Source organism: Elephas maximus, chromosome 22, assembly GCF_024166365.1.
Source record: "Elephas maximus indicus isolate mEleMax1 chromosome 22, mEleMax1 primary haplotype, whole genome shotgun sequence".
Classification (NCBI taxonomy): domain Eukaryota; kingdom Metazoa; phylum Chordata; class Mammalia; order Proboscidea; family Elephantidae; genus Elephas; species Elephas maximus.
The window spans coordinates 20,076,782-20,212,201 of NC_064840.1; the positions used below are offsets into that span (position 1 = coordinate 20,076,782).

Consider the following 135,420-nt stretch of genomic DNA (forward strand, 5'->3'; position numbering starts at 1 on the left):
CAACCAACAACGACAACAGTGTAGAGTCAACGTGTCTGTCGCTGAAGGCTGCAGGTGGAGTGTCACAGGCTTCTGAACTCTCTCCAGCTGCTGGAGGGCCAGCTCAGGTCATATCAAGGTAAAGTTCCTTCTCTCCCACGCCCCAAACCAAAGTGCCTTCAGAGAGTCTGTTGCTGGGACAGGGCGGGGTTCCGGTGCTGCCTGGCGTGGTCGCCTCGCAGACTCTGACCCCCCTTTCCATGCAGCGCGCCTGGATGAGCACAGCGGCCAGGCCTGCCACTCACCCCGTGTAGCGGGCCAGCGGCGTGTGAGTTATCGCGAACTTGATTTCAGTCTACAGCTCCTACGGAGTTAACAGATGTATGCACGTCTGAGGCAGTCATGCGGCAAGAGACTTTGGGGCCAATCCGTCCCGTTTTGACAGTGTGTAATCGAGGCAAAGCCATCAATTTTATAAACAAGAATAAACGACCCTTAGCAACACGTCTGCCCGACCCTTCCAAGGTGATCGTAAATACGGAAGTAGCTCACTGGAATGGAACTTGGGTGCTGCAGATGGGCAGTGATGGGGCCAAAGATCTCATCCACTGAGGAGTGGTCTCTATGGGGCTGAGCCGTGGGAGATGACCTAATGATGCCCAGGCTGAGTCCCTCTGGATCCCTTCTTGCCATTGATTCACCCCGTTCCCCCTAGCCACCCTGAACTGCGTCCTGGTTCTCACCCTTCCTTGGAGTGGCCACTTGTGCCCAAGGCAGCCAGGATGCTCCCAGGCTTCTGATGCCCTCTCCTCCTCTCCTGGAGAAACCACACCCCATGTCATTGTCAATTACACCCAATTGGCAACTGTCCCAAGATAGCCACCCCATGTGAATCTGAAGACCAAGGTCCTTGTCCTGGAGACTGTAGGCAGCGTGAGTCCCTGTGGAAAGGGAAGAATGTGCTGGAGGTAGGCAGACCCCAGATCTAGTCCTAGATGTCCTTACTTGCTGTGTGACAGTGGCCAATGCGCTGTCTCCCTGTGCCTCAGTGTTTGCATCTGTGAAATACTAATGCTAATATCTACCTGGTGGGGCTGTTTGGGGAGTAAGCTAAGTGCACACAGAAGGTGCTCTCTCAGTGTTGGCTATGGTTTGAAAAAGGTTTTAAAAGCTCTGGCACATAAGAAGCTAAACAAAAACAAGCCTGTTGCCATCAAGTTGATTCCAACTCATGGCGACACCATGTATCCCAGAGTAGAAATGTGCTCCACAGGGTTTTCTTGGCTCTCATCTTTACAGAAGCAGATCTCCAGGCCTTTGTTCCAAGGTGCCACTGGGTGGGTTCGAACCTCCAGCCTCTAGGTTAGCAGTTCTCTGTAACACATGGGGTTGCCATGAGTCAGAATCGACCTGATAACAACAGGTGCTTCACCTGGGCCTGAGCTATTTTGGAAATGCTTTGAAAACGATAAAACCCAACTCAAATTCAATAACCATAGATAGCTACGTTTGTTTGAGCGGCTACCATGTGCCACCATGTGCCAGGCTCATGGACTCAGAAGTTGGTATTATTATCTCCAGTTATAAAAGATACAGACTGAGGCCCGGAGTGGTTCAACAATTTGCTCAAGGTGACTCAGCTAGGAAGGAGCAGACCCAGAACTTGAGTTCAAATAAGAATTAACTATAACAGCAGCTAACATTTGCCAGGCGGTATGCTAAGCTCTTTCACATATTACCTCATTAAACCCCCCAGCGGCCCTATGGGGTCGATATTGTTACTATTCCCATTTTACAGATGGAGAAGCCGAGTCTGAGAAAGATGGAATGCCTTGCCCTGAGTCCCAAAGCTGGGAAGTGACAGAGCTGGTCTTAAAGCCAAGTCAGCCTGAAGCCCAAGGCCCAGCCATGCCCTTGGCTGTCATTCACTGCCCTACACAGTCTTGCAAGCATCAAGGTCATCTCATCAGCCTTTCCCGGCCAGCCCCAAGTGTTCATTCTCGCACTTCAAGGCTGGGACTGCATGAACCCCCCAAAGAGGCTGCAGGGGAAGGCCGCCTTGTGAATCTGGACTTGCTGTAGGTCCTGAAGAGGCCGTTGCACGGGTTTATTTTAGAACAGGGATTCTTCCTTAGGGTTTCCAAGGACTCTGTAGCACTGTGTGCAACCTCTAAACCTAAATGTGGGGGCATCCACCTAGGAACAGCGTACACATACCTTTCACCATAATTCCAAAGATGACAAACCACGGCTTTAGAAGCTTCTGCTTCCGTGGAGTGGGAGAACATGAGGGACATCCTGAAGTTCCCAGGTCTCCCCGACCTTGCCCTTCCCCGGCCTCTGTAGGGCTCAAATGCTATCTTCCACGAGGGACTCTCAGAAAAGAAAAGCAACAGGCCGACGCGCGTTAAAACTGCACCCCCAGCCGGACTGCAGAGGTGAATTTATTTCCCTTGCTAATCAAAAAAGGACCTGCTTGGGTCCAGTCCTGCCAGCAAGATTCCAGAGCCCCGTTCTGAGGGGAGGAACGAGCCACAAATCCTTCCCGGCCCTGATTTATGCAGCATTCACGCAGAATTTATTATCCAAAGAATTTTATTCAATTACACTTGAAATGCCTCTGGGTTCTTAAAGGTTCCGTAGTGATAACTGGGACAGAGCGATCGTAAAACTAGATGGGCTGTCGGAAGAAGGTGTCGGGGAGGAGGCGAGGGTGACATTGCGGCTGACAGGGGATTCGGAACCGGGGACATTTGTCATTGGGATATGTTACAAGTTCGGGCTGCAAAAAGTACTCGCTGAAAAATGCATGTTAACAATTGCCATGAAATATCAGTTAAGGGAAACGAGGTTGAGAAATGAGACAGGAGAATCTATTAGAGCCGGGCATCGTTCACCGCAGCCCAGGTCGTGATTAAAGCGGTTGTCAAACAGCAGTGGAGTATGAGGCAAGGGGCACTGGGCCAGGAGTCGGGGGACCTAGGCCCCCATCTTGCTGTGACTCGCTGGGACACGTTGGTTGTCCCCTCTGAGCCTCAGTTTCCTCACCTGCAAAGTGGGGCATACCACAAGTGTCTCCCTCCAGGGCTGCTGTGAGGTTTAGATGACGTCTGCGGAGCACATGGCTTGGTGCCTGGCACAGAGCAAGGGCTTATATCACGCTGGCTGGTGTCATTATTACTGTGGGATTCTCTGGGTCAAACAGTCAACAACCAGGAGTCCTTGGGTGGTGCAAACGGCTAAGTGCTCAACTACTAGCTGAAAGGATGGCGGTTTGAACCCACCCAGAGACACCTCAGAAGAGAGACTTGGCCATCTGCTTCCAAAAGGTCACAGCTTTGAAAACCCCATGGAGCAGTTCTACTCTGCACACATAGGGTTGCCAAGAGTTGTATTCGATGTGGCGTCTGGGGTCTTAAATGCTAACAAGCGGCCATCTAAGATGCATCAATTGGTCTCAACCCACCTGGATCAAAGGAGAATGAAGAACACCAAGGTCACACGATAACTATGAGCCCAAGAGACAGAAAGGGCCACATGAACCAGAGACTTACATCATCTTGAGACCAGAAGAACTAGATGGTGCCCGGCCACAACTGATGACTGCCCTGACAGGGAACACAACAGAGAACCCCTGAGGGAGCAGGAGATCAGTGGGATGCAGACCCCAAATTCTCACAAAAAAACCATACTTAATGGTCTGACTGAGACTAGAGGAATCCCGGTGGTCATGGTCCCCAAACCTTCTGTTGGCCCAGGACAGGAACCATTCCCGAAGACAACTCATCAGACATGGAAGGGACTGAACAATGGGTAGGAGAGAGATGCTGATGAAGAGTGAGCTCCTTGCATCAGGTGGACACTTGAGACTGTGTTGGCATCTCCTGTCTGGAGGGGGGATGGGAGGGTAGAGAGGGTTAGAAACTGGCAAAATTGTCACGAAAGGAGAGACTGGAAGGGCTGACTCATTAGGGGGAGAATAAGTGGGAGTATGGAGTAAGGTGTATATAAGCTTATATGTGACAGACTGACTTGATTTGTAAACGTTCGCTTAAAGCTCAATAAAAATTATTAAAAAAAAAAAGAGTTGTATTTGACTTGATGGCAACTCATAACGACAACAGCTTATCTCTGGTAAACAAAAACAAAAGCCAAACCCATTGCTGTTGAGTCGATTCCAACTCAGCAACCCTATACGACAAAGTAGAACTGCCCCATAGGGTTTCCAAGGAGTGGCTGGTGAATTTGAACTGCCGACCTTTTGGACAGCAGCCGAATGCTTAACCACAGTGCCACCAGGGCTCCTTTATCTCCCTCCGGTAAGGGTGCTAAACACTGTGATGTGCAGAGCAGGACCTGGGTGAAGCAAGTGAGGAGTCACTTTGGGTACAAAATTACAAGACGTGCCAACACACTCAGTAATCGAGATAATATTTTAATGAAATGAGTTTTTTGGGTTTTTTTGTTTAAATAATCTGTTTTATTGTGGTAAAAAGTATGTAACAAAACATTTGCCATTTCAACATTTTTTACATGAATTAATTCAGTGACATTACTTCCGTTCATGTTGTGCCACCAGCACCACTATCCAGCTCCAAATTGCTCCATCGCCCTTAACAGAAACTCAGTGCCGCCTAAGCTTAATGCGATATCTTAAAAAAACAAAATAACGCCAGGAAAAAAAAAAAAAACCCTATGGTGAACAAACTACCACAATTTTAAATAAAAACAGGCTGTTGTTTCACAACCCTGCATTACTGTGTAATCACAACGGTCACTGGAGCGCTGACAGTGGCGTGGAGATTGGGCAATGGGGGCTTTATACATAGTTGTGTTTTTTTATTGTATTGTCGTGTGCCGTCCAGTCAATTCCGACTCACAGTGACCCCCTATGACAGAGTAGAACTGCCCCATAGGGTTTCCTAGGCTGTAATCTTTACTGGAGAAGATCGCCAGGTCTTTCTCCCACGGTGCTGCTGGTGGGCTTGAACCACCGACCTTTGGTTCCAGCTGAGCGCTTCACCATTGCACGAGTAAGGCTTCTTTTGATTGTAGAGCTTGTATTAAGTTTTTCCACTTAATTCAAAATATGGGAGGATGTTGTGATAAATGTCCATGGGGGCCACATGTTTTCTTTTCCCTCAGATTCCAGTGTGACTCGTTAGGGCACCGCCAAAGAGCAGATATTTCATACCAGCCCACCCTCTGGGCTCACCAATGGCGGCATTCTCAGGTTTTCCCAGGATGGAGGCAGAGGAGAGAAACCCCTCCAGGGATGCCCAGTGTGCTCTCCGCCTGGGCGGGTTCTCGGGCCAAGGTTTGCTGGACCTGGGAGCCCGAAGGTTCACATCCGTCCTGCAATGGCCTGTCCTTGGAAGGACTGGTGGGGACAGGACCTGTATGTGGCCTCGTTTCAAAGATGGTCACTTGACGATGTTGTTATTCGCTCAAAGGGCTCCCCTCATCTCTGTAGGATGTCTTACCATGGCTGGGAGTGTCGGCTGATGTGTTATTATAGACATCCTGCTTCTTCTAGAAAGATTCTGAGGTGAGGGCAGAATTGAGTGACGTGCTCTTGGCCGAGCCTCAGGGCTTAGATGGCACAGTTAACCGCCATTAAACAACAACAACAAAAACAAACCAGTTGCTATCGATTTTGACTTAAGGCAACCCATGTGCATCAGAGTAGAACTGTGTGCCATAGGGCTTTCCATGGATGAGTTTTTGGAAGTAGATCGCCAGACCTCTTTCGAGGTGCACCTGGGTGGACCTGAACCTCCAACCTTTTGGTTAGCAGCTGAGTGCCTTAACCATTTGCACAACCCAGGGACTCCTAGACACCATTAGTCTCTCCTGCCTCACGTATATCTCCTGTTCTCAGTTGTCTTTACAAACAACCAAGCACTCACTATATGGCAGAGCTGGTGCTCACCGAGGGGTCGGTGAAGAGGGAGGGATTCGACATGGCTGCTTCCTGGAGGATATTCACCGAGGGGTCATCCACCCATCAACCGGTCAGCTTAAGAGGGCCACGGCAGCATGCCAGGAATGAAAGGACTCAGAAGAGACAAAACATGCCTGTCTCTCCTGCAAAATTAGCAAGTGAGGTGCTAAGAAAATACGCAGTGACTGATCATGGAGTGTTCACTGACTTGCCAGGGAGTAGGACAGCAGCATGGCCAGCCTCCCCCAGCCTAGCATGGTGCCTCATGCTAAGCAGGCCCCAATAAAAAAATGACTGCTGGACTGAGTTCACTAGCCCTGACAGTTAGCAAGAGCCTGCCCTTCCGAAAAGTCATTTCCTGCAATTAGCAGCAAGGGATCTTCAGGTTCTCAGGGCTGCCTCTCTGCCCTTCATAAATAATCCCCCTTCCCAAGGACGCAGCTGGCACTGCCTGTGCCGTTTCATGGTGGGGGGAGCAGTGGTGACAAATGAAATAAAATACAGCCATGGCATGGCTCACGGAGGCATAAACCAGCCAAGCGCGACCTCAGAGAAATACATCTCGTTGGTGTCAGCACCGTTGGAAACAGATCTTATTTTCTCGAGCTGGGCCCACGCCCCCAGACTCTCAATGCCATCCGACTGGGCAGAAGCAGGAAATGCCCCCGTGGAGCAAGATGGTGTTTCTCTCCCCAGGGTCTCTGTCCTCTTTAGAGAGGATTCTCCAAGCTGCCCCACGCCCCACACACACGTCAATCCAGTGGAGTGTTTCTGAAGCCTCGCCTGTAAATCTGCAGCCGGCCTTCTCCCCACACTTCAGCGGTGATGGGTGGCTCCGAGGTGACTAAACTTCCAAATCCTGTCTGCCTTCTCCTTTATAAATGTGACATTTAAAGCCCCTCTGGCACTGGTAAGTCACAATTACATTTCCAAGGGCCTCTGGTAGCAGTCCGAATCCTTGAACAACCTGAGCAGTCGCTCAAGCCTACGGGCACTCTGGCGCTCTATTTGCCTCTCTATCTATATACCTCCCTCTCTCTCTATTTGTCTATCTATATACCTCAACTCGACAGCACTGGTTTTTTTTTGGGGGGGGGTGGGTTATACCTACCTCTCTATTTACCTACCTATATACCTACCTCTCTCTATCTACCTATTTGCCTCTCTACCTATATACCTACCTCTCTCCCGTGCATGCACACACACGTGTGCACGCACACATAAACATGCACACACACACACAAAGGCTCAAGCCTTTCCCACTTTTATTCTTTTTCCACAGGGCTCCTTCTCATTCCAGCCATCATCTGCCCTTCTGTTCCACAATACTGAATTCATTCCCACCTTCCCCGGGGCCAAGGAGAGCCTGGAGCAGGGACAGGATTCTGGAACAGTTCCCTGGGGGATGTGGCAGGGACTATGAACCAGAGCTATGTCTGGATAAAGGTCAGCATCCAGCCCCCTGGGGGAGACCTTCAAGGATCAGGCCAGTAAGGGGCAAACTCTTCTCTTCACCTCTTGGCCATCAGCACCACTGAGGGGTCTAAGATGCCTCCCCTGCCCTCGTCTCCAGCGCATCAGGCTCAGTCCCGGCCGTCAGGGCTTCTTGTATATCTTTTCCTGATTGCCCTCCTTCATGGCTGTGTATCTGGCTAACGTGAAGAGGTAGTCACTGAGTCTACATGGGGAGAAAGAAGCAATGGGAATCATTTGAAACAAGAGATCAATGCTAACTGGGTCCTTTCCATACTAACCTTCGAGGAGGCAGTATAAATTCTGTGCTCCCAGGAATACTGGGTGGGGACAGCGGGTGATTGGCCGACTTGGGCTTGATGGATGGCACACGATGGAAGCTTCCATGACAGCCAAAGTCCCCCCCCCCACACCCCCCCACCAACTCTGGCGCCAGGGCTGGGGCTGTTGCTGCAGGATGAGGGCCCTGCCCTGCCCCCACGCTAGCGCTAGAGGGCAGGGTTTCTGCATCTTCAAGTGACCAGGATTGGTGTTTCCCAAACTCGAGTGTGCGCCCAAATCCCCGGGACCTTGTGAACATGCAGAGTCAGGCTTAGGAGGGAGGGAGGCTTGGGATTCTGCTCGGTTTATGCTCTGGAGAGCAGCAACATGCTGGCTCCCGCCTGCTCTGTGAGGCCTCTCTGAGGGAATGGACAGACAGCCCACACAACACCGTTCGGCCATAAAGGCTGCCCACTGGTCACAGCTGTGGAGATGGAATGGCACTGTTCCTCAACAGTCGCCCCAGGGAGAACCCACTCCACTCCCAGAAGGAGGGGGGCTGTCCGGATCCATCATGTCCCCACAGGAGGAGTGTCCAAAGTAATGCACGGCACCCAGCCGCATGGTCCCTTTCTGGCCACCCAGGGCAGCTCCTATCTTCCAGCTTGTTCTTTGCCACTGGGCTCCAACCTTGCCCACACAAGCACTGCACAAGCCAAAGCTGGGGGTGAGTTTGAAGTGGAAACTGGTAGGGCGGGCTTTGGGCTGCTGAGGTTGAGCTGGGAGGGTGGAGTCCTCCCCAGGTTAGACCAGCTCACTGGGGCCTGCCCTGGGGCCCAGACAGTCTGGAAATACAGCTCTGCCTGGCTGTCTTCTCCCTGTTCATATTGTCCAGGGGCGGGGGAGGGGGGACACTGGCTGAGAGAAGGGTCCCACTTCCTGGGCTCCCTGATCAGTCACCACCAAGATATCCAGCCTCAAAGAGGTCCCACTTTGACCACGCTGTCCCCTTCTATTTAGTTTTCTTTCCTGGTTTTGCTTATAGCAGCCTCCCCCAACAAGGTCCTAACCTCTCCGGGGATAGCTGCTTCCCCAAGTCTAGCATCTGGTACACAGCAGCTACTTGGTGACTATTCAGTGAGTGAATGACCAAATCCCAGCCTGCTCCTCGGCCCCATTCCACGGTGACTACTTCCCACAGAATGTGCTCGGTGTTTCAGAGGAGAGATACTCTCTGAAGCCCACCTAAGTACCTGTTTAAGAATTTGGCCACGTTTGCATCAGTCTCTCCTGCCTGGACCAGAGGCACCACGCTGGAAAGGGAGGAGACAGGCCATCAGGCCATAGTACAGTGTTCTTCACACCCACCTCCTGGGACAGGGCCTGAGCCCTGAGCAGAGCCCCACAGCCTGGCGCCCCCTGACCCGAACCTGCACAAAGATCACCAGCCCTACAGATGGAAAACCAGCACCAGTGTGTTTAAGCAAGGCACCAACCCTCCTTCTGGGGGCAGATCACGCGAGTGGCCTGGCTGAGGAGGGGAGAAGGACGGCAGAGGGGGCGCAGGGCCCTACAGCCCAAGCTGTCTGCCTTTATCTCACGAAGCCTGGGGGTCCTCCCTGGGTGCCGCAGGGTGGAGAAGAAGGTAACTTTTTCCCCAGAGGGTTACCGCTCTAAGCCCCTTCTCAGTTATGATGTAGAGTAACTTCCCGTTGCCACTGGGTTGACTCCAGCTCACAGCAACCCCATGTGTGTCAGAGCAGAACTGGGCTCCACACAGTCTTCAGCGGCTGATTTTTTGGCAGGAGATCACCAGGACCTTCTTCTGAGGCACCGCTGGGTGGACTTGAACCACGAACCTTTAGGTTAGCAGCTGAGTACATTAACTGCTTGCACCACCCAGGGACTCCAACTTCACAGGGGAAAAAAAGACCCAGGCAAACCAAACTCCCCATTCTGTGTCTGAGTCTGAACTCACTGGTGCTCTCCCAGTCTGTGTACAGGCCTTCTAGACAGTGGGCTGCCATTTCTTGAGCACTCGTGGTGGCTCGGCAGGCCGGTGCCAAGCCCCTCCTGCACAGCACCTCTGCCTGCACAACCCTTGCTGGGCGCCACACTCCCCACTTTCAAGATGAGCAAACTGAGGCACATGGTTTCTGTCTCCAGCCCAGGCCACACAGCCAGCAATTAGCCCGATAGGATATGTGTCTAGGCTGGCCCCCCAAAGCTTGTGCGTCCCTGCAGCTGCAGCTGCCCCGTGAAGGCACCCTGCACTGAGCACTGGGCCTTCCCCCCATGGTGGCCCACAGTTTCCATACCACGGACAGTCTGCATGCTGTCACTTCAATATGGTACAATTGTCTGGTGGCGTGATGGCCCGTTGTCTGCTCAGCCAGTCCCCACTGTTGGGCCTTTGGGTCCTTTGTTTACAAATGTATGCTATTCTGAGTACTGCTGACGTAGATGGCTTAGGAAAAAGTATCATAGTTTTCTTATGAAGCCAAAGCTCCTTGTTAACCAGGATCCTTTCAAGACCATCTGGGACCAAAACCTTTTGGTAAAGGACACACCTTTGTGATGTGGGACTGTGGAGATTGGGGTTTGGGGCCAGACAGACCTGGGCTTAAATCCTGACTCCGCCATGAACCACCTGGGGTGACCCAGGCCATGACATCACCTCTCTGAGCCCCAACTTCCTCCCTCCTGTGAAAGGAGGGCCACCATTGCCTCTCTCCCAGGGTTATCCATCAGTGGAATCAGGAAAACATGAACAGAAAGTACCAGCACGGTCCTGGCACAGCCCTGTCCGTTGTAGCAAAGCAGGGTTTTATTTCCATTTCTCTGTAAAGCTTTGTGCCTGGTTCATGAATGGTAAAAATAAATACAGGTTTTGTAATTACTCCTTTGAAATTTCTTTGCAAAGGCTGTCAGTAGCTTTTGGAGGCCCCTCCTCTCTCCAACTCTGAGTCAGATGGGCTTAGGGTTGGTCTGTTGACAGCTTCCATCTGGACCCCCATGGCCCCTCCAGGCCCTTCTTTACCCAGCAGCCAGAGGGGTCCTTTCAAAATGCAGATCCTATCTCATCACATGACCTAGATCCCATGGAGACCCTCCATACCTGGAGCCTATCAGTGGCTTCCTGTTGCTGTCAGGATGAGACAGACTCCCTGCTGGTCCTAGGCGCCCGTCTGGCCTGGCCTCTGTCACCCCTCTAGCTTTGTCTTGCCCCATGTGCCCCCAGCTCTCTGCATCCAGGCCCTCCCACCGCCCTTCTATTCTCTCAAAGCAGGCGGCTGCCTCCCACTTTGGGCCCTCACCCTGCTGCTCCTTCTGCCTGACACTGCCCTGTCCCTCCCCGTTATCCTTCAACTCTCAGCTCAGACTGCATGGCTCCCAGAGAACTTCCCTGCCTGCATTCCCCAAGGCTGGGGCATCCTGGCTCTGAGCACCTTTCCCTCCTGGTCCTTGTCAGGGCATGTAGTTCTACAGTCACTCAGTCATGCTCAGCTCAAACAGCACTTCCCCTCTCGGGCAGCCTCCCCTAACCACACCATCTAAGTTAATGCCCCAGGAACTGGGGAGCTGAGTACTCTTTTGTGCCTGAGAAACTGTGTATCTTGTGAATGTATTACCTGGCCCAAATAATTACAAACAAAGTAACTAGGACCTGCTCCCACCTTGCTCACGCTTATCTGCCACATAGCTCTGACCGTGATGTGAAATTACATCATGTATTGGTTTGTTTAAGGAGCCATGGTGGCACAGTGGTTAAGCACTTGCCTGCTAACTGAAAGGTCAGCGGTTCAAATCCACCAGCTGTTCCACAGGAGAAAGATGTGGCGGTCTGCTTCCATAAAGATTACAGCTTTGGGAACTCCATGGGGCAGTTCAACTCCGTCCTATAGGGTCATTACGAGTCAGAATTGACTCGATGGCAACAGGTAATGGGTATTGGTTTGTTTGGTTATGTATCATTGGCTCCCCCCGGAACATAAGGGCTCTGGGGACAGGGACTTGGGCATGTAGAAGGTCTGTCGACAAGTGGCTGGATCCTGTCATGCCTGCCCCCCACCCTGACGAGGCTCCCTCTCCCTCTCCTCGGGCCCCTTACCATCTCTCAGCTCGGCGGCACACGGCCCGGCAGAGGTGCAACATGGAGCTGCTCTTGCCTCCCGACTGTAAGGAGAAAGTACGTGTTGGCCGGGGACAGAGGTGCGGGTGTGGCGTGCCCACTGCAGTCAGGGGGCTGCTCAGACATGCAGGCCCTGCCCCCCCATAGGCAGTATTCTACTCCTCCCCCTCCACCATGGGTGGGGCTGGGTGGGGGACCTGGAGGGGACTTGGGGGGCCATTTCTGTCACTGTCAGAGCAGTGAGAGGTAACCTAGTCAAAGCCTATGTGTTTCTGTCAATACATGTGGCCGGCAGCCACCCCCCAGGGCAGAGGCCGTCTAATACCTACAGGCAGAATAAAGGCCGTGAGGGGTGGGAGCTGGCTGGTGTACTTGTCGATCCACTGCTCCAGCTCCAGGATGGGTCCCTCCATGAATGTGGTGTGTTCTGAGGTGTCGAGGAGCAGAAAGGAGATGCCATGAGGCCCAACGGGCATCATGGAGGGAACAGCCCCCATGTCCCTTCTCCCCGGGGAGCCACACAAACCCCTTCCACTGACGCAGGTGGTACCTTCCCTCCAGGGTCCTGACTGGCCCACCTGTGGGTCCCAGGTGGTGACACCCGGGGGAGACCCACCCTGGGGGCCCAGACCGCCCCCCGCCCAGGGCCTCTCAACACACAGAGCAGATTGGAGAATTACTTAAGTGGGCCTCCCTGGCTGAGGAGCGGGGAGTCGCGAGGGCGGAGCCGACATCCTGCAGCGTGCACTGGATCTGGGGGAAGCAGCAGAGGGCAAGAATGAAGCTCTGTTTGTGGGGTCCGGGCACACACAGCGTGATTATATGCAAGGCAAGCGAGTGCCAGTGTGCGAGGGGCTGTCGGAACCTCTAATTAGCAAACTCTGTCTGCACCTTCAGTACAGCTCGCCTTTCTTGGACACCCAGCCCTGCTGAGGGGTACCTGACATGGCTCTTTTGGGGGCTGTGGGAGGAAAAGTCTCCCTTGGAGGCAGCTGAGTTATGCAGACGGGTGAGTGTCAAGCATTCCAGTGATGGTCAAGATCAATGCCTTCCAAGTGCCTGGGACGTAGGCTGAAGGCTCCTGTGGCTGGGCTTCCCGGAGCTCTGCTCCCTGCCATGGCACTACCTCAAGCACTTCATGCAGGGTCACCACCTTGGTGCCCCTGACATTCTGGGCTGGGTCATTCTTTGTGGTGGGGGCTGTCCTATGCACTGTAGAATGTGGAGCAGCGACGCTGGCCTCTACCCACTCAGTGCCAGTAGCATCGCCTCCTCCCAACTCTTAACAACCAAAAATGTCTCTAGACACTGCCCAGGGTCCCCTGGGAGGCAGAATCACCCTGAGGTGAGAACGCCTGCATCTTATACTTCCCTCATTAATGCAGCCCTCACTGCCCACCTGTGAGGGAGGACCATCTCTACATGTCCCCATTTTATAGATAATGGGAAAAACCCACAGAGGGAGGCTGACTCTGAGGGGACGGTGATGCTACTCACTTTCTGAAGCTCTTCAACAAATGTGTGGCCCCTTTCTGTGATTAATTCCATAGCAAACCTAGGAGGAAAAAGGGGATAATAATTTGCCTCTAATTTAACATCCCCAGGGCCTGTCTGGCTGTGAGAGAAGATTCTTGGGTGGTGGGCCATTTAGCTAACTTTGCCCTAATAGCCATGGCGTTACTTTTCTTGCTGACCATAAGATCATCATAACCTTGCATTTGGACAGGGATATTTGCTTCTCAAAATGCCTTTTCTTCTACTCATTCATTCACTCAGCCATTGCTTCTGGATGCCTCCTTTGGCCAGGCCCGGTGACTCCTTGGGGAGCAGAAGCAGATCAGGCTCTGTCCAGTATACCTGGTATCCAGTGGGAAAGGGAGCGACGCTAAGCAGATCGCACACTACTGAGTATGCAGCTGCAAATCGGGGTCTGTGGTCTGAAGGGAAGGACAAGAGTCCCTGCCTCAGCTGGGGATCAGGGAGGGCTTCCTGGAGGAAGTGATGCTGGAGGTGGCGTTGTGAAGGCTGAGTAGAGTTCGTCGGTGAGGAGGGGTGGGGCAGGGAAAGCAGAGGTCAGGCCCCGGCTCTGGCTCCCGCAGCACACTGCAGCCCCTTCCATACCAGTCATGGTCCTGGCAGGGAACAGACAGCGGCAGTGGCGAAGGGTTACTGGAGAAGAGTTTAGTGAAGGGACTATGCTACTAACCCTAGAGAGCGCTGGCGCCTCGGCAGCACTGGTACAGAATCTGAAGCCAATCTGTCTGATTCCCATTCACCTTTACCCACAGGGCACTTTGTGAGCCAGTCAGCACTTGAGAATGTCACTGCTCACACTGTTAACAGCTTGCTGAGTGTGGTGGACTGTGCTACGATTCCCAAACAGTCACTGCCTCTCCCACTCCACTGATGTCAGGTGTGTCCATGTGACTGGCTCTGGCCAATGAAATGTGAACAGATGTGGTACAGGTCTCTTCTGGCGGAAGCTCCAAGAGCCAGTGTGAGCTTGCTGCCTTTTCCCTCTGCCACGATGGCTGGTATTGTTCCACACAGAGGCTGACCTGCCAGCCCAGGTCCCAGAGTGAAGGTCACATCAAGCAGAGGCACAGCCAACCTGCAAAGAGCTTGAGGCTTGAGCACAAATGACACCTTTGGTGGTGTAAGCCATGAGATTCAGAGGCTATTTGTTACTGCAGCATGGCCTGGCCCATTCTGACAGGTTCCCTGAGTCCACCTTCTAACCTTTGGCTGCTATAACAAACACCACCAACTTAGTGGCTTAAAACAATGCAGATTTCTAGCTTACAGTTCTGGAGGTCAGAAGTCCAATGTAGGTCTCACTGGGCTCAAATCAAAGTGTTGGGAAGGATGCCAGGCCCTTATCTAGCACATCTGATACACAATGTCCTGTGCTCAGCTCACCTCTTTCACTTAATCTGTGTACTTCAATGGCACATATACGCTCGCTTGAAAAATGGAGGGAGCCAAGGATAAGGGGAGGTGGCGAGGGACAGATGCCAGCTCAGGAGCAGACAGGGCCAGAAGGGAAAGGCATCTGCATCGCAGCAGATGCCCCCTGTGATTCCAGGTTGAGGCAAATCCCTCAAAGGTTGCCAACTTCCAGGACTAGCCAGCATTGCATGTATTTCCAGAAATTATATATACTAATCCCCAACTCAAACTCAACCTCAATGCCAATCTCGTCTCCCTTACCCAAGAAAAACCAAACCAAATCAAACCCGTTGCCGTGGAGTCAATTCCGACTCATAGCAACCCTATAGGACAGAGAAGAACTGCCTCATAGGGTTTCCAAGGAGCAGCTGGTGGATTCAAACTGCCAATGTTTTGGTTAGTAGTTGAGCTCTTAACCACTGAGCCATCAGGGCTCCCCTTACCCGATAGCTGAACTTAATTCATCTGTCGTTCCCACAGCTTCGAACACTTGGTCATCTTTGGGTCTTCTTTCTCCAGTGAAGGTGCTAGAAAACCCTGTGGGAAAATGTGTAGCTGGCTTAAATTACGACTCTTATTTTCTGATGTGCTCTTTTTAAAAACCTTAATTTGAAGTATAACATATATGCAGAAAATCATAAGCGTACAAGGTGAATCATACGGGTACAAGTTGATCAACTGTGTGACCAACTGAATGTGCCTCTCTGATCAGCACCCACATCAAGAAACAGAACATGACCAGCACCCTACAAGCCCCAACATGCTCCCTTCCAGTTGCTACCCCTCAAGAGTAACCACTATCCTGATTTCCTTCCTGATATGCTTTTATTTTAAACTTAAACATCCTGCACTAACCATCCTGATAAAGAAAAAATATATATATATAGTATATGTATCTTGTTAGTTGCTGTTGAGTCGGTTCCAACTCATAACAACCTTATTATGTATAATAGAACAAAACACTGCCTGGTCCTGCACTATCGTCACAATCATTGCTGTGTTTCAGCCCATTGTTGCAGCCACTGTGTCAATCCATCTTGTTGGAGGTCCTCTTTTTCACTGACGCTTTGCTTTACCAAGCATGATGTCTTTCTCCAGGGATTGGTCCCACCTGATAACATGTCCAAAGTAAGCAACCCAAAGTCTCACTATCCTCGCTTCTAAGAAGCATTCTGGCTGTACTTCTTCCAAGACAGTATATGTATATATTATATACACATTAAATTTTATTTCACATATAAGCAAAGTCCTCTGTCCTGCCTATGTCACATTTCCTGCTTCTCTTCCCCAACCCCTGGCAGCAGGAACTGGCCTAGCATGCATCAGCCAGGCTTTGGCGTTGCTATTTGATGACGTGGCACTCACAGGTAGGCTCTGGTGGTCTCCTGTTGAACATAAACACTTTCACAGAACACCAACATCTAACAAGTTGACTTTGTGACTGTGATGGACCGAGATCTGAATAAGACCACTCCGTAATCATGTATGACATCATTTTCTAAAGTTAAAACCTATGCAGATCTCTAAGTGTTGTTAGCTACTGTTGGGCTGGACCCTGAATCACGGCCACCCCACGCACAACGGAATGAAACACTGCCCGGTCCGGAGTCATCGCCGTGATCGGTTATGGATCAGGCCCTTAGGATCCATAGGGTTTTCACTGACTGACTTTTGGAAGTAAATCACCAGGCCTTTCTTCCTAGTCCATCTTAGTCTGAAAGCTCCATTGAAACCTGCTCAGCATCACAGCAACATACGAGCCTCCACTGACAGACGGGTGGTGCACTGGCTGGGAATCTAACCCTGGTCTCCTGCATGGAAGCTGAGAATTCTACCACTGAACCAACAGTGTCCCCTGAATCATGTCGGTATACTGTCCAAACTGCAAAAATGACCAAAGTCCTTTCCTGGCTAATGTGAGTAATTACTGCTTCTTTATTAATTACAGCTTCAGCCCCTCTTTGTTCTTCCCGCCTTCTACATAAAAAGTATTAAGACACCCAATCATAACTCCAGAAGTTAAGCTAGATAACTGGGATCTTCTAAAAATTAAACACTTACGTTCATGAAAAGATTACACCAAAAGAGTAAAAAGATAACTTACAGACTGGGAAAAAATGTTTGGCTATGACAAATCCAACAAAGGCCTAATCTCTAAACTCTACAGAAAATCCAACACCTCTACGACAAAAAGACAAACAATCCAATTAAAAAACGGGCAAAGGAAATGAACAGACACTTCACCAAAGGAGACATTCAAGCAGCCAACAGACACATGAGGACATGCTCTCGATCACTAGCCATTAAAAAAAAAAAAAGGTGCAAATCAAAACCACAATGAGATACCACCTCACCCCAGCATTACTGGCAAGAATAAAAAAAAAACAAAAATAACACATGTTGCCCTCCTGGTGAGAATGCAAAATGGTACAACCATTTTGGAAAATGGATATGATGCTTCCTTAGAAAGCTTGAAATAGAAATACCATATGATCCAGCAATCCCACTCCTAGGAACAGATCCTAGAGAAATAAGAGCTGTCACACAAATAGACATACGCACACCCACGTTCAATGCAGCATTGTTCACAATAGCAAAAAGATGGAAACAACCTAGAAGCTCATCAACAGACGAATGGATAAACAAACTATGGTACATATACACACAATGGAGTATTACACGATAAAGAATAATGATGAATCTGTGAAGCATCTCACAACATGGATGAATCTGGAGGGCATCATGCTGAGCGAAATAAGTCAATCACAAAAGGACAGATATCGTATGAGACCACTACTATAAAAACTCATGAAAAAGGCTTATACACAAAAAGAAACAATCTTTGATGGTTACAAGGGACTGGAGGGGTGGGGATAGAAAAACACTAAATAGACAATAGATAAGTCGGAACTGGAAACCCTGGTGGCGTAGTGGTTAAGTGCTACAGCTGCTAACCAAAGGGTCGGCAGTTCAAATCTGCCAGACACTCCTTGGAAACTCTACGGGGAAGTTCTGCTCTGTCTGACAGGGTCGCTGTGAGTTGGAATCAACTCAGCGGCACTGGGTTTGGGTTTTTTTTTTTAAGTCGTAACTTTGGTGAAGGTTAAGACAGTACACAATACTGGGGAAGCCAGCACAACTTGTACAAGGCAAGGTCATGGAAGCTCCAAAGACACATCCAAACCGCCTGAGGGACCAAATTACTGGGGACCATGGTCTGGGAAATATCTAGCTCAACTGGCATAACATAGTTTATAAAGAAAATGTTCTACATTCTACCTTGATGAGTAGCATCTGAGGTCTTAAAAGCCTGTGAGCGGCCATCGAAGATACTCCACCCCTTGGGAACAAGACAGAATGAAGAAAACCAAAGACACAAGGGAAATATTAGTCCAAAGGACCAATGGACCACAACTACCACGCTTCCACCAGACTGAGTCCAGCAGAACTAGATGGTGCCCAGCTACCAGCACTGACTGCCCTGACAGGCTCATAATAGAGGGTCCTGGACAGAGCTGGTGAAAAATGTAGAACAAAACTCACAAAAAAAAGACAAGAGTTACTGGCCTGACAGAGACTAGAGAAACCCCAAGAGTATGACCTCTGGACACCCTTTTGACTCAGTAATGAAGTCACTCCTGAGGTTCACCCTTCAGCCAAAGATTAGACAGGCCCATAAAACAAAATGAGATTAAAGGGGCACACCAGCCCAGTGGCAAGGACCAAAAGGCAGGAGGGGACAGGAAAGCTGGTAATAGGGAACCCAAGGTTGAGAAGGAAGAGTGCTGACATGTTGTGGGGTTGGTAACCACTGTTATAAAACAATATGTGTACTGTTTAACGAGTAGCTAGTCTGTTCTGTAAAACTTCTTCTAAAGTACAATAATAATTAAAAAAAAAAAAAACCCAATCATAAAAAACTACCTCCGCTTCCTAACAGCATTCAATCCGGAGCAAAGCCCTTCCCCAAATCACCTAGCGGAAGTCCTATCCTATAATAAGTCATAAGTCCTTCCAATACCCTCTGACTGAGCTGCCCTATGATTCCCTATGGTGTGCCATCTCCCTTGTCGCAACAAGCCAAGCAACCCAACTTCTATGCGTATCTGAATACACGTGTATTGTTCTGCAATTTGCTTTTTACTTATTTATTTATTGTGCTTTAAGTGAAAGTTTACAAATTCAGTCAGTCTCTCATACAAAAAGGTATACACACCTTGCTACGTACTCCTAGCTGTTCTCCTCCTAATGAGACAGCACACTCCTCCTCTCCACTCTGTATTCCCCATGTCCATTCCTGTCCCCCTCTTCCTTCTCATCACCTCCAGAAAGGAGTTGTCCACATAGTCTCATGTATCTACTTGAGCTAAGAAGCTCACTCCTCACCAGTATCATTATCTATCTTATGGTCCAGTCCAATCCATGTCTGGAGAGTTGGCTTCAGGAATGGTTCCAGTTTTGGGCTAACAAAGGGTCTGAGGTCCCTCTAGTCTCAGTCAGACCATTAAGCCTGGTCTTTTTACGAGAATTTGAAATCTGCACCCCACTGTTCTCCTACTCCATCAGGGATTCTCTGTTGTGTTCCCTGTCAGGGCAGTGAGTGGTGGTAGCTGGGCACCATCTAGTTCTTCTGGTCTCAGGCTATTGGAGTCTCTAGTTTATGTGGCCCTTTCTATCTCTTGGGCTCATCTTTACCATATGTCTTTGGTATTCTTCATTATCCTTTGTTCCAGGTGGGTTGAGACCAATTGATGCATCTCAGATGGCCACTTGCTAGCGTTTAAGACCCCAGATGCCTCTCACCAAAGTGGGATACATTTTGTTATGCCAACTGACCTGGTTGTCCCCTGAAACCATGGTCCCCAGACCCACATCCCTGCTACTCTGGCCTTTGAAGTATTTGGTTGTATTCAGGAATGCAACTTGTTTTTACCACTTCATATATCTTGGGCATTTTTCATTCTAGTACATTCAGGTCCGTCGCACACTTTTTAATAGTGGCAAAGTATTTGGAAGAAGTTTAAAATGAAGTCTAACATATGTCTTTTGCTACATTTTTCACCTGATCCCACCCTACCTTTGTCTCCTGTTTTGGTGTAAATCTTGGGGATCTTGGGCATCTTCAAGGAAGGCTGTGACCTAATGAGAAAGAAACATCAAGAGGTGGTTAGGCCATCAACAGATAAATGGATAAACAAAACACGGTACATACATACAACGGAATGTTATTCAATGATAAAGAGAAATAAAGTTCTGATACATGGTACAACATGGATGAACCTTGAAAACTTTGTGCTGAGAGAAATAAGTCAGACACAAAAGGGCAAATCATGTATGATCTCATTTACATGAAATACATAAAACAGACAAAGGCATAGAGACCAAAGTTTATTGGTGGTCACCTGGGACTAGGGTAAGGGGAAAATAGGGAGTTACTGCATAAGGGGTCCTGAGTTTCTGCTAGGGATGATGAAAAGCATTTGGAAATGGATACTGGTGGTAGATACACACAATAGTGAATGTAACTACTGTCAATGAATTGTACACTTAAAAATGGCTAAAATGGCAAATGTTTTGTCATATTTTACCACAATTTTAAAAAAGAGTGAGAGAGAGATAGTTACAGGAACAGCTTGCCCAGTGGAGCACCTCCTCCAGTGGGCCACCGCTTGCTGCTTATAACCTTGGAGGAGCACCTACCTCCCTCGGACAGTAAGTTCCTGTTGACGTATTTTCCCTTCACCCCTCCTAAATTGCAAACCCTCTGTGGTCAAGCTCTGTGTCTTGCCTGCATCTGTATTTGCATAACTGATAGAGTGCACTGCTCAAAGTAGATGCTCAACTAATATCTCCTAAAAGGACTTACTGACCACTTCCTATCAGCCAAGTACTTTGCTACGTTGGTTGCAAGCATTATCTGGAATATTCCCAACATCCCCAAAAGAAGGCATCTTCATTCTACCACTGAGGACACTAACTCACAGAGTAAGAGACTTACCTTTCTAGGTCACCCAGGGAGGAAAAGGTGGGGCTGGGACTCATGCCTAAGAGTATCTTACTCCGCAACCCAGACTCTTAGCTCTACCCCACCCAGAGCTCTCTTGGAGAGGAAGAAACCTGGACCATTTCCATTCTTTGAAGCTTCAAGTATATTCAGAAATGAATTCCCAACAGGCGGGTTCTGAAAAACTGTGGTATTTCCAAGTGGGAACATAACATCTTTAATGTTGTTAGCTAACGTTGAGTTGGCCACTGAGTCATGGCGACCCCATGCCTGATGGCATCAGCCCGTCGTGATCCACAGGGTTTTCACTGGCTGATTGGATCAGCAGGCCTTTCTTCCTCATCTGTCTTAGTCTGGAAGCTCCCCTGAAACCTGTTCAGCATCACAGTAACACACTGTCTTGCAGAAATCTGTGTCAGTGTGAAAACGGGGTGTGTCCGGCGTTTTCTGCAGTCTCCACTGACAGATGGGTGATGGCTGCACATCAGAAGCCTCAGCCAGGAAGTGAACCACAATCTCCCTCATGGACGGCAAAAATTCCACTCTTGAACCACTACTGTGTATTTTTTTTTTTAGATTTTTTTTTACTGTGCTTTAAGTGAAAGTTTACAAATCAAGTCAGTCTCTCATACAAAAATTTATACACACCTTGCTATATACTCCTAGTTGCTCTCCCCCTAAGGAGATGGCACGCTCCTTCCCTCCACTCTATTTTCATGTCTATTAGGCCAGCTTCTGACCCCCTCTGCTCTCTCCTCTCCCTTCCAGACAGGAGCTGCCCACATAGTCTCATGTGTCTACTTGATCCAAGAAACTCATTCTCCACCAGTATCATTTTCTATCCCGTTGTCCAGTCCCATCCCTGTCTGAAGAGTTGGCTTTGGGAATGGTTCCTGTCTTGGGCTAACGGAAGGTCTGGGGACCATGACCAAGCACCACCCGGGTGCTTCTAGTCTCCGTCAGATCAATAAATTTGGTCTTATTACGAGAATTTGGGGTCTTGATCCCACTGCTCTCCTTCTCCCACAGGGGTTCTCTGTTGTGGTCCCTGTCAGGGCAGTCATGAGTTGTAGCCCGGCACCATCTAGTTCTTCTGGTCTCAGGCTGATGTAGTCTTTGGTTTATGTGGCCCCTTCTGTCTCTTGGGCTCATAATTACCTTGTGTCTTTGGTGTTCTTCATTCTCCTGTGCTCCAAGTGGGTTGAGACCCATTGATGCATCTTAGATGGCTGACTGCTAGTGTTTAAGACCCCAGGTATCACTCTCCCAAGTGGGATGCAGAATGTCTTCTTAATAGATTTTATTATGCCAATTGACTCAGATGTCCCCTGAAACCATGGTCCCCAAACCCCTGCCCCCGCTACGGTGGCCATTGAAGCGTTCAGTTTATCCAGGAAACTTCTTTGCTTTTGGTTTAGTCCAGTTGTGCTGACCTCTCCGGTACTGTGTGTTGTCTTTCCCTTCACCTAAAATAATTCTTAACTACTATCTAATTAGTGAATATCCCTCTCCCTCCCTCCCTCCCCCTTCTAGTAACCACCAAAGAATATTTACTTCTCTCTTTAAACTGTTTCTCAAGTTCTTATAATAGTGGTGTCTTATACAATATTTGTCCTTTTACAACTGACTAATTTCACTCAGTATAATGCCTTTCAGATTCCTCCATGTTATGAAATGTTTTGCAGATTCATCACTGTTCTTTATTGATGCACAGTATTCCATAGTGTGAATATACATAATTTATTTATCCATTCATCCATTGATGGGCATCTTGGTTGCTTCCACCTTTTTGCTATTGTAAACAGTGCTGCACTGAACATGGGTGTGCATGTATCTGTTTGTGTAAAGGCTCTTATTTCTCAAAGATATATTCCAAGGAGTGGGACTGCTGGATCATATGGTAGTTCTATTTCTAGCTTTTTAAGGAAGTGCCAAATCAATTTCCAAAGTGGTTGTACCATTTTACATTTCCACCAGCAGCGTATAAGAGTTCCATTCTCTCCACAACCTCTCCAACATTTACTGTTTTGTGTTTTTTGGATTAATGCCAGCCTTGCTGGAGTGAGATGGAATCTCATTGTAGTTTTGATTTGCATTTCTCTAATGGCTAATGATCATGAGTATTTCCTCATGTATCTGTTAGCTACCTGAATGTCTTCTTTAGTGAAGTGCCTGTTGATGTCTTTTGCCCATTTTTTAATTGGGTTATTTGTCTTTTTTTGTAGTTGAGTTTTTGCAGTATCATGTAGATTTTAGAGATCAGGCTGTGATCGGAAATGCCATAGCTAAAAACTTTTTCCCAGTCTGTAGGTAATCTTTTTAGTCTTCTGGTGAAGTCTTTGTATGAGCATAGGTGTTTGATTTTCAGGAGCTCCCAGTTATCTAGTTTCTCTTCTGCATTGTTAGTAATGTTTTGTATACTATTTATGCCATATATTAGGGCTCCTAACGTTGTCCCTATTTTTTCTTCCATGATCTTTATTGTTTTAGATTTTACATTTAGGTCTTTGATCCCTTTTGAGTTAGTTTTTGTGCATGGAGTGGCGTATGGGTCTTATTTCACTTTTTTTGCAGATGGATATCCAGTTATGCCAGCACCATTTGTTAAAAAGACTGTCTTTTCCCCATTTAACTGAGTTTGGGCCTTTGTCAAATATCAACTGCTCATATGTGGATGGATTTATGTCTGGATTCTCAACTCTGTCCCCTTGGTCTATGTATCTGTTGTTGTACCACCACTGTGTATCTTAAGAAAAAAAACCAAACCGTTGCTCCATGTGCATCTTAATATACACCTCAAAATTAAAATGTAACATTATACTGTTATTCAAAGGTTAAATTACTGTATCTATGACATGTTAATTTCTCATTAGTTTGTGGTGCTGAAAAGGTTCTGAGGTTCAGGAATGCGGTGCAAGTTCCAAGTAGTATGATGAAAGCCATCTTTAGATCGTGTTGGCGTTATCTGTGTCTTAAAGCATAACTCGAAATTGAAGACCCTCCTCTGAGACCGGGCAAGACATCCCTCCCGGCCCACACGGGATACGCTCTGCTCTGCTTGATGACTGCTGAGCCTCGGACTGGTGCAAAGAAAGCCTGGTCTCTACCTTCCACGGTGCCTGCGTTGCCATTGTGACGTCAAGAGTTCTTATGTCACCGGGACATCATCGGGCAGCTGACGCGATGACCTCACGCGATGTGACATAACACTTGGCGGCCACGCCCCGATTCACGGCAGGTATCCGAGTTACCCTCCCAGTCAGGCACTCACCTATCCTCGTTTTCCACACCCTGAGGGCCGCGGCTCTGGAAACGGAGATACAGTACCCTGCCGGCGCCGAGGCACCCGCGCAGGCCAAGGCGGCCTTTCAGGCCCCACACAGCCATTCTCCCGATCGCAAATTGAGGGCTGACCCCGCCAGGCTCCCGTCCACGTCCCGCCGGCACTCCACCAACAACCGACCACGCCTCCACTCAGCCACAGTTTTCAATTGGTCCGTGGCTCTCACCCCAGGGCAGGGCACTTCCAGAGACTGGTTTCCCATTGGTTCACCGGAAGAAGCTAGGCGGGGAAACCCGCGATGCTTGGTTGCAACACCTATTGGCTAATGCTCCAGCCAATCGGAAAGGGCCACCAGAATGCGCGCTCTGATTGGCTGGACGGAGGGAAACACTACCTCCCTAGGGAACCGGCGCTCAGGGCTGGAGGAGTCCGGGAGTCGCTCCGGCTTCTGCGCTGAGGTGCGGCGGCGACAGCAGGTGAGAGGCCGGAATGGCGGAGCCGGGCAGCGTGAGGTCCGAGTGGGAGACCCGGGGCCACTCTGGGCCGGGCGCCCAGTTTCTCTGGCTCAGTTGCCCCGACTCTGAGAATCCATTCTGGGGGGGTCGGCGACATGGAATCTGACAGACGTGATTTCTAGCGTTGGACACGCCAGCGGCTTCCCTTCTCTGAACCTCAGTTTCCCTCTCTGAGAAAGGGGATGTCGGTAGGACGTAATCTGATAGTGTGGCTTAAGTTAATATTAAAGCAATCCTCTTAAAACCTTAAATGCAGGATGATTTCGCTTTATAGAGTGCGAGCACCTGTTGGCCCCGCAGGCCCTGTCTTGCAGAAATCTTTGCCTAAGTGTTCGAAGGGGGGTATATCAGGTATTTTCTGCACCCTTGTTTACAACTGTGTGACACGTTGGAAACAGCCTGAATGTCCAAGGAAGAATTCTTTCTGGTCCATGGTTTCATTAAATTTCTACCTTCACTAGTAATAAAAGCTGAAAGGAGAACAGAGCCAGTAATACGTAACCATGAGTAATCAAGTGATTACAGTGTGTCAGACACTGTTTCCCTTATATTATTTAACTTAACAACCTATTGAAGTAGGTACAGTTAATATCCCTGTATCACATGTGGAGAAACCGAGGTTCACAGCCATTAAGTGAGTTACCTAAGATCATATCATTGGGAAGTGGAAGAGGCTGGATTTGAACCCAGATCTGTTGATGCATCCAGTGGACCGCTGTGCTTTGTGGCACTGACTTTTGTGCACATAATGAGTGCTGGATGGTCACTGCCTTGTTTATTATAATGATGGGCCTGAGGTAGGCATTCTCTAAGATCCCTTCCTGCTGGTTCTGCCATCTAAGGACCTTTGTTGCTCTCTCTGACTTTCCCTTTCAGGATTCCCAGGAGCCATGTTGTCGGAGGTCTTGATGGTGTCTGCGCCAGGGAAAGTCATCCTTCATGGAGAGCATGCTGTGGTCCATGGCAAGGTAAAAAAAAAAAACAACCCAGCACCTCCAAAGATTGGGCCCCACTACCCCCCCAACTCCCCACCCCCCTACCCCCACCCCTGCGTTAATCTCACAAGAAGCTGAGATGAGCCCCAAGGCATAGCCTCCTCCCAGCCAGGCAAGTGAAAAGGCAGGTCTTATACACAGGAGGGCTTCTCTAGTCTCACTCACTAAACTACCAAAAAGGTACAAAAAGCCATGTGAGTGGAATGAGGTCACCTAGGGTATAAGTATCAGCAGAGACAAAGATGGTTGAGGACTGTGCTCTGGGGTACTCTTAGAACCACCCTCTAAGGTACATCCTTTTATTATGTTCTAGATATGAAAACTGAGACTAAGGAAAGAATTGGTAACTTCACCAAGGCCCCCTAGACCTTGGTAGATCTAGGAGTGAACTTGGTCTGTCTGAATCCAAAGCTCCAGCTTTTCTGCTTATCCACTCTTAAATGTCAAAGTCTCCCAACTTTATTTACTTTTGAAAACACGGGGATTATGGGGAAGTGACTATTTATTTGGTGTTGAGAACCTCTGAACCAAATGAAATTTTGCATGGGGAAGGCAAATATGGATAGACTTTAGCTCTTAATTGGCTGATAATGGCTGTGCCCAGGCTAAATGGGAGAATGTTGATTAACAGTGTCTGCCAAGGGCATGGGAGGGGGTGGCCTGTATTGTTGGGTATTGACTCTTTCTTCTCAGCACTTGGCATTGGCCCCGTTTCTCCTAAGATGGAAGCCATGCTTGTTGCCACTCAGCCTCAGGCTTACTGCTTTTGCCCTTTATTCTACAGGTAGCACTTGCTGTGGCCTTGAACTTGCGAACATTTCTCCGCCTTCAACCCCATAGCAATGGGAAAGTAGGCCTCAGTTTACCAAACATTGGTGTCAAGCGGGACTGGGATGTGGCCAGGTTTCAGCTGCTGGACACGAGCTTTTTGGGTGAGTGAAGGGAGGAGACACCAGGAATGGTAAGAACCTGGGCCCTGGAGAGAGGGGCAAAGAGGGCAGTGGGGTAGTTCTTCTTGGCTGTGCCTAAGGGAGCCAGAGGCAAGCAAACCTGAGCTGGTAACATTAGTTTCACTTATTTATTAATTTTTAAAATTGCAGTATAAAATGATGCACAAGATCTATGTGGGTTGATGTGGACAAATTATTAAGACACGTTGTCATGGATTGAATTATGTCCCCCCAAAAATGTGTTTATCACTTGGGCTGGGCCATGATTCTTGGTATTGTGTGATTTTCCTGTACTTTGTAAATCCTGCCTCTATGATGTTAATGAAGGAGAATGAGCAGCGACTCAATCTACAAGATTGGATTGTGTCTTGAGGCAATCTCTTGAGATATAAAAGAAGCAGGCAGAGAGACGAGGGGGGTGGGAGGGGTGGCGGGGGGACCTCATACCACCAAGAAAGCAGTGGCAGGAGCAGAGCACGTCCTTTGGACCCAGGGTTCCTGCACAAAGAAGGTCCCGGTCTGGGGAAGATTGATGAGAAGGCCAACAGAGAGAGAAAGCCTTCCCCTGGAGCTGACACCCTGAATTTGGACTTTTAGCCTGCTTTACTGTGTAGAAATAAGGTTCTCTTTGTTAAAACCATCCACTTGTGGTATTTCTGTTATAGCAGCACTAGATGACTAAGACACACATTGTTGAGTGAAAAAAACAATATGAAAACAGTATGCATGTTATGATGAGGACAAATTATGTCTAAGAGTATGTGTAAATGCATAGAAAAAGGTCTGGGAGGAGGATAGACATCAGACTGTGGTGATTAGTTGGCTCTGGGGAGGGGACGCACTAAAGGGGATGGTCAAAGGGGACCTAATATCCTATAATGTTGTTCTTGTTTTACAAGGAGACTGTGTTGGCGTTTTATATAATTAGAAATCGTTAAAAATAAAGGTAAACCAAAAACCAAACCAATTGCCATTGAGTCAATTCTGACTCACAGCAACCCTATTGGACAGAGTGGAGTTGCTCCACAGGGTTTCCAAAGAGCAGCTGGTGGATTCGAACTGCTGACCTTTTGGTTGGCAGCTGAGCGCTTAACCACTGCACCACCAGAGCTCCCAGAATAAAGGTAACTCATGCTTATTGGAAAATAGAGTCCATACTGGGACACTGTGAGGAAAAACATTACTTATTATCCACCCCCACTGTTTACTCCCCTGATAATGACTCTAAACATTTTGGTAGTAATCCTACTGGATTATTTTCTGTAGATAGATAGATTGATTGAGTTAAGGGAGTAACTTGTTTTTTAACCAAATTGGACCGGGCCATATAAACCGTTCAGATATGTGTGTATGTGTTTCACTAGATCAGGGATGTCCTTCCATGCCAGTACGTTAAGGCTTACGTGATGGTGTTTGATCATGTGGGGAGTGCTGTGTCCGCTCAGAAGCAGGCAAGTTTGTTTTCAGTCACAGAGTCCTCATCCCCACCAAAGCTGGAGTGTGTTCTCTGTTCTCAGGGTGCTGTCTCCTCTCTGGGCAAAGGCCTCACTTTGGCAGCAAGGTTTCTCAGCCAAGGGTGGGGCCAATGGGGCTCCTCGAGAGGCCTTTTTCCAAACTCATCTGACCCTGGAGTCCTGATCCCCATTCCTCATTAGAATCACTCCACAGCAAGCCACTCAGCCACTCTCATGTATGTAGCAGGATGGAGGATAACTAACCCCCCATCTTAGTTATCTAGTGCTGCTATGACAAATACCACAAGTGAATGGCTTTAACAAACAGAAATATGTTTTCTCACAGTTCAGGAGGCTGGAAGTCCGAATACAGGGCGCTGGCTCTAGAGGAAGCCTTTCTCTCTCTGTCAGCTCTGGGGGAGGTTCCTTGTCTCCTCAGCTTCTGATTCCTAGTTCCTTGGAGATCTCCACGTAGCTTGTCATCTTCCCCCATCCTTGCTTTCTTCTCTATGCCTAATCTGCTCTTTTTATATCTCCAAGGTGATTGGCTTAAAACACACCCTACATTGATATGGTCTCTTAACAAAGAAAACTCATTCCCAAATGGGATTATAACCACAGGTCTAGGGGTTGAGATTTACAACACGTATTTTGGGGGGACACAATTCAATCCATAACAGTCCCGTTTTAGAGCAACCGTTTTCAACCTTGGTTGTGCCTCAGTATTACCTGGGGAGGTTGTTTTCTGCTCTGTTCTTTATTATTTCCTTCTTCTCGTAGCTTTGTGCTTAGTTTGCCTAAGTTGTAGAGTTAAGCTATTGATCTGGGATCTTTCTTCTGCTTAATGTATTCATGTATTGCTATAAATTTTGCTGCATCCCGTAGGTTTGGGTATGTTAGTTTTCATTCTTGTTTGACTCTGCTTTTTTTTTATCTCTGTCTTGATTTCTTCTTTCACTCATGGGTTACTTCTTGTTGTTAGTTGCTACCAAGTCAATTCTGACTCATGGTGACCCTATCTGTTACAGAGTAGAAGTCTCCGTAGCGTTTTCAAAGCTGTGACCTTTCGGTAGCAGGTCACCAGGCCTTACTTCTGAGACATCTCTGGGTGGGTTTGAACCACCAACCTTTCTGTTAGTAGTCCAGCACATAATTATTTGTGCTACCCAGGGACTCCTATTGGTTACTTAAACCCAAAACTGTTGCCTTCGAGTCGATTCCGACTCATAGTGACCCTATAGGACAGAATAGAACTGCCCCGTAGGGCTTCCAAGGAGCAGCTGGTGGATTTGAACTGCCGACCTTTGGTTAGCAGCTATAGCTCTTAACTACTACGCCACCAGGGCTCCACTGGTTACTTAAAAAAAAAAAAAAAACCAAACCTGTTGCCTTCGAGTTGATCCTGACTCATAGTGATCCCATAGGACAGAGTAGAACTGCCCCATAGGGTTTCCAAGGAGCACCTGGTGGATTCGAACTGCCAGCCTTTTGGTTAGCAGCCCAGTGCTTAACCACTACACCACCAGGGTTTCTTACTGGTTGCTTAGTAGTGTGTTACTTAGTTTCCACATACTTGTATAAGTTTTAGTTTTCTTTCTGTTATTAATTTCTAGTTTCTTCTCATTGTGATTGGAAAGAATATATGATTTCAGTCTTTTAAATTTGAGACTTGCTTTGTGTCCTGGGAAGGTTGTTTTGTTTTGCTTTTAAACAATACATGTGGATTCTGGCTCTGCCCCTCTCCTATTGAGAATTGGTGGTGGTGGTCCAGGCATGGAAATGTATATTTTAAAGGGGGTTCCCTGGCTGAGTCCAGGGACACCCCTGAGTCAGGGCCACTACTTTGGAGCAGGGGTCAGAAAACTGCAGGCCACAGCAGCCCAGGACTTGCTGTCCATGGTGTGCGGGGCCACCCAGCTAGGCCAGAAATGGTCCCTGAGAACATACATGTCACAAAACACAGATCTTGACTCTTTTCACTACTGGAAACTCAGCAATAAAATCCCCGCCTGTTGAATAAGCTCTTTCTCAATTGCATATTTTGAAAGAGGCTACTGCTTTTGCCTGTCAGTAACATGGGATACAAGCAGCCGAGTGTGCTGGGACATGTCTCAGATGTCTTTTGGTTCTTCCTCACTCTTGATTCCCTGTTTGACCCTGGGCAGGTCCCTTAACCCTCTGAGCCCCAGTGAGCAGAGTCCTGTTGCTTGACTGAGGGCTGCATCCAACAGAGCTGGAGGTGGGCACTAGGGCTGTGACGTAGAGCGTGGTCCATGGGTGAGGGCTTGTTATTCTATTTCTCCTGGGAGCCAGAGGAATTCGAGCCTTTGGAGACACACTTTGCACTAGGTTGCCAGGATCTGACACCTTTTTTTTTTTTTTTGCTGCCCATAATAGTAATAAGTGAAGATCTATCGGACATTTGTGTGGGCCAGGCAGTGAACTAGGTGTGTTACGTTATGTTGTACTCTTAGAATTTTCCAGCCTTCCCTGGAAGTAGAAGGTGTTATTCTTTATCATTTTACCGATAAGGCATTGAGGTTCCGCGAGGCCAGGTGGCTTAGGTCATACAGCTTGTCAGGGATACAGAGAGGACTCAGACCCAGGCCTTTCTAAACTCCAAAGCCCAGGCTCTTCACAACTGTTCCATCTCCATTACAGCTCTGAGATGTCTGGGCTCTCCAAAATATTGTCACAGGCGTGGCTCGCTTTAATGTATCATTAGTTTGTTCAGCACATCCTTATCAAGGACTTAATGTGTACCCTGAAGTTTCCTAACACAGGCACACCTAATTCAATATCACTTCCCCTTGGAGTCTGACCCAGGGCGCAGAGAGTGATTTGGAAAGGTGAGCTGGTCAGATTTGCTCAGCTTCTCAGGAAAGTGGCCCAGTCTCCTGTGTGCCACTGGGAAAGAAATTACTGCTTTGTCTTTCCCTCCTGCCCAAGCAAATCCAGTATTTCAAAATCACTGGTCTTATTTGAGTGTCCTGTACTCAGTAATTATGTTTCGGGAGAGGGGAATATTTGGGGAATGCTCAATACTCCCTTTAGTTTGGGTTTTGGTAATATAGAAGATCAAACCCAGGTCTTTGAGTGAGCTGGCATTCCCTGTGTGTGTGTGTGTGTGTGTGTGTGTGTGTGTGTGTGTGTGTGTGTGTTTTAAAACTCCTATTAAGCAGCGGGAGAAAAATGTGGCAGTCTGCTTCTGTGAAGATTACAGCTTTGGAAGCCCCATGAGACAGTTTTACTCTGTCCTGTAGGGTTGCTGAGTCAGAAGCGACTTGACAGCAACGGGCTTGGGGGTTTTTTGGCTATTAATTAGGCACTTACTACGTGTGCTGAGAGCCGTGCTGAGGATTTTACACACCTTATTTAACTTTGTCTTTATGACAATGTCATGAAGAAGTACTGCTGTTATTGCTCTTTTACAAGGAGGAAAACTGAGGTTCAGAGAGGTTACGTCACTGCTCATGGCTACAAAGCCAGCAAATGGCACAGTCAGGACTCAAATCCAAGTCCAGCTGCCTTCAAAGCCTGAAGTCAACTGGGAGACTTGGCTGTGGTACTTAGACCATGAGTTCCTGTCCACCCAGATTCTGATTCCAGTAACCGTACAATATTCTGTATTCTGTTGCTTATAAAAGCCTGAGGCCCTTTCACCCACCTGTGTTTGCTTGTTTGCCTGTGTGACAGAGCAAGATGACATCACAGCACCCATCCCAGAGCAAGTGGAGAAGCTAAAGGAGGTGGCAGGCTTCCCTGAGGACTGTGCCATCAACGAGCGCCTGGCTGTGCTGGCTTTCCTTTACTTGTACCTGTCCATCTGCCGGAAGCAGAGGTTTGTGGCGGTCTGGGAAAGGAGTTTATGTTCACCCTCCCCAGGTAACTGGGAGGGTTCCTCAAGTCGCTGCTGCAGGAGAATGCACATGCCACCTTTTAGGCCACTAACAACAGCAGCCACCTGCTGTCCTCACCATGTGCCAGGCACCACACTGGACGCTTCAGATGTGTTACTCTTTTAATATTCACGATAACCCTATGAGAGAGGCACCGTCCTCATTTTACACACAGGGAACCAGAGGCTTGGACAGTAAAGATGCTTAAAGCCATGCAGCTAGCTAGTAAGTGGTAGAACTGGGACGTTAATTCAGTTCATATTAATACAAACACTTATATTCTTAACCCCACCTGCCACCTCTGGCCTGTTTAATTCAGTAGAACCAACCCAAACCCCGTTCTTGGATCACCATTCTTGGATCCCCGTGTAGCTTCTACAGAGGCACCTTTGCTCCATCTTTCACTGGCTCCAGGGAAGCTCCCTGAATAGCAAAGTGAAGCATGTGCCTGCCTCACCCCTTACGATAAGATCTGAGTTTTCTGCCTTTTGGGAAGCCAGCTCTTTGAGGATGACAATACTGTTGAGTGAGTGCCACCTGGTGAGAGAAAGCATGAGCTTGAGAGTCAGAACACATGACACGCCCTAGCGCACTGGAGTTCTTACCCTCTCTGAGGCTTAGCTTCCTCATCTGTGAAATAAGGGCAGTAATAGTACCTACCCACCACGATAATACTTGTGAGGTTAAATGAGTTAATTTATGTAAAGCACGGGGCCTGGCATATAGCTTAACAAGATTGGCTATTCTTGTTTTCAATTTCCTCAGAACTATTAGGAGGATGAGAAATATCATATATAATGGGCCTAGCAAAGTACCTGGCACATAGTGAGTATTCACTGTCCAGAACCCGAAGAGAAAACCTCAAGGGGCAGCCCTTCACTCCTGCAGCCGACGCTAATTAAACGTAATTCACATCTGTGAATGTCCTGACACTTGCTGAGAGGGGCATGTCCCCTTCACGGGGGACATTTCAGAAGCTCCTGGAGTGGGCATGTGTGTAGTTTGAAAAGGCATGATCATATTATAATTTTATATTTGGAAAATGGGAAAAGCCTCTAAAGGAAATTATTGAGCATGACGTTTGACAGTTCTTGGTTAGGGGAATACACGTAAGAGGCAGTGATTCTGAACTTTCCTGTTGTCAAAAGAGGACCTGTGGTATACGTGACTGGGAAGCGCTGCCTGATGGGAGAAGCCTCCACGTGAACACAGTTATAGTGTACTGCAATAAGGCAGCGGTGGAGCAAGATTACATGCTGGGGCTTTGAAACAGAGAGGTAGGAGTTGCCTTTGTAGTGGTCAGGGAAAGCTTCACAGAGGAAATGACATCTGAGAAGGGTCTCGGGGATAGTAGGAATTGCCTGGGGAATAAAGAGGTATGAGGCTATTCCAGGCAGAGGGACCAGCCTGTGCTAAGGGCAGGACTATGGAACATGTTCAGGGAACAGGAAGGAGTTTAAAGAAAGGAGTTGGTGGTTGGTGAGCCTCTTTATGGAAGAGGTCTGACTGGATAGAAGTGATTTAGGTAAATCTGATGCTTATTTTCTAGTTGTCTGATTTACTGCAAGTTCCTGCCATCCAGTAGGGATGACCCTGGGGTCGAGAAATCTCTGAGAGTTCAGAAAACTGAGCCAAACACTGAGAGTCAGACCTTGGGCCTCAGCCCCTGGCTCAGTGAGGGCACCTCACTGACCTCAAGACAGTCACGTTTTGCACCCTGGTGTGTTTCAGAACCCTGCCAAGCCTGGACATCATGGTGTGGTCAGAGCTGCCCACTGGGGCAGGCTTGGGCTCCAGTGCTGCCTACTCGGTCTGTTTGGCAGCTGCCCTGCTGACCGCATGTGAGGAGATCCCCAACCCTCTGAGGGACGGTGATGGCATCAGCAGGTAATTACGTTCCTCACCCTGGTCACTGTCCTTCCTGTGTGCTGGGAACCACACATGTATTCTCTCACTGAGGACTCGCCACAACCCTGTGAGGAGAGTGGTGCAATGGCGTCCATTCTACAGATGAGGAAGCTGAGGCACAGAGAGGCCAGATGGCTGGCCTCAGGCTATACAGCTAGTAAGTGGCAGAATGGGATTTGAATCCAGGCAGTCTGAATCCAGAGCCCGAGCTCCTCACTGCTACACTGAACAGCTTCTGTTCCCCCATCCTTCACCCCATCTTGACTCTTCTGGGTTTAAGTGCTGGTGGTATGGTAGAAAATCTGAGGATGGATGTAGAGGGCAGTGGGTTAGACAAACTTAGATGACCCTCCTCTGCCAATGACCTGCTGTGGGACCTTGGCCCAGCCACTGGTAGTTTCAGCTTTGTCCCAAATAGGATCATAACCATAGGTCTAGGGGTTAAGATTTACAACACGTATTTTGGGGGGACACAATTCAATCCATAACAGTCCCGTTTTAGAGCAACCGTTTTCAACCTTGGTTGTGCCTCAGTATTACCTGGGGAGGTTGTTTTCTGCTCTGTTCTTTATTATTTCCTTCTTCTCGTAGCTTTGTGCTTAGTTTGCCTAAGTTGTAGAGTTAAGCTATTGATCTGGGATCTTTCTTCTGCTTAATGTATTCATGTATTGCTATAAATTTTGCTGCATCCCGTAGGTTTGGGTATGTTAGCTTTCATTCTTGTTTGACTCTACTTTTTTTTATCTCTGTCTTGATTTCTTCTTTCACTCATGGGTTACTTCTTGTTGTTAGTTGCTACCAAGTCAATTCTGACTCATGGTGACCCCATCTGTTACAGAGTAGAAGTCTCCGTAGTGTTTTCAAAGCTGTGACCTTTCGGTAGCAGGTCACCAGGCCTTACTTCTGAGACATCTCTGGGTGGGTTTGAACCACCAACCTTTCTGTTAGTAGTCCAGCACATAATTATTTGTGCTACCCAGGGACTCCTATTGGTTACTTAAACCCAAAACTGTTGCCTTCGAGTCGATTCCGACTCATAGTGACCCTACAGGACAGAATAGAACTGCCCCGTAGGGCTTCCAAGGAGCAGCTGGTGGATTCGAACTGCCAGCCTTTTGGTTAGCAGCCCAATGCTTAACCACTGTACCCCCAGGGTTTCTTACTGGTTACTTAGTAGTGTGTTACTTAGTTTCCACATACTTGTATATGTTTTAGTTTTCTTTCTGTTATTAATTTCTAGTTTCTTCTCATTGTGATTGGAAAGAATACTTTGTATGATTTCAGTCTTTTAAATTTGAGACTTGTTTTGTGTCCTGGGAAGGTTGTTTTGTTTTTAAACAATACATGTGGATTCTGGCTCTGCCCCTCTCCTATTGAGAATTGGTGGTGGTGGTCCAGGCATGGAAATGTATATTTTAAAGGGGGTTCCCTGGCTGAGTCCAGGGACACCCCTGAGTCAGGGCCACTACTTTGGAGCAGGGGTCAGAAGACTGCAGGCCACAGCAGCCCGGGACTTGCTGTCGATGGTGCATGGGGCCACCCAGCCAGGCCAGAAGTGGTCCCTGAAAACATACATGTCACAAAACACAGGCCTGGACTCTTTTCACCACTGGAAACTCATTCCCTCTTGCTCACCCACTTCTACCCAGGCAGTCTACCGCCTTGCACAAGCTGGTCCCTCTGTTACCAATCGCCAGTCTGACACAAAAGGTCCTTGTCTTTTCCCAAGTAAGAATACACATGAAGGACAGACTTTATCTTCACCAAGCTTTATCTTGCTTGCGTCAAGCAAAGGGAGTCATTGGGGGACTAAGCCTCTCCAAAAGATTGACTCGAAAAGGCTAGGGCTTATATGGGTTCGGTGGAGACAATAAAGTAATATTTAGTGGGCTTCTTATAAGGTGCGGGTGCTTCTCAGAATGTCAGTGCATGTTAATTAGGTTGCACACTGCATCCGAATTCAGGATGGAACCTGCTGATATTCAAGGTGGAGTCCTCTTGGCATCACTTATTATGGGATATAGCGTAAGCGCGCTCATCTTTGACATTACATCACCATTTTGTGAGGGCTAAGGAAGGTTAAACAGTAGTCACACTTTGTTCTTCCGTGCATGCAGGAGGAGGAGTGGGAGCCTGTAAAGTAGGGGAATGGTTTCAGTCTTACCTCATGTTGACAGGGTATGGTTCCTGTTTACCCAACTTCTAGATGGTAATCTTTTAACAGCTCTTTTGTTGGACCAGCACAGTTAACCCTATCTGTCTTACCTCCAGCTCTAATGCCTCCCCCCACCCCCATGTCTGGTCTTGCTGACTCCCATTTATACCTCAGTCCCCTATTCAGAATGGACTCTCCCGCTAAGCACTCCATTCTGCCCTGCACTGCCCTCACTGGGATTTGTGATTGTAATGATGGCATGGTGGAGGCATCTGACCTCCTTTAACTTCACTTTGAGGAAAGGAAAGATCAACAGCCCAAGGCTGATTCCTGTGAAGCGGAGATCATATATGCCCCCACCCGCCAACCTTTTTACCAATTCTGATATCAGCTGTTCCTTCCATGCAGGGTACTCTGCTTCTTTGCTGAATTCCATAATTTGTTGCAATGGCCACACAGAACTCACAGACAATACTCATGATTATGGGGTTTATTAGGGAAGTAACAGGTTGTAATTCAGGTTCAGGAACGCTCAGGATACAGTTTTTCCATCAGGACAGCCTCTTCTCAGCCACGCCCCCAGGCATGACTCTCTCTGGCCCATTGACCTCTGGCGTGCTTGAGTAAATGTTGCAAAACTCTTTTAGCTCTGCCAGTAAGGCCCTCGAGCCACCCCACTCCACCATTAAGCCTAGGGCTGAAGGTGCTCAGCTCTGGCTCTGTGGGTTGGCAAACCTAGCTCCACCAAGTGCCTGGAGGCACCCCCACTCTGCCAGCAAGCCTCCTGCCCCAAGGCACTCAGCTTTCTCGTTCCATGGGTCATGAAGCCCAGTGCACTGTCTCCTGCCAGTCTCCTTCCTCTGCTGCCGCTGTTTCTCTGCCACCACTTCTCATGGTCTTTAGTGTTACAGTTAACTCTTTTTCTCTTGGTCTCCTGGTTCTAGGAGGTTCTTAGCGCAGGGATCCCAAGTCCAAAGGACACGCCCCATTCCTGGCTGTTCCTTCTCGGTGGTGATAAGATCCTCCCTTCCCACCTCTGGGATGACTATTTTAAGCCTAGCAGGGTGGCGAAACTGACCAATCACCTTATTAGGGTTCCATATACCTTATTCATGTGGTGCCACCCCCACCCCACAAGTATGCCATGCACCTTATTTACATTATTGGCAAGCTGTCCAATCCCTTTGGTGGGCTACAAGCCCTCATTTGCATAGTTCCACCTAGGGTTTTGGTGGGAGTTCAAGACTGTGGTGAGAAAGTCCATATAAAAGCAATCCCCTCATCAGCCTGAGACTGAAAGAACTAGATGGTGCCCGGCTACCACGATCACTGCCCTGACAGGGAACACAACAGAGAATCCCTGATGGAGCAGGAGAACAGTGGGATGCAGATCTTAAATTCTCGTAAAAAGACCAGGCTTAATGGTCTGACTGAGACTGGAGGGACCCTGATGGTCATGGTCCCAGGACCTGTAGATAGCCCAAGATTGGAACCATTCCCAAAACCAACTCTATAGACAGAGATTGGCCTAGACTGTAAGAGAGACAGTGATGTGGGAGAGGAGTGAACTTCGTGGCTTAAGTAGACACATGAGACTATGTGGGTGACTCCTGCCTGGTGGCGAGATGAGAAGTAAGAACGGGACAGGAGCTGGTTGAATGGACACAGGGAATACAGGGTGGAGAGGAGGAATGTGCTGTCTCATTAGGGGGAGAGCAGCTGGGAGTGCACGGCAGGGTGTGTATGGCTTTTTGTATGAGAGACTGACTTGATTTGTAAACTTTCACCTAAAGCACAATAAATAAATTAAAAAAAAAAAAGATCTCTTGGCTTTTCTAGCTATAGTTCCCTCTCCCAGTCATTGTACCAGTCCAAAACAGTCATTAATGATTAGTCCTTCAGTAGGGCAAAGAGCCCCTAAGATGAGGTTACTCAGGTACGAGCCACTCAGGTCTGTTGCAGTGTCTGTCTGATCTAGTCAGGTTCTCCAAAAGTCATTTCGCCTTCTAGCCTCTGATTTAACTGAGAGAAGATTACTCTCTTCCTTTGAGCATGGCAAAACCTTTAAGGGACTTTAGGTTCAGCCACTGTACTCCAGTCCAGCAGTGCTTCCCTCTTAGTCCACTCTTTCACAGTTACAACTTCTACAATTATAGCTTTTACAATCACAATTAACCCTGTCAACAATCAACACTCACAAATGAATCGCATAATTCTGTCAACATTTTCCCCCACCCTCTCTTCCCTAGACCCCCATCAGGAAAAGAGGAAACTATTCAGTGGGGGTCTTCACTTGTCTCCATTATTTTGAGTGTAAGCACATTTACAAAGGTGTTTAAGCCAGCCACTTCACGCCTTTACCTCCCCCCTTTTTAGACAGCCAATGTTTAAATTACCTGTGCCTATCAAAGGCATAGTGGTTAAGTGCTATGGCTGCTAGCCAAAAGGTCAGCAGTTCAAATCCATCAGGCCCTCCTTGGGAACTCTATAGGGCGGTTCTACTCTGTCCTATAGGGTCACTATGAGTTGGAATCGACTCAACGGCAATGGGTTTGGCTTTTTGGTTTTATCACACCAGTACTCTGAGGAGACAACCATGTTTTATGGTGAAGAATCTTCTGTTCCAGTTGGACTTTGAGCATCTGTATCCATAAGGGATAAGAGCTTGGCTGCTAACCAAAAGGTCAGCAGTTCAAATCCACCAGCCACTCCTTGAAAACTGTATGGGGCAGTTCTACTCTGTCCTGTAGTCCTGTAGGGTCACTATGAGTTGGAATCGACTCGAGGAGAATAGGTTTGGATCCATAAGCAAAGTCCAGTCCAGAGCAAGCCATCACATTGCAGCAATTTACACCAGCTCACATCAAAAGTCTTTCTCTTCATTCGGTCAGGTTCTGGTCAGCTCATCCCTAGCCATCCAAGCTAGGTCAGTGGGTACCAGCCATAGGCTTGAGTGTCCACACACCTCCCAGCACTTCTGACCAGCCAACTCTTTCCCTCTTTCTCTTATCCCCAGCCCCTGTGGGCTAGGTCGGCAGGTGCCAAAGGAACACGTCCAAACTCAGCCCATCTCTTCATTGCTGCACCTCCCCCTACCTCTCATCTCGTGGCCCCTGGTGGTCACCTCAGGCAAGAATACCAGGCTGTCTACTCACTGTCTCACTTTAACTTCCAGTCCTGGGAGGGGATTCTTTGATGGGCACTGACATTTCCTGCCTCCATGTTTCCAAAGGCAAACCATTGGCTCAAAATTCAAAAAAGCAAAACAGTCTACACACACATACGCACACACTCACACACGCACACACACCCCAGTGCCATCGAGTCGATTCCAACTCATAGCAACCCTATAGGACAGAGTAGAACTGCCCCATAGAGTTTCCAAGGAGCGCCTGGCGAATTCGAACTGCCGACCCTTTGGTTAGCAGCGGTAGCACTTAACCACTACGCCACCAGAGTTTCCAAAAACCATTGCCATCAAGTCAATTCTGACCCACAGTGAGTAGAACTGCCCTGTAGAGTTTCCAAAGAGCACTGGTAGATTTGAACTGCTGACCTTTTGGTTAGCAGCTAAACTCCTAACCACTAAGCCACCAGGGTTACTATATTGAAATGAACAGCCTGTTGTTTCAGGCAAATCCTAGTTCCCTTTTTAGCATATCCAATGAAATATTGGCTGAAGGAGGAGCTACAAGCTCCCTGTTACCTATAATACCCAATATTCATTTCCATCATACATTTAGGCCTGCTTTACAACACTGTTGATTTTGTTTGTTGTTAGGTGCCTTTGAGTCAGTTCCTTCTCATAGTGACCCCATGTACAATAGAACGAAACACTGCCCGGTCCTGTGCCATCTTCACAATCATTGTTATGTTTGAGCCCATTGTTGCAGCCACTGTGTCAGTCCATCTTGTTGAGGGTCTTCCTCTTTTTTGCTGACCTTCAACTTCACCAAGCATGATGTCCTTCTCCAGGGACTGATCCCTCCTGATAACATATCCAAAGTATGTGAGATGAAGTCTCGCCACCCTTGCTTCTAAGGAACATTCTGGCTGTACTTCTTGCAAGACAGATTTGTTCTTGTTTTGGCAGTCCATGGTATATTCAGTATTCTTCGCCAACAGCATAATTCAAAGACATCAATTCTTCCCTCTTTCTTATTCATTGTGCAGCTTTCACATGCATATGAGGTAATTGAAAACACCAAGACTTGGGTCAGGCTCACCTTAGTCTACAAGGTGACATCTTTGCTTTTTAACACTTTAAAGAGGTCTTTGCAGCAGATTTGCCCAATGCAATGCATCTTTTGATTTCTTGACTGCTGCTTCAATGGGTGTTGTCTGTAGATCCAAGTAAAATGAAATCCTTGACAACCTCAATCTTTCCTCCATTTATCATGATGTTGCTTATTGGTCCAGTTGTGAGGATTTTTGTTTTCTTTATGCTGAGATGGAATCCATATGAAAGACTAGTAGTCTTTGATCTTTGTAAGTGCTTCAAGTCCTCTTCACTTCCAGCAAGCAGGGTCGTGCCATCTGCATAACGCAGGTTATTAATGAGTCTGCCTCCAATCCTGATGCCCCATTCTTCTTCATATAGTCCAGCTTCTCAGATTATTTGCTCAGCATACAGACTAAGTATAGTGAAGAGATACAACCCTGACACACACCTTTCCTGACTTCAAACCACGCAGTATCCCCTCGTTCTCTTCGAATGACTGCCTCTTGATCTATGTACATGTTCTGCGTGAGCACAGCCAAGTGTTCTGGAATTCCCATTTGCAATGTTATCCATAATTTGTTATGATCCAAACTGTTGAATGCCTTTGCATAGTCAATAAAACACAGGTAGACATCTTTCTGATATTCTCTGCTTTCAGCCAGGATCCATCTGACATCAACAATGATATCCCTGATTCCGAGTCCTCTTCTGAATCCGGCTTGGATTTCTAGCAGTTCTCTGTCAGTGTACTGCTGCAGCGGCTTTTGAATGATCTTTAGCAAAATTTTACTTGTTTGTGACAATAATGATATTGTTTGATAATTTCTAAATTCTGTTGGATCACCTTTCTTTGGAACAGGCATAAATATGGATCTCTTCCAGTTGATTGGGCAGGTAGCTCTCTTCCAAATTTCTTGGCATAGTTGAGTGAGCACTCCTAGTGCTGCATCCATTTGTTGAAACATCTCAATTGGTATCCTGTCAATTCCTGGAGTCTTGATTTTTGCCAGTGCCTTCAGTGCAGCTTGGACCTCTTCCTTCAGTGCCATCAGTCCCTGATCATATACCAGTTCTTGAAATGGTTGAGCGTCATTTGGTATAGTGACTTTGTGTATTCCTTCCATCTTCTTTTGATGCTTCCTGCATCCGTTCAGTATCTTCCCTGTGGAATCCTTCAATATTGCAACTCAAGGCTTGAATTTTTTCTTCAGTTCTTTCAGCATGAAAAATGCCAAGAGTGTTCTTCCCTTTTGGTTTTCTAATTCCAGGTGTTTGCACATGTCATAATAACACTTTACTTTGTCTTCTCGAGCTGCCCTTTGAAATCTTCCATTTGACTCTGTTACGTCATCATTTCTTCCATTCACTTTAGCTACTTGACATTCAAGAGCAAGATTGAGTCTCTTCTGACATCCGTTTTGGGCTTTTCTTTCTTTCCTGTCTTTTTAATCACCTCTTCTCTTCCTTTCATCATTTACGATGTCCTTGGTGTCATTCTTCAAGTCACCTGGTCTTTGATCATTAGTGTTCAATGCGTCAAATCTGTTCTTGATATGGTCTCTAAATTGAGGTGGGATATACTCAAGGTCATATTTTGGCTCTCATGGACTTTCTCTGATTTTCTTCAGTTTCAGCTTGAACTTGCATATGAGCAATTGATGGTCTGTTCCACAGTCGGCCCCTGGCCTTGTCCTGACTGATGATATTGAGCTTTTCCATCATCTCTTTCCATAGATGTAGTCGATTTGATTCCTGTGTATTCAATCTAGCAAGGTCTACTTGTATAGTTGCCATTTATGTTTTTGAAAAAAGGTATTTGCAATGAACTTGGTGGGCTTGCACAATTCTGTCAAGTGATCTCCAGCATCGTTTCTATCACCAAGCCCATATTTTCCAACTCTTGAATTCCAGTCACCAGTAGTTATCAGTGCATCCTGATTGTGTGCTCAGTCAATTTCAGACTGCAGAAGTAGGTACAAATCTTCAGTTTCTTCATCTTTGGCCTTAGTGCTTCATGCGTAAATTTGAATAATAGTCGTATTAACTGGTCTTCCTGGTAGGTGTATGGATATTATCCTATCACTGACAGTGTTGTACTTCAGGATAGACCTTGAAATGTTCTTTTTGACAGTGAATGCAACACCATTCAACGCCAAGTTGTCATTCCTGGCATAGTAGACCACATGATTGTCTGATTCCAAATGGCCAATACAAGTCCATTTCAGCTCACAAAGGCCTAGGATATCAATCTTTACGCGTTCCAATTCATTTTTGACAATTTCCAATTTTCATAGGCTCATACTTTGTGTATTCTGATTATTAATGGATGTTTGCAGCCATTTTTTCTCATTTTGAGTTGGGCCACATCAGCAAATGAAGGTCCCCAAATCTTGACTCTGTTTGCATCATTAAGATCAATTCTACTTTGAGGAGGCAGCTCTTCCCCAGTCGCCTTTTGAGTGCCTTCCAACTTGAGGGGCTTATCTTCCACACTGTGTCAGACAATGTTCCGCTGTTATTCTTAAGGTTTTCACTAGCTAATTCTTTTCAGAAGTAGACTGCCAGGTCCTTCTTCCTAGTCTTAGTCTGGAAGCTCAGCTGAAACCTTTCTACCATGGGTGACCCTGCTAGTGTTTCAATATTGGTGGCTTAGCTTCTAGCATCACAGCAACAAGTCCTCACAGTAGGACAAACTGACAGATGCAAACTGACAGGGGTTACAACACTAGGTAGGAGAAACATTCAGTATCCACAGTACATTCAAATAAACAAACACATAAACCGTTTTGAAAACATTCCAGTTTCATTTTCTCCATCCTTTGACGATCTTCCCACTCATATGCTTATGGCTCTGGCTGGGTGGAACCAGTAGATCCTGGCCCTCTGTCAGGCATCCTGTTTCACCCGCCTGGCCGTTGACAGGAGCCACTCCAGCTGCAGTTTTTCTCTCCTCAGCTGCAGCATAACATCTCTCAAAGTAACCTAACAATATAAAGCTTCACTTCCTGCGCCCCTTCATTCTTCCTTTTACAAAGTTTCATGCTTCCATGAGTTTGGAGCCACTGCAATGAATTCTGCTTCTTAGGCCAACTGTAAAAATGGCATGGCAGAGGCATCTGTTGGCCTCTAGCTTCACAGGGAGGAAGGAGAATCAAGATCAACAGCCCAAGACTGATTCTTATTGGGGGGGGGGGCCAGACATGCCTCCATCCTCCAAACTGTTTACTAATTCTGACACCAACCATCCCTCCCATGGCACGCTCTGCTGAGTTCAGTAATTTGTTGCAATGGCCCCACAGAACTCACAGGTGGTACTCATGGTCATGGGGTTTATTAGGGAAGTAACAGGTTATAATTCAGGTTCAGAAACACTCGGGATACAGGTCTTCAATCAGGATAGCTTTTTCTCAGCTGTGGCCGCAGGCACGTCCTTCTCTGGTCCCTTGGCCTCTGCCTTGCTCCACAAGCGTTACGAAGTTCTTCTAGCTATGCTGATAAGTGCCCCAAGCCAGTAAGCCTCAGATTGAAGGCACTCAGCTCTAGCTCTAGGGCTTGGCAAACCTAGCTCCACCAGGTGACCGGGGGCGGAAAGGCTCCTGCCCAAAGGTACCCAAGTTTCTCACTCTGTGGGCTGGGAAGCCCACCACGCCATCTCCTGCTGGTCTCTTGCCACTGCTGCTTCAGTATTACAGCTCCACCGCCTCATCCCCCCTCCCCCTCCCTCTCCTTCTCTCTTGGTCTCCTGGTTCCAGGAGCTTCTCAGTGCAGAGATCCCAGGTCCAAAGGACATGCTCCACTCATGGCTATTCTTTCTTCGTGGTGGTGAGATCCTCTCTTCTTGCCTCTGGGTTGGCTCATTTTAAGCCTAGCAGGATGGCAGAACTGACCAATCCCCTCATTAGGGTTCCGTACACCTTATTTGCGAGGTCCCACACCCACAAGGGTGCCATGCACCCTATTTACATTATTAGCAAGCTAGCCAATCCCCTTGGTGGTCTACAAGCCCCTGTTTTCATAGTCCCACCCAGTCATTTGGGGGAAGTTATGAGATCGTGGCGATAAAGGCCATATAAAAGCGATCCGTTGCCCTACAGTACTCAAATACTGTTGGCTCACCAGCACCACTCTAGCTTCTAGACTCCAGGTCCAGAAAGTCAGGACCATGTCTGTTTGCCCCTGGTGTGAGCTTAGGCCCAGGCACATAGTAGGTGTTCAGTAAATACTTGATGAATGAGTGAAGTAATAGTGTGAATCTCATTGGGATAATAAGGGTTAGCGGTTAAGAGCTCCAGCTCCAAGTCAGCAGATGTGGTTGTGATGTAGCGGTGAGGAGCACTGAGAACTCCAGGACATTATTTCACCCCTTTGAGCCTCAGCTTCCTCTTCTGTAGGGATGGGGTTAGTAATTGTACTGCCTCATAGGGTTACAGGAAATGGTCTGCTCCAGAAGGCATTTAGCACAGTACTTGGCACGTGGTAATCAATAGTAATGAGCAGCGTTCACACATTATTAGTCATAGCCTCACAATCACTGTGTGAATGGCAGGTCAATAAAATGCTCATCTGACAGATGACGAAGGAGGCTCAGTGAGGATGATTGACTTGCCCAGAGCTCCATAGCAGATGAGAAGTTGAGCCGGGTCTTTTGTGAATCCAAGAACTGTGATCTCAAATGGCCCCTTTTTTTTTCTTTGAGCACATACTACCGCCTAGGCAAATACAGAGCACTTGTGTGTTCTTCCCATCTCTCAGTATCCTCTGTGAGGTAGACGTTATTATCCCTATTTTACAGATAAGAAAACCAAGGGTCAGAGATGAAGCTGCTTGCCCAGGGATGCACAGTGAGCTAGCAGCAGGAAGGGACTCAGACCTAGTTCACTGTTGCATCCACGCAGGCCTGGCTTCCCAGAGGCTGCAGGACCACCACTGGCTTCTGCTGTTTTTATGGGGAAGGGAATTGATGGAAAGGAAACAAACCAAAACCAAACCAAACTAAACCCAGTGCCGTCGAGTTGATTCTGACTCATAGGGACCCTATAGGACAGAGTAGAACTGCCCCATAGAGTTTCCAAGGAGCGCCTGGTGGATTCGAACTGTTGACCCTTTGGTTAGCAGCCGTGGCACTTAACCACTATGCCACCAGGGTTTCCAAAAGGAAACAAAAGCTGAGGGAAAAGGCCAAGGACTGGAGCTGATCATTTTTCCTTGCTTGACACTTATGTGAGTGTTCGTTGAACAAACTCAGTGAGCCAACCCCAACCCTGTGGAAGGCACCTGGCCTCATGTCGGAGAGCGGCGGAGAGGGCTGGAGCAGACCTGAGTCCCAGAGGGGCCTTGGCTCCTGGGATTCTAATTCATAGTGATGGTGCATCCACTTGACTTGCAGGGCTTTGGGAAAGCTACACCTCTGCTTACTCGTCTTAAAGCAGGGTTGGTCAGGAGCAGGTAGGTGCAGAGACAGAGCTCTGTCATAACAATACCTACCACTGGTTGTTTGCGGAGCCCTTGCCAGATGCTTTGCCAGCATTAGTACACCAGCAACTTGCATTTGAGGAGGGTGACGTTACCAATTGACAGGCGAAGAGACCAAGGCTCAGAGAGGGTAGGTAACACACTCAGAGTCACTCAGCTAGTGGGAGGCCAGGTGGGACCGTGGGACCGCAAAGCCCATGCTCTTCCCACTGTGCCTAGCTGAAGGTTTTAGAGGGAGGGAAGGTCCAGCATGGCCTCAGCTGGAGAGGCCCAAAACCAATCCCTAACCTGTTGCCGTCGACTTGATTCCGATTCATGGCGCCCCCGTGTGGTTCAGAGTAGAACTGTTCCCTAGGCCCCAGGAAGTTTTCTCTTCTTTCTGAATTCCTGGTCTGGAACTCTTTCGCCTCTCAGACTCCACCAAGCACACAGCCTGTGGTTCCTGCCCTCTGCTGCCCTGAGGTGACCCCTGCCCACCCTCACGGTCAAGATGTGTTTCTGTGTCTTCTGCAGGTGGACCGAGAAGGATTTGGAGTTAATTAACAAGTGGGCCTTCCGGGGGGAGAGGGTGATTCACGGGAACCCCTCCGGAGTGGACAATGCTGTCAGCACCTGGGGTATGTGCCGCCTCCGGTTCCCTTTCTTTATTTTAATTATGCAATGACTTTTTAAGCCCCGAGAAGCAGAGGCTCCTTTTGATTTGGGATAAATAGAATCGATGGATTCTGAGAAAAACAGCATTTTCCTGTTGTGGGGGAGTGGGAGAAATCTCTGGGCCCTAACTCACAGCCACCACATCTACATGGGGGGCGAGGGGCCTGGGAATCTCTAGCTTCACTGGGCCCCCAGCAGAGTCCATTGTTAATGCTGCAAACCACACAAGTGCCAGCCTTCCCTTCAGTGAGATAACGCTTGCTTGATGGGCCTAGACACTGAGCCCTGAGCCCAGCTTTCGGCCCGGGGCCTGTCTGCGTGGAGTGGGGGACCTTGCTGGGAGCGGAGTGGCCCAGGAGCCCGCAGCCTTGTCCTGAGCGTTCTGGCTGAGCTTGGACCGCCTGCTTGCCCCTGTGGCCCTTTTGTGACTAAAGCTGAGGAGACTAGTTTTGATGTATAGCCTGTGCCCTGTTGGGGCGAAACTCTAAACCCAACCCAGAATCCACCCTTGCCCAAAGAGGCAAACTGCCTTGACCAGCTTTGCTTTCTCCTTAGGAGGAGCGCTCCGATACCAAAAAGGACAGATATCATCTTTAAAGAGGTAAGCCTTGGGTGGAGCAGGGCGTACTGGCAGGGCTTCTGGGAAAGCTCTTTTTGTGGAGCGACACGTGGGGCAGGTGTCCTGGGCTCCCCTCCAACAAGGTGACCTTCACAAAGGGAGCACAAGGTGACAGTTGCTCTTTTCTTCTCCAGTTTGGCTCTTAAATTGCCAGGAGAATAGAGGGGGAGGTCATGCATGGCTACCCCATTCACCTTCCAGAGACAGGCTGCTCCTCCAGACTCTTGACGGCTCGTTCATTCATTCATTCAGCTGTCCATTCATTTAGTAAACAAGAATTGATATCTCTCTGTGTTGCAGAAGACACTGTCCTGGGGCCCAGGGAAATAAAGACAAATCTCAGACACAGTTTCTGAGAGCTCTGTCTGGTGGTGGCGGCTGGGGACAGACATGCACACAGATGCCCTTAGAGCAGAACGTAAGAGTCGCACACAAGGCAGAGCCAGGCCTGAAGTCAGGGGCAATGTCAGGTGCAGGGAAATAAACGTGGCAAGTAGGAGCCAGGTGCCTGTTTGGCTGTTCCCTGAGCCTTTGGTCAGGTTTGTCCCAGGGCATGCTGCCACCTCAGTGGGCTTTTCCATGGCTGTGAGTATCCCGAGCCCCACTCTGTCTCACCTTCTTTACCCAGAGCAGTCTTCTTCCAGATGGGCCGCAGGTCCTGGCCGGCTGCCCTTGCCAGTTGGGGCACTCCCGTTGGTGGCTCTGTGCCTCTGCCTGTGCCTCTGCCCCAGCTCTGTTGACTTCCAGGAGCCACACCTGCCTTTTCCAAGGCTCATTACCAGGCTTTCTCACCCTCGGCACTATTGACATTTGGCGCTGGAGAGTTCTTTGTGGAGGGGGCTGTCATGCGCACTGTAGGGAGGTCAGCAGCATCCTGGCCTCTACCCACTACATGGCAGTAGCACCTCCCTCCCTCCGTCCCCAGTTATGACAGCTGAAAATGTCTCCAGACGTTGGCAGTTTCTCCCTAGAGGGCAGATTGCCTTGGTTGAGAACCACTGCCCTTCAGAGGAGGGAGCATAGCCGTTTAAGAGCTCAAAAGAGCTTCTTCTAGCTGCTCGTGGATCTGATACCAGCAGAGCCTAGGGAGCCCAGGGAGGCGTTAGCTCTACCAGTTTATGTGTGTAGTCAGGACGGGAGCGAGTGGAGGATTGAGATGTCTGGGCCTGCCTGCCCAAGCCCACTATCTGCTGGGGGAGGCAGTCGTGACTAGTCCTTAGAGAGAAGCCACGGCGGGGGGGCCACCGTAAGGGCTCCGAAGGGTGTGCTAAATGCGACTGCAGAGCTGGGGGGTCCTTCAGAGAGGCGGTGGCATTTCATTCACTCAGTGTTTTATTTGTTTATTGTGCTTTAGGTGAAAGTTTACATCTCAAGTTAATTTCTCATATAAAAATTTATACACATATTGTTTTGTAACATTAGTTGTAATCCCCACAATGTCACAGCTCACTCCCCCTTTCCACCCCGGGTTCCCTGTGTCCATTCAGTCAGTTCCTGTCTTTTCCTGCCTTCTCATTCTGCCTCTGGACAGGAGCCACCCATTTGGTCTCTTGTATCTGACTGAACTGAAAAGCACACTCCTCACATGTATTATTTTTTGTTCTATAGTCCTATCTAATCTTTGCCTGAAGAGTGGGCTTCTGGAATGGTTTCAGTTCTGGGTTAACAGACCATCCAGGGGCCATAGTTTCAGGGGTTCCTCCAGTCTCCGTCAGATCATTAAGTCTGGTCTTTTTACTAGAATTTGAGTTCTGCTCCATGCTTTTCTCCCATTCTGTCTGGAACTGTCTGTTGTGTTCCCTGTCAGGGCCATCATTGGTGGTAGCTGGGCACCATCTAGTTCTTGTGGTCTCAGGCTGGTGGACTCTCTGGTTTATGCAGACCTTTAGTCTCTTGGGCTAAATTTTCCTTGTGTCTTTAGTGTTCTTCATTCTCCTTTGCCTCAAGTGGGATGGGACCAATTGATGCATCTTAGATGGCCACTGGCAAGCTTTTAAGACCCCAGACACCACTCACCAAAGTGGGATGCAGAACATTTTCTTAATAAACTTTGTTATGCCAATTGACCTAGATGTCCCCTGAAACTATGGTCCCAGGTCCCAGCCCCAGCTACTTTGTCCCTCAAAGTATTTGGATGTGTCCAGGAAACTTCTGAGCTTCTGCTTTGGTCCAGTTGTGCTGACGTCCCCTGTGTTGTGTGTTGTCCTTGCCTTCACCCAAGTTGATCCTTGTCTACTATCTAGTTAGTGAGTTCCCCTCACCCTCCCTCACTAGCCTCATAACCATCAAAGAATGCTTTTTTTCTGTGTCTAAACCTTTTTCACTGGTTCTTATGATAGTGGTCTCGTAAAATGTTTGTCCTTTTGTGACTAATTTCACTCAGCATAATGCCCTTCAGATTCACCCATGTTGTGAGATGTTTTGTGGATTCATCATTGTTCTCTGTCTTTGCGTAGTGTTCCATTGTGTGTATGTATCATAATTTGTTTATTCATTTGTCTGTTGATGAGCACCTAGGTTGCTTCCTTCTTTTTGCTACTGTAGACAGTGCTGCAATGAACATGGGTGTGCATATGCCTATTTGTGTGACGGCTCTTATTTCTAGAATATATTCCTAGAAGTGGAATTGCTGGATTGTATAGTACTTCTATTACTTCTATTACTAGCTTCTCAAGGAACTGCCAAGTCATTTTCCAAAGTGGTTGTACCATTTTACATTCCCACCAGCAACACATATGTGTTCCAGTCTCTCCACAACCTCTCCAACATTTATTATTTTGTGTTTTTTGGATTAAGGCCAGCCTTGTTGGGGTAAGATGATATTTCATCTTAGTTTTGATTTGCATTTCTCTAATGACTAATGATCGTGAACATTTCCTAATGTCTGTTAGCTGCCTGAATGTCTTCTTTGGTAAAGTGTCTATTCATATCCTTTGCCCATTTTTTAATTGAATTATATGTCTTTTTGTTGTTGAGATGTTGCAATATCTTATAAATTTTAGAGATTAAGCCCTTATCGGATATGTTGTAGCCAAAAGCTTTTTCCCAGTCTGTAGGTTCTCTTTTTACTCTTTTGGTGAAGTCTTTTGATGAGCCCAAGTGTTTGATTTTTAGGAGCTCCCAGTTATCTAGTTTCTCTTCTGGTGTTTGTGCATTGTTAGTTATGGTTTGCATACTATTTATGACCTGTATTAGGGCACACTCCGTGTTTCCTGAGAGCCACTTGTAACCTAAGCACCATTCTGGGCCCGAGGCAAGAAAACCAACTAGGACATGACCTGGGCATCCAGTGTCCAGCCTCCTGTGGGGAATCTGGCTGTGAGGGCAGGGCAGAGGGCTCGAGGCCTCAGTGATGCGGGGCCTTACAAGCAGAGGGCAGTGGTCAGCCAGCCTGGGGTTGAGCCAGCTCTGCCACTTGTCAGCCAGGTGGCCATGGGCAAGTCACTTCTCCTGAGGCCTTGCCTCCTCACTTATCTAACGGGGATCCTGGGAATGACATCAGAAAGTGAGATCTTCAACGTGCTTTAGCTCTATACTCACCCATTCTGTCGAGTACCTACTGTGTGCCGGATGCAGGAGCCTCAGCAGGGAGCAGGACAAAAGCCCACCCTTGGGACGAGACAACCAGCCAGGTCGGTTGCTCTGTGAGAGCGTGTCAGACCGTCAGAGGTGCCTTAAAGAAACACACAGCCAGGTGTCTTCATTCCCTCGTGCGGCTCTAACAGAAATGCCACAAGTGGGTGGCTTTAAAGAACAGAAGTTTATTTTCTCACAGTGGAGGAGGTTAGAAGTCCTAAGTCAGGGCATCAGCTGTAGGGGAAGGCTGTCTGTCTGTCGTCTCTGGGGGAAGATCCTTGTCTCTTTCAGCTTCTGTAGCCTGGTGTTTCTCAGTTCCTTGGAGATCTTCACGTGACATTTACTCCTCACCTTTCAAAAGGTCAGCAGTTCGAATCCACCAGGCCCTCCTTAGAAACTCTATGGGGCAGTTCCACTCTGTCCTGTAGGGTCGCAATTGACTCAATGACAACGGGTTTGGTTTGGTTTTGGTTCCCACCTCCGTACCCATTTTTGTTTGCTTCTGTGTCTATTCTACTCTTTTTTTACTCACAAGTAATTAGGTCTAAGAGACACCCTACACTGATATAGCCTCAGTAGCATAACAAAGAAAACCCCATTTCCTATGCGGTTATATTCGCAGGTAAGGGTTAGAATTCCAACACTTATTTCTGGGAGATACAATTCAATCCATAACACAGGGCAAGAGGCTAGAAAGTAGAGGACAGAGCTAGTTATGTGGGGTGATGCGCGAGGCCTCTGATGAGGTGACATTTGAGCAGGGGCCTGCATGACAAGAGTCCTGTAGCTGGTGATGTTGGTTCCTGGCAGAGGAAGCCATCAGTGTAAAGGCCCTGAGGTAGGAACCTGCTGGAGTATGAGGAGCAGCCAGGAGGCTGGGAGTGGCAGAGTGGAGTAAGGGGTCAGGGGGTTGGAGAGGCAGCCAGATCACATTTAAAAAAAAAAACAAACCATCGCTGTCAAGTTGATTTGAACTGCCGACCTTTTGGTTAGCAGCCGTAGCTCTTAACCGCTACACCACCAGTCAGATCACACAGGCACTGACAAATCCTAGGCCTCGGTGGTGGTCACCAGATGTCGTAGGAACCCTGGGTTTAGAGGGTTATGGGCCCAGTGGCGGGCTGTTGGCAAAGGACTTGTCTAAGAAAGATGAAGACACACTGCACAGTCCCAGGAACGGGGAGCAAAGCGACCTTCCCGGCCTGCTGCAGGCTCTGCTGTGAGCAGGTGGCAGGTCCTTGGGAAGCTGGGAGGGCGGGCTCCACATTAATCCCAAGGATGCCTTTAAAAGAGCCCTGGCCCTGCATACCACACGTGGTGCCTCTCCATGAGAAAATGTATTGTTCGGAAGTGGATCAAGTTGTGGCCTCCCAGAATGCTGTCCTTCTGAGGAACGGCTTGTCTTTAAAGGGAAGAAAAAAGCCAAATACAATGTTCATCTTTTGTAAAGTTTAAAAAAAAAGGACCCAGCCTCCAAGGCTGAGAATCGATATTAATTTCATGGGCTCCTGGGCGGTGAGATAAAGCCAGCTCTGGCAGCATTTCCCAGTCCAATTGGATTTTACAATCTTGAACTGTGAAAAGAAAAGCACATAAAGGGATTGAGGGGTCTACTCAGCTCCAGCCATCTGGGGTCAGAGATCCCCATTCCCCACCTTCCGCCCCGGCTTGCAGTGCACTGAAAGGCACGTTGGGATGATGGGGAATGGTGGCTCGAGTCCCCAGAGTCAGCTAAACACAAGGACACTTGGGGTCATGGTGTGAAGAGGGACTATAAGGCAGTCAGGGTGGGGGCAGAGGGGACAACAGGGTCATGCTGGGGAGTCAGCCTCTTACAGCCACTCAGGGCACATCTGTCCACTTACTGGGGCCATTGGTCGAGGTGGCTGACCTGTAGCCACATTTGGTTTCATGCCTGGGCCGCTGGACGAAGCTCCATTGAGGCAGGGCTCCTGTCCTCCCCTCCTTCCGCTGTCCTGTGAATAGTGCCACCTGCGCCAGCTAACATGAGCACCTCCTGCCCTTCCCATACTCCCTCTGTGCCATCCGTCCTGGGGCCTATTGGTTTTTCTTTCTGAACCTTAGCACTCCCCACTCCAGCTTCCTGGCACAGTCCACACAACTGACCTTGGACCCTCACCAGCCTCCCCCCTTGTACCTTCGCGGCAGCCACTTTGAGTATCTAATCCCATGAATGTGCCAGCTCTGCTCCCTCCAGGCTCTCCACGACTGTTCCCCTGCTGGCAATACTTGTGCTTCCTGCCTTTGCCCTGGTCAGTTCTTCTTCCTTCAGTTCTCAGCGTACACGTCCCACTGGGGAAAGCTTCCCAGGACCTCCTCCCTGCCCGCAGTTCACAGACTGAGCTAGGCTCCCACAGAAGTACTTAGCACATGGTAGGTGCTCAGAGTTGAAGGAATGAAGAGCTATGGGAAGGTGCCCACCCACACAAGGGCTGAAGTAGGGAGGTGGCTGTAGCTGGTAGAGGCACGGTGGGCTGGCCGGTGTGAACACCCTTGGCCCTGTCTCTGGCTCTCTGGGAAGACTCCTCCCTGGCGTCTGCTCCCTCCTCTGGAACAGGGTGGGGCAGAATCCAGGACTGCCCCAAGTCCTGCCCAGCTTCTCCTGCTACAGGGTCAGTATAGACCATTTTCTTCTCTCCCTGCAGGCCCCCGGCTTTGAAGATCTTGCTGACCAACACCAAAGTGCCTCGCAGCACCAAGGCACTCGTGGCCAGTGTCAGGAACAGGCTGATCAAGGTGCTCCTTGTCCAACTCCTGGGCAAGTTTCAGGGTGGGCCACAAGCCACATTTGGAGTGATGGGGGAGGAAACTGGGGGAAGGGGTGGGACAGTGGCCCAGGGAGACTTGGGCAGGTGGTGTTGGCAGAGAAAAAAGTGCTGTCTGTGCCACACCCCAGCCAGGAGGTGGGACAGGTATTCCTGAAAGGACAGTGATGTGGCTAGTTAGACACGCTGGCTTTGCAGGATTTCCTCTCTTGGTCAGGGCAGCTGGGTGAAGGCAGGGCAAAGACAGGCCAGAAGGAGGGACGAGTTCCTCAGAGGATGGGTGTAGGGTGTGGGGATCCCTCCCTCCCCCTCCCACTGCTGGGCAGCTATCTGATGTCAGCCTACCCCTAGACCTCACAGAGCCTTCCTCCTTGTCTAGTTCCCAGAGATCGTGGCCCCCCTCCTCACCTCAATAGATGCCATTGCCCTGGAGTGCGAGCGGGTGCTGGGAGAGATGGCGGTTGACCCGGCCCTGGAGCAGTACCTCGTGCTGGAAGTAAGAACCCATGCGTAGGATCCGGGGTTACTCACCTGTCCAGGCTGTGGCTCAGAACCTCCTGGGAGCTAGAACATAGCGGCCCGGGACCTGCCTCTGACCTGCAGGGTCAGCACCTCAGGCCTGGGCTCAAAGTCATGTGTGTGCACACATGAGCAAGTGTGCCTTGCCTTTAAGCCTTTTCCCAGGCAATTCCAAGTCAGTATATGAGCGAGCATGCAGGGCAGTACCTGGCAGGGTAAGTGCAATGACGGCAGTTAGTCATGTGTTCAAAGCCTGCCAGGCCATGCAGGTAGTCGGGGACATTGCTGACATACAGCACCCCTTCCACCCAGGAGTAATTTCTTACCTGGTTTCCTTTTCCCTGCTATTTTTGCTCACTGCATTTACTTACTCATTTCACAAATATTTATCAGTTGCTTGCTCTCGGTCAGATATGTTCTAAAATTGTTCTTTCAGTGTCATAACCCTAACTGCCAACATTTGCATAATTCCAGCAGAGAAGATGAGGCTTCGGGCTCTGGCTTTGACCAGAGTCTGCATCCTGGTTTTACCCTCAGCTGGCCTCACTGAGTGTCCTAGGAGTGCAGTGAGATCCTGTGGGTGATGCACCGGGCACACAGCACAGTGCCTGGTGAGCCACCAGCTTAGTAAATCACGGGGCACAGGCTGGTGAATGTGGGCTGACATTACAAAGCCATCTGGCTCCCTTTGAAGAATCAAAAGACCAAGTGTTCCTGAGCCGACGTGGCTGTGTGGGCAACCGTCGGCTGGAGTTGCAGAAGGGCTGCCCCGTGGAGAGGGGCCATGTGCTCAGCTGTTCACCGTAGTCCCCACCACTCCCTAACCTTTCACCCACAGCCTGCTACAGTCATCGTCTGGTGCTTCCCTGTCCGCTGTAGACACTTGAGTCTGCAGCCCCTGTAATGAATGGAAGCTGCTTCTGTACCAACCCATTTCACACATAATTTCTCATTTGATCCCACAGCAACCTAACTGTGAAGCAAGTATGTTGTCCCCATTTTAGAGACGTAAAAACAGAGGCCTAAAGAAAGTGACTTTCTCCAGCTTATGAGTTGCTTAGCCAGGGGTGAAACTGACTGATTTATTCCTTTCTTCAGCAAATCTTTAATGAGCACCTGCTATAGGCCAGGCACAGGGACACCGTCGAATTCCTGTGTCTTTGCCCTCATTCTCCCAGCCATATGCCTCTATCCCCCAGCCTTTGCCTTCCTGGCTCTCAATTCCTTTCACGTAGAAAGGAGGCAACACAGTCCTCCTGAGTCGGAAATTAATAATGATAGAGTACTGCCTAAAATATACCCTGTTGAGCCCCCGGAAAATGCCACAGAACAGTGCGTTGATTATACATTGTGTATATTTTTGGCTGTGGCAGCCGCTGAAATGCACAGCTCGGCTCCCGGACAGCTTCTCGCTCAAACCAGCGAGCTGTTCTCCTGTGTCACAACCTGTCATCTGATTCTTGACAGATTTTGGATCAGAATGTGACAGGTGTTTGGAACCTGCCTCAGCAGCGTGACACCTGGTGCTCAGGCGCAGAGCGAGGCCCCCAGAAGTTTTTGCTTACATCCAGCCCACTGGGCTGCCACTGGGCCATCACGCCTGTCTGGTCGTTTGTCAAAAATACTGGGGCATGTGAGGCAGGGTGGCAGGGGAGGCTGACCCAACTCTACCAGCTTGGCCGTCCCTGGGGCAGGAGAGCCAGGTGGGCCTCGCCAGAGATATCTCAAGTAATTGGCAGCCCTCACAGGCACTCATAGGACCGGGGAGCCAAGCAGCACACTGTTGAACTGCACTCTGCAAACCCACTGCTCTCCCCAGAAGTGGGTGGGAGGTGGGACGCTGAGAACACTTGGAGATGGTGTGGCTGGGAGCTGGCTTGTCCCCTTACCGGCTCAGTGATCTTCAGCAAATCACTTTTCTCTCTGAGCACCAGTTTCCGTCTTTGTAAAATGAGGCCGATGGTAATGTAGCCATAAAATACTAATAGCAGCCTGTGGTTGCAGAGCATTTACCTTGTGCCAGGCGTTGTACAAAAGACTTGCCTCGTTTTGACTTCACGGCAATGAGGGAGATACTCCTACAATCCCTGTTTTACAAGGGGAGAGACCAAGGCTTGAGGAGAAGGGCCTGGCCCAAGGACACCAGGCCAAGAAGTGACAGAGCTGGGACGTAAACTCAGGCCTGCTTGACCCCAGGTCCATGTTCTTAACTTCCCGATGTCAGGGACTGTGAATAGGCTTATTTTTATAGACCGAACATCTAGCATGGTGCCTGGCACATGAAAGGCATTTGGCAAACACTGAAGGAGTAAATGAAATGTGAATAGAAGATACTTGGGCAGTGGTAACTATTAGTTTTATTATTTCACCAGCCCGCATCTCACTTGATCCTGGGGAGAATAGAAATTTTATTACGCATAATCGAAGGAACCAAGACAAGCTTTTAGCTACTTCTCCCACTCATGAGCTTGCTGGGACTGCAACCCAGTACTTAGTTTGAAAATCAGTCCCTGAGGCAGCTGTAGGAGGGCACATGATTTGAGATGTTTTTTCCTTTGCAAATGACAGAAATCTAGCCCAACCAAGTTTTAGCAGAAAGGGCATTTGTACACTCATAGCTGAGAAGACCAGGGATTAGTGGCTTCAGGCATAGCTGGATCCAGGGACTGAAATGATTTGGTTGGGAATTATTGTCCATCTTCCATGTAATCTCCAACCATGTGGCAGGGAGGGTGACCCTGGCAGCCTATGTCTGAAGTCAACTAGTTTTAGCAGTCCCAGGGGAAAGAGGCAAAGAAAACTCTGGGAGGGTCCTGATTGGCCCAGCTTGGGCCACTTGCCCACCCCTGACCAATCACCATGCCCAGAGGGAGGGCTTCTGTGGTCAGGCCCGAGACGTGCTCACCACCGTGGTGGAGGGTGGGTTTAGCTCCACTTGAGCCCCCCGTGGGGGATCCTGCAGGGTAAAGGGGTTCTTTTACCAGTGGAGGGGGAATGGCAGGTGGTCATAGCTATTCAGTGACCCAAACCAGAGGCTGTCCAGGTGGACAGGGACCTGTGCGTGGGCCCAGGACTTCAGCCTCAGGCAGTCCAAGCAGGAACTGAGCCTTTTCATCTAGGAGCTCATCGACATGAACCAGCACCATCTGAACGCCCTCGGTGTGGGCCACGCCTCGCTGGACCGGCTGTGCCAGGTGACCATGGCCCACGGACTGCACAGCAAGCTCACTGGAGCAGGTGGCGGTGGCTGTGGCATCACACTCCTCAAGCCAGGTACCTGGGGACAGGCAGGGGCGACAGCCTGGGATCGGAAGGGGGAAGATGCTTGTCAACAAGTCTCTGCTGTGTGGCCTTGGGCAAATTAGTTAACCTCTCTGGTCCTTTGTTCATTGGTAAAATAAGGGTGATAGCCACTAACTTGCAAAATTGTTGCCCATATTCAAGGAGAAAAAAGCAGTTAGAGAGCCTGGTTCAGGGCTGGCCTGGTGGTTGGGGCTTGTTTTGTGGTGGACACTCCTACTGCCTCCTTGCCTGCTAGCCTGCCCACAAGCCTGAGAAATAAAAGTTGCAACCATCCACGTCAACCTCACGTCACCCGCTCTCACTGACGAGCCCGGGATAGGGATTCACTTTGCTACAAAACAAAGTGGTTTCTTTCCCATTGGTCTTTGGGGAAAGAAGAAGACTGAGTTCTGGGCTCATGGAAGCCCAGGGAGCCCACCCAGCCCACCACATCTGCCCTCAAGACCGTTTCTGGCCCACAGTCAGCACTAAATGCTACTGTCTGCCTCTGTTTCCTTCTTTGCTCTTTGTCCATTCCTTTCTGGCCTCCCTTCTCTGTTCTGTCTCCCCTTCTTTATCTCTTCCTCCTCCTTCCCCTTTTCAGCCTTCCTTTCCCCTGGGTTTTGCATTGAGTCCTCCATTGGCCCCAAAGGCATCCCCTAACCCACAGTGGTGACTCCCAGGCCTGAGGAGGTGGCCGCCTCCTCGCTTCTGGTTGACAACTGGTTCCTAATTCAGGGTCAGTGGTGATGACGAGCGTTCACATTTCTGGAATGTGTGATATGCCAAGCACTTTACTGCATGGCTCATTAAGGTCTCACAGTAACCCTTGAGAGGAGGGTATCTTTGGTCCCTTTCCCAGATGAGGAGACTGAGGATCAGAGAGGCGAAGTCATTGACCGAGGCTGCACAGTCAATAAACAGTGAGGCCAGGTCTGTGTGACTCCAGAGCCTGTGCTTTTTGTTTTCCTTAATTGTGGTAAATACGTATGTAACAATATTTGCCCTCTCAACATCCCTCCCATGTACAATTGACTGACATTGGTTGTGTTCATCATATTGTACAACCATCACCATTATCCACCTCTAAATTTTCCATCACCCTAACAGAAGCTCGGTGTCCCCTAAACAACCACCTCCCTCCCATCCGCCCCTGGCAGCCACTCATCAACCTCAGTTTCTGTACACTTGCCCGTTCTAGATACTTCACATAAGTGGCATCATACAATATTTGTCTTTGTGTGATTGACATATTTCACTCACCAGGACGCCTTAACCATTCATCCTTGTTGTAGCATGTTTTAGTACTTCATTCCATTTTACGGGCGAGTACTGTTCCATTGCATGTATGTACCACCTTTTGTTTATCCATTCATCTGTTGGTGGACACTTGAGCTGTTTCCACCTTTTAGGTATTGTGACTAGTGCTGCAGTGAGCATGTATGTACAGGTATCTGTTTACGTTCCTGTTTTCGATTCTTTTGTGGAATTGCTAGTTCAGATAGTAATTCTATGTTCCATTTTTTGAGGAATCATCACACTTTTCCACAACAGCTGCACCATTTTACATTCCTGCCAGCAACGCACGAGTGTTCCTGTTTGTCTACGTCCTTGGTCAGGAGCGCTTTTTTTAAATCGTAGCCATCCTGGTGGGCCTGTGCTTTTAACTGTCCTTCATAAGCCCACCAGGGAGGCTGCAGGGCTCACATTCCAGCACCTGGAGGGGCTGCAGATGGCCCCCTTGAACAGCCCTGCCCTGTCGGTGGGGTAGTGTTGGCACCTGGGAAGGACCCAGCAGGAAGACGCCCCGGTCCCAGGGCCTATCTGTTGCTCTCAGGGATGAGCATTTTGCAAGGAAACTGACATTGTCAGTGATGACCTGCTGCTTTCCCTCCCCCAGATGTGGAGCAGCTGGCGGTGGAGGCCACCAAGCAGGCCCTGACTGGCTGCGGGTTTGACTGCTGGGAAACCAGCATCGGTGCCCCTGGTGTCTCTGTCCACTTGGCCACCTCCCTGGACACCCACCTCCGGCAAGTCCTGGATGGCCTCTGAGATGAGCCCATGGTGCTGTAGCCCCACCAGGAAGCCGCTTCCTGAGTTCTGGGTGCAGTAGTTGGCCTCTGCCAGCCGATGGGCACCCCAGCTCCTCTGTGACACCCTTCCTATGGTGGTACACCTCCAGTGCCAGCAGTGGGGCTGCAGAGCCTGCAGTGGACTGGCCGCCAGGGAGATTCCGTCTGCATTCTGCATGCTGTCTGGGCAGGTCAGGCAGCGGGGCCACATGAGTCCTCTGACACCTGAGGCAGGAGAAGCTGCTCTGCCATCCTCCTGGGAGCTCCCACAGACCCATCTGCTCTAGGCCTCTGCCTTTGCCTTTGAGATTCCTGGCTGACGTGGTTGGACACTCCAGTGCAGGATGTTTGGTTTCTACAGCAGCGTCCTTCTCTATTCCCTCTGTCTGTACCCTTCTGCCTGCCTCCCAGGGCCCAGGTCCTCCCACCTCCACCAGGAAGCCACCCTAGATAGCAGGGTAACTCTTGCCCCCCTGCTCTCCCAGCACACCTTCGGTCTGTTCCAGTCTCGCAGCCCTGTGTGTGGCTGCCTCACGCCTCCCCACACATCTCCTGTAGGCCTGCCTTTCTCGCCAGCTGGACCTCGGCTCCCAGGGGGTGTCCAGCAGTGGTCTCTGCCTTTCCTCTCTGCCCTTGGAGCTCCGTGGCAGGCACACAGGTCCGAAGGTTGGCTGAAGACAGGACCGATCTGCAGTTTCATCCACTCTGTACCTGAGCAGTTTGCAGAGAAGAAGGAAAGGGGGAATGAAAAACTCTCAAGTCCACGGTGCTTCCCTCCATGTCCAGGAAAAAGGCCAAGGATCCGGTGTATGCCAGACCACTCACACTGTTCATCTCATGTCCCTGTCCCTGTTGCAGCCCTTTCTCCTCAGAGCTCTTCAGAAGTTGAAGGAAATAAAGGGGTTAGTGTCACGTTGATTTGTGTTTGGGGGATGGGATAGGAATCCTGGGAGAGGTTTTCGCAGGTGGCTCCTGCTGGGCAGGGACAGATTTGCCATGACAGTGTTGGGCTCCCGGTCTTAACCAGCGTGGCTCCAGGCTGCTTTTCCAAAAAGGGAAGTTTTAAGCTTCTTGCCTCTGGGATCACAGCACCCATCCACTCGCAGACTTTTGTAAGCCATGGACACAAAAGTCTACTGTAGCTCCTGGAACATTCTTTCTTTCTGAAATTGATTGGGTAGACAGAAAACAGACACGTAAAGTGCTGATAGCCCAGTGCCTGGCACTCACCTGGCCCTATTTGAACTTTATAGTACCGCTAACTCAGCTCTTTCTGAGATGGCAGAACCCATCTGAAGACCCTCTCAGCTAAGCACATTGCCAGCAGAAGCTCTAGGAGCCCCAGATCCACAGGAGACAGGGCACAAAGTCGGGGTTGGGGCAAGGATTTAAGGATTTAATGCGCTTCTGCCCTTGGCCACTAGGGGGCAGCTGGGGCCTTTCCCAGCGTCTTCATGAGGAGGGTGGCATGGAGTTGGGCAGAAGAGCAGCTACTGAGCTCTACCCCCCACCCCTGGCCTCTCTCCATGCTCTGCCTTGGGTCATTGCCAGGAACGTGATACCATAGAAAGGATGCCTACAGCGGCTTAACTAGTAAAAATGGTCCCAGCATCACTGATGGGGGTCCCCCATGCCTCAGAACCCGAAGAATGCATAAAACAATAATGCTAATACTGTCTGAGCCCTTTGTGTCAGGCACTGTTCTAACACTGTACATCATCACCTATTTGAATCTCTACTCCCACCTTGGAAGGCAGCTGTTAGACTTATTCCCATTTTACAGGTCAGGAAACAGAAGCTCAGAGAGGTTGAGTAACTTGTCCAAGGCCACACAGCTAATCAGACAGTATGACTCCAGAGCCAGCCTCCATCCTCTACATGCTACTGGCACGGCTCCGTGGACGTTTGTTGCTACTACTATTGCCTTTGGTGGCACAGTGGTTAAGCGCTTGGCTGCTAATCTAAAGGTCAGCTGTTCAAACCCACTAGCCGCTCTGAGGGAGAAAGATGTGGCAGCCTGCTCCATAAAGATTACAGCCTAGGAGACCTTATGGGGCAGTTCTACCATATCCCATAGGGTCGCTATGAGTCAGAATCGACTTGATGGCACTGGGTTTTTTTTACTGTTGCCTCACTTTCCAGGCTCTGGCTAGTTATTTCCTCTGGGTTCTGACGTGCTTGGTCAGGGGTGATTCTGGGCTTAGGTGTTTTTCTAAAGCTCCCCAGATGATTTTAACGCTGCAAGGCACTGTTCTCGGGTATGATGCTGATTCCGGCCTTAGGGCTTCCATAACTGCCTATGGGAGCTGTAGAGCCAGGGTGTGTGTGTGTGTGTGTGTGTGTGTGTGTGTGTGACCTTTCACACTTGCGCCAGTGAAGTGGCTGCCTGTGGGCCTTGGCCAGCACAGCCCCTTGCCTCACCCCAGCCCCCCAGCTGTGTCCACCATGTAGAACCAGTTTCACCACTCCTGGCCACCTGCCTGCCAGCACATTTGCAAGCAATTTGCATTTCCAGCAGTTGCCCCTTCTCTCCCCTCCTGCCTGCATGTCAAAATCACCTGGGCAGATTTTTAAAAGCACCCTGGACCGCCTGGCCCCACCCCAGAGACTCTGATGTAGTTGGTCTCAGCAGGACCCTGTCCTTGGTAGTTTTAAAGAGCTTCCAGATGATTGTAATGTGTGGCCAGGGCTGAGGACACTGAGCTAGATGACCCCTACAGTCATTTGTGAGTCAAGGCCCACAGACCTGGGCCATTGTGGTGGCTGAAAGCTCAGCTTAGCCACCTGCTAGCCAGGTGATCTTGGGCAAGCCTGCTCACCTCTGTAGGCTGTGGCCTCCTCACCTGGAAAATGGGAATAAGGATAGTACCTACCCTATAGAGGTTTAAAGAAAATTGAGAAAGTATGCCTGGCATATAGTACGTGCTCAGTAAATATTCATTATTTTAACTCTTAGGTGAAAGGTAGGGTGTCTCACAGAGCCCTGAAAGTTCAGAACAGCACACTGGTTTGTGCAAATCCCCTAAGTTGGAACCCCCTTGGGTCACTGTTCGAGAAGCGCAGGTAGTGCCCAGTGACTTTCCTGCCTCCCAACTAACTCTCGGAAGAGACAGTCACATGTCAGCAGCACTCTCTTTGCCGGTAGAGGATGGCAGTTTCTCAGATCAGAGTTTGGAGCTGCTCCCAGCCTCTCCAGCTGGTTGTGGATCTAACACCTACCCTCACAGCCTCAGTTCACAGAAAATCCCCCGTTTTGGCTGAGTGTCACGTTGGGAGACAGGCAGCAAATATTGTGACTCACAGCGAGAGGGCTGCTGCTGCATGTGCACCGACCCCCTCCCTGCCCATGAGGACCCTTGCACCCTGAGCACGTTGCCCTGGGACCACTGGGGCCTTCAGTCCACAGGCATGCGCCAGGGCCCAGTCTCACCGTCCACGTGGGCTTAGGCCAGCCCTCTGCCTCTCGAGGTCTGTATTTTCGCTCTGCTTCCTCGGCAGAGTTTTTTGTAAGGCGCCTCACTCTGTTCCCCATCCTTCCCTGGCTTCCAGCTTGTTTTGGACCAACTCCTTAGCTGTCACTGAGCACGTGTGCCAGGCCCAGTCATCGTCTTCTTAGATAAGGAAACCGAGGCTCAGAGAGGTTAAGCAACAGGACTGCAATCACCCAGCCAGGAAGAGGAGAGCGTAGGGTTTGAGTCCAGTTCAGCTGGCTCCAGAGCCCGAGCTCTTTTTTTCTGTAATTTGAAAATGATTTTTGACTTTTACCTTTGCAAAAACAGTATATATACGATGTAGAAAGAAAATACAGATGAACAGAAATAAAATCGAAATACGTCTTTACCACCCAGAGATTACCAGATTTTTGCCCTTTCTCCTTTCCCTGGGGGGGTGTGTGCTTTTTAAAGAAAATGAGGTGGTGCTCTAAGGCTGTTTTGTTACCTGCTTCTTTCTGTTAACTACCACCTTTCTGTGTCAATAGGTTTTCATTTCTAATGGCCAGTTCATAGCCGCATGTGCCCCACTTGTCCCCCAAATGTCCAGCATTCTGTCCAGGACCACACATCTGGCTGTTACAGCTCTAAACCCTCTTTTAATCCAGCACAGCAGCCCTTCTCCCTCCCCCTGAACCAACCAACACACATGCGTGTGCGTACACACAGCACACACCAGTTGTCCTACAGAACGTCCGGCCTTCTGCATTTGTCCAGAGTCAGACCCCTCCCTGTGGCTTTGGCCGTTCCTAAAGAGCTAACAGCCAACCTTTACCAAGCACCTACTATGTGCCCTGTGCGGTGCCAAGTGGCTTGTGTGCCTCAGCCCTGTGAGTCCTCTCAGTTCCTTGAGATAGATACCGTTCTTATCCCTATTCTGCTGAAGAGTAAACTGAGGCCCGGGAGGGGAAGTGCCTTGCCCAGGGTCACACAGCAACCGAATGGCCGAATGGGGACTTGAACCCAGGTCTGTGCAACCCCAGAGCCCCACTCTTGGCCACTGTTCTCTACTGTTTCCTCAGGGAGACAACCAGTGACCTCCCAAAGCCCCTTCTCCTCTCCCTGCCTAATGAATGGCATTGAGTAGTCATAGCCATCCAGCAGCGCCAGCGCCGCTCATCCCTCCGGCGCCTTAGCCCTTGTCGCCCTCACGCCTCAGGCCCACCTGCTGCCCTGCCACAAAAAAAACGGGGCAAATGGGCAGAACTGCCAAAGAGCACAATGTAGTGTTCTCCTTGCATGAACTTTGCCTGCAGCCACCACCTCCCCACGTGCAAGGAAAACCTGGGCACTGGGTAGAATAAGCGCCACACCTGTGTCTTTTCAAAACAAAACAGAAGAGAATAATAGTCTCCAGCATGACCCAAACAAATGTTTCAGTGGCTTCTAATTAGAACCCAGCAGTCAGGGTCAGGAGGGCCCTTTGAAATCACTTGGTCCAATACTTCATTTGCTGCTGGTGGGGAAACCAAGGCCCAGAGAAGGCAAGAAACCTGCCTAAGGTCACATAGCAAGCTGTCTTGTACTCTTTCTTGTCTTGGATTTTCCCCTCACTTCCCGTTCTCCTGGTGGCATAATAGCTAAGAGCTACAGCGGCTAACCAAAAGGTCAGCAGTTTGAATCCACCAAGTGCTCCTTGGGTGAGTGGGTTTGGTTTTTTGGTTTTTTCCCCTTCTCCACATCCTGCTCACCCTCCTTCTCCCACAAATGCTCACCTACTCACCCACCCACCCACCTGGAACAAAACCAGCAGGGTATCACAAGGAGAGCACTGTATTCGGAGTCCACAGACCTGCTGCCTGCATGTGTGCCCTTCTGGGCCTCAGTTTCCTCGTATGTAAAATCGGGCCTTGTTCCGTGCCAGTGTGCTAACCCTTGCAGGCATTGTCACATTTATTCCTACCACAGCCTTGGGGGACAGTTTCCTCAGGTCTGTGACTTACGCACATGTGAGTTGGAACTGCGAATTTCTCAGGCTGTAGGAGTAGACACTCTATTTCATGCCCGGTGGCAGCCGGGGCAGCACCGTTCCAGTTTCTACAGCGAATGGTATGAAGAGTCCACCCAGTAGGGTAAAGATCGTAAACAACGTCGTGTTCATTCATGTGGCATTACCTGCTAAGTGAGTTTTGGTGCCAGGCTCTGGGATTCATAGTGTTTTGGATTATGGCCCTCAATTATTTTCCTGTTTTGCAGAGAATCAGACAGAGACTCCCTCAGGGAGGTTCAGTGACTTACTTGCCCAAGGCCACAGAGCCAAGAGGGGGTGGAGCCAGATTTGAACCCCATAGGTCTGGCTGGACACAAGCTTCCCACACTTCACAGTCTGACTCAGTGGCCATTTTTGTCCCTTGGGTGCTGGGAAACTGTCCTGCGCAGTCCAGGCTGTGAGGGTGATAGACATTGGGCTCCACGCACACTGGCTCAGGCTCTTAAGTCAAAGCAGAGTCATTCGTCTTAATTTTTTTTTTCCCACCATAAAGCTTATAACATGACAAATGAAGCTGCGGAAGAATGACCCGGGGGTGGGCCAGGCCTTCAGCTGCTGGGTTCTCTTTGGACTCTGCTTCCTTCTGCAGAAACAGTGACAGGAACGGGGGTCAGGGCCTGCCTCTCCTGGGTGCCCCCACCCCCTCCAAACAGTGGGAAGGGGTGGGGGAGGCCGGGAAGCATCAGTTCTCATCACCTTCGCAAGCTAGCTGATGGGGGAGCCTCCTCATTACACAGCCCTGGTAGTGGATGGGAATTGGGCCGCTGGAACAGGCTGCTCTGCCAAGGCCCGCTCAGGAGATTAACTGGGACTGCTCTCACTGCAAGGCTTTTAATCTGATAAGGAAAACATCCATTTTGAGGCATTTGCATAACATGTTGGCTGAGACCGAGGTGTCCCCGCCTCAACACAGACGGGGGACTGGCAGGGGATGAGGCTTTCCAGGGGCCAACCTGGCCTCCCCATGGCCTCATGGGCATCCTCCCTGCCTGGAAAGGAAGGAGCTGCCCTCCTTCCTCTTCCCTCCTCCCCATGACTGCCAAGGGCTGCAGGCAGGTCCTGGGCCCTCTGCTTATGGTCTCTACCCGCTGCCATTGAGTCGATTCTGACTCAGTGACCATATAGGACAGAGTAGAACTGCCCATGAGGGTTTTCAAGGCTGTAAATCTTTACAGTAGCAGACTGCCACATCTTCTTCCCACAGAGTGGCTAGTAGATTTGAACCACCGACCTTTTGGTTAGCAGCCAAGTGCTTAACCACTGTGCCTCCAAGGCGCCTTTTATGGTCTCTAGTTCTCAACAACTGTTCAGTGCATGCCTATTACATGTCAGGAACTGGGCTAGGCCCTGAGGAAGCAAGGTAACCAGCAGAGTCCCTCCTGCCTTTGAGGGCCCTACAGCCCGTGGCTCAGGATGCTTTTACGTCAGTTCTTTCCACCGGCGCCTGCAACAAGCTCATAGGGAAAGTGTGGTGAGCCCATTTTACATACAAGAAAACTGAGGCCCGGAGGGGAAGACATGCAGTCAGCAGTTGAAGAAGCTAGGATCTGAGACAGGTCTGTGGACTCCAGGTACAGTGCTCTTCCTGTGATGCCTCAACTGACTTTGCTCCAGGTGGGGGCAGGTATTTATGGGAAAAGAAGGGTGAGCAGGATGTGGAGAAGGGGAGGCAAGGAGAAAACCAAAAGGCAAGAAAGAGGGTGTGACATGGCTTGCTGTGTGACCTTAGGCAGGTCTCTTGCCCTCTCTGCTCCTTGGTTTCTCCATTGCCTAGAAATTATGAATCCCATTCACTGTGCCGGGCCTGGACCCGTGGCGTGACCACGCCCAGCTATGGGACCCTGGGCAGGTCATATGGCCTCTCTGAGCCTCAGACTTCTCATCTGTAAAATGGGAATACTCACAGTGCCCACCTCATGGGATTTTGATGGGGACACTTGAAATAATGCACGTCAAGCACTTAGCCAGGAGTCTGGTGCCTGGAGTGAGCAGCCAATAAACAGAGCTATTGTTATGATCAGAGATGGGGAAACTGAGGCTTAGAGAGGCGACGCAGCAGGTTGGAGTTGGCCAAGCTGGGATTTGAACCCAACAAAGTCTCCAAAGCCCAGGGCTCCCTCCCGTTTCATTATGACATCAGGCTGAGATTGTTGACATGACACCTAGAGGGAGAAGATTGGGTGGAAAGAGCCAACCCTGTTGGCCCAGCAGGACTCCAGATGACAAGGCAGATTTGGCTGAGCCACTTCGGAAAACGTGGCCCCAGGACCACAATGCTGGCCAGTCTGGAAGCCAGAGGACATGTCGCTGAACCAGGGCCAGATTAACCAGTAAGCAGAGTACGTGCGGGCTTACTTGTGTTTTCTTACTGATCTGTGGTGCACAATTTCACATGGGTTTCCCCACATCAAAGATGTGACATTGTGCACTACAGATTAGTAAGTAAGAAGAAGTAAGCCTGTGGTGACCTTGCTTATTGGGTAATCCGTCCCCGCCTTGGAAGAAGAGGCACCCCTCGAATACCTGCCTTCTGCTGCCGAGTTGGCCACATCTGCTCCGTGCCCCATTTGACTTTCACGGGGCCAGGAAGTTCTCTGCTGCAGCCAGGCAGCTGGGCCAGGGCTGCCGATCCCCATATAGTGGTCCAGGAGCCCACATCAGTTTCAGCCCCCTCTTTTCACCCCAGTGCCCAAGCTGACCTTCTTCTGGATGCGCATCGGAATGGCTCTCACTCCTGGTTACCATCCTGACATCTGCCCCAGAGAGGCAAGTGCCCCACTTGAGAGGGAATGGCAGCCCATCAAGAGCACTCCTTGATAGAACCACCAGGGTGGAAAAACTGAGGCCTGGAAAAAGGAAGTGACCTGCCTGAGGTTACAGAGTGTGTTTGTGGCAGAGCTTAGACTCGAACCCAGGCCTTACGGCTCTTATTCATTCTTCTTTGACACTAGAGACTGGCTGAGGGTGCTGGGTGGAGAAGGGGCATTCCAAGGCCAGAAAGGAGGTAGAGAAGGCTATATGCCCTGGGAGACAGCTGCCTGCTCCCAGGAGGGCTGATGGCCCCCAGATGCAGGAATCCTGGGGCTGCTGGCATCTGAACGGCCTTGATGGGGAGTGGGTGGTGTGTGTGTGTGTGTGTGTGTATGAAGGTGCCAGAAGTCAGGACCCCATCTCCTCATCTGCCTCCTGTGATTGAGGAGAGCACTGTCCAGGGAGTCAGGAGATTTCTGCAGTGCTGTGTGACTCAGGCAAGTGCCTTCCCACTCTGGACCTCAGTCTCTTTAGCATTTCTGAGGATACTATTTCCAGCCCCCATCACTGGGTGGGGAGCAGACAGCTTGAAAATGCCCCTGAGGCTGTGGCCTAGGCTCATTTCCACCGGCCTCTCAATACCCTTCAGGACCACTTCCCACTCAGGGGTCTCAAACTCAGAAGCCTCCTCGGGCCAGACAGGTGGCACAAATGAATCAGGCTGGGGGGAGGACGTAGCGCCTTCCAGCTCCAGCCCGTTGCCACCCTGTGTAGTGTCAGACCCACATCTATCTAGTTTTTAAAGAGAATTAAGAAATCTGAATTTTGGAGGGTAAAATCCCCCGGTTTTAAAATATTGTCAACCGATAAAGAAAAAAAAAACCCACCACCAAATGGCCAAATCAAACTTGTCTGCAGACCGGAAACCGCCAGGGGCCGCCAGGTTGCGACCTCTCTCAGCGACCGTCTCCCAAGGACTCTGAGAGCGAGCTGGGGGGACACCCACCTGTGGGAGGGCACCCGCCCCCACAGAATCTGATTACCCCTCCGTGCCCCCATTGAAATGGCAGGCAGCAGCGACGGGGGCGGGCTAGGGCACCAGGGCTGGGTTGAGAGCTCGTTCTCCGTGAGGCACAGATGGTATTTTTTTTTTAATCAGTGTCAGCATTGGCTTCTTTCTGCTCTGATGAATAGATTCTAAAGAGGCAGTGACATTATTCGAGATAACAGAGGGAAGAGAAAAAGGGTCAGCGATGGAGAGAAAATGGCAGAGCCAGCAGATAAAGGGGAGGCCGGAGGGGGCGGAGCACCCTGGATGGGGCGCCTCCCTGCGTTGCAATCCGCCCCCCAGAACCTGGCTCCCCACGGCGGAGGCTGGACCACTGCCCGGCCCAGGGACAGGGAAGGCCCAGACAGCTGCGCCAAGCCCCCTGCGCCTGCTGCCGGCATCCCATCTCCACCGCCCAGCCGCCCATTCCGCCTTTTCAATTCGATTCAATTAGGCCTCACCGCTCGGAAGCTTGTCTCCTCTGATATCCAGTTTAACTGACAGGGGATTAGTGCTGTTTGTATTACACACACACTCTCGGGCTGTTAAAGCGCCGCTGGCAGGGCCCAGGGACGGGTTATTTATGGAGCCTGCCTTACTGCCCTTCTGGGACCTGCTTACTTTGGAGGGGGTGGGGGGACTGGGGTCCCCTGCTGTCTGCTGGCCCGCTTCACGATAGGTGGGCCTCAGGGCCTGGGCAGGAGAGCATGAGAGCCCAGATACAATGGGGTTCAAATCCCTGCTCTGCCACTCTCTGGCTGTGCGACCTTGGGCAAGTGACTTTACCTCTCTGAGCCTGCTTATCTAGAGAATGAGGCCAGTTAGCCAGCTCGTAAGACCTGTTGTGGGGATTCGTGAAGTAATGGTATAGAACCATTAGCACAGTGCCTGGTTATTTATTTAGCATATTATGGGGTGACAACTCTGTGCCAGGGGCTGTTTTCGGTTACTGAGGGAGTAATGGTGGAGCAAGCAGTACTTGCCTTTAGAAAGCTTACGCTCCAGTGCAGGAGACAGAAATTAAACATGTGATCACTCACAGTAGTACCTGGGCACACAGAGAGAGTCCAGCGCAGGTGATGATGATGGATGATGATGACAATGATGATGGTGATGGAAACAAAGCATACCCCAGGACCTTTTGCCCCTGCTGTTCCCTCTGCTTGGAACATCTCCCCCACACACCCTTTCCCTGACCAACCCTCCCTGTAAAGTATTTCTCCCCTGTCGCTCCTCATCTCCATTTGTTTTATTTTCAAACTGTGCAATCATTTGTTGACTCGTTCTATTTCTTGTCTTCCTGGTAAGTGGTCAGCTCCTCGAGGGCATGGGTCATGGCTCTCTGGCTCCAGGCTGTCTCCCTCGAGTCAAGTGCAGTGCCTGGTGCATGATAAGAGTTTGAGGTTTTCTGGATGAATGAATGAATGAGAAATAGAAAAGTAGACAGAAAGTGGCCCCTCTCACCTGTAGTGTGGCCCCACTGCTCAGCTCAGGAAACCTGGCTGCCCTGAGCCCACCTCCCTAGCCCCCAAAGGGGTTTGGCTAGTCCAAGGATGATGGGGGTGGAGGTTCTGGTAGGATGGGGTGGGTGCTTCTTATCCTTTCTTCAATCAAAGGGGAGGAAAGGCCTCCACAGACCCTCCTTCTCCCCTCCGCCAGGGGGCTGGCATGACGAATAGGGTTTCTAAAGCCCTTTGAAGTACTGGCTGAAAGATCCCAGGCCTAGGAAATGTCCCATTGTTGAGTATATTTAAGGTGGGGGGATGTTGCCCAGTGCCCATCTATACCCCTTTCCATACCCCATTTGCCAGACTTTGGGGGAGGCCCTAGGTAGGGGGTGCAGGTGTCCGGGTCTGCAAATGTCTAAAATTCAGCACAATAAAATAACAGCCACCACTTACAGAACACATCCTCTGGGCCAGGCTGCCATGCATGCCCTCGCTGAATTCTCACAATGGCTCTTGGTGGTAGCTGGTGTTGTCTCCATTCTCTAGAGGAGAAAACTGAGGCTCAGGGTGGCAACAGGGCACGTGTGATGTCACCCAGACAGAAATGGGTGGAGCTGGGGTTTAAACCCAGGACTCTGAGTTTAAGTAGATGTTCATTCATCTACCATCTGCTCTGTGCCAGCCACCTTCATGTACACTGTTTTCTGACATCCTGAGAAGTGAATTCTCTGTCCCCTGTTTTACAGAAGGGAAAACCACGGCTTGGAGAGGTGAAGTGGCTATCCCACAGTCTCAGTCTGTAATAGGTAGAGCTTGGCACAAGCACAGATCTGTCTGACTCCATATCCAGTTTGCAATCTCTACTGTGAAGTTTCTTCCTCAGTTCAAGTCCCCAGGTTGTTTCAGATTTGTGTAAGGCCCTGAGTAGGTGGTGAAAGGTGAACTCAGCCAACCAGCAGTTATTGAGTCCCTCAAGGAGCCTTGAAATTTGACAATCCCTGCTGGTAAGGAAGATGTCAACCAGTTGAGAGGATGTCACATAAATATGTTAAGAGTTATAAGAATTACATGACAAATAGAAAGCTTTGGACAATCTTACAGGAACATGTATGCTTCACAGTTCTGAGGAGTTGGTCCGGGAAGCTGACCTTGAAGGACCCACAGATTTTGAAAACAGAAGTCCACATAATAATCACTACAGTTGCAATGAATTAATAATCATTATAATTACAAGGGTCATTAATAATCACTACAATTCAGCCCCATGTTGTAGATATTGCTGTTCCGATTTCACAGATGAAGATGATGAGGCTCAGAGAGGTGAAGCAACATATCCCAGGCAAGCCAGCTAATAAGCGAGACTCAAGGCTGGGGCCTCTGACCCCAAAGCTAGTTTTTCTCCCCCAGTCTAGACGGCCTCACAGCCTCACGAGCAGGAGGCTGCCTGGCCTAAGTCGTGGTGGCTGAGCCCGAGTTTGGCTGGGGGTGAGGCAACAAGTAGACATATTGCCTGTGTTCATACTACATGCTAGGTACTTGGTTCTTGGGGGCAAATAGAACCCTGCCCTGCCCTCCAGGGCTAACAGGGTGGAGAGCCAGCCAAGCAAACTGACAGTGACAGTGGGTTCAAGTTGACATGGAGCCCAGGGAGGGGTGCACATTCCAGCCTGGAGTGTAGGAGGGATCGGGAAGGCTTTCTGAAGGAGGAGGTGCCCGGGCAGAATTTGGCTGGGCCAGGAGGCAGAGGGGACCAGTCAGTGAAGGCACTGGGGTAAGCAAAGCTGTCAGAGGTGCAGGGAAGCCACAAACAGTTTGGTGTTTAGATGAAGCCTATCGTATGAGGCGGAGTCCCTGGGTAATACAAACAGTTAATGTGCTCGGCTGCTAACCGAAAACTTGGTGGTTCAAGTCCACCCAGAGGTGCCTCAAAAGAAAGTCTGGTGACCTACTTCCAAAAATCACCGACAGACAACTCTGCAGAGCACAGTTCTACTCTGACACACATGGGGTCACCACGAATCAGAGCTGACACCACTCAATAGCAGCTGGCTTACAGTGTGAGGCAGGGCCTGAGCCAACATGAAGCAAGGTTTACCCTGAGGGTGCTGGGGAGCCAGGGTGGCTGTTAGGCAGGGAAGGCAGGATTACAGTTGTGCTTTAGAAAGCCCGACAGGGACAGTGCCATTAGGGACAGATAGAAAGGAGGCGACAGATTGGAGGATTGTGTAGGTGCCTAGAGGGGCCTTTCAGTCTTGGGAGTTCACCTTATCTCCCCTATTCAGGGGAGCAGGTCCACCCCTATTTTGATAGTCTCCTGCCAGGGTTGGGACCTCTTTGCTGGTCCCCTTGATGGCATGGAAGTCCCTTAGGGCAGGGGTTTCCTGGTTTGTTTCCCGCTCAGAGCCTGGCACGTGGCACTGCTCAGAGGGGAGTAGTGGAGCGACAAGTCAGGATGTCCAGCTTTCCTGTGGCTGACCCCAGCCCCTCTGGCAGCCGCAGCAGCCCAGTCCCATTGGCGTCTGAGCAGGGCAGGTCTCCCGGGGCCACCTCTCCTGCAGGTGGTTCTGCGAAAGAAGTGGCATTGATGTCAGCAGATGCCTGTCACTTTCCTTCCCCGCAAAGTCTCAGCTGTCAGAGCAAGTGAGGTAGTCACTGCCTATCGCTGCGTTTGAGAGTTTATTGGCAGTTTCATTGTCTTCAAAAAAAAGAAAAAAAAACCCTCCTTTTCCCTGTTGGCACTTGCATTGGGCAAGGCTGGGGGCAGCGAAGGATGCAGGTGGTAGGTGCTGGCTCCAATGGCCTGGGGTCAGCAGGGGCAGAAGACCCCCGCACAGGCCCCACTGTGCCTTGACTTCAGCCAGAGGCCCCCAAGGACCCCTTCAGGGGGCAAATGGGAAATGAGAGAGAAGAGACGAGGTTCTCTGAGGGCCCCATGGAAATAGCCATGGTGGCCAGATGGGGCAGACCAGACCCCACAGTGGGTCCCTCAGGCCCTTCTCCAGCCCGCCCTGGTGGGGACTAGGGAGGCATCATGGCGCTAGGGGAAGAACATGGGCTGTGGGGTCAGATGCACCTGGGTACAGTTCTCAGCTCAGCAGGTACTTCACTCTGCAGAGCCTCAACACACTTATCTGTCAAGTGGGAAAATAACAGGTAACTTCCATCAATTGAGGGCTTAATCTGGCCTGAGCTCCCATTATCCCATTCAGTCCTCACCAACACCTGGACAGGTGAGTGCTGTTAAGATCTTCATTTTAATTGTGTGGAAATCAAGGCCCAGAGAGGTGAGGCGGCCTGCCTGAGGTCACCACGGCAGGGAAGTGGCGGAGACCAGGCTTGAACCCAGGTGATGAGACACTCAGCCTGGCTGTGAACCGACCTCATAGGGTGGGAGAAGTGTAGATAATAGAGTGTCAGCACAGTGCTAGGCACAGAGGGAAAAGCTGTCTGGTATATTATCGTCGTTGTTGTTGGGTGTCGTTGCCCACAGGGAAGTCTGAGGCGGCCCCCAGGGCACGGAGTGAGTTCAGGAGCTGAGGGGGCCCAGCGGGGTTCAGTCCACTCTATGCCGTGGCCCACCGCTGCACACCATTTCCCTGGCCTCCAGCAAGGCTGCAGTGGGGCTGCTCAGTTACCAAGTGTGCAAGTACCAGGTCAGTTGCTACCGTGTCAGAGTGGGCTTGGAGAGCCACTTCACCCTGTCCAAGCCACACAGATGGAAAATCGAGGCCCAGAGGGCTGCCACCCAGCCAGGAGGGCAGATACAAGAGTTAAGACTGCAGAGTCAACAAGACCCGAGTTTGAGTCCTTGTGCTGCCAGTGACACGTCGCCAAATCTCACTGAGTCTGTTTCATCCTCTGTGAAATGGGCCAACAATAGATTTCCCTCCTAGGGTTCCCGCATGGGAACAACTTAGCACAGGGTATGATGTAAAGGCTGCTTAAAGATCTTAGGCTCCAAAACCCTTCATGGTGCAGCGGAGGAAACCAGGGCCCAGAGAAGGCAAAGGTTTTCCCTGTAGCCACACAGCAGAGTCAGGCCTTGCACTTCGACCTCCTGACCCGTGGTCCAGTGCTCCAGGCCCTCCTAGCGCAGCAGCCTCAGCCCCTAGCCCGCCCCTTCTCCCTGTGACTTGTGGTCGCTGTGGCTCCCGGAGCCTGAGCAGCGGCTCGCAGCGAGGAATGCCATTTTCTCTCTCCCCGGCGCACTGAAGGTTTTGAAAGTTAAAGTATTACCGTCGGCTTTGTTGTTGCCTAACTACGACAGACAAATTGAGAACCAGTTGTCAAAATGTCAGTGCACAACAAATCAACATGCAAAACGAGTCGCAGAGCTCTGTGGCGTATAATTAAACAAAAAATCCCTTTTAGAAATTTCAGCGAGCGTTGGTTCCACTTTATATTTGTCTGTGTGATTAATAAAGGCAGCTAATTTTCAGACTTTAAAAACAGCTAGAAAATAGCTCCTAATTACATATTAGGTTCCTAGCGGCCCCCGCTGAGCTCCGCCGGCATTGGTGGGCCGGAGAATTTGGCAGAGGCTTAATTGCATTCTGAGCATCATCTAATTTTAGTTAAATGTAATGTAATCAGCAGCAGATGTCTGAAATAAAATATGAATTATGAATATGATGAAATTTCATTCTTGAATAAAAAAGTAATTTGCTATTTAGTTCATTAAAGTCTTAGACGTTTATTAGGAGCAGGTAGATAGAGCCCGACGAGGTTATGTGTTAAAACGATATCTGGAGAAAGAGAGAAACCTCAAAAGGCAGGGGAATTCTGTCCAGGAGTGTTCAGTTACTGCTAATTAACGTGGGGCCTGGGAAAGGCCACTGGGGGACACTGAGCCCGCCCTGGCCAAACAACTCCCTCAGACCCTCAGAAGTGGGCCCGGAGATCTAGGGCCAGGGGGATTAGGTGGGCGGAGCGGCCTTGGGTGCCTCAGAGCCCTGTGCCCACCCCCAGCATCCTCCCCGGGATCACCTCCTTCACATGTGAGATGAGTCCTCTGGCTTCTGAGATGGGCAAGCTCAAGACTTGCTTTTGGTGACACCCACTCTATACCAGGCACTGTGCTGGACTTGGTGACACAGCATGGGGCAGTGACTGGCATCCTAGGCATTGAGTGGATTCAGGCTTAGCCTCTCATTGTCTGTGTGACCTTGGGCCAGGGCCTCAGTTTCCCATTCTCTAAAATGGCCATAACAATAGCACCTAGGAACGAGCTGGAGGTGCAAGGAGTTTGCAACCAGCTGCTAACCTAAAGGTTGGTGGTTTGAACCCACCCAGTGGCGACACAGTAGAAAGGCCTGGCAAGCTGCTTCCATAAAAATTGTAGAAAACCCTATGGAGGAGTCCTACTCTGTAACCCATGGGGTTGCCATGAGTTGGAATTGACTTGATGGCAACGTTTTTTTTTTTTTTTAATAATTTTTATTATGCTTTAAATGAAAGTTTACAAATCAAGTCAGCCTCTCACACAAAAACCCCTATACACCTTGCTACACACTCCCAATTACTCTCCCCCTAATGAGACAGGATGGCAACAGGTTTTTAATAGCACCTATCAGACACCGCATTGTGCTAGGAACGTGGCAAAGTCCCCATTTAGTGTTACAGTTATTATTTTTATTCGTTGTAGAGGTCATATTAAATTGATATTAAAATGCTTTTTTTTCTTTCATCTTTATAAGCAGCCTATGATGTAGAGATTACAAACTCTATTTTGTTTCTCAGATGAGGCTCAGGGAACTTGAACAATTCATTTTCGGTTGCACAGCTAGTAATTGCCGGAGTCAGGATTTGAACTCAAGACCATCCTGCCCCCAGTGCTTCCTGTCTCATCCGGAGAGATGGCGTGGCATGAGACCTGGGCTGAGGATTCTGGGAAGGGGTTGAATGAGAGAGAGAGGGGAGATGGGACTCATTGCCTCAGATATGGGCAGAGACGTGAGTGCGGGCAGGAGGGGAGGCAGGAGGCTGGGCAGTGAGTGGGACTAGGCCAGCAATCCTGGGCTTTGCCAGAGCTGCCCTGGGGCAGGTTGGGGACAGAAGCAGCCTCTCCACTCTTGCTTCACACCAACCAATAATTTCCTGCAATTATCTGGAAAAGATTAATTAGCAAAGTGCACTATATTGACTCGGGGCTGCCCCAGCAATCGATAAACTTGGGAGAAGCCTCTCGGGGGGCTGGAGAAAAGAACAGGACTTAAAGGTGGGAGCGGAGGCCAGCTGTGGCCAGTCTAAGCCTGGTTTTCCTGCACTGGGCAAGGCCAGTTGGCTTCTTGGGTCTCTGATGGCTTGGAGCAGTCCCCATGCCTCTCTGCTCCTCAGTTTCCCCACGTGTAAAATGGGTTGCTAGGCTAGGTGATCAGGAAGGGTTTTTGCCAGGCTGCCATTCACCCATGGCAGTTTCTTTTGCCCTCTAAGTTCTGGGAGGAGGGCAGACTTGGGAGGTGTGGGACTGTGGGGTACCTGCTGTGGAGGGAACCCTCTTCTCTTGGGCTCAACTTTGCTTGCTGATGTGGCAGCCTACTGGGGGCCAAGGAAGCAGCAAAGATTCACTGTAGCTGCCGCTTAAGGGCAAAGGAGAAGATCTGGTCTTCAAAGAATCACCAACTATAGCCCCAAGGAGCTCTTGACTGGCTCTGGTTTCTGGTCCAGGCAAAGAGTTGAGGGTATGCAAAGTGGTAAAGATGACAGCCCAGGAATCAGGCTAACAAGGACTCAAATCCCAGCTCTGCCACCTCTCTCCTGGGTCCTAATGCCAGTCTCCTCACCTCTCTCAGCCTCAGCCCCCTCATCTGTGACCAGCCAGCTCTTAGGAGTTTTCAGTGAGTCGATATATGCACAGAGCAGGAGTGGCTTAAATGAGCAACTTGAGTCCCACCCCACCCATCCCACATCTGGAGGCATCTTATCAGCACACAGCCAGGTGGTGCAGTGGTTAAGCATTTGGCTGCTAACCAAAAGGTCAGCAGTCTGAATCTATCAGTCACTTCTTGGAAACCCTATGGATAAGTTCTACTGTATTCCATAGCGTCGTTAAAAGTTGGATCTACTCAATGGCAACAAGTTTCATTTCTGGTTTGGGTAGAAGTGGAGAGAGTGCAGTGAAGGAGCTCTGTGTAAAAAAAAAAAAAGATACAAACTAACAAGGGACATGGAGACTCCCAGGGCCTGGACTCAGCAGCACCAGCTAGGCCTAAAGGGGCAGAAATGGTGTTACCAGAGCTCAGAAGTTGCTGGAGACCCGGAGAGAGGCACCACTAGGTGGGAGCTGTGGTCCGAAGGGACATAGCTACTACCAGGAACTCAGCGTCAGAGGCAGGTAGGGAGCAGGCAAAAATACCCTTACCTCTCCTTAGAATCAAGGATCTGCTCGTTTCCTTTGGACACATCATCAGGAAAGCCCAAGCTCTAGGAAAGGACATCATGTTTGGTAAAGTAGAGGGTGAGCAAAAATGAGGGAGGCCCCCCACCCCGATGAGACATTGACACAGTAGCCACAATAATGGACTCCATCATACCAGCAATCATAAGGATGGCACGGGACCAGGCAACCTTTTGTTCTGTTATACGGACAGTTGTCATGAGTCCAGAGCTGACTCGACAGCAGCTAACAACAGCCACTCCCTTCTCCTGACCTCCACACCCCACTCCCCTCACCCCACCTGCTTCGCATTGGCTGAGCCCTGCAGAAAGCCAGAGGGCAGGGATTCCCGCGACTGGGCCTGTGGAAGTCAGAGGAAGGGCCGATGGACAGGGGGCAAAAAACTCAGCACAGCCTCTCTTCCCAGGAACTCATATAAGTGCTTTAGAGGGAGTGGAGAGTTCCAGTGGAAGTCAGGGCCAGGGGTCCTAAGCAGGCGGAGACTCCTCCCCATGCTGCCAGCACCAGGATCCGGGTGATCTCCCTGGGCTGTTTTCTCCCCTCTCTCCAGGGGCCTTGCCCTGCCCAGTAAGAAGACTGTTACTTCGTATCACGGGCTCCCAAAACTGCTCCTCGGGAGCTGCAGAGAATGGCCAGACAGGCCTGGCCTTGCCAACCCCAATTTCCTTGCACGTGCTTAGTGGCCTTGCCTTGAGGAAATTAAATGAGGTCATCTGCAAAGTCCTTGGCCCAGTACTTGACACACAGTAGGTGCTCTGTAAAGCACTGACCTCCTCTCTCTTCCCTGTGGCGTCACCTGGTAGTGATTGGGCTCCTACCCCATGCCAGGCCTGTGCCAGACCCCGCCCCGAGCAGCAGTGAGACTCCGAAAATCCTTTGTCTTGGAATGAAACCTGATTGAGCATCTCCTGTGAGCCGGGCTCTGGGGACACAGTGGCAACAGGGCAGTCCTGGACCCTGCTCATGCGTGTCCACAGTGTCTCAGGGAAGCAGACTTGAAGCTGGAGTTTCCAGAGTTTGGGGTGTTGAGGGCAGTGCAGCGGACTGCATGAGGGGACCCAGAAGTCAGTTAGCAGCACCTGTCAGAAAAAAAAAAAAAAAACCCTTCCTCATTTGTAGCCAGGGACCTCGGAAGCTGTCCTCAGATGGGGTGGCTCAGTATGCAGGGCACCAGCAGGCAGGTCCAAGCAGCCCTCAGTCCTGGACTGCAGGTACTGCCCCCTCCACTCACCTCTCGTGTCCAGCCCCCATTGCCCCACCACCGCCCGGACCCCACGGATGCCTGCCTGCTGTCTCCTGGCCATGCCCCAGCCCAGGTCAGCCGCCCGCCCTGTTCTATTCATCAAGGGCATGACAGCTAAAATTCATTTGAAGATGAAGAAAGTGCCCGCTAATCCGTTCTGCAAGACATTGATAGACTAGCAGCTCAGGGAGAATTGCACAGCAGTAATGAAATTAGGCTAAAACTGCTGGCGGATTGCAGATAATTGCCCTTGTCTGTCACTAGGAATAACGTCTCCCAAATCCAACACAATGATTGTTCAAGTTGCAGGAATTTCGTTTCTTATCTTTTTTTAAGAGAGGTAGAGGCAGGAGAAGCAGGGCCAATCTGGGACTGGAGCCTTTGCCTGGGCAGTGGCCAGGAGCAGGGGGCGTGGGTGCTGGCGTGCTGCCAGCCTTCCCACCCCTCGAGGCCCCCCAGGGGACCTCAGCCTCAGCCAGAGGGAGAAGCGGGGAGGGAGGCAGGGGGCTGAACCACAGCCCCAAGGATGTTCCTTGTGGGCTCTTTGTGGGTCCTGTCCCCAAGCCCTAATTTCTCCCTGGATGCCCCCAAGCCGTGGTGGGTGCAAACGGTTAAGCGCTCGGCTGCCAACCAAAAGGTTGGCAGTTAGAACCCACCCAAGCAGCTTCATGGGAGAAAGGCGTGGCGATCTACTTCCATAAAGATTATAGCCAAGAAAACCCTATGGGGCAGCTCTGCTCTGTCACGTGGGGTTGCTAAGAGTTGAAATCGCCTCGACGGCACCTAACGACAACAAGCCCCACCAGCCTGTTCCATCTGGGAGAAGCCCTGGGTGGGAAGGAGGGGGCAGAGAAGATCCTGGAGAACTGGCGCCACAGAAGTGATGGCCCTGGATTTACTGAGGACAAACTCTGGTTGGAAGAGGGTCCTAGGCCTGGTCTTAAAGTTGTGTATACATTGTGAGACCGCATCCATTCTTCCTGAGAGAGAATGGACTGGGGCAGCTGGGACCTCCCCAAGTTACCCTCCCGTGTTGCCAGGGGGTCCAGAGTCCCAGAGAGGGAAATTCTGAGAAGGGGCTGTTTACAGATTTGTTTGCGTCCCAGGCCGTTGGCCTGGCTGGCATATAGCTGGCACTCAGCACAGACTGAATGATGTCATAGAACGTCCAGCATCGGTAGCAGCACATTTGAATGTCAGCAAAACGGGCCTTTTCACATGTCAGCATTAGGGAATGTTTAATGTCAGTATCAGATGATGTCACAGAATATTTGAATGTCAACTATGTTCAAATGGCAGTAGCCTGGCAAATTTGAATGTTCCTGTCGTAGGAAGTTAGAGTGTCAACGTCATGGACTGTTAGCATGTCCATATCAATGACTCATAGAATTTGGGCACAGTGAAGAGTCTCAGAAGGAGCCCTGGTGGCACAGTGGTTAAGCGCTCGGCTGCTAACTGAAAGGTCAGTGGTTCAAACCCACCAGCTGCTCCACAGGAGGAAGACGTGGCAGTCTGCTTCCATAAAAATTTATAGTCTTGGAAACCCCCATGGGGTAGTTCTACTCTGTCCTATAGGATCGCTATGAATCAGAATTCAACTTGATGGCAATGGGTTTGGTTTTTGGTGTGAAAACTCTCAGAGATTATTCCAAACTCCTCATTTGACAAATGAAACCGAGACCCAGAAAGGTTAAGTGATTTGCCTAAGGTCACACAGCAGGAGGCCTCTAAATGCTAGCTTCATCAAGGTTTTATCTAGGTTGACCCTGGGAAAACATGTGCCCCTTCCTCTCCTCCAGGCCCCAACCATCCCAGTCCCCCCAGGGTGCTGGTCCCTGGTGCTCTGTAATTAGGGACATGCCTATGTTCTGGGGTTCATAGCAGTAGCTCCCAAAATCCCTTTGGCCTGCTCCAGCTATTCCTCTGCTACTCTCTGGTTAGTCAGTATCACTAATATGCCTCAGCCACTGAGCAAGCCACACTTTCCATAAACAAAAAAAAAAAAACCAAACCCACTGCCGTCAAGTCAATTCTGACTCATGGCAACCCTGTAGGACAGAGTAGAACTTCCCCATAGGATTTCCAAGGCCGTAAATCTTTACGGAAGCAGATGGCCACATCTTTCTTCAGCGGAGTGGCTGGAGGGTTCAAACTGCCTACCTTTTGGTTAGCAGCTGAGCGCTTTAACCACTCTACCACCGGGGCTTCTTACGCTTTCCATAGCCTCATTCATTTTGATCCACCTGCGTCTGTGGAGGGCTTGTTATGTCCAAGGCAGGATACTGGGAGTGAGACAAGGTGGTAGGAAGATACAGAGTGGACTAGGGGCTTGGAGGGGGAAGCCACGACTCTCCGCAGGGGGCTTAAGTTCAGGAAGACTTCAGGAAGAAGTTGACTCTGGAGCAGGGTCTTGAAGGAACCAAATGGGATTGGGGTCAGGGCTGGAAATGGTGATGGGGGTCACTTGCCCCCTGAATGGGGAGGAGACTATAGATGATGGGGGGTCAGAATGGTGGTACCTGATGAGGTAGAGCCATTGACTAAAGTCCTCTGACCCATCGAATTTCACATGCGTCTTCTAACATTCCCAGCAGCCCCAGGGTGACCAGCCTGGATCGGCAGTTCTCAAAGTGTGGTCCACAAACCTCTGGGGAACCCTTAAGACCCTTTCAGGGAATCCACAAGGTCAAAACCATTTTCATAATAACACTAAGACATTATTTGCCTTTTCACTTGTGTTGACATTTGCACTGATGGTGTAAAAGTAGTGGGTGGATAAAACCTGCCAGCCTCCTGGCACAAATCAAAGCCATGGCACCAACGTGTAATAAAAATCAGTTAAAAAGTAAACAAAAATCCAGCCTCACTTAAGAATGTCCTTGACGAAAAGTAAAAACTTATTAATTTTAAAAAATCTCTACCTGCGATTGCCTAACTTTTTAATATTCTGTGCACACACAGAGCATCTCTGCAGTGCCGTTGGTTGCTCGGCAAAGTGTGTGAGCAAAAGCAGTTGCAAGCCACATTAGCCACTTTTTTCAGGGAACACCTTTTTGGCTTGAAAGAGCAACTGACAAACAAGAACATTTCAGACTTGGGCATTTGGCAGATACTTTCTCCAAACTGAACAAAGTTACCAGTCAACTGACAGTATTTGTTGCCAATGATAAAATTTGACTTTCAAGGAAAAATTAGAATTTTGGAAAACTTGTATCTGTCACCATGAGCTTGACAGCTTCCTACTCAAAGACGTTCCCGAAAAGATGGATGGTGGTAATATTAGTGAATGTGATTTTTTTTTAATATATATATTGTGTGTTGAAATGTGTCAGCATTTGAAAGAGCTGTGTGACTCAGTGAACCAATATCTTCCAAATGACCAATGCATGGTGTTACAAAATGGGAAAAAGAGCCACACAAAGTGTAAAACAGACCAGAGTATGAAAACTTAATTGATGTGGTTTCGAATTTCATATTACAACTCACCTTGGAGTAACTACTACTACTGCATGAACCATGACCTCATCTACACTGAGACCAGATGAACTAGATGGTGCCCCGCTACCACTACCGACCATTCCGAACCGGGCCACGATAGATGGACCCTAAAAGAATGGGGGAAAATGTGGAACAGAACCTCAAACTCCTTAAAAAAAACAAAAAAAAACAGACTTACTGGGCCAGCTGAGACTGAAGTACTTCCCGAGACTATTGCCCTGAGACACTCTTTAAACCTTGAGGGAAACAAGCCCTTGAGGTCACCTTTTAGCTTAATAACAGATTGGCTCACAAAATAAAGCAAATCACCTGCGACTACTGTGCTCCTTTAAAAAAAATCATCTGTATGAGACCAAATGGTCAACAATTACTTTAAAACAAAGATGAGACAGTAAGGGAGCAGGGAAGCTAAATTAATGGAAACAGAACAACCAGAATGGAAATACTGAGAATGTCCATGCATTGTGAAGAATGTAACTATGTCACTGAACAATTTGTGTAGAAAGCATCGAGTGGGAACCTGAACTGCTGTGTAAACCTTCACTGAAATCACAATAAAATATTATTGAAGGAAAAGAAATTACCACTAGTTAAGTTTTGGTTTAGTATCGAAAAAAGAATATACAAATTATCTGAGAATGCTGTTAAAAATAACCACTTACTATCGAGTTGATTCCAACTCATGGTGAACCCATGTCTGTCAGAGTAGAACTGTGCTCCACACGGTTTTTAGTGGCCAATTTTCTGGAAGTAGGTGACCAGGCCTTTCTTCTGAGGTACCTCTGGGTGGACTTGAACCTCCAACGTTTCAGTTAGCAGCTGAACTTGCTGTTTGCACCAGCCAGGGATTCCTCCTCTATTGAAAATACTCCTCCCTTTTCTAGCTACCTATCAGTATGAGACCAGATATTCTTATATACTTCAACTAAAACCACATGTCAGAATAGACTGAGTGCAGAAGCAGATATGAGAGCCCAGCTGTCTTTTATTAAGCCAGACATTTAAAAGATTTGCAAAAATATAAGACAGTGAGTGAACCCCCATTTTACAGCCGAGGAAACTGAGGCTCAGAAGGAGGCAGAGCTGGCCCTGGGGTCAAATCCCTCCCGCTGTCTGCGCCTCTGTCTCCCGACCTCCAAGAATCTAACCGGCAAGGATCTTCTCATGACTCCTGCCCAGGCATTTGGGAGGCAGGGTGGGCACAGAGCCAGGCCTGCCTCTTCCCCCTTCTCATCCTGCTGCCCAGGGTAGGTGGGGGCCAGGCCTGGGCAGCTGGCAGCTGGCCCCACGTCCCTGGGCCCAGCAAAGAGGTGACCCGGGCTGTTTGCCCAGTAATGGATTGCGGGCGGGTGCAGGGCTGGGTGAAGGAGTGCGCCGGCCACGTCCCGCAATGCTTTACGCGCCAGGTCTGGCACGGGTAATTTACTGCCACCGACAATAACATATTTCACTTCCCGTCGCCCCGATGAAGATTAGTTGTGTTTGAAAGTGGCTGAGTACACAGTCAATTCCGCTTAAACGTTTACAGTCAAGTGAGCACAGATAATGCCCCCTGCGAACATGTGTCTGCGCCTCCTGCGGCGTGGGGAGGGGCTCAGCAGCGAGGGCAGGGGTCTGCGCCCCGGGAAGGGGCTGCAGCTGCTGCTACTGAAGCGACCCCGCTGCATCAAGGAATTCGGGAGTTAGGGGCTGGGCTACGAACTATGGCTTCCTTCAGTCCCACTTTTCAAATCATCTTTTAAAATCATTCATTCAGCAGACATTACCCTGGTCCTGGCCAAGGACATCCGGGGAGCCTTTGGGTACAGGGAGAATTCCAAGCCGTATTACATCTGATCCCAACAACATTGCTGGGAGGCAGGTTTTATCTCCAGTTCCCAAATGGATGGAAACTGAGGCTCAGAGAGGTTCAGTCACTTTCCTAAGATCACAAAGCTGGGACTAGACAGATCCAGGCCTGACGGGGTTTCTGAGGCTTGAGTTCTTTCCAGTGGCCCAGATTCTATGAGCTTAAGCCCTGGGCTGGGCCGAGTTGTCTGCTGGGACCAGTGGCGGCCAAGGGCTCTGGACTAAGTCTAGGCTTGGATCCCTTATGTACCGTGTTTGGGTCTACCACCTGGCTCCAGGGCTCCAGCCTGGAATCACTGGGTAGAGTAAGGGGTCCTGTGGCTGGGCTGAAATCAGTGAGACTGATGGGATTTGACAGAGCCCCAGGCCTCGGATTTCTTTGTCAGGTTGGAGAGGCTGCCCCTCAAGCAGACTTCTAGGAGTCTCTGGCAGGCAGAGTGGCTTGAAGGTGGCTATGTGTGGTCTTGGTGCCCAGTTCCCACTCCCTACCAGGTCTGCCCCCGACACCTGCAGGGCCTGGATTGGGTATAAATGGAGGTCCCAGCCCCCAGCCTTCCCTCTTTTCTTCCCACCAGGGCCTGCAGGCAGGACTGGAAGGACCTCCCACACACGCATGTGGATACCAGCCTGCCCAGCCAAACCCGGTCCGCACCCACCCCCTCAAATAGCTGCCCCATGGTCACCCCTGGGGCTTAGGAGTGCTCACACAGGTGTTGGGTTTGCCCTGGGAGGATGGACCTCCAGAGGAGCCCCCACAACTCAGGCCTGGGAAGTGGGCTCAGGACTGGTAGACAAGGGGATTCCAAGAGTCCAGCTTCCAGAGTGTGGTTTAGGAGAGGCCCAGGCTCCTGGCAGGCATGTCTTCTCCTCAGCCCCAAAGATCCCTCACCCTTGGGAAGGAGCTCAGCCACAGCAGGGTGCTCTAAGACGCAGGGCAGGGGCCTGGTGGCCCAGGTGATACTGCTCCTCCACTAGCCTTGCTCACAGGATGGGTAAATGGATGGCTTGAGCACCCTCCCTTCACACAGCCCCCTGCCCAATCTGCAGAGCAGTTAGCCTGTGGTGGAATACAGCAATAGTCAGACTATAAATCCGACCCTTCAGTGAGCGCTTGCAGAGGCCAGCATGGGGCCAAGCCCTTCGTGCACTGACGCTGTGACGTTAAGCCAACAGTTAGCCATTCCCATCCCCTGTCACTGGAGGAGACTGAGACTGAGAGCAGGCCAGGGGTGCTAGGGGTGGGGACACTTGCTCCAAGACTCACAGAACGGGGGGCTAGGTCTCTCTCTCTAGGAGGAGGTCCTGGCCTCTCTGCCCTTCAGCTCCCGAGAGCTTGTTGGAGCACACAGAATATGGCCACTTCGAGACTGTGCTTGGGTCTGTGAACCTGTGGTGTGAGCGAGAGAGTGTGTACATGCATGTGTGTGCCTGTGTGTGATTGTGGCCACATGTGTCCCCGTGCGATAGGATGTGTCCAAGACTGTGTCACACTGTGTCTGAGTAATCACGCAGTGGGATGCCACGGGACACTGTGTCTACTGGGATACCACTGTCCCAGTTACACTGTTTCCCCATGTCTCTAGGACTCTGCTCATATGACTGTGTGTGTGTTTGACACCGTTTATCTGTATCCATGTGACACTGTCCCGGTATTTGTGAGTGCATCTGTGAGACAGTCTGCATCCACGTGACACTGTTGTCTGACCCTGGTGAGTCCATGTGACATTGTTTAACTGTCCAGGTTTTTCTGTATTTGTGTCCCCCAGAGACTGTTTATCTGTTATTTGTGTGGGGCTCCGCGTGTATCTCTGTGATGCTGTTGATCTCTGCCTGTGTGACACTGTCCAGGTGACCCTGTGAGTAAACAGGTGACACTGTCCACAGGACACTATTAGTCAGAGTCTGTGTGACACTGATACTGTTAATCTGGTCTGTGACACTGTCTGGGTGACTCGCATGTGTTCATGTGACACTGTTTACCTGTGTCTGCAACACTGTCCAGGTGACCCACATGTGTCAGTTTGACACTGTTTTTCTCTGTGACACTGTCCAGGTGACCCACTTGTGTCCATGTGACACTTTTTTCTGTGTCTGTGACACTATCCCAGTGACCCACATGTGTCCATGTGACACTGTTTACCTGCATCTTTGACACTGTCCAGGTGACCCACTTGCGTGCATGCGACACTGTTTATCTGTGTCTGTGAAGTTGTCCAGGTGACCCACATGTGTCCATGTGACACTGTTTACCTGCGTCTATGACGCCGTCCCGGTGACCTGCTTGTATCCATGTGACACTGTTTTCCTGTGTCTGAGACTCTGTGTGGGTGATCTGCATGTGTCTTTTTGACAGCTTATCTGTGTCTGCAGCCCTGTCCGGATGACCCACATGTATCTGTGTGACACTGTTTTTGTGTCTGTGACACTGTCCGGGTGACCTTGCATGTGTCCAGGTGGTGTTGTCCTGTGTGGGACTGTAACTGTGCACCCCCAGGCTTGAAAGCCCCTGGCAGCACCACCGAGGCCTCCTGGGCCCTGGGCGCTGGCAGAGGTTGGTGACTGCTGTACGCCGAGCCCCTCTGCCCATCCACCCAGGCCACACCCTGTCCCACAAGCTCTGAGGCCTGGGCCCTGGAGGAAGGGGAGCCCCACACAGACAGCAGCCCTTGGCGAGCACAGACCAGGGCTCCCGACTCTGCGCAGTGTGGTCCCAGGTCATTGTGTGCATGTTCCGGCTCCACACAGGGATGTCTCCCACCCCTACTCTTCTCTGTGCTCAGGGGAGGCAGCAGCAGGGCTCTCCTAGACCCCTGCCCAGCCATTTCTAAATCTGATGCCTCTGCGGGGCTCCAGGACTCCTTCCATCATCTGGGAATCCAGCTGCTCCAATGGGCAAGCCCCGTTCCAGGCACTGGGGGCGCAGTCAAGTCGTTGCCCTCGCCGAGCACACGGCCGAGTGATGTGCTTAGACTGGGGCAGGCCCGTTCCGCCCACCCTCGGATGCAGAGCACCCTCCCTGCCCTGCCCCAGAGCACCCACCAAACAGCTGACACCTCTTGTTCTGGAGGAGAAAGAACCCAGCAAGGAACCTGTGGGCCTGGCTGCTGCTCCTTTGCTGTGTGACCTTAGATACATTACTTAACTTCTCTGGGCTGAGATGTGAGATGACCTGAGAAAAGGGCTTTGGAAACTTGGGCATGAAAACTCAGAATGCCCTACCTTGGAACAGAGCTTTACAGGGTTCAGAGGGTCCTGCCGCTGCTGCCACCACCAATGATGATGATGACAACTGGTGTCTCTTAGCACAGGCCCTGTGTCCAGCACTCCACATGCCTCATCTCCTCTGAGGCAGGTTCTCTTGTTATCCCCACTTTGCAAATGAGGAAACAGATTGAGAGAGGGCGCGTGACTTGCTCAGGGTCACACAGCAAGAGACTAACGGAGCTAGGACCAAAACCTATACTCAGAACATCCCCTAAGACCCCACCATTAAGCATGGCAGGACTCATCACCGCCTCTTACAGATAGGGAAACTGAGGCTCAAATAGGGCACATGATGTTTCTGGGTCTCTGACTTCCAAACCAGTGCTCTCCCACACTGCTCCCCAATGTCTCTGCCATCCTGAGTGCAAATCATGGCCTGGGTGTGGGGAGGGGAAGGCAGACCAAGAGAGAGGGCCTGTCAGAGGACAGAGGGCTGCTGTGGCCACACAATAGTGTCACTTGAGGCCAAATGACAGGCACTGGCCTTCAGAAGCAGCTTGGAGCCCACCTGCAGCTTCCTCCAGACAATGCGGAGCCTGTGCTCCTGGGAGGGGCACAATAGGCACCCTGTGTTTGGGGGCCCACTCTCCCCGCACCACTCAGGGGGCAGAAGGTGGTGTGGCAGCCAGTGCTCCAGCAAGGGGACGAGGGTGGGGAAGCCCACATATGGTGCTGGTGGTGGGAGAGGAGGGGGTGGCCAGCCCACCCACATAGTGTGACTTGGAAGGTCTCCCTTTCCTGGCCCAAACACCCCCCCCGGTCAGTGGCCTGTCACCGTGCCTTAAAGTGCACAATTAGCTCTCCAACATCTCAGAGCCTCAGTTTCTTCATCTGTAAAATGGAGGTGATAGGCCTTACTTGGCAGAGGTGCTATGAGAATTCCAGGAGGGAGGCACATTGAGTGACACATAGTAATGGCTTCAGGTGTTAGTTCCTTTCACGTTGAGTGGGTGGATGAGTGGATGGCTATGAGGTGAGGGTCTGGGTAGTAGGTAGAAGGAGGGATGATAGAAGGAGGAATGATGACTGAGGTGGTCTGGGAAGGCTTCTAGGTGGAGGCAAAGCTGCTGGTTTGAGAGAGGAGGGTGCTGCCTGTTCCTCAAAGGCAGGGAGTATGCATCTCTCAGCTCTGACTCCCCAGCTCCTGGCTTGGGTCCCCACATAGCATTAGGGCTCAGAGATTGTTTACTGACTGAACAAATGAAGTACTGCTAACAAGCCAAGGCAGGGGCCCACCCCATGGGTCACTGCTCTGCACAGTCAAGACCCCAGGCTTTACCATTTCTCACCTGGCCCTTTCAGCTACTCCCCACCCTTGGTAGACATGGCAAAGGCAGGAGACTTGGAGTCAGGTGGCCCGGGATCCGAATTCCAGCTCTGCCAGCTGACTCACTGTGTGACTTTGGGCCAGCCCCTTCCCCTCTCCGAGCCTCAGCCTCCTCTACTCTGTGAAATAGGCATAAGTCCCCTACCTCACTCTAGCATTGTGCATAGTGAGAGAGGTGATGGCGACAGAAGTTCCTGGCACACGGACGGTATTCAGAAAGCGAGTTGGCCTGGGGTGCGGGGCTGGGAGAAGAAGATGGCAGTGAAGGGGACTCAGGGCCCAGAATGCTCCTGAATCCTAATCTGCCCCTGATTCCGGTCCTCCAGCCCCTGAGACTGGAAGGGGTTGATGGGATATTTCATAATTTAAAGGGAACAAGCGAGAGACTCTCAAGCTACAGCCACCTCTTAATGGAATTACTGAAAAGGGCTTTTTAATTAAAAACAAGAAGTTGGGGACAGGTTCATATCCATAATTCAGAGGCCAGGCGCCACAGCCACCCATGGCTTCATTTCCCTCTATTTATGTCTCACTCGCAGCGTGATCTATATTGTTAAAATCTTGCGAGAAAAATGGGCTCAGCTTTTTTTCAGGTGGAGCCGTAAATATTTACCCTTCCTGATGCGGGTCCCCCCGTCGTCGCAGGAAGCTTAAGAAGCTTAGGGGCTTTTAAACGCTGCTTAAGGCATCCCAGAGATTTATCATTACAATTTAATCTTGCCTTCCCTTTGCTGTGATTAATGCACATAGAGTGTGGGAGAGGAGGCTAGGTGGGGGACAGGGAGGTAGGGGGGCCAGGTCACGGGACCCTAGCTGTGCAAGTCTGGACCCCTTCATGGGATTGCCAGTACCCCAGCCCAGGGAAGGGCTGACAGGGCCGGAGAGATGTCGCTCAAAGCTCAGGGTGACGGGGCGGGACTGGGGGCTACTTCCACTCATCCCCTCCCAGCACCTTCCTCACAGAGCCAGAGGGGTCTTCCCAAATTCTTCCCCTTCTCCCTTGCCCGGAACAGGCCACGCACTCTTGAGCCTCTAGGCCACCACACCTGCTGTTCCCTGTACCTGGAATGCTTTTCGGCCCCTGTTTTACTTTACTTTTCCTCAGATCCTTCAGGTCTCAGCCTGGATGTCCCTTCCTTGGAGACCATCCTGAACCTTCAGCTGGGTTAGGGGCCCCTCCTGTTTGCACTTCCCCTGGTTGTAGCATAAACCCAAACATAAGCCCTCAGCGGGGAGTAGTGGCTTCCCTGCCCCCACCCTCTGTCAGGTTCCTGGGGAATGGGAGTGTTTCTTACTTCTAGTCTGTTCCCAGCACAGCACAGAGCCTGGAAGGTCATAAGCCCTCAGTAAGAGTGTGTCAAAGGACAAGGGCCAGGGATTGGCCCAGAGGGTCTCCAGTGGCAATTCCCTGATGTTACTTCCTGGGCTGTGCCAGCGGCCCTGACTGGCTGTGGTAGGGAGTCTGCAGGCCCAGGGTTGCCCACCTGGGCTCTTCCCTCCTGACAGGCACAGGATGTGAATTCCAGAGGCTCTGGGCAGGAGCAGCTGTAGGTTCCCTTGTTTTTTTAACAGCTTTATTGATGGGTAATTCACATACCGTACAGTTCACCCATTTGAAGTGTACAATTTGATGATGTTTCGAATATTCATGGAGTTTTGCAGCCATTACCACAATCAATTTTAGAACATTTTCATCATTCCCCAGAAGGAAACTCCCACCCATTAGCAGTCACTCCCTACTCCCCCAAGCCCCAGGCAACTACTAATCTACTTTCTGTCTCTATAGATTGGCCTGTTCTGGACCTTGCATATAAATGGAATCATACAATGTGTGGTCTTTTGTGTCTAACTTCTTTCAGTTAGCGTAATGCTTTCAAGGTTGTAGCATGTACCGTGTCGTAGCATGTACCAGGACTTCATTTCTCTTTGCGGCTGAATACCACATTTTATTTCATCCATTCATCAGTTGATGGACATTTGTGTTGTTTCCACTTTTTGGCCATCATGAATAATGCTGATATGAACATGCGTGTACAAGTCTTTGTGTGGACATGTGTTTTCATTTCTTGGGTATATGCGGAGGAGTGGAATTGCTGGGTCATGTGCATGGGGATGGTGTGGGGGGCATGTCCGTAGGAGACCAATCCACACCTGGCTTTGGGCCTCTGGGAGGAGAGGGAGGCAACAGTCATCGCCCAGGGCTGGCCCTGCCTCCCAGAGCCTGCGAGGGATCTGGAGCAATTCCTGCCAACCCAACCTTCTCCCCAGGCTGGGCGCTGTGAGTCATGACGCTCACACACACCTATGGAGTCGAAGTCTCAGCTCTATCTGTCCTAGAGGCGCCAAATGAGTGTCTCTGCACAGAGATGCCCTCGCTCATTTTCCGGCTGACAGGGCCAATTAGTGGTGTCAGGAGGGCCTCTCACCTGTGAGCCCATTGCGAGAGCCAGAGAGGAGGATGTTTCTGAGAAGAGATAATTAGAAAACCCAGACTATCAGGCGTCTGGTGCCACCCTGCCCTTCATCCAGGAATGGAAGCAGAAGAGTGGTATCCACAAGATGCGGGGTGGCCAGAGGCCTCAGGATCCTGGGGCCTAGCTTGGAGGAAGCAAGGATGCTCTTCCCCCATGCCCAGGGTACTTCTCTGCCAGGGATCAGGTGCCGCTGCCTGATGCGGGCTAGTGTGGAGGGGGCATGAGGCCTCCCCCACATCTGGAGTGCTGGGCTTCACCTGCCCCAGGCTGTGCATCCCTCACAAAGACAGCACAGGTAGTTGTGGAGCTGAAATTCCCCCGGGTCTGCAAGACACAGAGCCCATGCTTTGTCAAGCTCCTTGGCTGGCCGCTGTTGTTATAGTGTTATCATTATTATCAACATCCCCCAGTACGCTTGCTGCACAGATACACCTTGCAAAATGCTGCTGTGGTGGAGAAAGTCATGGACTGGGAGTGAGGAGTCTGGGTCCTGGCCCCAATCCACTGCTGGTGGGCCAAGTGACCCTGGGCAGTCCCATCCCTTCTGGGCCTGAAGTTGCCTGGAGTCGCCATCTATACCCTGGGGATAATACTGGCAGTCTCTCACAGGGGCCGAGGCCTAGGCTGGGAGCCGGGCTACCTGCTCTGCCCTTCACAGGTAGATAAGCTGGGGCAGTTGTCTTCCACATTCAGAGCCTCAGTTCCTCATATGTGAAATGAAAGAATAGCAGGCCTCACCCCACCGGGTTGTGGAGAGGATCTGTGTTGTGTTAGGCCTGACTGCTAGCAGGACTCAGGACATGTTAGCAAATGTTGCCGGCCTTCAGGTCTGTTGTGGGAACCCAGAAAGGTGATGGGTGGAGGGGTGTTTGAGGAAGGGCCATCTCTGGACTAAATGGGGTGACAGCAGTGTGTGAGTGTGTGTGTGTGTGTGTGTGTGTAAGAGAGAGAGCAGGACCAGTATCTTCATGTCTTCTCCAGCATAAACTGGGAGCAAGACCCCAGGCAGACTCCCGGGCCCTGAGGAGAGGCCAGGCTGGGGCTCCTCAATCGTGAGGGACCCCTTGCCTATGACAACCCCAAAGGTAGACGTAGGAGAGGGGTGGGCTGCAAGTGCCACTGGGGGCAGCAGTTAGAGCCAGCCCCCATTTGTGTCATTTTCCAGTCTGCCACAGGGAATCAAAGGCCCTGACGGGCCTGTTAGCGCCCATTCTCCGGGGATCACTCAGACAATTTCTGCATCGCTTTGTGACAATGGGCATAATTAAGGTGTCAGCATATCATTTAGCCCTTTCAGTGTCAAGCCCAGAGAAGGCTGGGTGATCTGCAGCCTCTTTAATGAGACATGCACAGAGGGAGCAGGAGGTGGGGGCAGAGAGGTATGCACTCAAGATGGGGAGAAAGGGTGCCGGTCCACTGGGGACTCGACTGGCCGTTCCTCCCAGAGAGCTTCGCTGACCCAAAGGGACCAGCACATCCAGAAGGCAGGTGGATATCTGAGCAGCTTCATGAGTCCTCTCCGTGGAAGTGGGCAAGGGAGGAGATGGCCTGGACAGTGTAGAGGAGAAGAGAAGACCAAGGAGAGGCTGAGTCGGTGCCTCAGAGATGCCCCTACAGCCCCCAGGAGCCCTTATCACAGCCTGCATCAGGTGGTCTTGTCAGTGGCCTGTGCAGGCCTCATGCTCCCTTCTAGAAGACGGGGACTGTGCATGCCGCCTTAATCTCTGGGTCTCCAGTTCCCCAACACAGAGCTTGCAGGAGAGTGAAGCTCAATAAATGTTTAAAGGGTGCAAGAAAGAAGAAGGGGGGAAGACAAGGAAAGAGGTAACTAGAGAGACAAATGTTTGATAGTATAAGGAATGGAAGGTGCAGAGGAGAAGTGTGTGTGTGTGTGTGTGTGTGTGTGTGTGTGTAGGAAAGAAAGTGACGAGAAGAGAGATGGAGATGCAGAGAAAAAGTGAGTGTAGTGCCCTAGGAAATCTGAGGCTTCAGCACAGCCTGGCCTAGTGCACTTGCCATGTTGAGAGGATCTCCTAACAGTGGCACCACCATTTCCATAACTACCAGCAACATTACCATCACCACTGTCTTCACCGTCATGACCACCATCCCCATCATCACCATCACCACCTCCATTATGACTATCAGCACCTTCACCATCACCATCACCACCATCGTCACCACCACCATCATGGTCCTCACTACCACCTCTATCACCACCATCACGACCGTCACCACCACCACCTTCTCCTCCATCACCACTACCAGCTCATGACTTCAGACTGGGACAGGTTGAGTTTGAATCACCTATGGGACACCCACATGGAGATGACCACATGCAGTTGAATATCAGATATAAAACACAGTGGCAAGGTCGGGGCTGAAGATACCTAGCTGGGAGCCATAGGCATCCAGAAGTTCAAGTGGATGAGACCATCTCCAGACTGGTGTCAGAGGAGAAGCAAAGGTGGAGAAGGGCGGCGGCCTGGGGAACAACCACTTTCCAGAGGCAGCCAGAAAAGGAAGAGGCCACACACACGGGAAACTGAGCAGACTTATTTGGGGAGTTAGGAGAAGAACAAAGGCATCTCAGACTCAAAAGGAAGAGAGAATTGCAAGGAGGGGGTTAGAACAGTGGCAGGTGCCCCAGAAAGGCCCTGTGAGGTGGGGGCTGATGCAGGTTCAGGGGTTGGGAGAGCATTCATTGTCAGGGGGTACAAGACCAGAAGCAGATTGCAATGGGCTGAGGAGTGAATGGGAGGTGAGTGTAGGGTGGAGGCACCAGCCTGGTGGTTTGGAAAGATTGCTCTGGCTGCTGGTGGAGAATGGATTGGAGGGGCAAGCCTGAACCAGGGGGAGCCGGGAGGGGCTGGTGAAGTCATGCCGGTGGTAGGTGATGGCAGCCCTAACTGGGACAGAGGCCATGGGGATGGGGACTTGAGTGCCAGGAAGCTCCTTGGCAGGACTGGCCAGCTGGACAACCCACCCTCATTGCCACTGCCACCTTGACTGTCACCCCATTGGTGTTGTTAGCTGCCGTCAAGTCACAACAGTCCTATCTGCAATCACGGGGATGGCGCAAGGGTAGCATTTCATTCAACTGTGCACATGTTCACCATGAGTTGGTGGCTGACTTGACAGCCTTACTTCCTTGTCCATCTTAGCCTGGAATCTCCTCTGAAGCCAACACACAAGTCTTTACAAAAGACAGGTGGTGTGGCTGCGTGTGAGGCGCATTGACAAGGAATCGAACCTGCATCTCCTAGAGGCATTTAATAACACCTGACCACCCCTAGGGCTGGCGCAGGCACTGGGATTCCTGCTCTCACTGAGCATACATTCTATGACCACAACATGGGGCAGAAGTTTTTTTTTTGGGGGGGGGGGAGGGTAGGGCTAGGGCTCAGCAGGGCGGGCAGGTGCCTGGCGGTCACCCCTTGGAATTCTATCCTTGGAACTGGACTTGGAAAAGGGAGCAGTCTAAGGGGAGGGGTGCAACCTCTGGCCCAGCCCGTTCCCTCCTTCTCTGGCACTTGGATAAATCCACAAAGGAGTCCCTGACATCTGGAACCTGTGGAAACCGAACATAAGTTAGCTTTAGCAGTCACATCTGGAGCCGCCACACCGAAGTCTGTTTCCTGCTGAGCCCTGGGTGGGCTTGGGTGGGTAGCAGGGCAGAAGCTGGCCTGATACATGCCTGAAACCCCAACTGTTAGCATCACTTCGTTTTTAGAAGTTTCTGCTCGAATGGGTTTGTGCTCATGGCTTATATGGACATAGATTCAAGGATTCTTAGATTGTAGAACCAGGGGGCTAAGAGATGGGGACATGGAGGGCGCAAGCTTTGAAAGGTAGAGGAATCAGTGTGGGACACCTCCTGGGGGTGATAAATAGTGACCAAGGGGCTTGGTGGCTGCTGAGAGGGCATGGGGAGAAGGGGCACAAGCAAGTGCCAGGTGTTGCTCCAAAGCCCAGTTTCCTCCTGACCATCAGGTGGGAGTTCTAGAGTCAGCCAGGGGCAGGGGCAAGAAGGGGCTTCAGTGGGCCAGACCCTTACATAAGTCAACTTATTTCACTTCCTCTAACCTTGACTGTGTCCTTGTGAGGGTGGTTTGTATCATCCCCATTTTACATGAAGAAACTGAGGGGCAGGGACCATACTGATAAGAAGTAATCGAGCTGGGACCTGAACCAGGTACCTCGATTCCTTCTCTTCCTCATTGCCTCTTCGCTCTCTGCACCTTATCACAAAACGGCGCATGTGCGCGTGTGTGTGTGAATAAGCATGTGAGGGAATAAGCGTGAGTGTGTATGAGTGTCAGTGTGTGAGTGTGCATATGGGGCATCGGGGGCAACATTTTCCCTGGCCCTGGGGTCCTTGCTCAAAGTCTAGGAACCAAGGCCTCCTCTCCCTTCCTGATCCAATCGGCAGGGCCACCATCGATTGGATTCACCCAGTAGTGAGCACCTGCTGTATACAGGACTGGCACTTTCTCCCTCACACCCACTTACCCACTCATTGGTCCATTCCATTTAACAGGCCATTTCTCAAGCACCTACTATGTGCGAAGCCCAGCAGCCAGCACTGGGGACACGAGATGAGTGAGACAAGGTACCTGTCCCCAAGGTGTTCATCGTCCAGTGGAGGAGGCAGCATGGAACAGCAGAACCCAGCAGCAAACTGTGGTAGGTGACCTAATTGATGAAGGTCATGGTGCTGGCAGGCAGGCTTCCTGGAGAAGGTGGCATTTGGGAATTTGCTCTCTGAGCACAGGGTCAGTGTCCATTTGGTTGATGCTGAACCCCAGCCCCCAGCACAGTGCAAGGCACACACTAGCTGTCCATATGTGTTTGGTGAATGTCTGTTGGTTGAAAGATGGGCCAGTTCTCAATAGGCAGAGGTGGAAGTGGGGGAGGTTATCCTGGCTGAGAGCCCAAGGCCACAGAAGTGGGAAAGCTCTGAGATGCGTGGAGGAACAGGCTTTTGGGGGAGCCCACATGGCTTGTTGACTAAGAGAAAGAATGGGTTTCTGGGCCTGAGGAAATCCTGGCCCCAGCGCTCCCTCGCTTGCTGGGTGAATCCAGGCTTCTTAACCTCTCTGATCCTCTGTCTTCTTACCTCCAAAACGGAGCCTCAAGTTGGTGATGGTTGTACAATATGATTAATGTAATTCGTATCACTGAATTGTACACGTGAAAAACGTAAAGTTGGCAAATGCTGTTTCATATATATTTTCACAACAATTTTAAAAAAATGGAGCCTCAGGTGACCTGTGTTTGCAGGGATATATGTTTTTCCTTTTTATTATGGAAATTGTTTAACATACAAAAAAACTGGAAAGAATTAGAATAATGAACTCCCATGAACCCATCATCTAACTTCAGCAGTTACCAACATTTTGCTATTTCTGGCTTGAAGGTATTTTAAATGGCAATTAAACTCAGTGCATGTGTGAAGACAATAGGGGTGATCCTGACCAAGTTGATGCACGTGGGCATCACCATAATAACTGCCACCTGGCCGGGAGACTGGGGCCACCGTTAAGGCAATGCACACCCCAATTTCAGAGATGTTAAAATGTGAAAAAAAAAAAAAAAAAAGTCTCTTAGAATTGATGAGATGCAGCAGCAAGGCCTGGCTGCATTTTACTTATAAGACACATAGTTAGTACCTAACTACCTCCTTGTCATCAAGTCAACTCAGACTCATGGTGACCCTCTGTGTGTCAGAGTAGAACTGTGCCCCACTGGGTTTTCAGTGGCTGATTTTTTCAGTAGTAGATCACCAGGCCTTTTTTCCAAGGCGCCTCTGATGGGACTCAAATCACCTACCGTTAGGTTAGCAGTCACATACGTTAACTGTTTGCACCACCCAGGACTCTACTTAGTGCCTAAGGGGCCAGGATTTTTCTCACGAAGTGCTTTGTGAGTTTTTCTCTGGGGTTTTTGGCCCTTTCAGTCTCTCCCTACCATAAAACAGGAACAGGGAAGGACCTCTTACAGGGTAATTAAGATCAAAAGTGATAGTGTGGTGTGGAGAGATGGCTGCTTTGATGGGGTGGTGAGGAGGTGCTGTAAGGAGCATATCTGAATGACATGCAAAGAGCTTTCCAGGCCAAGGGAGTAGAAAGGGCAAACCATTAGGTTTTAGGGAACTAGATAAAGATGGATCAGATGTGTTCAGACAGTGATGGGGAATGGCCCTACTAGGAGCAGGAAATGAGGCCAGGATGTGAGGAGACCATTCTGGCCTTATAGGCCAGGGCAGAAGGTTTTAGCATCAAGTAGATGCCACTGGAGGGTTTGAAACAGAAGAATGCGGTCCCTGAGTGGTACTACAAATGGTTAACATGCTCGTCTGCTAACCAAAAGGTTGGCGGTTCAAGTCTACCCAGAGGCACCTCGAAAGAAAGAACCGGCAATCTACTTCTGAAAATCAGGGGTTTTCGGTGACACACATGGGGTTGCCATGAGCTGGAATCTAATCGACAGTGGCTAGAGAAAAAAAAAAAAGTGAGGCAGGAGAATGGTGTGGTAGGCAGATGTCCACATCTTAATCACAAAACCTGTGACTATGTGACCTTACATGGCAAAGGGGACTTTGCAAATGTGCCTAAATTAAGGACTTCGAGATGGGGAGATTATCCTGGATTAACCAGATTCGTGGGCTCAATTTAGTTACAAGGGTCCTTATAAGAGGGAAGGAAGAGGGCCAGAGATGTGATGACGGAAGCAGAGGTCAGAATGATGTGGGGCCACGGGCCAAGGAATGCAGCGGCCTCTAGAAACTGGAAAGGGCAAAGGGTCCTCAGAGCCTCTGGCAGGAACGCAGTCCCGCCAACACCTTGATTTTAGTCCCATTAGACCCATTTGGGACTTCTGACCTCCAGAACTGTAAGAAAATAAATTCATAAGATCATAAATAAATAACTTATTTATACAATGTATACAAACGACCTCTGAGCTTATAGTCATTTGTTAACAGCGGCCATAGGAAACTAATACAAAGAGAAAGCTCCGGTTTTTGTTTTTAAAAGATCCAGAGTTCTCTCTAGAGGTATAAAGGTGACATGATCGCCTGCCAGAATGGAAAGTCCCAGGGCCTGGCCCTTGCCCTCTCCATACCTCTCTCTACCCTGGCCGGTCCCCCAGGATCTCATCCTGTCTCATGCTTTTCCTGCCGTCTGCGTGCTGGTGCCACCAACCATCTATCAGTTTGTCCTACTGAGGTGGCTTTCATGCTGCTGTGATGCTGGCAGCTATGCCACTGGTATTTCAAATACAAGCAGTCACCCATGGTGAACAGGTTCCAGTAGAGCTTCCAGACTAAGACAGACTCGGAAGAAAGGCCTGGCAATCTGCTTACAAAAATCAGCCAACGAAAACCTTATATATCACAGAATGTTGTCCAAGACTTCAACTCAGTTACTTTGGACGATTTATCAGGAGACTGATCACTGGAGAAAGAGATCATGTTTGGTGAAGTGGAGGCCCAGTGAAGGTGAGGGAAACCCTCGATGGGATGGATTGACAGAATGACTGCAACAGTGGACTCAAACATCCCAACCATCATGAAGATGGCACAGGACTGGGCTGTGTTTCGTTCTGTTACACGTAAGGTCACCATGAATGGGAAACGGCGGCAACTAACAGCAACAACGAGATGTGTTGGAGTCCCTGGGTGGTGGAAACCGTAAATGCACTTGGCCATGAACCAAAAGGTTGGTGGTTCAAGTCCGCCCAGAAGCTCCTGGGAAGAAAGACCTGGAGACCTACTTCCGAAAAATCAGCCATTGAAAATCATATGCAGCACAGTTCTACTTTGACACACATGGGGTTGCCGTGAGTTGGAATCGACTTGGCAGCAACTGGTTCTCAGCAGTCTTATTTCCCTTATTTCCAAGATCTTGGGGGAAATTTCACTAAAGCCTCCATGTACTGAAATAACACGGGCGGGCAAGGTCCCCAAGTGCCCGGCTCCTGTGTCCAGCTGATCTCTCAGCTTCTCCTGGGAGCATTGCAAACTTAGCATGTCGCAAACTGACCTCTCCCTGTCCCTCTGTCCCCCGTCCCTGCTCAGTCTCCCCCTTCTCAGCCTGTGGCGGCCTCATCTGTCTCCATGGAGTCGTTCTTGACTCCTCTCTTGCTCTCAGTCCCCATAACCAACGCATCAGCAAACCCTGTCAGCGTCACCTTCCACCTACATCCGACCCCCACCCTCTTCTCACCACCTCCATCACTGCCGCCCACCTGGTCCAAGCCACCATCCTCCCTCCCTGGGTCACTGGTCTTCCTACCTCCGCCTTTGCCCCCCTCAGTCTATTCTCAGCACAACCACCAGATGGAGCCTTTTCGGAGAGACAGGGGAACATGTCATTCCTCTGTTCAAAACCCCGCCATGGCTCCCATCTCCCACGGTGAAAAGCCAGAGCCCATCCGGTGTCCCCCAAGGCCCACCCAGCCTGGCCCCTGGCCCACCTTGACCGCATCCACCCCTCTGCCCCTTGCTCCCTTCCTTAGCTTCTGTCTTGCTCCTTCTTAACCTGTGACTTTTTTTTTAAAGTTTTTTTAAATCGAGATATATTATAATTCACATACCATAACATTTATCCTTTTAAGTGTACAAAATATATTCACTAAGTTGCATAACCATCCCCACTCTCTAATTGCAAAACATTTTAATCACTCCAAAAAGATACCTTGTATCTGTTAGCGGTGACTGCCCAGTCCCCCTCCCCTGGGCCCCTGGCAACTGCTAATCTAGTTTTGTGGATTTGACTGCACTGGACATTTCATATAATGGAATCATGGAACATGTGGTCTTTTGTGTCTGGCTGCTTTCACTCGGGATAATGTTTTCAAGGTCCATCTGTGTTAACCTATGACATTTTAGATCTTTATCAGCTCCGTGTCCACCTTTCTCCTTTAGAATGTCCCCTCCTTGAGGGCAGGGATCCCCAGCATCAAAGACAGCACGTGGCACGGAGTAGGGGCTTAATCCATATTGGCTGAATGAATGAATGATGAGGCTGGAGAGACTTGACTTCTACACCCCAGACCCTTCTGCATGACTGAAGCCCATGCTGCTTCAAGCCCACACAAACCTCACCTCTTTTTTGGGGGGGTCCTCCCTGCATTTTCAATTCCTAGGGAGACCACCTCTCTCTCCTCAGGCCCCCCCGCCAGAGCACTGGGTCACTTTTTGTCTGTTGGGACCCTCCATGTTGCACCCAGGAGTGCCACCCCATGGGAGGCACTATCCCCTGTTAGACATCCTCAGGGGTAGCGTCTGGATCCTGTTCACCTTTGCATCTGTTCACATCGGCATTTACCTTGCAAATGGTAGATGTTCGCCATCCCCACCCTGCCCCCTAAAAAAAAAAAAAAACAGGTTCATGGAGTGGATGGTTGGAAGATTCTTCCACCCTAAAAAGGTTTCCTTTCCCTTGTAAGGTGCCTGGAATCCCCTACAACATCAGCCTGCAGGTTTTGGTAGTGTCGCCAGAAGGTCCCCAGGGGAAGAAGTGGAGGGACAACATAGCCCCTGTCCCTGGGACCTGTGAACACAGGTGGGCCCCTGCCCCCTTGAGCCCTGGGAGGCAGCAGGTATTATTGTTATGCCCATGTTACAGATTGAGAAACTGAGGCTTATTCGTAGAGGAGGAGACTGCAGCTCTGAGAGTCCAAGTGACTTGTCTAGGATAGCTCTGCTGCTTCTTAGAGGAGCCCAGATGCGCCTGACTTCAACCCCATTCCCTTGGCCCCACACCATTTTTGGGGACCATATTTGGGCCCTGGCTCATCTGTACTAGATTCATCGAGAAACCGGTTTAAAAAGGCAGAATCCCAGGCCCCACCCTGGAGGCTCTGTGTCAGTGGGTCTGAGGTGGGGCTCAGGACTCTGCCTTTTTTAACCAGCTCTCGAGCTAATTCTGTATCCTCTGAAGCCTGAGACCCACTGATCTACACTCCACTGCTTGTAAGGGTGTGAGAGGTGGGGCGTGGGACTCAAGAGTGTTAAAAGCAAGAGTGACCTAGTCCCTGCCTTCCTGAAGGTGGCTGGTTCCCATGTCCAGGTCCCCTAGAGCCCTGCTTGAGGTGGACACGGGCTTCTGCCTCTGGCCCCTCCCTCCACGAGGGCTGCTGCCAGCGGGCGCGGCTCTGATGGTAAAGTCTTTATCGGGAATGTCGCCTAATGCATTCATATCAAACAATAGCGCCTCATACATCATCCCTGCCAGAAGCCACCTCCGCTAGGACAAGCACAGTCCATTACCCTGACGGGCGCAGGCCGTGTGCAAAACAGATAACGGGTCCCGGCTGTGAGGGAGGGCGTGGGGCGGGAGGCTGTCATGGGCCTCGGTGAGCACCCGGGGGCCCTGGACGGCAGCCGCCTGGGGCAGTCAGCTCATGAGACATCAGAGGTTCCAACCTTACAGGGAAGTAGATAGGGTGCTGGTGGAGAGCCAGGCTCTGCATCCTCAGGGAAGTGGCTCAACCTCTCTGAGCCTTGTCTTCCACATCTATAAAAGGGGGTTAAGGATAGTACCTGTTTCCCATCAGCAGTTGGTGTTGGAAAGGTTTAAGAAGAAGAGGCTGGTAAAGTGCTGGGCATTCTACAAATGGTAGCTATGAGTACTGTGTTATTGCCAGGACGCTGTTCACTCCAGTCTGCCTGTTTCTAGGGACAGTCCTGTGAGCATGGAGGGACAAGTCCCACCCCTTCCCTACTGCTGGTTCCCCGGAAGCAGACCCTGAGACAAGGATGAGTGCAAGTCATGTATTTCAGAGATCAAGGACACACCGGCAGGACAGTGGGAAGGGAGGCAGCCAATAAAGTCCTGGTGGTGCGATGGCTAAGCACTCGGCTGCCAACCAAAGGAGGTTCAAACCCACCAGCTGCTCCATGGGAGAAAGCTGTGGCAGTCTGCTTCCATAAAGATTACAGCCTTGGAAACCCTGGGGGGCGGCTCTACCCTGTCCTACAGGGCCACTATGAATTGGAATCGATTCAATGGCAGCAGGTTTGGTTTTTATCAATGTGGGCCAACCCCCCGAAAAATCCAAACCCATTGCTGTTGAATCAATTCCAACTCATGGCAACCCCATGTGTTACAGAGTAGAACTGCTCCATAAAGTTTTCTTGGCTATGATCTTTATGAAAGCAGGTCACCAGGCCTTTCTTTCGTGGTACCACTGGGCAGATTCAAACTGCCAGTTTTTCGGTTAGTAGTTGAATGTAAACCTGTTTACGCCACCCAGGGATCTTAACACTGTGGGCCATTGGAACGTAATCCCGTTGGGGAGCTCTGGAAAACAGCGTGGAGCACACACCTCATGGGGCTGTGAGCTGTAGTATTTATAGACCAATTCTTATTGCCTTTGGGGCTGCTTCTCTGGGTGTTCATTCCCCAGCACCTTCCGCCTGGTGTACAGCAAGTAAAGCCAGCTTCAGAGAAAGCCCTCGGGCAGAGGAATGCAGTCGTGAGCAGCTGGAGGCTGGACTGATATGCACCCTGGTGGTAAGGGTGAGGGGATATGGGTGGGACACTGACAGTCTACAGCATCGGCCAACCCTCATCTCTCTTGTTCCTGGCCCTTCACCCTCATTACTGGCTGAGAGCACCCTCCCCTCCCCCCCTTCCAACCACCGTGGCCTTCTCTGGATTCCCCACGCTTCCCTGGTTCCTTTCCAGGGCAGGATCTTTGTATTTGCTGCTCCTTCTGCCTGGTATGCCGTTACCCTAGATCTTTACAGGGCTGGCTTCTTCTCATCCTCATGTCTCAGCTCACATGTCCCCTCCGTGGAGAGGTCCTTCCTGACCCCTTTGTCACTCTTTCATGTTACTCTGTTTTATTTTCTTCTGTGCACTGAGCCTGCACTTTCTTATCTGTTTGCTTATTGCTGTCTCCCTCCCCTGAAACACGGGATTGTGGAGGCAGGAACCTTGGCTGTCCAGTTCTCTGCTTGACCCCAGTACCTAGAATTCTGCCACACCCCTAGCAAGGCCTCAGCAAATTTGTGTTGAGTCAGCATAAGCCAAGATTGGGATCCCACCATCAAATTCCCTGTGTGAAAGTTTTGCCTCCCAGGCCATACAGGTCTTGGGGTGTTTCAAAGCTGTGTGCACAGTCCAGGCACAAAGTAGATGCTCAATGAGTCATTAAAAAGGAAGAGCAAGCTCTATAGGAGCATTTGTCTTTCTTTGCCTGCATGCCTGGTGGATTTTCCTTTGCTTTTCACCCAGAGAATGAATTTAAGACTATAGAAGTGCCTTTTCCCATCTCCACCTTTACCAGGAAGGGGTGACAGGAAGCGTACTCAAGGGGTGAGGAAGCAGATCCCCCACAGTTGAGGACTAACCAAACCCATTGCCGTTGAGTTGATTCTGACTCATAGTGACCCTATAGGACAAAGTAGAACTGCCCCATAGGGTTTCCAAGGAGCAGCTCGTGGATTGGAACTGTCCACCTTTCAATTAGCAGCCAAGCTCTTAACCACTGCACCACCAGGTCTCCAGTTCAGGACCAGGGAGTATGAAAGCCTGTTGGATTCTACCTGAGGGGTTGTGGAGAGAGAAAGAAATGGCTAGATTAGTCATTGAGGACCACGGTGGCCCTTGGGGGGATTCTGCTGATGCCCCCAAGGGGGATTGGTGACGTTGATACCCAGGGTGAGGGTGGGAGGAGGCCATTGTGCCTACTAGCATCAGACCCCACACTAAGTGTTTTATAGCATGAACACACTGAATCTTTACCCCGGCTCTGTGAGGGAGGCAGGGGTAGTGATTAAATCATGGACCTCCAGAGCCTTGTCTCCTGGGCTTAAATCCCAGCCCTGCAGCTTCCCAGCTGTGTGTCCTTGGGCAAGTTTGTGGTGCTCTCTGGGCATCAGTCTACCTTGTCTGTGAAATGGGGTGGAAGTAACTACCTCAGATGGTTGTGGGGAGAACCAAACATGAAACCCGGTGGTATGAGTTTGAATATAAAGGAATCAGTTCCCCAGGACCCTCTGCAGCTCGCTCATCATGTGTTAACTGCACCGGTGACTTTGCACTGTACGCAGTTAAGCTCTTTGGGCCCACTTTTAATATTATGGTGGGGGGTTACTGTATATAAAGCACATGAGTACTGGATGTAAGTGTTAGCTATTGTTATTGTTAGTCCCATTTTAAAGATGACAGACCTGGGTGGACGGCCTGGAAGCTGTCAGAAGCCCAAGGGCAGGAGAGGGTATTTCAGTGCCCCCTGAGAAGTGAGGACAGGGTAGGGGCTAGCCTTCCCCAAGGGCTGTTCGTGGGTCTGGAAGGGCAGAAGCTTCATCATCTGCCCCGATCTCCCCGCATCAGCTGAGTTGAGTGACAGGAAGCAGACTGTAAAGCAGAGCTCCATTAGCTGCCTACCAGTGGCCAGGCTGGTCCAGCCTCCTTCCTCTGGGCCCTGGAGCTGAGAGTGAGGTGCCCACTGCCCACTGGGCCCTGAGCCCCAGAATAATCCAGGGAGGAATGCCCAGAGCAGGCAGGGATGGAGGTTGGGTTTGCGGTTGAATAGAGACCCAGAGAATAGGGGAATGGGCCAGGCTCTTAACAGCATGTGATTAAAGACCCCAGTAATTGTGTCTGATGGGGGCTTATCCCCAGAGCCTGAGGAACACAGGAGGGATCCCAAAGCCCAGATGTGGCCCAGGGTCAGAGGCTGGCAGGGGAAGGGGAGCACCCCCTCAGAGCTCCAGAACAGTCAGTCCTGTGGCTCCAGAAGATGGTGTCATACATCACCCGACACGCCTTTCCGTGGGACCGGCCTGGCTGACAGGAGCCATTTATCTGAATGTCATTGGCAGTAAACTGGTGAGGGGGAGGGTGCTTAGGGGGAGGGGAGCTCCTTGGGAATTTCCCAGAGGCTCGTCCAAAGCCCCAGCCTTGCGGGGTGGGGGCGGCTTGCGAGGCAGCGGGTGCTGCTGTCCGAGGTGCTGAACCCCTGCCGTGCCCCTGTCTCCTTCACTCTGGCGACACTGGGGTGGGAATGAGGGAGGCCAAGAAACTCAGCGCTAATCTGGGAGTCAGATGGGAGTTGAGATCAACCCCAACTCTTTGGCAGGGGAGGGAAGTGACAGTCATACACCCTGGTAGTTATGGCATACACTTTGGAGCCATAGTCCTGGTGTGTACATTTACTTAAAGGATATTTTTTTTATGGAGGCTGGATTCCCCAAGACACAGTTCCTGCCCTTGCAAGACATTAATCACATAATCACATAACCTAAAGTAAACCTTTCAGCACTGGCTGTGTGGCCTTGGGCAAGTTACTTAACCTCTCTGTGCCTCTGTGTCCTCAACTGCAAAGTGGGAGTAATAATTGTAACCACTTCATAGGGTTGTGGGAAGATTAAATGAGTTAGTATAATTAAGGTGCTCAGAACAGTGCCTGGCTCATGGAAAGTGCTCAGTAAGTCTTAGCTAGTATTACCATCGTTATTAATGCTATGACATGTACAAGTAGCTCTAAGAGGGAATAACAGGGGGAGCTGGACTTCTTCAGAGAGCCAGGGGAAGATCTGAGGAATGATAAAGGCTTGCATGGGGGAGGGTACAAAAGATTCCAAGCAGAGGGAACAGCATGGGCAAAGGCCCTGCGGTAGGAAGGAGCAGGACCATCAAAGAGCTAAAAGGAAGCCAGAGGGGCTGGTGGGTAGAGAGTGATGGAAGAGCCAGTTAGCAGGTGTGTGCCATTGGGCAAGTCCCTGAGCCTCAGTCTCTTAACCTGTTAAACGGACATAATAATAGAACCCACCTCCTGGGAGACTGGGAGACTAAATGAGATGATGGATTTAAAGTTCCCAGCACAGAGCCTGAGCCTGCAGTGGCGCTGGTTTGAATAATTGGTTAGGTTCCTGGTTCCTCCCAGGGCCTCAGGGAGGTTCAGCTCAATTTGTGACTGCCCCCATTAAAGCTGGAAAGAATCCTGGAGATTATTCATTTTACAGACAGGAGCTCTGAGAAGACCCACCGAGAAGAGAGGCTGCTGGGGCTCCCTGTTCTGTCCTCCTTGGGTGAGAGAGGGTGCGGAACAATGGAAACAGTAGGAGCCTTGGGGGCTGAGGGGTGAGGTTCAATTTTTGACTCCGGGGCTTACCTGTTGTACGATTTGGTGGTAATAGAAGCAACCCCCAGGGACTCAATTTGTTCATCTGTCAAATGGGGCTAATAATACCCACCCAGAAGGCATTCATGGTTTTAAGAGGGGATCAGACACTCAGATGTCCACAGGGGCCAGGCAGGAAACAAGAGGGCTGGCTAGGCACTGTCGGGGCTGGAGAACATGAGTACCATCTAAGGGGGCAACTGTACTCAGCAACCCCATGGGAAAGGGGGCTCAGCATTGCCTGATAGTCCAGCTTCTCTGGAGGACCCCAGATCCTGATATGTAGAATTTCCCCAATTTCTAAGTGTTAGAAATTAATTCAAGCTTTTTAAAAGCACAGGGTCAGTCAGAGAAACCATGTTGTAGCCTCAGTTTGACCTGTGTACTGCCAGCTTGCAGTTTCTGATGGAAGGTAATGCACTTAGTAGGTACTCAATAAATGGGGTACCCTTTCCCTTGAAAGCCTCTCTGCCCCCAGTCTCCAGAGTCTTTTTTTTTTTTTTTTTTTACCCCTACGCCTCCTCTGTCTCTCCACCCTCATCTGCCTGCTTGGAATTTAGACCCGGGACCTGAGACCCAGGACCCTGGAGTTCAGGAAAAGGCTAAGCCCTACCCAGACCTAACCCTCTGCCTATCTGCACCCTTCTCTGCCCCATCCTGAGAGATCCCATCTTGCCGAGGAGGCACCGCCTGGTTGGGACCCAGGATCATGACTCACACAGGTGGCTGGTGTGGGAAGCACATGTCACAGCCCTGTCACCACTGCTGGTTCTTCCCTCCTCCTGCCTGTGGTATCAGGAAACCCTGGGAAGCAGGTGACACAACTCCCCAGGGTCTGCACCTGCCTCAGGGAATGGTGGCTGTTACTCAGGGGTGAGACCAGGCTCAGATGATGCACTCGCTAAGGCACTGTGAGATAGGCAGAAAAGGTGTCACACCAGGTTAAGTGCTGGGTGGCCATTGGAGATGAGCCAATAGTGGTCGGTGGGGAAACTGAGGCCCAGAGCAAGGAAGGTCACATATGGCATGATTGGCTCCATGTCTGCTGACTCACAATTAGATGCTCTTTCCATGATACTTTCCTGCCAGGCCAAGACCTAGAGCAGGGATGTCACCTCCTAGGGCAGGACCACATCCCTTGGCCTTCTATATCACCTGGATCATGAAGCATGGTTGGACCTGGAGGCTTAGAGATGTGTTCTCATCCTGGTTCTGTCACTTACTGTGTGTCTTTGGGCAAGGCGCTTAGCCTCTCTGGGCTTCAGTTTCATCAACTGTAAAGTGGAAGTAAATCCTTTGCCGAGGTTAAATGAGAATTTATGCAACATGCCCAGTTCATAATGGATGCTTAACAGTCTTTTTAAAAATGTGTTTGTATCTGGCTTCATTTCAAGAAGGCTTAGAAGTGGCGTACGAATATATACCACAATACCAAAGCAGAAAATACCTGGATGATGGGAAAGTAGAGTTCAACTGCAAGATGCAGTGGGGTGAGGTCCTGTATGAGTACAAACAATGCTGCATATCTGGCTCTGAGTTTCCTGGCAGCCAAAGCAAAGAGAGAAATGTGACCACCACATGACTCCCAGTGTCCATCAGCTGAAAAACTACTGGTTGCTTAGGAGAAAGCTGGCTTTTCTTGGTACTGAGACATGAGCACTTTCCCATGTGAGTCCTCAAAAATGAGCCCAATGCGAAGTTAATTGTGAATTCTCTTTCCTTTCCCCTCCTTTGGCCCCTTCTCTAGCTACTCCTTGTTGTTGTTGGCTGTTGTTGAATCAGCCCTGACTCATGGTGAACCCCCACGCAATGTAATAAAATGCTGCCCAGTCCTGCACCATCCCCATAATCAGTTGTGGTTTGGACCATTGTGATCCATTGGGTTTTCATTGGCTGATTGTCGAAAGTAGATTGCCAGGCCTTTCTTCCTAGTCCATCTTAGTCTGAAAGCTCCACTAAAGCCTGTTCAGCATGATAGCAACACACCAGCCTCCACTGACAGATGGGTGGTGGCTGTGCCTGTGTCCTGCATGGGAGGAGAGGGTTCTACCGCTGAACCACCACTGCCCCCAGCTACTCCTTAGAGTTATCCAAACCCTAGAACCATAGCTCACTGCATAGTGGTAAAAAGCTGGGCTCTGGAGACAAAACCAGGTTCCACCACTGTGTAGCCTTGGCTAGAGACCTTCTGTCTCTGAGCCTCAGTTTCCTCATCTGTAAAATGAAAGGTTTTAATGATACCTAAGGAGCCTTTTTTAAGGAGCCCTGGTAGCACAATGATTAAGTACTCAGCTGCTAACCAAAAGGTTGGTGGTTCAAACCCACCCGATAGCTCTGTGGGAGAAAGACCTGGCAATCTGCTCCCATAAAGATTACAGCCTAGAAAGCCCTACGGAGAAGTTCTGCTTTGTCACGTGGGATCACTATGAGTTGGTATCGACTCAGTGGCACCTAACAACAACAACATAATAATACCTACCTGGCGGGGTTGTCTTGAGGAATGGAGGCAGGGTCTCCTGCAAACCTCTTGCTTGCTGTGGTGTCTGGCACATCGTAAGCGCTCAGTAAATGGTGGCGGCCGCTCTGACGGCAAGAACTTAATAAGCACTCAGTGGATGACTATCTATCGCAGGGCAGCAAAAGCTTTTGGTCTCCCCAAAAGTCCCTCCAGTGCTTCTCGGCAGCAGGCTTTCTCCTCACACCAGACCGAAACTGTTGTGTGTGTTTTAATCAATTCCATGGTTTGTGGGAGCCAAATAGCCCAGGTTAATGGAACGCGGCTGAGTCCCCCATGAATTTCAAACCCTCCTTGAAAGGCCTTCGCTTTTTCCGGCTCAGCCACTGGGAAGCCGCTGCCTCTACTCGGGGAGGAGAAATTGAATAATTGATGCAATTTGAATAACACTAGGATTTGTAATGATATTGAAATGTAAAGATAAAAAGGGGCGTGAACGGGTGCTGATAGCGGAAGGGAAAAGTTGTTAATAGGCACTTAGGGGCTGGTGTGGGGGGAAACGCCACGGGAATAGTGTGCAGAAAAGGCATTTAAGCAAGGAGGCGCTGGGAGGGGGTAGGCTGGGCACTCTCCCCCCCTCCCCCAGTGAGGGGGAAAAACCATATTCATAAATAAGATGCAGAAATTTCTCCCGACTCAGCAGCACTAACAGTTAGAGAGTGTATAATTATTTAAATACCAGATCATTCTGTTCATTAGAATCCCAAATCATGTTGGAGAAAAATGATTGCCCACGGCAGGCCTGGGGGAGAAGGAGGTAGCTGCAGAGGGAGCAGAAAATCAAAGGAGGATCCCCCCAACTTCTGGTCCAGGCCAAGGGGAAGGTGAGCTGAAAGGAAGGCAAGATAGCAGAGAGTAATAGAGAGTGTAGGAACACGGGTTCAAAAGACAGACAGACCTGGGTTCAAGTGCAGGATCTGATACTGCCTGGCTGTGGACCTTGGGCATGTTATCTTACCTCTCTGAGCCTCAGTTTTCTCAGCTGAAAAATGGGCATAATGCAACGATCTACTTCGTAGGCAGTGAATATTAGCTGCTGGTATCAGGGAAGGATTCTGGGAGGCAAGACAGAATGGGTCAGGGAGGGAGGTGGTGGGGGCTAGGGAATGGGGAAGAGAAGTCTCAAATGAGCTCCAAATGGGCCCCTTTGTCCCCCCACCCCCGCCCCGCCACTTCCCCTCAGTCATAGCCATGGGCAGCAGACTTAGGCAGAGGCTGAGTCCCAGAGAGGGAAACAGACTTGGCCACTGACTTGGCGAGTCGGTGGCACAGCCAGGGACCCCAAGTACACACATGAGCCCCCAACTCCCGGCCTGACCTGGCCATCATCCCAGGCGCCATGAGGTCTCCGAGGTGGAGCCAGCTCAGCCTCAAGAGCCATATCCACAAGGGCAAGTCAGTAACAATTAAATTACACAGAGGGATTCTGGGCCGGTTGGTGCCCCCTCCCATAGCAGATGCCCAGGCCACCCCTCAGACCCAGCGGGTGGGTGTCCTGGAGCAGGGAGGAACCCCCCCAAACAGGCAAGCACATGTGCTTATGAGCCCTCAATGTAACAATAGTAATTGTAGTAATAAGACAGCCACACCTATGTTAGGGTGATAGTGCTTATTGGCTTTTGTTTTGTACCACCCTGTGCTAACATTTTATGTCATTGAATTGTCCTACCACTCCCTGAGTGGGGGCTGTGGGGAAACTGAGGCCCAGAGAGGTGAGGGGACTAGCTCACACACACAAAAACTGGAGGCTAAGATTTAAATCCATGTCTGCCTGAAGCTCAAGCCCCTCTGAGTGACCCTGTACTGCATCCAGCCCTCTGCCTGTTCGCCATGGCTCTGCGAAGTCCCTCAGGGGCTCTGTTTGCAGCTGGACCCTGCTCAGCCCCACAGCTAGTTAGGCAAGGAGCTGAGATTCAGACGTTGGTAGTTCTGAGTGTCAGTCACATACATCCCTCCTTTTACCCCTCTGGACCCTCCCACCCTCACACACACCCTCCCATGCGCCACCTTGTCATGCTGCCACCCCACCCCATGGTCTCTTGGTCACCACAGATTGCCGCCCGGGTGCCACTTCTCCCCTTCCCTCAAACGGGACGTCATGTGGTCACTGGCCTGGCCCAAGAAGCCTGGGAAGCAAGCCACAGACACCTGGGAGGGCCCCCTCCTACTGGAGGTCACCCTGGCACTCACACTCGGCTGGGGCTGGCCTGCTGAGGCACCCCGAGGAGGAACTGATACCTTAGCTTACTTAATATTTCAGTGGTCCCAGCCCTGGCAGACAGCTCCTATAGCTGCAGGATGAGGCCTCTTCCTTTCTGAGGGGCCAGGTGGAGACAGCTGGGAAGCACTAGGGCATGGGGCAGTCAGAGGATCTGAGTTGGAGGCTGTCCTGCATAGCCGTGTGACCTCGAGCAAGTCCCTTCCCCTCTCTGGGCCTCAGCTGCCTAGGCTGTCAAATAGAAACATCCCTCCTTCTTGTTTCATAGTGTTATTGGGATTAGTCTGGGGCTTGGCACACAGTAGGTGCTCACTAAATACTTGATGTTATTGCATAAGACCTCTATTTTCCAAGGTTAGACCCATGGTCTTCCTGCTCCAGAATCACCTGGGCCCCACCCAGGATGGCAGAGCTTCTGAGGCTGGGGCCCTGGACTCTGCATTTGGGACAAATGCTCCAGGTGGCCCCCCCAGCTAGCACTACCCAGTACCCCTGCTTGCTAGTGAAGTGGGAGGAGCCCAGACTTTGGCTCAGGCCCCCCCAAAAAGGTGAGCCTGTTTCTTTGTATGTAAAGGGAACCATGATATTCACCTCTCAGGGCTTCTGGGTTTCAAGGATGTTAAGGCTTTCATTTTACCTGGATCTACAATCAATGCCACGGAAGCAGCAGTCAAGAAATCAAACAACATATTGCATTGGGAAAATCTGCTGCAAAAGACCTCTTTAAAGTGTTAAAAAGCAAAGATGTCACTTTGAGGACTGAGGTGCGCCTGACCCGAAGCCATGGTGTTTTCATTCACCTCCTATGGCATGTGAAAGCTGGACAGTGAATAAGGAAGAGCAAAGAAGAATTGACGTCTTTGAATTATGCTGTTGGCAAAGAATACTGAATATACCGTGGACTGCCAAAAGAATGAACAAATCTGGCTTGGAAGAAGTACAGCCAGAATGCTCCTCAGAGGCAAGGATGGAGAGACTTCATCTCACATACTTTGGACATGTTGTCAGGAGGAATCTGTCCCTGGAGAAGGACATCGTGCTTGGTAACGTAGAGGGTCAGTGAAAAAGAAGAAGACCTTTAACGAGATGGACTGACACAGTGACTCCAACAATGGGCTCAAGCATAACAAGGATTGTGAGGATGGAGCAGGACCAGGCAGTGTTTTGTTCTGTTGTACATAGGGTCACTGTGAGTCGGAACCGACTCGACGGCATCTAACAACAGCAATAACAACAACAAGGGATTCTGGGAAGAATGATTGAGAAACAGGCTTGGCACACAATGTTGTTGTTGTTGGCTGCTGTCTAGTTGGCTCCCAACTAATGTCGACCCCGTGTACAATGGAATGAAAAACTGCCCAGTCCTGTGCCATCCCCATGGTCGGCTGTAGTTCGGACAGTTGTGCTCCATAGGGTTTCCACTGACTGATTTTTGGAGGTAGATCGCCAGGCCTTTCTTCCTAGTTGTTTTCGTCTGGAAGTACCACTGAAACCTGTTCAGCATCATAGCAACACGCACGCCTCCACTGACAGATGGGTAGGTGGTGGCTAAACATGAGGTGTTCCAGCCAGAAATCGAACCAGGTTCTCCCCCGTGGAAGGTGAGAATTCTACCCCTGAACCATAAATGTGCCCCACTGGCACGTAACAGGTCAATCAGTAGGATTCCCCCTCTTGCCACCCCTGTCCCTTCTGTGGAGGACCAAGCTTCTGTAGCTGTCCCCAATTGAGCATCAGTCCCCAAAAAGATGATGAGGGGGTATCCTGCCCCATGGGAGCCTCGTCAGCAGGGCCTGCTCCAAATTGGTCCTTTCCCTTGTTTTTGCAGACGGTGTCAGCATCTCTTGGGGCAGGCGGAGAAAATGCCAGCGTCAGCATACTTCGTGCCCCAGCCAGACACGGCTGCTCTTTATTAATTAACCGCCAGATGTTAGTTTTGCATCTTTTATCAGAGGGAGGTTTGTCACCAGAACCCTGTATGTCAGGCCATTAGGGAGAAGCAGGAAAACATCCCCCTGGGGGCCCTGGAGTTCACTGGGAGCCAGGAAGCCAGGTATCCAGCCTCGTTGCCTCTGAGGCACGCAGCCCCCCAGCCCAGAGAACCCCTCTGTTCTGGAAGCCCCCCATTGTCTTCCTGGCAACCTACACTGTCAGCCACTTGGTCCTCCAAAGAATACCCAAGAAGTAGCTGCTGCACACTAGTTCATGACTGACTCTGTGCCAGGCTCCGGGACCACCTTGGTTAGCAAAACAGACCCCATGCCTCCTCTCTGAAGCTCACAGTTTACTGGGGAGACAGTCACACTCCAAGCATGCCCAAATAAACAACATGAGGAGAAATTGTGATCTGTGTCGCCAAGAAACTGACAAGGTTCTGAAAGAGGACAAACAGAGGGCAGGGCACCTAATTTAGATGGAGTAGTCTCCCGGGGGAGGTGACATTCAAGTGGAGTCAGGAAAAGGGAGCCGGGGGCAGAAGGTTCCAGGCAGAGGGCACAATAAGGGCAGAGGCCCTGAGACTGAAGCAAGCATGGCATGTCTGAGGGACTGAAAAAAAATCCGTGAGGCTGGAGTGGGATGAATGAGGCAGACACGGGGCTGGCGAGGTCGGCTGGGCTCAGACCAGGGTCCTGTGGGGCACAAGGAGGAGGGTGGGCTTCCACAATGGGCTTCTGAGCAGATGCAATGATGGGATCTTCACCTTAGAAAGAGTCCTCTCTCTGGAGGGGGAGAATGGGTTGGAGGGGCAGAGAGAAGGCAGGGGCACCCACAAGGTGGCCCATCTGAGAGAGATGTTGAAACTGAGCAAGGATTTAATCATGACAGAGCATTCATCGGGCACTTAAACAGGGCACCAGGCAATATTCACATTCTAGAAAGGTTTAAGGAGCAGAAATGGCGAGTCTTGGTCCCCCACCAGATGTGGGGTGGGAGACAGACCACCCGTCTGTCAGATTGTTGTACGGTTGGTGGCTTGTGTGTTGCTGTGACGCTGGAAACTATGCCGCCAGTAGTTCAAACACCAGATGGGTCACCCGTGGTGGAGAGGTTTCAGCAGAGCTCCCAGACTAAGACTAGGAAGAAAGGCCTGGTGATCTAATTTGGAAATCTGCCAGTGCAAACCCTATGGATCCACCTTTTAGCAAAATAACAGATTGGGACAGAAAGGATATTACCCGTGAGTACGGTGGTCTATTAAAAAAACATCTATATGAGACTAAAAGATCAACAATTACTCTAAAGCAAAGATGAGAAGATAAGGGGGCAGGGAAACTAGAGCACTGGAAAAGGAACAACCAGAACGCAATTAAACAGAATGCTGACTCACTGTGAAAAATGTAACTGATGTCACTGAACAATTTGTATAGAAATTGTCAAATGGGAACCTAATTTGCTGTGTAAATTTTCACCAAAAACACAATAAAATATTATTTTAAAAATATGGATCAAAGCAGAATATTGTCCAATATAGTACTAGGAAAAACCCTGGTGGCACAGTGGTTAAACGCATAACTGCCAATCAAAAGGTTGGTGGTTTGAACCCACCAGTCGCTCTGCTGGAGAGAGATGTGGCAGTCTGCTTCTATAAGGATTACAGCCTCGGAAACCCTATGGGAGAGTCCTTTGGGGTCCTATAAGGTCACTATGAGTTGGAATCGACTTGACAACAGTGGGTTTGGTTTTTTTGGTTATAGCACTGGAAGATGAGCCCCCTAGGTTAGAAGGCACTCAAAATGCACAGTGGCTGCAACAATGGACCCGAGCATACCAACGACCGTGAAGATGGTACAGGACCTGGCAATGTTTTATTCTGTTGTACATGGGGTTGCCATGAGTTGGAGCTGACTCAATGGCATAACAACAGGTGACTCCAAGTTCCTTGCTCCAGATGCGCCTGAGTCTTCTAATGATCCTGAAGACCCTACTAGATGGAATTATGTATCATCTTCATTTTATTGAAGAAGAATTGGAGGCCCAGAGAAGCCAAGTCGAATGCTCAAGGTCACACAGCGAGGAGCAGCCCATCCTGCATTTGAACAGGTCTGCATGCTGCTGTCTTTCCTGCAAACAGCTGTCCAGCCTCAGGCAGGTGGCCAGGTGTCTGCTTATCCTTACCCTGCTGCTTCCTGAATGCCTGGGTGTCCTCCTCCCAATCACCTGGTGAAGGCCACTGGGCAGAGCAGAGGCATTCCTCCCCTCTGATGTGACCAGGCAGGTCAGTGGGTCCTTGTTCCCAGCAGCCCCGAGCCATGTGGCCCTGGCCCCTGACTTGTCCAGGGGACCATAAATCCAAGTGCAGGTCTGTGTCATCTCCTTCCAAATGGATATGACACCATTACCCTGGGTTATTATTTTCCGCCTGATCCACATGCCATCTAATAAACAGGTGATTACTTCTCCGAGATCAGTTTCTGATTTGCATACAATAAATATCACCCCCAGGAAGTATGGGGGAGGGGGGTACAGGGCTCATCTCATGTCTTATTTATGAGAAATAAACAGGAGCGCAAGCTTGCATAATCAACACATATTTAATCTGGCTCTTGCTCGCCCTTTTGACTCTAATCAGGCCCAGTGTGTGAGTGGCTGTGTGTGTGTGTGTGTGTGTGCGCGCCCGCGCACAGACTGGAGGGGGGCGCCCCTGCCAAGATCTTCATCCCACCCTGGTTGGACTGCCCAAGAGGGTATTTGGGAGCCCAGGCCTAAGGCATTAAGGGACATTTGCCCCGCCAACAAATTCACAGAGGCAACCTTTTTTTTTAATGCTGCTGAAACATGTTTGAACCATCAAAAAGTACTTGAAATCAGCAATAGAAATTGTGCAGCATTAGCCACAGCTCTGTTTGCAGTGACATCTAACATCACACATTTTACATCAAGATAGAAAAGCAAAACCCAAAGAAAGAAAAAAACAAATAAAAAAAAGCCAAGCATTGCATGAGGAATCAAGGTCACATGCTGATAAATGGAAGAGCCATGACTTGATCTTGGGAATCTGTGATCTGAAACCCAGCTTAGTGTCTCCTCATCATGCTGTTTTCCTGGTAAGATGGGATAAGAGAGCCAGGAGGACCCATTGGTCTGATCGCCTACTGCCCTCCAGCTCCTGTTCCAGTGTTAGGGAAAGTGAGGTCAGCAAAGCGAAGGGACTGCCCACAGTCAGATATAAAACCATGGCAGAGCTGGAATTCAAAGCCAAGTCGTGTGTGTGTGTATGTTTGTGTGTGTGTGTGTGTGTGTTTAAACAAGTCTTTAGTTATCTTCACCAGTTTGTGGGCCAGGAATTTAGGCTGGGCGCAGCAAGGACAACCTGTATTTTTTCCATGATATCTGGGTCCTCATTTGGGGTAGCTTGAATGATGGTTTGTGCTTGACTACTAACCCAAAGGTTGGCAGTTCTAACCCGCTCAGCAGTGCCACAGAAGAAAGACCTGGAGACCCACTTCTGTAAAGATTAGAGCCAAGAACTCTTTGGAATAGTTCCACTCTGCAACACACGGAACTGCCATGAGTCGGAATCAACTTAACAGCAATGAGTTTGGAATGACTGGAAATATGTTTGGGGTCTCAGTGCTGGTTGTCAAATGGGTTCTTTGGCTCTTCTCAGCATGGCATATGCTGGGGTTAAAATGTCCAAGTTGACTTTTTCACTCACATATCTGGTACCTGGGCTCAGCTGTCTGGAAGTGGAGCTGGCTGGGCATCTCTCCTCTCCACCAGCCTCTCCACTTAGCCAGCTTGGGCTTCCTCACATCACGGCGATTTCAGAGTAGTCAGGCCTCTTACATGGCAGCTGGCTTCCAAAGTAGTAATTCCAAGGTCTTGTGTGTTTTTTATTTTGCTATGGTTGTTTGTTTTTATATAAAGAATATATGTGTGGTGTAAAACTTCAAAACAATATATGTTTTTTTTTATATTAAGAATGTACATGTGGTGTAAAACTTCAAAACAGTATAGAAAAGTGCAAAGATGAGAGAAAAAAATCACTCAAAACTTCATCCAGAAATTACTGCAATTAACATTTGGTGAGCCTCAGTCAAAGACTCTTTCTGCAAAAAAAATATGAAGATGGAATGAAAGATGGATGAGTGGGTGGGTGGATAGGTGAATGTATGTATGGATGGGTAGGTAGATGGTTGAGTCAGTAGACAGGAGGATGAATGGATGGGTAAGTGGGTGAGTGGGTGGGTAGGAGGGTGGATGGGTAGGTAGATGGTTGAGTCTGTGGATGGGAGGATGGATGGATGGATGGATGGAGAGTGGGTGGGTAGGTGGCAGGTTGGGAGGGTGGTTGGATGGGTGGGTAGATGGTTGAGTGAGTGGATGGGAGGATGAATGGATGGATGAGTGGGTGGGTAGATTGGTAGATGGAGAGATCTAAAGATAGAATACAATAATGCAGACTGTTGAGGATTCTAAGAATTGAGGAAAGCATCAATTAAGGTTCTGTGGATGTTGGAAAAGTGGTGCTGAGAGGCCTGTCACTGCAGACTCTTATCACTTCATCCACTCAAGCAGCCATGACCTGAATCCACCTGGTTGCAGAGCCCAGTTCTCAATGGAATGGCAAGATATTCTGGAAATAGTCCACTTCCCTTAAGCAAGAGAAGATGATCAGGAACTGGGGGGTTGCAGCACGGGGCTAGGGCATGGTTGCTTTCAACCCATATACCATACTGGTTGCCTTCCCTAATCTTCCTAGAACTCAAACTCTCTTCTCTTCAGTGGATCTCTCTGCCTACAAGGTGGATTCCAAACTATTATTACTATTATTATTACTACCACCACTATTATTACCATTATTACTATATTGCCAATGCTGCTGTTACTATTAACATTATTTATATCACCAATGCTACTATTACCATTGCACTATTGCTACCACTGCTGTTACTATTACCACTCTTACTGTCACTGTCACTATCAACAATACTATTACTGTTACCACTATTACTGCTATTGTTGTTACTACTTCTAGTAGTACCTCTCCTCCTTCTCCCTTTTTATCTTCTGCAGTAAGTCTTATTGTTTTAAAGTTTTTATTATAGAGAGAATACATGTTCATCATAGAAAATTAAGAAATTAGAGATTAATTCAAAGAAGACTGTAAAAATCACCCCAAATGCCACCATTCAGAGTTGTCAGTCCTCAGGTCCCCATTCCTCAGCAGGATGTGCTGGGCCCTCCATGCCATCCCATCTGTTCCTGCTTCCTCTCTCTGACTGTGTGTTCTGGTCAGACCAAACCTCAGATGCCCCCAGACGCATCTGCCTTTGCCTCTGGGCCTTTGCACACACTGTTCCTTCTTTCTGGCATGGCCTTCCTCCTGTTCTCTGCCTGGCTGATCCCTGTGCTCTCTGGGCTCTGAGCATAGACGCCAGGCCTCTAGGGAGACGTCCCTGAGCATCCTCACCACTTAGGCTGGGTTAGGAGCCCCTTCTAGGCCCCCAGAGTCCTCGAGCGTCTCCTGCTGAAGCATACTTCACCCCGTGTGGTGAGTTCCTATTGATCGGCCTGTCCTCTCCACCGTAGAAAGCAAGGACCATGGCTGGGCCACCTTAATCATGCACAGCCCAGCACAGGCCTGCCACATAGTAGGGGCCTCTTCCTGTGTTTGTTGAATGAATGAGTGAACATCAGTCTTGAAGGGTGGCATTCAATCATGCTCTCCTGGGTGGTACTGGGGAAGAAAGCATCAGGGTTTAGGGTGGGGCAGCTTTTTCTGCACCAAATGATGGATCTTCTCCATTGACCTTTGACCCAGGCTGTCACCTGGGCCCAGGAGTCCCAAACAGGCTCCCAGTGGTGTGTTTGAGGAGGCCTGGCAGCCCTCGCTCAGCCCACAACCCTGAGCAGACGATGTCAGACATGAGGGGCAGAGTTTCTCCATGTGCTATTGATTTTTCATAACTGCCCGCCGACAGACAAGGTGAACAGTTCACTTTTATGAATCCTCGTTAGCGGTGCAGCAAGAGATATTTCACGTTAAGTGCCCCCGTTTTGCTGAAAAAAGAAAAAGAACAGAAAATGTAAATTGTCTCCTCCCAGGGAGATGCTGAGAGCTCTGAGCCGCGCCCTCAGAGGGAACAGCACAGACGCTGGCTCAGCAGGACCATGAGGAGGGGCAGCCTCTTCAAGCCGCCCCCAGGGGTCAGGGCAGCCCAGGGGTCTATGCAAAGCAGAGGTTTGTGGGAGAGCCAAGCCTGGCCGGGGAAGCGTAGCAGGGGTTACAGCATGGATGTTGGCCCTGTGTGTGCAATAATACTACCAACACTATTATTACTGATTCCACCATGCGAATGGGCAAAGAGGGAAATGCAAGGATCTTCATGGCAACCTTTAAAAAATAAGCATAAAACTGGAAACAACCTAAGCGTTCATCAGCGGGGCACTGGTTGAATGTCGATTACAGTACAGCCCTGTGAGTGGAGTATTTTGCAGCAAGGAACGAGAGTACAGAAGTTCTGTGTGGGCCAATAGAGAAGAAGCCCATGAGATATTAATTACCGAGTGGGAAAGACACATTATGGGACAGTACGTGACGTGCTACCGTTCATGTGAAACACAGCACATCTGTGCTTGGATGGATGTGAAAAGTCTATGGAAAGAGCTACACAAAAATCAGTTCACAGTGGTTCTCTCTGGGGAGTGAGATTGCAGAACAGGGCAGGGGACAGCTTTGGATTTTCATTTCCTTCGCCTTTGTGCTAGCTTGCTTTACTTTTTACCCTGCGCTGCTGCTGCTGCTGCTGTTAGTTGCGGTCCAGCCAGCCCCCCACTTGTGGCAATCCCATGCACAACAGAACAAAATGCTACCCAGTCCTGCGCCATCCCCATGGTTGATTGCGGAGCAGACCACTGTGATCCGTAAGGCTTTCATTGGCTAATTTTCAGATGTAGGTCGCCAGGCCTTTCTTCCTAGTCTGTCTTAGTCTGGAAGCTCTACTGAAACCTGTATTACTTTTATAATTTAAAAAATTCAAATTGATTGACAGTATTAAGTTTCAGAGGGGTACTTTAATTTTTTACCCTTTACATCCTCCCGTATTTGAATTTTTTTATAATAACCAATGATGGTATCTGTAAATGTTAATAATATAATACGAATTTTTTTTTTTAAACCAAAAGATGTGGGCTTTCGTATCAGGTAGACCTGGCTCTCATGCTCAATCTTTCTTTTACCAACTGCGTGATGTTAGGCAAGTCACTTAACCTCTCTGGGTATCAGTTCCCTCTGCAGCAAAATTGGATGTTAATAGTATGGACGGAGCAAACGTGCCTCGAATAGTGGCTCTCTCATTATGGTTACTGTCACCCCATCGAGGGAGATGGCAAGCCCTGACATGCCATCCCAGTTCGTGAGTTAATGTCTTTCTCTGTGACAGACTCCATGAAGCGGCTTTAACTGTCATAGACCAGTGGTCCTCAACCAGTTTCTAGGAATGTGACTCATTTACAAATAAAATTGTAGGCAGAAAGCCAGTATATATCAAACGGGGAACGTTTTATTAGCATTCAAAGTGTGGTGTTTATACCCAGTGGTGATTCTGGCATTCCAGCTGCCCTGTGTTATTTCCCCCTTCTTTTGGTGACAAGACCCTGACCTTCCTTTGAAGGGACATCCTCCCTCACTCTCAGTTTCCTCCCCCTGCACCAAAAGTGGGCATGGACTCACTGCCTAAGCCATCCCCTGGCCACAGGAATGGGTTCCAGGGCTGGACTGGAACCAGCGCAGGACAGTCAGTCTCCAGACCTCCATGCAAACCGTGGAGGGAGAGGAATCCCCTGGGTTTGAGCCTGGGATAGAGGTAGGGCAAACCTAGAGCTGCCAGAGATCACCCTCGGAGCCTAAAAATGGAGCCAACACTGTGAAAGGCGGAGCCAGAGATGGTGAAAACCTGAGCCCTGGTGACATTGTGCGAGCCCCTGAATCACACTGTGCCTGAAGCCAACGCCTCTGCTGGAGGATCTTGTTGCAGGAGCCATTGTATTCTCTCTCTTTTGTGTGTGTGTATGATTCCATTTATTTCACTTTTTATTAAAAAATTTTTTTTTGCCAATTTGATATTTTTTACATGTACAATTTAGTGACACTGATTATGTTCATTACGTTGTGCAGCCATCACCACTGTCTGTTTCTGAAGTATCCCACCACCATTAATGGAAACTCAGTGGTCCCTAAGCAAAGACCCCTCTCCTCCTCCTCCCCACTCCTGGTAACCCCTAATAAACTTTGGTCTCCATACATTTACCTATTTTACGTAAGTGAAATCATGTAAGATTTGTCCTTTTGTGGCAGACTTATTTCACTCAGCGTAATGCTTTCAAGATTGGTCCACATTGTGGCACGCATCAAGACTTCATCTCTCCTTATGACTGAGTGATATCCCATTGTATGTACGTACACATTTTGTTTATCCGTTTATCCACCGATGGGGATTTAGGTTGTTTCCACCTTTTGACTATTGTTTTGAAAAGTACTGCAGTGAACACTGGTGTACAAGTGCCTGTTGTTTGCGATCCTCCTTTCAAGTCTCTTGGGTGTATACTTAGGACTGGAATTGCTTGGTTATGTGGTAGATCTATGTTTAACTTTTCGAGGAGCCAAGAAACTGTTTTCCACATCCCCTGCACCATCTCGCATTCCCACCAACAGTGGATGAGGGTTCCAGTTTATCCACATCCTCACCAAACACCTGTTGTTCTCTCTACCCCCTTCTACCTTTTTTTTTTTGATCATTGCCATTCTAGTGGGAGGGAAATGGTATCTCACTGTGGTTTTGATTCGCTTTTCATTAATAGCTAATGACATTGAGCTTCTTTTCATGTGCTTGTTGGCCATTTGAATATCCTCTTTGGTGAAATACATTATGTCCTCTTTACACCCCAGCCTGTTGGGTTGGGTTTTCTGTCATTTGCAACCAAAAGAGAGCTAAACGATATAATATATTTATTCATAAAGTCAGTTAGGAAGAATAATGAAACTGCTTTGACAGACACAAACATTTGAAATCAGGAGTTAGAGATGACAGCCGCTGTCTTGCATCAGCTCAGCATCCAATTTATTTCTGTATTTGGTTTTGGTAAGTCAATATCAAGAAAATTCTAGTTCACAGGTAAATAGTTGCGAACAACAGCTTGTTTGCAGTTTAGGGTAGGGTTTAGATACAGACTCCAGAGTGAGACAGAATGGGTTCAGATCCTTGCCTTGATACTCAGCAGCTACAGGACCTGGGGCAAGTCACTTTTCCTCTCTGAGTCTCAGTTTCCTAACCAAAAAACCAAACCCATTGTCATTGAGTTGATTCCAACTCGTAGTGAACCTATAGGACAAAGTAGAACTGCCCCATAGGATTTCTAAGGCTGTAATCTTTACAGAAGCAGACTGCTACATCTTCCTCCTGCAGAGTGCCTGGTGGGTTTGAACCACTGACCTTTCGGCCAGCAGTCAAGTGCTTAACCACGGAGCCACCGGGGCTCCTTCTCAGTTTCCTAAACCCAAAAAACCAAACCCATTGCCGTCAAGTCAGTCCTACTCATAGCAACCCTATAGGACAGAGTAAAACTGCCCCATAGAGTATCTAAGGAGCAGCTGGTGGATTTGAACTGCCTACCTTTTCATTAGCAGCTGAACGCTTAACTACTGCACCACCCGGGCTCCTCTCAGTTTCCTAGCACCTACATTTTTGGAGGAGTCCCTAAGTGATACAGATGGTTAAACACTCAACTACTACCTGAAAGTTTGGCAGTTTACACCCACCCAGGGGCACCTCAGAAGACAGGCCTAGCGATCTGCTTCCAAAAGGTCACAGCCTTGAAAACCCTATGGAGCCCGGTCCTACTTTACACATGGGGTCTCCGATCAACTCAATGGCAACTAACAACAACAACAACATTATTGGAGGGCTGTAAGTAGCAGATGAGTCAATACGTGGTGAAAGCACCTAGGATCGTGCCTGGCACCTGGTACAGCTGAGCTCTTGCGATTATCCTGCCACGTTCTAACACGTCGGAGCACCTGCATGCTGTCTTGGCCTGACAGCTTCACTGGGATAAAACTTCGCCTGCTATATTGGTTTCACTGAAGAACATCCTGAGACAGCAGGGCAAGCTTTTACTAACTTATCATTTGCAACTGCTTGTCTATGGTTTAGGGTTTTCTTCATAGTGACCTCAGAGCTGTGCTGCAGGGGGCAAGGAGATTCCTAGAGAAGTTTTAGGAAAGCGAGTCTTAGCTCAGTATATGGAACACACGCCAATGCGTGGAGCTGTCTAGAGATGGAACAGCCTGCCCTCCCGGGTGGTGAGCTTCTCTGTTGTCAGGAAAGGTTCAAGATGAAGCTGGACTTTCATGCACTGGGCCTGGTGATAGGGATGCCAGTAGCAGATGGAAAGAAGGCTTAATTCATTCAACAAATATTCCTGAGCTCTTATGATGATCCACCATCACCTGTCAGTTTGACATACTGTGGTTGCTTGCATGTTGCTGTGATACTGGAAGCTATGCCACCAATATTTCAAATACCAGCAGGGTCAGCCATGGTGGACAAGTTTTAGCAGAGCTTCCAGACTAAGACAGACTAGGAAGAAAGGTCTGGTGATCTCCTTCCAAAAACCAGTTAATGAAAACCTTATGGACAACAATGGGATATTGACCTTGCTTGCTTTGTACACGATCAGGAGGGATCAATTGCTCAAGGAGGACATCATGTTTGGTGAGGTACAGGGCCAGCGAGGGCAAAGGAGACCCTTAGTGAGATGGATTGGCACAATAGCTTCAACAATGGACTTGAACATGCTGGCGATTGTGAGGATGACTCAGGTCCGGGTAACATTTCAGTAGGCTCGATGGCAGCTAACAAAAATGACGATCCGGGCAGTAGGCTGAATGCCCCTCTAACGCTCATTAGTTTATTTTACAAACAACTTCTTGCTGAGGGATGAGGGACAATGCCTTCCACCAGCCTTCTGGGGGCCCTGCATTTTTAAAGAGGATCAAGTATCGACGGTGAGTGTGATGCTGGCCTCTCGGCATCTTGGCAGCTCATTTGGGAATAGAGGTTGGAGGCAGCCCCTCTCATCTTGCCTCACATCTTACCTGACCACCATGGACGGCAGTAAGGGAAAGGGACACCCTCCCTCACCCTTCCTAGGCATTGTTTATGATAATAATAACAGTAGTCAAGTTATCAGTTACCTGGCTGTCACCGTGGGCCAAGCTCTGCATTAAGCATGGGACACATATGATCTCATTTAATCCCAGTATATATGTCCTGGAGGTCTCTGGGGGGCTTGGCTCAGAGCGATTGATGGGGTTCCCCCAGGCAGGCAGTTGAGCAGCAGACAGTCCTTCCCTTTTATACCCCCACACTCTGACCCACGCATTAGAAGCCCTCGATCTCCTCCACTGCTGGGTGGGTGGACTGTGGGACCAGCGGTGGGGACGGCAGATCCATCAACTCTCTTCCCCCAGGGTCTCTGGTAGAAGAGCCCAGGCCACGGGCTTGGGAGAAAGCACTAAGCAAGGGGCAGAGCATGGACTTCCAAGGAGCAGGGAGAGGTACCCAGCAGGACCTGGAGGGGCCACATGCTGGGATGGGATCGGGGATATGACTTCATTCCCTGGAACAGAAGAAAATCTCCATCTATTGAGCGCTTTCTGTGTGCCCAGTAATGACAATAACAATCAGCAAAAACAAACAAACAAACCCATTGCCGTCAAGACTATTCTGGCTTATAGCAACCCCATGCTCCATGGAACTGCTCCACAGGGTTTTCTTGGCTGTAATCTTAACAGAAGCAGATCACCATGTCTTTCTTCGGTCATGCCGCTGGATGGGTTTAAACTGCCAACCTTTTTTTTTTAGGTTAGTAGTCGAGCGCAAACCATTTTCGCCACCCAAGGATCTTAACAGCAATAACTGGCATATATTAAGTACCTACTGTGTACCAGACTCTGACTGGTCCTCATAACACCTCCATGAAGTAGTAGTCTTACCTGCCTATATTCAGACGAGAATCCTGAGGTTCAGAGAGGCAGAACGCTCTGTCCAAATAGCAAGCCCATCTGCCTTCAGAGCCTCTGCCCTACTCACTCTGCTACCCTACTTACACTTTCCTTTAACCCTCCTTGAACCCCAAAAAACCAAACCCATTGCTGTTGACTCATAGCGACCCTATAGGACAGAGTAGAACTGCCCCCATAGGGTTTCCAAGGAGTGGCTGGTAGATTCGAACTGCCAACCTTTGTGGTTAGCCGGTGAGCTCTTAATCACTGCGTCACCTGGGCTCCCCTGAATCCCCAAGGGTAGTTTTATGCCCATTTCACGGGTACAGAAACAGAGGCCCGAAGAAGCAATATCACTTCCTCGAAGTCTCACATTAGCTAAGTCAGGCCTCAGCCCAGTTCTGTCTGACCTCCAAACCTGAAGGGTTCCCTGAACAAGACCTTGACAGGAGCTGGACTGGGGTCCACAGGCTCACTTTTGGCTCAGGGGACAGTGAGTGCAGTGGTCAGGTGCCAGGGCTACCTGCTGGACTCAGGCCTGTGGTGGGAAACCACCGGACTCCCTCTTCCTCTACAGCCTGGGGGATATCTCACCCCTGCAGGGGCTGTGGTCGAGCAAATAAATCTTTATGTTTCTCCCTCAAAGCGTAAAGGGCAGGTGAGAGGGATGTTATGGGTTTTGTAAAAATAAAAGACAACATGAAAATAATTTGTATTAGATGTGTCCACAGCTCTTGACCAATTCTCCAGAGAGCCAAGAATTTCCCAGCTCTGGGTCAAACTCTGGAACTCCACCTTGGATGGCGGTGAGGGCTCACCTAGGGATGAATTGGCCTTCACTTCCCATGTCCCATGATGCCTTGAAAGGACAGCCTCTCCTCCCCCTCTTCTTTTGTCTTTCTCCCTCCCTAACCTCTAGTTCCTTTCCAGTTTTCTGCTTCTCTGTCTCCCCAACCCCCGAAGAACACTACTGGTGCGCTGCACTGAGAGGCAATTTATAAACAGATGTTTATTGCAAGGTTTCACATGCGCTTGGTGCCTCGCCAAACGTTATAGTAATTGGAGGCTGCGTTCAATTACTGATCAATGTAAAGTTAGGACGAGACAGGCCTGGAAACTGCCTTTGGTCTAGACTCTCTTCTGCTTCAGAGAAGGCAGGAGCTACTACCCACCCCACCCCCTCCATGGCTCAGCCCATCTTGAGCTGAGGCTGGAGCAGCAAGAAGGATGGAGAAGGGGCAGCAGGAAGGGTGGAGGACATGAGCTTGCAGCTAGCTACTGGCCTGCTGGCCTCTAGGAAATGGCATTGAGAAGATGACATCAGATTCTGCTACAACCAGTCTTCTTCTTGGGCATTCTATTATTCCTGATGCCTACTCTGTGCCAGGTACTGTGCTGGGTGCTAAGGTCATGGGAATTAGTGAATTTCTCCCAGTGCCTAGGCTAAGTGTTTTGCACAAATTATCTTTTAATCCAACACAAGACAGGTACAGTAGCCAGGCTCCAAGTTGGCCCCCTCTCTGGTATCTACACCCTTGTGTAGTCTCCTCCCACACTGAATAGAGCTGACCTGTGTAAATAAAGTTGCAGAAGCAAAAACTTGTGACTTCTGAGGCTAAGTCATAAAGGACAAGTGGTCTCTGCCTTGCTGTCTTCGTCTTAGATCACTTCCTCTGGGGGAAGCCGGTGTCATATAATGAGGATACTCAAACAGTCCTATGGAGAGATCTACTGAAGAGCTACCTTAGAGAGCAGATACCCCAGCTCAGCCAAACCTTCAGATGCAGCCCTGACTGACATTTGAACTGCAGTCTCATGAAAGACACCAACCCAGAACACCCAGTAAGCCATTCCCACATTCCTAACCCACAGAAACTGAGGTACTAAATGTTTATTGTTTTGTGCCACTAAGTTTTAGAGTCATAATACAATAGCAGTGGAAAGAATGAAACACAAGGAAGCCTGATAAATAGGGAACAAACAAATGTGGCAGAAAAGAGTCCAGCGATGTAATCATATAATCACTATATAGATACGTATGATATGGTATATACTTTTATATGATACGTGATAGTGTAACCACAATAAATGTGAATGGGTTAAATTTACCATTTAAAAGAAAAATATTACTTCATTCTTTCCTCACAACAACCCCACGTGATAGGCATTACTGTACCCCCTTTACAGATGAAGAAGTTTAGGATCACAGTGGGAAAGAAATTTGCCCAAGACCTCCCAACTCAAAAGTGGTAGGTAAGGTTGGGATTCAAACCCAGATTCCTCTTACTGCAGAACCCAAAGACTAACACTGTACTGTATCATTACCTCCTTTGAGTAAAAGAGGAAACTGAGGCTCAGAAAGCGTGAGTAACTTTCCCAGGGTCACAAAGCAAGTCATTTTAAAGCTAGATCCAGAACCCAGGAGTCTGACTCATTATCTGGCGTTGGCCCCCCGATCTTCAGAACTTTGCCATCAAAGCATACGGATCTCAGAGGTCTTCTGTCTTCATAGCTGCCTAAGATAGCTGGAGACCCTTGGCCATGGCCAGAAAAACCCTGTGGATCAGGTAGATGGTGCCTCTTCAGGGGAGGATATCAGCACAAAGTAACGTGCAGGGGTGCAGAGTGGGGGTGGCTCGATGCATTGAGCTGAACTCTGGTAATTACATCAGGGCCAGCAGTGTAATTTGTATCTGGGTGATGAATGTCTGTGTTTTCGGGCCTGATTGCCCTATTTACATTTGAAATTTGCTGATCTATTATTAATGTCTCCTGGAGGCCTGGGCATGTACAGCTGGAGAGCACTCCCCCCCGCCCCTGCCAAATCCAGGGTGCCCTAGCTCTCAGGTCCTGGCTACCCAAAGCCCCACCTGCCCCCATCACATCCCTACCTCCTCCCTGTGTGGCCCAGGCCTTCATGGGTTTTCTGGCAGAGAAGCTGAACTGTAATGATGTTTCCCAACCTCTCATAGACCTGTTCATGTATGTTCAAATGTACATATGCACAAATGCTTATACATGGGTCTATACCTACTTCCTTATATACCCATATGCAGCTTCATACAAACATGCACATACACAGGAATGCATGCATGTATCTGCAGACACATGTTCTCACACATGTGTACAGCACATGTACACACCATCACATGTGCCTACTGTGCTGGGAGCAGCACAGGAGCTTGCCAAGGTCTTGCAATCCAAGAGCAGTAAGGTGGTAAACCCAGATGTCCTGGGTTTGAATCCCAGCTCCGCCACTTACCAGCTGTGTGACCTTGAGCAGGTTACTCCACCTTTCTGTGCTTTGTTTATATAAAACAATGGGTTTTACAGGGTTAATAACTGTAACTCCTCTCATAGGGTTGTTTTGAGGATTAAATGAGTTAATGGAAACACACTTAGAACAGTGCCTGGTACACAGTAAGCACTAGATACATATTTGCTACGTCATTATTATTGTGGTTTATGTGCCTGTTACAGAGTAGGCACTGTGTGATTATTTGTTGAAAGGATGATTAAACGCTCTTTGGTGGCCATGTACTCATTACACGCACACACACACACACAAACACATACACGCACACGAGCACATACAGAACCTCCCTGCTCCTACCCTCCCCCATCTCTTCTTCAACCCCTCCTTAGCCTTTGAAGCTCCACAGCCTCTTCTCCCTCATGCCCCTTCTGACTGCCCGCGCCCGCACGTGCACCTCAAGGCTGCAGACTGGATGGGACTGTGGAAAGAGCACTAGATTTAGAGCCCTCAGCCCAAGAAGCAGGTTGCAGCTCTGCCATTTGCTAGCTGCATACCCCGGGCCTGGTAATCCATGATCTACACCACGGGGTAACAATAGGAACTACTCGCGGAGCCTGAACCTCCAGTGGGTCACTGTGATGTGATGCGAAGGTCCGTCTGCACTTGTCCCCGGGCCAGGCTGGGTCCTGCTGGGGGCTGGCTGTGAAGAGGGAGTGGCCGCACACTTTGCTCTGTCATGCAAATGAGCATGCAAACTGAAGTTAATTCCCTAAGGTCCTACAGTAGAAAGGGGACCCATCTTCAAGGAGCTCTTTGTTGAAAGGCACTGCATAGGGTTGAAAGAGCACTGGATGGGGAGTCAAAGGTGAGCTCTGGGGATGATATGCATAGGCACAGCATGTGTACGTGTGCACACACTCACACATGCGTGTACACCCACATCCTTATATACCCAGAGGCCTCTTCACATGAACATGCACGTACATGGAAATGTATGCAAATAGACATGATGCCACCATGTGGGGAGAGCATGGGCTTGGAGGGAGTGACCCTGCCACTCCTGTGCTGTGTGGCCTTACCTGAATCTCTGTACCTCTCTGTGCCTCTGTTTCCCCCCTCTGTAAAATGGAGCGAGCCATACCTGGTTCTGGTAAAGACTGAAAGAAACCATGAATGGATGTCTAGGACCATGGGGCCTGATATACTATAAGCACTTAACACACTGGTTCTTAGCTTCTTCATCTATAAAGTGGGAGTCTGAAGAGTTGCTTTCTGAGCTCCCCACCAGCTCCAGGATCCTGTGGCTCTATGGTTTGTATCTCTCCCTGCCTCAGAGCCCTTCAGCCACCTAGGCTGTGCAGGCTCCAGAAATCGCTGGGAAAGGCAATTCTGCCATCTTCTCACTTGCACCTGGAACCTCCAGCCCCCGGCAACTGTGAGTGCTGCGTTGGTGGGTCCTGTGACAGATGAGAAACTGAGGCCCAGGGAGGGGCGTGACTCACCAAGGTCGGGCCAAAGCTGGAGGCGGGACTGACACTGGAGCCTAGATCCCTGGTGACTCGGGGACAATCTGCAGCCCTCTCTGCTCTGAGCTGAAGCAGGCCTGGTGGTCCATCCCACGTGTTCTGCTTTAAGACGTGGCCCATCCCAGGGTCACCAGGCCCTAAGCAGGGCCAGATAAACAGATGGTCCAGTGGTTCAAAAAAAAATTAAACCAGATACAGTTTTATGTGAACAGCAATAACCACTACCACGTATTGAATATCTGCTATATATGAAGCCTTTTCCATCTGTTTTATCCCATTTTATCCCCATAACCAGGAAACTGAGGCACAGAACATGCTCAAGGTGAAACAACTTGGAAGTGGCAGGTTGGGACTCGAGCCCAGATCTTTTTAACTCCAGAGTCCTTGTCCTTCGCTTAGGCTCTGTGCTTCCCCAGTGGAGTAAAGCAGAGAAAATGGGTTTGCAAACAGCAATACAGCCAGGCCAGTGTGGGGGCCGAGTGTGGATTGCTCCTGGAGGCAATGGGAGGGAACACATGGCCCAGCGACTGAGGGAGCAGAAATCGCCCCAGCACCCTCCAGAAAGGGTCCTGCATTTCCCTGTGATCCCAGGGAAGGTTGGGCGGTGAGCACATTAAATAGGGCCATAAATTTGTCATGAAGGCCTGGAAATGAACGGGGCTTATCTTTTATGGATGGAATAATTAAGCCCCTGCACTGAGCTGGTTCACCGAGGCCTGCACCCAGGCACCAGGTGTCGCTGGCAGCTGAGCTGGGACCAGTCTGGCCCTTCAGAGTCACTCCACACCCTCAGCATCTCAAACTAGGCGCTGGGGACCTGTCTATCACTCGGTAGACTGATAAGCTCCACGCTTGATGTCATAAAGGCCCTGGCCAATCCAAGGGAGACTCCTCTAGAAGCTCCTCCCATGGCAGTGTTCAACCCCCTGAGATGGAGGTGATGGACTTGGCTGCTCCTTGGGATGCAAAGAGGCCTAGGGATATCGTAGAAAGTGTGTGAGGTATTTGGACTCATACAGGTACAAATCTTGGCACCCTCATGCTCCAGCTGTGTGCCTCAGGGATAGGCATTTCACCTCTCTGAGTCTTGGTTTTCTCCTCTCAAAAATGGGCAAAATAATATATTTTAAAAGTTATGTGGATGGGCTTAAACATCAAAGATTGTGGAGAGATGAACCCCCAAAACTACTGCCCTGAGATCATCTTTAAACCTTATGCCAAAAATACCCCCTAAAATCTTCTTAAAACCAAACAATCGTTTAGTTTAACCGGTAAAGAGTGTCTGCCTTGAGCATTGTGCTCTCTTAAGATCTATTCATACAGGATCAAACTGACAACAGCAACTCTAAAGATTTGACAGGAACCTTAGGGGGCAGTGAGTTCATGTTAATGGGGAAGAGTAACTCCGAAAAGGAGGGTGAGAATGGCTGCACAACTCCAAGAATGTAATCAAGGTGACTGAATGGTACATGTAGAAACTGTTGAATTGGTTTCTGTTTTGCTGTGTATATTCTCAACAACAACAACAAAATAATTTTTAAAAAAAAAAAAAGATCATGGAGATGGTGTAAGACTGGGCAACATTTTGTTCTGTTGTACATTAAAGTTTCCATGAGTTGGAGTCTACTCAACGGCAATTAACGACAACAGTAGGTTATGCGGAGAATCAAGTGAAATAATAGTTACCGAGCACCCGGTTCAGTTCTGGCGTATAGTAAGTGCTCCACAGATCCAGCGTTTCATTTCGTTTCATTTCTTTCTCCCAACAGAGCTGTCAGGCAGGCGGAGGAGAAACCAGAGGCTCAGAGAAGCACCAGGACTTGACCAGGAATGCACAGCGAGTGAGCAAAAAGTGGGCTGGCACTTCCTCACCCTGGAGTCCCCTGTCTGGCATGAGGCCTCTACCCCTCTCCCTACCCCCAGCTGCCCCAAGTCATTGTAAATGTAATCACGTCGTTGTTGTCAGGGGCCGTGAAGTTGGTTCCAACTCTTAGTGACCCTGCGTATGGCAGAAAGAAACACTTCCTGGTCCTGTACTGTCCTCACAATTGATGTTACGCTTGAGCCCACTGTGGCAGCCACTGTGTCAATCCATCTCGTCGAGGGTCTTCTTTTTTGCTGACCCTCTACTTTATCAAGCATGACGTCCTTCTCCAGGGACTGATCCCTCCAGATAGTGTGTCCAAAGTATGTAAGACAAGTCTCGCCACCCTTGCTTCTAAGGAGCATTCTGGCTGTACTTCTTTTATATATATATATATATATATATATATATGTATGTATAATTTTTATTGTGCCTTAAGTGAAAGTTTACAAATCAAGTCAGCCTCTCACACAAAAACCCATATACGCCTTGCTACACGCTCCCAATTACTCTCCCCCTAATGAGACAAGCCGCTCTCTCCCTCTACTCTCTTTTCGTGTCCATTTTGCCAGCTTCTACCTGGCTGTACTTCTTCCAAGACAGACTTGTTTGTTCTTCTGGCGGTCCATGGTATATTCGATATTCTTCACCAAAGGCATCAGTTCTTCTTCCATCTTCCTTATTCGTTGTCCAGCTTTTGCATGCATATGAGGCTGTTGAAAATACCATGGCTTGGGCTGGGCACGCCTTAGTCCTCAAAGTTTTTAACACTTTAAGGAGGTCTTTTGCAGCACATTTGCCTAATGTGATACGTAGTCATATAAAAAACGTAATCATAACCACTAACATTTATCAAGGGCCTCCAATGAGCCAGGCCCTGTGCTGGGTGCTCTGCAGTTATGATTTCATTTTATTCTCCAAACGACCCTCGAAAGCAGGAACCATTATTATCCTCCCAAACTGAGCTGTAGATTGAGATCCTTGCCGAGTCTTTTAGCCAGAAAGTGGAAACTGTGTGTGATATCCTGAGTCCCAGCAATGCCAGGCTTGCAGAGGAGGGCTGGGTGGCAAATTAAAGACTGTTTAGAGTTCACAAGAGATGTCACCTGTCTTGGCTGGGGCATTCCAGAATTCCAGCTTCAACATGCCATATTTTGAATGGGTTCAAGCCCTCACTTTACAGATGGGAAGACAGAGGCCCTACCACCAGTAGCAGAAACTTGGGGCTTTTCCCCCGATTCCCTAGGGGTGGACACCATCAGTGGTGTCTCCTGAGTAGTGGACACCAAAGCCCCAGGCACCTGCCTTGGGGAGTGGTCTAGATCCTCTTTGCCTCCCTACCCCACCCACACCCTCCATCACCATGGCAACCATGCAGGTGAGCCTCATCACCACTAATCCTCTAATTACCAGCCACCTCTTCAATCGGCTGTAATTACTTTGGGGACACAGTTAACCTCTCATTAGGAACGCACGGCCGCTTTCTCCAAAAGCGCAGCGGTGACATGCCTAGTAATTTACCGCCCCGGCTTGCGGGGCCGCTTTGTGTTTAACTCGGGCACCATCGCATCCCTGTCATTACTTCAGCCCGGTTGTCATGACGATTAATCATTCAATCCCTCATCAGCAACTTTTGCCAAATGTCACCCCGCTCTTGATCAAAATCCATCCTGCAGCCTGGCACTGGGGGACTAATGACTTGGAAATAGGCTTCCCCATTCCCGAGAGCTTTTGCCCAGGACTCCTGCCCTCCCTTCCACTCCCTCCAGGGAGGGACGAGGAGGGCTTGAGCTCAGGGGAGTGGCAGGGAGCAATGGGGGCAGAAAATCTGGCAGGTACTGAGTGCTCACTCTGTGCTCCGCACTCAAGAGGCGTTGATGCATCTGACTCTCCTGGCAGCCCACTCTCTGGAGAGAGAAACTGAGGCTCAGGGAAGTCAAGTGGTTTGCCAGTGAGGAAGTATGGAGGGATTCCAAGTTAGCTGTATCTGACCCCAAAGCCGGGCTCTTTTGACCAGACCTCAAGGACACTGAGCATCACCAAATGACAAGGATCCTAGAATGTCAGCGTTTGGGCAGCATTGCAGAAATTATCCGGCTCGTTAAATTCAGGACCAAAAAAAACTTTAAAAGAGACCAAACTGGGCACTTTTAGATAAGGGACCCAGTCCAGGTAACTGTCATAAATACCTATGCCCCCAAACGACATGGCAGCAACATCTGACAGGGAGCACCCTCCGCACCCAGATGGAGAAATAGACTGAAACACAATGGTAATAGGGCCATGAGGTTATTTAGACCAAGGTTCTTGACCTGGGGTCCTTGGGGTTTTCTGGTGAATTTCAGTGGCCTATGAGCCCCCTGAGAATGCAGGCTGCATTCTGAGTGTAAGTATGTGCGTTTTTCTAGGGAGATTATATAGGAAGAGCTTAAGAACTGCTCTGGTACCTTTTGCTCACCTTTGCCCACATGTCTATTTTACAGAAACCAAGGGCATTCTGAGGCCCAGGGGGAAGCCATGACTTGCCCAAAGTTCCACGGCAGTTCAGGGTGGAAACCACTGGGCGAAGCAGGTATGAACTCTCTCTCAAGTGTGCAGGGCAGCCACGTAGAGTTGGGCAGGCTGTGCAGTACACATATCCAGGGGACCCCTCCAGAGGACAACCATGTGCATGGCACCCCCTCTCTGAGTCCTGTTAGATGAAGGGGAAGAATTCTTTCTCTTTCACGATGGCTTCCAGTCCCCCAGCCTCCTTCCTCCCCCCCAGGAAGCCCAGCCTCCTCCCTGCTGAAGGAATCTTCCCTAGGCCCCTCCCAGGCAACGTTCCCGCTGGCTGAGGCTGCCAGCATGTGTGAGACATAATTACAGCACGTTGTAAATGGCATTAACAGACTGTCACATCAGCCACATGGTATTAGCAAACGGCTCTGTCTTCATCATGCAGTTCCCGAAGCCCCTGGGCTGGAGCACTTCCCAAGGGGTCTTCTTCCAGGGCCAAGCTGAGAAGTCGCCCGGTGGGGTGCTGGGGGAGTGATTTGGCTCACGGAGGCCTGGAGATTCCCCAGGGCTTTCTGAGGTCTCAGCAAAGAGCTGAGTAGAGAGTTAGAAAATTGGATTTGTAAACTTGGTTTAGCCTCAAAGTTTCTGAAGGAGTGTCTTAGTTACGCAGTGCTGCTGTAACAGAAATATCACGTGTGGGGGTGGCTCTAAAGAACAGACATTTATTTTCTCGCAGTTTAGGAGGCTAGAAGTCTGAATTCAGAATACCAGCTATAGGCGAAGGGGCACTCTCTCTGTGTTGGCACTGGGGAAGACCCTTGTCTCAGCTTCTGTAGCCCTGGTGGTCTTTGATTCCTCGACAACTTTCACGTGGCATTTATCTTCCCCCTCCCCATTTGTGATTGTCTCTGCATCTAATCTGCTCTTTTTCTAACTCAGAAGTGATTAGGTTTAAGACACACCCTGCACTGATACCTGATATGGCCTCATTAAGGTGACAAAGAAAGCCCTATTCCCAAATAAGATAACATCCACATATTTTGGGGGGGGGGGAGGGGACACAATTCAGTCCATAACAGGGAGGAAGAACTTACCTTTTTCCGGCAGCTACTTACGTGCCAGGTGCTCTAGAATGTAATCTCATTTAAACCTCATGCCCGTTGCCCTTGAGTCGATTCCAACTCATAGGGACCCTGTAGGTCAGAGTAGAACTGCTCCATAGCGTTTCCAAGACTGTAATCTTTACAGAAGCAGACTGCCACATCTTTCTCCTGCAGAGCAGCTGGTGGGTTCCCACGACCGGTCTTCCAGTTAGCAATCGAGCTCTTAACCCCTGTGCCACCAGGGCCCCTTTTAAACCTCATAACCCACCTAAAAGATTATATTCTTCACTGTGCTTTAAAGATGAGTTCACTGAGGTTCAGAGGGTTGAGGTGACCTGTGTGAATCCCTTCAGCTAATCGGGAGGGGCCAGTCCCCTGAAGAAGGACGTCGTGCTTGGTAAAGTGGAGG

The 135,420-nt window shown here is 49.9% G+C and overlaps 2 protein-coding genes across 3 annotated transcripts; one reads left to right on the top strand and one right to left on the bottom strand.

Moving 5' to 3' along the window:
* Window positions 1-7,171: 7,171 nt before the first annotated feature.
* MMAB (metabolism of cobalamin associated B) lies at window positions 7,172-24,181 on the bottom strand. Of its 2 annotated transcripts, XM_049866508.1 has the most exons (9): window positions 24,014-24,181; window positions 19,816-19,877; window positions 15,182-15,275; window positions 13,287-13,344; window positions 12,470-12,542; window positions 12,119-12,216; window positions 11,769-11,833; window positions 8,911-8,970; window positions 7,172-7,601 (listed from the first exon to the last, which is right to left on the bottom strand). In XM_049866508.1, the coding sequence occupies exons 1-9, from the start codon at window positions 24,127-24,129 to the stop codon at window positions 7,520-7,522; spliced, it is 708 nt and encodes a 235-aa protein (XP_049722465.1). In that variant the 5' UTR covers window positions 24,130-24,181; the 3' UTR covers window positions 7,172-7,519. The 2 variants fall into 2 exon arrangements, with proteins under 2 accessions (XP_049722465.1, XP_049722466.1); XM_049866509.1 differs by lacking the exons at window positions 7,172-7,601; window positions 8,911-8,970 and adding an exon at window positions 11,441-11,556.
* Window positions 24,182-24,421: 240 nt separating this feature from the next.
* On the top strand, window positions 24,422-61,498 carry MVK (mevalonate kinase). Its single transcript, XM_049866332.1, has 11 exons — window positions 24,422-24,501; window positions 25,417-25,508; window positions 26,320-26,467; window positions 31,636-31,780; window positions 33,570-33,725; window positions 46,109-46,212; window positions 46,805-46,850; window positions 53,111-53,201; window positions 53,610-53,726; window positions 56,869-57,022; window positions 58,932-61,498. Exons 2-11 carry the CDS (start codon window positions 25,431-25,433, stop codon window positions 59,081-59,083), a joined length of 1,191 nt encoding a protein of 396 aa, XP_049722289.1. The 5' UTR covers window positions 24,422-24,501; window positions 25,417-25,430; the 3' UTR covers window positions 59,084-61,498.
* The last annotated feature ends 73,922 nt before the right edge of the window (window positions 61,499-135,420 follow it).

What these genes read in the sequence shown, in the direction of transcription:
- MMAB (XM_049866508.1), bottom strand. Translation starts at nt 24,129, where the DNA reads ATGGCTGTGTGGGGCCTGAAAGGCCGCCTTGGCCTGCGCGGGTGCCTC. An exon ending in GGTGTGGAAAACGAGGATAG is followed by an intron (nt 19,878 to 24,013) that starts GTGAGTGCCTGA and finishes CTTTCTCATTAG; the next exon opens with GTCACAGCCTTCCTTGAAGA. An exon ending in TTGTTGAAGAGCTTCAGAAA is followed by an intron (nt 12,543 to 13,286) that starts GTGAGTAGCATC and finishes TGCTTCCCCCAG; the next exon opens with ATCCAGTGCACGCTGCAGGA.
- MVK (XM_049866332.1), top strand. Translation starts at nt 25,431, where the DNA reads ATGTTGTCGGAGGTCTTGATGGTGTCTGCGCCAGGGAAAGTCATCCTT. An exon ending in ATGCTGTGGTCCATGGCAAG is followed by an intron (nt 25,509 to 26,319) that starts GTAAAAAAAAAA and finishes TTTATTCTACAG; the next exon opens with GTAGCACTTGCTGTGGCCTT. An exon ending in AGCAGTACCTCGTGCTGGAA is followed by an intron (nt 53,727 to 56,868) that starts GTAAGAACCCAT and finishes CTTTTCATCTAG; the next exon opens with GAGCTCATCGACATGAACCA.